Raw genomic sequence first — 144,179 nt, 5'->3', positions numbered from 1 at the left:
TTCTTGTTCTAGAATATGAAGTTTACATCTTCTTTCAGTCGCTCGAAATTGCAATAACGGCGACGTAATGTTTGACAACAAGTGTTATTACTTCAGCAGTTATAGCCTGACATGGATGGAGGCACAGGTATACTATTCTATGGTCTTATTTAAACATTGATATTATACACATTTTTTAAATTATCCTGTCAAAGTTAAATTGCTAAGTGAATAAGCAACCCGTATTTTGGTCCTATTCTTACTGCAAATTGAACTGAATATATTTTCATCATGCTTTATGAAAATATATTCAGATTTTTTTGGTATTTAATTGGTGTATGAAAGAAATTTTGTTTGTAAGCTGTTTGAATCTTCGTTTAAACATTTCCCAAATAAATACACAAAATCGATGCCGCTATTGTGAATTTTTCTTCATAGAGTTATAACGAAAAATAATAGGCAATTCAGAAATGGGGTTTAGTATGAAAACCAAGAAAGTTCATTATTCCTATTCCAAGATTACCTGCGGAGATTATCATATTAGTTTAATCATGCTTATTATTATTTTTGTTTCCCAGGTGATGTGTGGATATATATATGGCGTCCTTGTTACCATAGATACACTGGCCGTGAACGAGATGCTGGTAGCTGCAAACATAAATGACAGTAAGTATGTCATAATATTCCGTCTTTGCATATTAAAGATATATCTGCCCTTGCGGGTAGCTTTTGATTGTGACGTCATGTTTTTCAAAGAAAAATACCCATCTCTCCTTGAATATATTGCGGTTTCCTGAATATGGTGACCGCAATGAACCATGGGAAAGATTGGAAAAGGACGTCTTATCAACTCACAAAATGATTACGTCATATTATATGCCAACCCACAAGGAAGATAACCCTGTTTTATGCAAAGAATGAATAAGTCGATGCTAATATTGCTTTTATTGACTACAAACCTATATTGTAGGTTACAGCTGAATAAATTGGTTTCCAATAGAACGCCTTGTGAATTCACACCAAGAAAAACACTGTTTTGTGCAGATTAAAACCAATTTAAAACCAAACTTGTATCTACAACTGCAAGTTATTTTAGAAAATGTCAAAACAGAAAAATAATTGGAACCACTAAATTTATCATCTTGGAGCAAATGATTCTCGATTAAAACGTCTTATTAAATTCATACCAAGAAACTTTCCAGGTCCGTCGTGACATTAACAATGAAATGTATGTAGGATTAGTTTCAGCTTGATCCCAGAAACTCATTTGAAAACAAAACTATACTTTAAACCCCCTTAAAACAGTCATGGAATTGTGGAAAATAAAAAAAACGTTTAATAAAAGTATGAATGTTTTGCGTTCTAACATTAGGCCTATGTGTGTTACCATCGAGTACGTACCGTCGACTCTTTCAAACATAATGTCTCAATAACAGCGTTGTTTTTAATAATATTTTCAACATTAATCTCGTCACTATTGATATCATATTATCGTTCGTTTACACTACGTACGAAAGGTGTATGGATATTCAATAAATATTCATTTCTTTTACAACTAATTGATTGATTAACATTTCCAAATACATGAAATGCTCCACCGCCAAAAGAGAAAAAAATATACCTATCATTTAAACAATAATTGGTGTTTAAAGGGACAATTTACTCAGGCTAATTCTTTTACATAACCAAGAAGCAAAATATGGCATAAATGTATTTTTTTATGAAACATTTAACACTAAATATTGACAAATTCTACGTCATTGTTAAGTATTTTAATTGAGCAAAACAAATGAACTACATAACCACTGAGGAGGTAATAAAATGATTTTTAGGTAAGACAATTCGCCTAATAAGGAAAACCACTACTGTCAAAACGATTTGAGCAGTACTAGACAAAAGTTGCATTACTCTACGAGCAAGAGACAGGGTTCGGCATACAAGATATTCGACCACAATGTGTAATGGCGGACAGCGAGCATTTCACCACCATGGGCTTTTCTAGCATTTCACAGTAAAACCGACTGATCTAATTTCCATTAGAACTGTTTTTTCCCGATATATGTACAAATTTTAATGTTCTCTTAGATTGAATTGTCCCTTTAATCATGTATACATATGTGTAATCAACACAAAATAATATAAAATAGTCTATCTTGCTTTTGGTGCATGCGCAATTAGTAGTTTACATCATATAGGACAAGGTGCCACGGAAATTTTTCGAAAAAAAAAAAAATTAATCTTGAAGTAACATTAAAGGCTCAAATTGTCCAATGGTAGTAATGGTGTAAAGTAAATAACTCTTGTAACTGAATAAAAAAAACTATTTGGCTGCTCCTCTTTTTTATAGAGAAAAATACGATTTATCAGCAGTGGAGCATCCTGAATGATTGACAACGATGTAAATTTTTCGTCTTTTATTTCTTCATTTTCTTTTACTGTTTCGAGATTTTAAGTTATGTTTATTATGTTAATAAATGTTTATTGTTTGTCAGACTAAGCAGATGATACAAATAATATTTTTCGATAAAATTGAGTTATTTGCTGATGAAAGAGCTTGATCGATTGTTACATCACCCGTTTTTGATGAAAACGTCACTGATTTATGTGAAAACAACGTAAGTTTCTCATAGAAACAAATGACGTAAAATACAAGTTGCTATCCAGAGAAATTAAACCTGAATATGAATACTAAATTTACGGAATTATAAATTAATTTTCTTTCCAAGTTATGTAAAGCATATTTTTTCTTGCAGGATTCTATACAGGTGGGAATGACAGAGCAGTAAACACAGAATACGTATGGACAGAATATGGTCAGCCTTTCGGTTTCACGAATTGGTATCCGGGTGAGCCTGGAAATGCCACCACTCAGAACTGTGTAGTGATTGATACTAACACCGGGCTATGGAACGACGATAGTTGTCTTGGTCACAAAAGGTTTATATGTCAGTACAACTTGCAATCTTTATAAAACCATATGCTGATCTCCATGGGTTATTATCACTGTCGTTATATCCACCACTGGGCCCGGCTATGTCATAGTAAAACTAAGGTATTTCAGGAGAAGAAACTCAAATCATAAGCCTATATTTATATTCTTATATTATATGAATGAACCAAAGTACTTGTCTCAACTGCTGTAGCTCACGCAGCCTTCAAATGTGTTATAGTATAGTTAAAGGTGGATATAAGGACGGTTATAGTGACCATCTCTAGTGTCAAGGATAGGGCGGCATGGAGATGAAGGCATGGTGTTGACTAGAATGGTAAGTCTTGTTAGTTTGGAGACGCGAAATATACCGATAACTGAGTGATTAAGATGTACGATATTCTACAGCTTGTTACCGACTTCACTGGAACGAATCCGGATATAGATTCTAGTTGAAGTGAGTGAATGACAGAACAGACAAACCCCAAGGTTATTCCATCGCATCTTTTCTGTTCTTAACCTTGTTCAATAAGAATTAAGCTCTAAATGAACTTTACCTGGTAATTTTACAATTTTACAATTAGAATATATGGAAATATGCCGCATTGGAGATATAACCCAGGATCCTGTCGGATCTGACACTCTCTCGCTTCGAGTAGTACCTATATCCGTATTCGTTCCTATACAGTGATCGATTGGGTCGCAGGTTCGAGGAACAAGCGGTGCATTTGTCAGTCCCTAAATGACTGTTTAATCGATGTATAACTTAACAAAACCCAATAAAAACACATGAGGGACAGCATTTTAATTTATTTCAATTGTTTCTACATGTATTGAATTTTAATAAATAAAGGTTAAAGGTTAAATTTAAGTTTTCATATCTTTCGTAGAAATTGAATGAATGAATGAACGCGCGGTCAGACGAATGAGCGACGAACGTAATAGCAACATTGGACAATAATTTGATAATTCTCATTCACAGCTGTTTACGAACAGCGTATCCTGGTTCAATGGGTCTACTCGAACCATATTTGCCATCAAAATATAAAACACTTCTTCTAAATATTATATCCAAATGTATTCACTTTTTAATTCAGTTTATACATTAATTGCAAATGAATATGGTATTTAATGTTTTCATAATATTTATGACTTCAGGTTTAACAAAAAGTTCACGCAACAAGTTTCAAGTCCTTTCAACGCTGTTTCGTTATAGGAATAATTTATGTACCACGTGATACCCGATAACGTTTGTTCGGGACTATTGTTTCTATTTGTGATGGAATGACGCCAAAAGACGATATACCGCGCTAACGTCATTTCAGTGGTAATATTACAAAAATACTTACGTTCCATCACCACTAGATATACTAGTCCCGCACAAAAGTAATCGGGTATCACGTGGTGTGTGAATTATTCCCATTACTCAAGATTATGCATATTGTTTTAAGCAAGAAACGACTACATTCTACACCTTTTTTCAGAAATGTGTAGTTAAGTTAATGCTATCGCAAATTTCAACAAACCATTTTTTTTAACTTATTTGTTGTCATGGAAAGCTTTGCAAAAAACAAAAGAAAAAAAACCAAAAAAAAAAAACAAAAAAAAAAAAAAAAAAAAAAAGACTAACTAGAAGGTAACTAAATTAGGGATGCTTTCTCGTCATTTCTGTTTATTTGACGGCCTTTTAACAGCATGGGTCATTTCAATGTACATACAACTTATTTTCGTTGTAAGTTTACAAATGCTTTTGTGAATTAGTATTAAGAGTATATCACGAATGCTTCTATCCATGAAATTTAACAAACGCATAGTAGTTCGGGTTATATACATACAGGGCAACAAAGTGCAGAATCCACCCTCTAATGACAACAAATGTAAACATACATCTAATTATGCTAAAATATAATTATAGGACTACTGATTTTAAATGAAATTTCACGAAAAGAATTTTTGTTTGTAAATAAAAATTCAAACTTCGCGAGGAGTAACAGAAAATGTGATATGAAATAAACATAGATTAGATACATGTGTTATTATATAAATACAATATATAAATCTACTTTCCAATGTAAATGGAAATCAAAATGCAGCTATACGTTAATCCTGCTACTATCATCGATTTCTGAAGTAATGTCAATATTTCGAGTTGTCACATTTATGTTCACCGAAGGGGACTACTCTGTCTTTGCATATTACAGAGTAAACTCCCTTGCAGGTAGGTATCCATTGTGACCTTATTACTTTTGTCCACGAAACTCACGCCATTTTCTCTGAAAAGTAGGAAGTCACGCTCGCAATTGTCTCCGTTTCTCTGTCAGTTCGTCCATGTGTATATCTTAGTTGATGTTGATTGGTTTCGAGACAATAACCTGAGAACGGATATTTTGATTTCTTTGAAACTTCTTACAACGTAAGCTCGCTAACTGGCACATCATATAACTGAATTTGGGGGTCAAAAGGTCAACTAAAAAGTCACTGTAGGTTAGGAATACTGTAATAACTTAAGGGATTGGCAGTGGAATTTGTTTCTGCAACAGAAGGTTTTTTTTAAGTTTTCATCGTTATAACTATCATAATGACTACACAATTACATCAATGGTATCTTAAATCTTAAGACTGCCATAGTACAGTAAAACTTTCTTAAGACGAATCTGTTTGATACGATACGTTTGTTTTTGCTTATTACAAAGTAAATTCAAATTCCCGGTTTTGGCTCCTCTTTGAGAAACTTATATACCGGCTATACGGTAGTTCTTATAAAACCTAAATTTACCAGATATTTATGTATTGTATAGTATGTATTATGATAGTCTAGCTATGATTATGACACTTTGCATTACATGTATTTAAATATAACATTGTACCACTGAAACGTGTAATATTTGTATTAGTGGCGAGCGATGGATGATCCAGGGAATTCTGCTACACTGACCAACAATGCCTTGACATTAATATAAGACCCCATTAATATATGAATACATTAATACTGAGGACGGCTTATGTATAATGTCTAGAAGTATATGATAATGTATTTCTTGCTTAAAACGCTGACTTCCGGGGTAAGGGCTTCAGCAAGGTTGAGCGAGGAAGTAATCCCCCTTTTTCTACAGATGGTATACTTTGAAGGTCATACGGGGGTGAGGGACTTCCGCAGGTTGGATTATTTTGGAAATGATGGTGCAATCTAATATTCAAATCAACTTCCTGTCGGCGCGGAGGCTCTGGCGGTGGATGTGAGCTGCTGTAAAAATAAATAAATAAATAAAATAGATAATTAAATAATCAAATAAATACACCGTAAACATTACAATTCAATGACAGTTTCAATTTCTATTTATTTCACCGGCATTCAAAAGAAACAAAATCTTTTATTTTGCACGAATGATAAACTAGCCAAAGCTTTCCAAACACAGCAGAAATATATAAGTATCGAATAGTTAAAATAATTATATATTATGGTTATATATTATATATTATGATTATTAATTATATATCAATTATTTTCGCGGAATTAATCGCTATTTTGATGAACAAATGAGATGTGTGAGGTACAATGCAGCCAAATCTTCAGTTGTTACAGTTTTTTTTATATCTAGTGTTTTCAATCGAACTCGCCGAATTTTAGATCAGGAAAATACCCGGCAGTGGTTTATAGTGTGCACGTGACATTACATCTGACTTACCTGACTGTTTTTCTGTGTCGATAAATGAAAGTACCCCCAACTAGGACAGCGATGAGAATAACAAGTACTGACAGCAGACCGATCAATATTATGGCGGTCTCGGATAAGCCTACAACATATCATTTGTAAAAACATAAAAAAGTTGTGGAGATGAAATGTTCTCGTCTTTTTTTATTACAACGTTGCCTGCTCCTGCGAGCATGCATGGGCTGTTATATACATATACTTGTTGAAAGTATAAAATATATGAGAGAAAGATAACACTTTTCGAAAAAAACATCAATTTAATTATTGTGAATGTTTGAGAATGGAATCATCTTCTCTACAAATGAGACTTATTTTACCATCAGCGTCTTTCACGTGTATGTTGTTATTCCAATTCGTCTGTCCGAGAGTTGTTGTTGCTGTTGTAGTAGTGAGTGTTTTGGTTGTGCCGGACGATGACGCAATTGTTGCTGATGACGTAGATGTTCCCGATGACGTAGTTGTTGCTGATGACGTAGTTGTTGCCGATGACGTAGTTGTTGTCGTTGGTGAAAGCGTAGTGGGTTTACTTGATGATGTCGTAGTTGTTGATGAAGTAGGTGTTGTGACTGATGGAGAGGCGACAGTTGTTGTCGAAACAGAAACTACAGAAACAATGGAAAAATTAAAAAAAAATATATTTTCTTAGACAAAAACTAAAGCATGCGTGTCTATGAATGTATCCGTATTTAGAAATTCTGACAAAAGTTACTGAAACGTGATTGAAAGTGCCATTATAATAAGACATGTCAATTTCAGGTCAAGATTTCTTGAAGTAAATGCACATAAAATATCATGTCAAATTCACAGGTTATCAAATAACCCGGCTTTGAACACCGGGACCAAAGGTCAAAATCTCACAAAAATGACATCTCAGATCAATTATTAAGATGTGTTTTGGCTTTCCTTGCTTTAAAATAGTGTTTTAAATGACGCTAAAATATTGTTATGTACTTGACCCTCTAACCATTGTTTTCGGGACTGATCCCCCAATTTTTCCTCATCAGAGGTTGGCAGTACTACTCAAGTTGAATATATAAAGACACCCAGTCATTCATTTAACTAATTAATGACAAGCCAGTAAACCAATCATAGTCCCACCTTCTATGTGTTATATGTTAAGCAGGCACAGAGAGTACACGAATTAGATTGTGGAAGAATATGTCGATCAGAAGACATAATCAGAACCTTACATTTAGGTGCAAACATCCTTTAAATAGAAGTCTAATGAAAGACAAAGCACGCCTTAAAAACAAAACCCTACATTTAGGTGCAAACATCCTTTAAATAGAAGTCTAATGAAAGACAAAGCACGCCTTAAAATCAATACCCTACATTTAGGTGCAAACATCCTTTAAATAGAAGTCTAATGAAAGACAAAGCACGCCTTAAAAACAAAACCCTACATTTAGGTGCAAACATCCTTTAAATAGAAGTCTAATGAAAGACAAAGCACGCCTTAAAATCAATACCCTACATTTAGGTGCAAACATCCTTTAAATAGAAGTCTAATGAAAGACAAAGCACGCCTTAAAAACAAAACCCTACATTTAGGTGCAAACCTCCTTTAAATAGAAGTCTAATGAAAGGCAAAGCACGCCTTAAAATCAAAACCCTACATTTAGGTGCAAACATCCTTTAATTAGAAGTCTATTGAATGACAAAGCACGCCTTAAAATCAAAACCCTACATTTTGGTGCAAACATCCTTTAAGAAGAAGTCAAATGAAAGACAAAATACATGTACGTCTTAAAACAACAGCATTAAGGAAAAGACAAAATATCAGAGAAAAAAAACCATATGAATTAACAAATAATACAAATAACAAGAAAAATGAGAAATGTCATTTGTGATATTTTTGCATCAAAACTAAGAACAGATGAGAGATTAAACAATGCTTATTCATTTGATTGTAATTTAAATTTATAGGAGTTAAATACTTACTAGAACAGTTTCCCTCGTGCAGCATCCCCACGAACTCTGTGGTGTACCCGGTCGGGCACTGATGACATATCACTTGACCAGACTCACTCTGGTAGGTCCCTAGGTCACAGAACACACACCATGCCCCATCCTGTCTGGTACCGGGCGGGCATTCCACTGGTAAGGATAAAATAGAGATGTTCATTTACTAAAACATAGTTTGATATTGTATTATTTCATCATGAAACAAAACGATGAAAAGAACAAATTTTAAACATTAAAAATGAAAGAATAGCACTAAATGAAATAAATAACAACTGTACATGTACTTATTTATTACCCCAATATAATAGTGTTCCGCAATATTTAAAGAGAAGAGATAAAGATGCCCGATGGTTTTTTTATCACTATTTCTCTGAAAGTACTGAGGAAATCCTACCACATCCTCCGTCATCGTCTATGCTGCCATTGTCACAGGCTGTATGAGTCTCGACAACAACACTATCTGGGTCTATAGAGTATGTGTTGCCGTTGATGACGACACTGAAGAACGCCTCGGAAGTACTGTTGATTTGGTCTGCAGTATCATCAGATTCACTCAATACGTTAAGGTAGGTCTGTAGCTCTGAACTTACTGTTAAAGAAGCATTGATGTAACTATTTGTTAATTTCATCGGGACAATAAAAACAAATTGTCTTTTTGCCAGTCAAGGATTTTTTCTTCATAGAGGTATGAAAAAAATAATTGGCCAATCAGAAAGTGGGATTTAATATGAAAAATAATAAAATGTCTTTAACTTCAGTTATATTGTAGTGTAAGCATGGCCTTTCTTGGGATTAAGAGTGGAAAGAATTTGATAAAGCAATGCAATAATGCACAATTATTTAATGATTAATTATCATTTCTTTTTATAAAATTGATGTTTATTTTTAAAATATCCATAATATAACTCGTGTCAAATGCAAATTCAATAAACAAAACCTTTTGTATAAACCATTCGTTTTGTAATCTTGAACAGACAACACAATAGTTTCAATAAAAGTGTAAGCTTACTAATATTGGATTCAATAAAAGCTGTCAAGTTCAGGTCTCCAATATTTTCTAGATCGAAGACGAACGACATATCGACTGTCGTCCCGGTCGTGCGTCGACGTCGTTTTTTACCACAGGTGTCTGTCGTCACAATAGCGTCACATGTGTTATCGCGTCGACACTGAGCGTTCCCTGCTATTGTCTGTAGAGCAGCATCAGTGGGTGTACCACACGTCAACGCAGCCGTATATCTCGCAGATGTTCTTACTGTCAAACTGTTCCCTCCATAAATGCCTAAATAGATGAAGTTCATAATGCCACCATATCCAACTTTGCCACCATTTCTATATCATATTCCATTGATAAGAATGCGAATATTTTGAAAAAAAATAAGTGAAACAAAACGCGAAAAATATTCAAATTATTATTAATTTGTGCTCCATAATCTTAGTTAGGAAATCATACAGAGTTCATATCGAAATATGGACACTCGTGGCAAAATGACCTGAAATCGTGAGGTAATGTTGTTCCATTTAAACAAAAATATACATTGTGGCATTTATTATTTTTTCAACAACTTAATTTTGTGACAATCTAATTATAGTAAAGATCCTTATTATCATTACGTTGGATAAGAGGATCTGACAAAATCCCATTAGGGGTCATGTCCTGATGGCATTTGGAGATGGCCAATCAAATTGCTGCTGGCAAAATTTTGAATTTCAGGGGATGAAATAGTTTGAAAATCTGTCAGAATTATTTCCGTGTACGAAGTCATTTAATTCGCCCAAAGAGCACAACTAAGCTAATTGCATACGTATGTCGGAGCGAAATGGCGTTGTCAATTGATATAGCAACGTGCAGAAAATACATTTGATCTGAATTACACGTGCTATAAAGTTCATCCGAAATTGACCCTTAATGGGATATTGTTAGATCATCTATTGAACGGAGTGGTTATAAAGATCTGTATTTTAATCTGATTGAATTTTTATGACAACATGAGGACACTTTCATAAAGACTAATAATTATATTTCGTAGACATATAATAAAAATAACTGCTCTATGAAGGCGCCAATCTACGCAAAGGTCCATTATTCTGTAATAGCGTATTGCATTATCTGATCCGCCATCTGTTTGCGAGCCATCGTTGTAAGGGATGTAACTCTGTAACACGCAAAGACGATTTTTTTACATTATCAACTTACGTCCACAGCTTGGCGGTTTCCCATTCCACTCGTATGACGTGTTGCTCCCACATTCGTAATAATCCAATGGAGGATTAGAGGGGGAGAAATCATACCCTGCTGCGCATGTCAAATTACATCTTGTGTAATCCGCCTCAGACACACAGTGATCTGGGATGGCTTTCCACACCGACAACAGCAACCGTTCGATGGAAATACAAGCTGCGGAGCAAATGGAAAAACGCGATTAAGAAATGCATACTTAAATCGTAAAGTTAATTTTCACGTTACATATTTTAAAGCTATGTATAAGGACATGTTTTAAACATTTTTGCTAAAGTTATCTGGATTAGAATGAATGTCTAATGACAAAGCATAAACAGTTCACCGGATGCAAATGAATGACATATAATAAAATATCACTTACTAATACAAAACTTCTAAGAATATGGCGTGCACTGTTATGAAGACTGAGATTATTAGGATAAAGTTAAATTTATATACATGTAAAAAGTTTGATTGTAACAGACGGATTTATAGCTAAAACTAACCAGGGCATTGCTCAGAGTTACATTCCCTGATCTCTTGGTCGTCTCCGCTACAGTCGTTGCCATCTGGCCCCGGTGGAGGATTAGAGCACGTTCGGATTCTCGTCTGCAGACCGGTATTACAGGAAGCGTTACATGTAGCCCAGTCACTCCATACCGTCCACTGACCGTGCACTGATTAATGAAGTATTTAATTGACTATTATTATGTATTTCCATATTACAGAGTTATCTGCGGTTGCGGGTAGGTAATGATTGTTACGTCATGTGTTTGTGAGCGTTACGTCATTCTTTCAGAGAAAATTACATGAGTTACGCTCACAAAACAACGACAATGGATAACTTACAACAAGGGGGGTAACTCTGAGTAGATAAACGTTTAACAAACAGGGTCACTTTAAAGACGGCCTCTCGTGATAGCTGTGTGTTGCATGTGTCACATTCAAGCGTGTGAATGAAATATGTAGGTATTTTGGGAGACTGCAGTGTTTTAGTATTGTAACATTTTTATTGTGCTGTACATCTCACTTAGATATGCTGCCAGGGACACAGAGCAAACACATCCAGACCGATCTTATTATACTGACATCAGGCAATGCTATTTCATATTCACATTAATCAGATATAATCTTTTATGAATGCATTTAAGGAACTTTGAATGTTGCATCATACCACGTTTAATCAGACCAGCATGTTGTTGGGTATCCTAACATAAGTTAGCACAGAGATAGATTATAAAAATCATATATATTCTTGAATTTCTTAGAGTAAGGGCCTAAATTTCACCATCGAAAAAGGAGTCAGTGTTTGAATCACACCTGCATAGGAACTAAAAAACCTACATTACTAAGTATGCATTTAACGTTTTTGCATAGAACAGAGTTACCTCCCTTGTTAATTGATATCCATTATGACGTCATTGTTTCATGAGCAAATTCCACACCGTTTTCTCAGAAAAGTATGACGTTATGACGTTACGCTCACAAAACATCTCTACCCACAAAGGCAGATAACTAAGTAATATGCAAATACATGATTTATCTATTGTCATTTCAAAGTAGAAAGTAAACTAAAACAACAGAAAATTATAATAATAAATACATAAAACCAATAACTGAAGATGACAAGCTTCCGAAACATAGTCCATCATTTAACTTACCTATTATTTCTTCACAAAATTCCCCTTTGTAGTCGCCTACACACTGACACGTATAATTCCAGTCTTGATTTTGACAGACAGCTCCATTTTGACAAGCATTGTCGAGACAGAAGTCGGGTGTGACGTCACAGTGTCTGCCTGTATATCCACCAATACAGGTACAGTTGTACGTGTTCAAAAGGTTTTCACATTTATGGACCCCACAAGGGTTACTGGCGCATTCATCAACAGCTGTGAAAACAAATGTATTACATCGTTTTACTATCACAGCTATGATCACTTACTATAAACGCAAGAGTATCAGCATTACTGCAGTATTATTACTAGCATCATCGATAATTCTTAAATGCAGGTACCTTTAAATCGAAAAATGGCCATGTCAAGAACGCTTTAAAATCATCGAAATACATAGCAAATCTCATCTCAGCCATTCTAATTATATTATTTTACCGGGACCCCCGGACCCCCCAAGCACAAAACTTTCGCCCCTTCCGCGCTATGCGGTTTCACGGGAATGTATAGGTCCAAAAACTACTCGGTAAAATTTGATGGATTATATCTACCTTTATAGCTAAATCGCAAAAATTGAACACCGCTTAAATATAATTTTATTGTTTCTCATCCAAATCACGAAAATTTTGGCCCGTGAAAATAAACGGCTATACAATATTGTTGTTTTTTAAAGTCTGAGGTGGATGATGGCAGATCTGTCTATAAATATCTTATATGGAGTAACGTTAAGTCTGTCTTAAGGTTCACGAGTACCCGACATTACTGCCAGAAACTTACCGTCACATTTTGACGGAATATCCATGATTATTCCATCTTTGCCTTTAAAGTTGTCCATGTTGTAAATAGCGTTAATATACTGTGGCGAACATGTTTGTACATCCCCTTGTATTTCAGCATCTGATCTTTTCGTACCAGTCATCCAAAATCCTGACATTCTGCAATCTTGCGATAAAGTGGTTATAATGACAATAAACAACACTGATGATACATGTAATACATATTGGACATGTATTCGTACTGGGCGAAAAATTTAACATCCTATTTTTTCTTCAGTAATCTATTAAAAACCATAAGTTGCGGTTAATCTAGCTGTGCGAATTATTAAAAGGCATGAACAAACACCTATGCATCTTTTTAATCATTTGCAACAGCACATAATGTATGCAAAATGTTGGTACTTTTGGTGGTGAATACTATATTTAAATTTCTTCTGTATTCGTAATCATAGAAATTATGGCACATACAACCCATACATAAATTAGATATGTAATTATATATTACATGAGCCACCTATCATCACGTGACCTTGCCCATGTAATTTCATTTCATATGTCACTATCTTGACGTTAATAATCTATGGCGGGACGTCAGGATTTGAGAATACTGGAATGTTTGCAACAACAGATTTTGGTCTAAAAAATAAAATTTGAAATGATGTATCATGTTTTATAGGGGGTTTTATAGGGGCTAAATAAATGGTATTGCAATAAATCAATTACCTGTCTTTGTGTCGCATTGTATACTACCTTATAAAACACTTACCAGCTATGTCGCCAATTCCTGTCGATATTTGGACACTTGTGCCCGCCGTTACTACATTTCCCGTTACTGTAAAAGATGCAGTAGGTTGGCCATTCATGAGCAGCTCAGCTTGTCCACTCGCTTCCTCCCATCGGACCGTGACATGTGTCCAGTTACCTAGTTCCGCTTGGTTTGACGACCTTTAAAATAAATATAATGTCTATTATTGAAATAAAATGTTTAAGAAAGATAAGTTTATTGTATTTGTGCCCCGAAATTATTGAGTAGATATTTATGCCATACCAATGATCGCCTCCTTAACAATAATGGATAATAAAATCATAATTTAAATGATAATTCTTATAACGCGGATTATCATAATTACCGCGTAGTAGCTGACATCACTATTAAGCAAAGCAGTGAAATGAACCCACATTGTTTACTTAGTTTTTCAAACGAAATATCAATTTTTTTTAATATTTACAGTCAGTGGTGAATTGTTAGCATAAAGCCCGTTGATTGGAGCCGCATCAGTGTTGGTGTTTTCAGTAGACTATCGATCACACGTTCGAGGAACATGTATCAAAATAGATATCCCTACTCAACTTTATCCTTCTATAGAACCATCAGAAAGAGACTTTAATCCTTAAATATGTTATTTAACTTCATCTTTGTCTATGGTACAGCAAGGCTGTATTTATGTAAATCGTCATTAATACGCCTTTCTCGATACTCCAGGGGATCTGAGCACTAACAATCTCTACACCCATGGACTATCTCATAGTGAAATTGGAGGCAACTCAGCGGAAAAGATCTGAATTAATCACAGGCCTGCAAAGATTTCTCTCGAAGACTACAGAGAGAGAGAGCGACGCCCAACTTCAAAGCCACACAGTCAACCACAGAGTACCGTTATACGGCTCTTTTGATGTACATCGAACGACTAAATTACCTGTTCTGTTCTGTTGCCTCCAAATTTACTATGATATAGTCCAGGGGTGTAGAGATCGTAAATCAGAGATCGGAACCCCTGGAGTATCTAGGATGTTAATACTTCTGTTTTCGTTAAAGGTAAACATCTAAACCAAAACGGATTTTAATTTTTAAAATAGGAATTTGAATAGAGTAGATAATTTTGTTGAGTCGCAATCATTATTTGGCCATTGTTAATACTACACTTATCATAACCCTCGTACCATTTACATTTAAAGTTATGTGTACCATAACTGGGCGAACATTTTAACATATTTTTCTTCGGTAATTTATTGAAAATTATAGATGTTGGTGAATTAAGCTCTAAAAATCAATCAAGCATTTAACTGTAAAACGAAATCAATTTCATTTTTTGTGTCATAATACTCATTTTGCTATGTATGGAAACATTATAATTACCCAAACAATTCCAGTGTATGGGAGTCGACTACCTGAAGTAGTTCCTCTGAAGTCATACCATTTACGAGGTGAATACTAGGCTTTATCACATTTCCTGTGGGGCATCTTAGCCAGAACATCACTGAGAATGCATTCAGCGACGATGTTAAACTTGGGAATGTGATGCTTGTTCCAGATGATGCAAATATGACATCAAACTCTTCAAAATAATAATAATAAAACATAATTAAACGTAACAATTTGAAAAATTAGATCAAATAAAAAATTGTTATGGTTCTTGGAAGCTAAAAGGTATTGCATGTATATGAACATAATGAATTATCAATACTATTTATCACTTTATTGTTTTGTAAATGAATGAAAAAAGAATTAAGCATCATTTATAAGGTATTTTGTTTTCGCTTTAAACGTATTCTTGTATATGCATCCTCTTCACTCCTTTCTCAGAAAAAAAGCTTACGACAAAGATACTAAGTATTTCATTTTTTGTTAATGATCAGTACACATAACTATTATCCAACTCATGCTGCAGATGATTTTTCCTTGATTTGCAGTAACCATGCCTTCAATACAGGTCGAAGACAATGCCTTTCGGACACATGCAGTAGATGATACTGCCCTTCGACTGACGGTTTTCGTATCCACACTGACTTACCGACACATGCAGCAGATGATGTTGCCCCTCGACTGACGGTTGTCGTACCCACACTGCAGTTCGTACATTCTGTACTGTGTTTATCAGACTGGTAGGTACCAATGGTACAGCTGGTACAGGGAATCACGCCATTGCTGGAGTAGGTACCAGCATTACAAACCTCTGAAAGTTTAGAGAAAAATGACGGGTTTTCTCTGGTTACTCTGGCTTTCCTCCCGTCCTAAACCTGTTACACCCTTAATGACCCCTAGATCCCAAACCATTCAGATCAATAGGAATATAATTCTTCAATGAGTGTGTGTGGGGTAAATCTTCTTTCATTCATAGTTCTATTTATGGTCAGGATCAATTAAGAACGTGAGAGGTTTCAGGATGTGAAGGAAAGCCGTAATACCAGGAGAAAAATCAACACCCTATGGTCTTGGTCTAGCAGCTATCCTACATCATTTTCACAGTCGAGACAAGAAAGGCTTGCGGTAATATGTGTGAACACTGTACCACTACAATTAAAGTAACTGCTAACTTATGTTATCACTTAGGTAACAAGATCAAATCGAAACAGGTCCTAACGCAAATCACTGCATTGATGACACGATTCCTATATATGTAGATTAATATGAGTTTAAAAAAAAATCAGGACAGCTATAAAGCTAGGTCAAATTTGAGAAATAACGAAGCTTTGTTTTTCTATTTTGACTCAAGCAATCATCAACAAATATCTATCTAAAATTGATTAATTTGTCGGAGTACCAAAAATATGTACTATCATGACACAATTCAGTTAACGGATTAATGATCGTTAAATTAGGAATCAACGAATCAAGAATACTCACGGAAACACTCTGTGACATTCTTTCTCCTGGTTTCTTTAGTAGACATGTCAGATGGACATGGTTTACAAGTGATTTGGTGACTCTCATCCTGGTAGGTTCCTATTGGGCATTCCACACAGTCGTTTACTGTTGTATTTAGGTATTTCCCTGTGGCGCACCCCTCTGTGAAATAAAGCCGCACCAACACATGTATAACTGTCTTTAACGACCATTGAAGTGACAGAGGACAAGGGGTCTGTCTTAATAGACAGGTGGTCTTAATACAAATGTTGATTTGTGTTGAAATTGGTAAATTAGGACCCTAGAACATATTAGATCTAAGATGGTGATCTTTAAACAGAGGCAGTTGCGAAGGCAGATTTGACTATATATATGTTAAATGTATACATATTTTATACACTAATATAGTACACTTTAGAAACTATATCGATGTCTTGCTCCACAGCTAAAATAGTTGTTTTTTCATTTTCAAACAAAGAATTATTGTTTCAATAGAACTATTATTTATGGGTGCAGCAACCTGGGTGCAGAATTATTGTTTCAATAGAATTATTATTTATGGGTGCAGCAACCTACATTAATATTATTTTGCTCAATTATTAGGATAGAATTTTAAGTTTTTATAGTATGAAATGTACTGTGGTATACTGTATTGCGTTTGTAGATTTTTAAGTATTCGTTGATATAGTGTCCTACCTACCACAGTTTGCAACTCCATCAGCATACGAGGGGCTCTCGTAGGGTCGACACGAAATCATGGGCCAAGGATCATGCACTAAGGTCGGTGAAGGTGTGAGGCCGCCATAAACGAAACTACCATTTGGTTTGGCAGCCTCATCTTCTAAAAGAGGAAAAACTCCTAACAAAATGTCGTCATTGGCGTCCAAGTCAAGGCTGTCCTGCCATGGAGATTCGAGTGTGAACTCAATGGTAATAAAATAGTCAGCGGTGCTCTTTTTCTTCCGACCTGACAAGGAACCGCAAGTAACGGCGACATTGTTTACTGAACATCCTGAAAGAACATTATAAAATTATTAAGAAAGGATTTAAAAATACAATCAATCAGTGAAAGTAACTTTGCAACTGAAGAAAAAATACTAATTTGTCTGCTCCCGTTTTCAAAGGGGGAAAATACCATTCGTTAGCGGTGTAGCATCTTTAAATATTTATAATTCATTTCATTATCATTAAATCTTGAAATGTGTATCGTTGATAAATAAAGAGGCGATTTTAGTGCAACGATATATGGTTATGTAAGTCGTATACAGTAAAAAATAATAATAATAAAAAATTATATTGGGACTTCAATGTTTGATGTTTGTTGCGAAAACCTTCTCATCCAAAGTCATTCGCCTTCGCTGCTGAGATACAGGATTGTCGGATGTCGTTTTGCGACCGTTGATAAATTAAAAAAGTCATTATTTGATGAGATTTGAGATATGTTCCGCCGATTATTGTGTTCAAAATAACTCGAGAAGGTGCAAAACATTTTGCTTATCACTGAGTGGCCGTAAAACGGTCCTTGGTGATACTACTCCTTTATGAAATGGTTTTATAAAATGGGGAAAAACACACCAGTCTATGTAAAAGAAGTTTGATTACATACCAGATGGAGCGCAGACGTTATTCCATCCGGTGGCGATCATTTCTTCCAGAACTGTGACGAAATTCTCCTTGAGCTGCTCTTGGACAGTCGCATCGTTACAGTCACCAACAAAGTAGTGCATTTCTCCCGCTATGATATTTGATACAGGGACCTTTCGACCTATGGAAAATATACAAAATATTTTACACCATAAACAGAAGATGATTAATGCATTACATATTGAAAAGCCAGCTGATGCTTCGTTGATAACAATAATAATTGCATGTGATCTAGTTTATCCCTGTCACCATTTCATATGACTCTAGGACGTAATTATCATAACCAGGTCATGTCAACATGCAGTACTAAACATCGATGAGCTATGAAATCGTTGTAAAATGAAAGTTTCCAACAAAGTGATTAACTTTTTAATGTTAAAATAGAATAAACGCATTATTAGGTCATTGTTATCTACTTCAATTTTCCATCGATTTTCAAACATTTACAAACTCGTTATAAGCAGGCAAAGACTACAAAAAGTATCATTCCTACTCTAATAAAAGAATATTTAGGACTTAAAACATCAATTTTCATCTTTCGACGTTTGACCGGTAAAATTACCACGAGCCAAGAAAATTTTTTTGATTTGCATAAAATATGCAGCTGACCCTAAGTTTCTTCGTGCAAAATATTTTGTGTATCACTGAGTGGCCGTAGAACGGTCCAAAGTGATACCTCACCATAACTAAGTGTCAACCCTTCCTTATACTTTACCTGTACAGTCGTCTACTGCGACAGGGTCCCACACCTGGTTCGTTGTACAGATGTATAATTTTCCGGGCGTCACACCTCTTGGATATCCATAGTTAGCATTACAACTCTGCCGACAGTAGTAGTTGGCGGCAGTGTTGCATGCCAAGGCACCATTCAGGGGTGGAGTGAGTTCAGGACATTTATCTTAATCAATGACAACAGATTATTCTAATACATATATAAGCAATATTCTAGTTAGAAAGTTCTAGTTAGTGTGAAAACGTGCATGATTACATCATTGAAACTGATCAATTCAAAACTAATATAAAGCAATGGTTCATGTAATTAAATGTCCGTCTTCGTTCTGATATCATCTGCGCATGACAGATGCGATGACGTAACCCATTCTTGCAATTGGTTATAATGCAAACATCGCCATCTTGATGCTTACTTCGCAAGTGGCTGACGTGATTTTGACATCTTATTTTGACTGCAAAAGCATTACAAGTAATCCAAAGTGTTATTGAGAATAGTTATGTGAAGGATTACTTGATATTCCAACAAACAGCAGTTTATTAAACCTGTTTACATAAATCTTACCGTTACATTCCGGTTGTGTCCCGCCGCCCCAGTCCCAAATCCCCGTGTCCGTAGTTCCATCCCGTTCACATGTTAGACTTGTATTACCTATAATATCGTAGTTCCTCTTGCAGGTTATATTGCATTCGACACCGTAAATGTATTCTGTTCCAGGGCAGTCAACTTCTATCAAATCATCATTGAATAGACCGTTTGGTGGATCACATTCCAGTTCTGAAATCAAATGACGCAAATTTGAAGAAAAAAATACCGACATGAGATGTCAATTCTAAGTATAATTTCTAGAGATTAAGATCTAGATGATCGGACATCAGTATTTGCATATTACAGAATATCTGCAATTGTTATTAGGTATTGATTGTGACATCATTTATTTGCGAGCGTAACGCCATACTTTTCAGAGAAAACGACGCGAGTTTTGCTCATAAAATAATGACGTCACAATGTGTACCTACCCGCAATAGATGTTACTCTCTGATATGCAAAAACGGAATAGGGATCGAGAAATAGCCCCTATCCAGTACCATACCAATGCCAACCTAGATTGTTTGAACTTATACGGATTATTTTTATCTTGTTTAAGTTTTGCGATTTAGTTCTCCATTAGAACGTGATTTTTGAAGACTAAATATTGCTGCCTGATGCAAGCTTGCTGGTTCGTTATGTTTTTGCAGAATGTTCTTCAAGCTAGAACTAGAAAGTGACTTGTAAGAACCTCAGTTGCTGTATAATTTTATTTCACTGAATAATTTAAACGAGCTTGTGTTTTATTTTTAAAATTCTAATTGGTGATTTGACCGCTTCTGTAATGTTTATTTGAAGCACTTTCTTTGCGCTTTTTATCTATTTCCTCAGGCTCACAAAATTAACCAATCAATTTCTCTATGTACTTTCTTTTAACATTATCAGGATATAGCTATGGTAACTCTGAACTCTACACATTGCTTATTATCTTTAAATCTTTGAAGCCAGTACATACTGAAAGTATCTTAAAACATGTATTTTGTAGACGTCACTGTTTTCCATTTTAAGATCGCCTATACTCTAAAGCGCAAGTGATAACTGTGACCTAACCACTTTTCATGACCACCTCTTCGGTTCACTTTACGTTATTTTAAACATTTCAGTGTCGATTCATTATCATGAATTCGCAGTGTAGGTGAAATGCATGAATAGAATCGCACGCGAAAACATATTGATTTACCGTATATACAAAATATGACTTGAACTTAAAACAAAGCAGAATAATCTGAGTATCTATATACTTACGTTCTACCACTACTGTAAAGGAGCAGGGCGTCGGAGACTGGTTGCCTGTATAATCACGCGCTACATAGCTTACGGGGTGAGATCCCACGGTAAAGACGCTTCCTGACTCGGCACCCATGGTTCTCACAATGGTCACATTGCCAGAATTATCGATAGCTTTTAAAGATGACCAAGTGACCACAGCTGTAGTCTGGCCTCTGTCTGCGTTCACGTGCACTGGACTTGATGGACATTCGGTGAAATAAGGTGCTCGGAAATCTTGTAAAGTATAAAAAATAAAATATCTCCATTTTATTGTATATTAATAATAAGTCAAAACTATGCAAATAAAACAAATGTTATAAAACTATAAACTTGGAATACGAAAGATATACCTTCAATTTAACCTTAATGATTGAAATTGATCTTCCAGACAACGACTTAACCTCATTCTAATGGAGCATAAGATGAACAAATAGCCAATAGAAACATTAAACTGACAATCTCTGTAACAAATTTTAATTGCTACAAAAAATAATAATGATAAAAACAAAACAAACAAAAAGACAGAAAAATAACACATAAGGTAACATATTACTAATCTAAGCATGTGTATATTATGAATTTATTAATAATAATAATCCCTTATAGGTTTATTTTTAAAATATTAATTTTGATCGGGTTCAAATAATTTCGTGCAACATGTCTTTTCTAAAAAAATAAAGGTACTTTTTCGGAATTTTTAGTTAAAAAATTCCTTAAAGTAAAGGTATGTTCATGAAACTGGTTAACATACCATAGCATGGCTGTAGTGTGCCTGACCATGTCCCATCTTGACGACACTGTATCAACACTGCCACCGTACCATATCCCTGCTGCGTCGGGCATGACGTCATGCACGTGCTTCGGTAGGAGTTGCCGTCCGTACATATGGCCTGACCGTTATCGGGGACAGGGAGAGTCGGGCATGTGATTTCTGGAAATAAAACAAATAAAGAATTTTAATTGTTATTTACAGAATGCTATAAACAATGTGCCATGAACAATATGGATTCATTAGCTCGAGAGGACTGTCTCAGAACTAAGATGGAAAGACAGAGATGTCTGTCCCTAGAAATCACATGATAAGCATGTGATGTGTGACAGATAACAAAGATAATGTGCATGTAAAACCAATAAGGATTGCAATACTATGATGTATTTGACATCTGTGCCTGAGACAAAAGTTGGCTGCGAGGCGAAACAATCATACTAATGTACCCTTAGGTATGAAAAGTCCCTTCTTACTTAAGAATCAAGTAATAATCGTTAATTACATTAATATTTTTTTTCAGAATTAATATAACTTTGGTTTGTTAAATCGAAATGAAATCAGTTCACGTACTAGAAACAATTACCATATTTGTATAATACCATATTAACACAGGTCAATATTGATATAGAAATATTCAGGTAATAACGATTTAAACATATGACTCCTATATAATACAACCTACTAGAACAAACTGTTAGACTTCCATCGAATGCATTGCCACTTTGACAGGTTCTCACTGCACTTCCTGATAACGTGTACCCTTGGTCACAGGTAAATGTACATGTACTGCCGAGGACAATGTCGTTCCAGTACGGCTCACATGACACGTCGCCGTTAGCAGGCCTCGTGGGCATGAAGTTGCAACGCTGAACTGTAATAAAAACATGTAAAATGTAAAAAAAAGTCGATTTGTGCTAAAGCTGTTGAGGGTAATAATCTCTTATCATCCGCCATTTGCTTTTTCTGACAAATATAGCAAATATGTAAAAAAAAATAACAACAATGAAATGTCAAAAACATTAATACAAGTAGTGATCAAGTATTTTAATGAACTAATCAGCCTCATTTCATCAATGTCCACAGACGTCTATAGCCTTCACAACGGTATTAAAATTAAAAAAAGAAAAAAAATAATCTCAGAATACTACATGATTAACGAATAATTGATGTCTCAATATTTTACAATATGCACCTCGAACGTTGGAAATTATTACACATTATTACATCCAGTAATGCAGTTTCCACCAAAATTCTTTGAGGAGAAACGATAAAGGCGTTTTATGTTTCCTTGTCGCTAGATGAAAACAATTTGTAGTACAAGACTCATTGCTCACGACATCGACATCAGGGCCAAGTTGTTTCAAAGCTTGATTAGGGTACTCACAGTTTTACGACAACTTTCAAATCAAGATAAAATAATTGCTGATGATACAAATTTTACAAAATTGTATAAGAATATTTAGAACTACATTCTTTACTTACTTGCTGATTTTACTAAAGATATAATCACAAATTTTGCATTAAATGAGAAATGAAAATTTCACTAATCATGTGGTTTAGCTAGTCATGCTTTGAACAACCAGGCCCAATAATTTTGAACTTTTTCTTTTGACTACTGTTGTTAATACGCACCAACTATGATCTTTCTAAAATGATGTTGGAGTTGTCCCCCTTTACTAAATCAGTACCTTATGTCCAATCTTATTTATGTGTTTAAAAACACACAACAAGTGGTTGTTAAATATGAAATTTATTTCACACGAGTGAGCTATGTTTTTAAAGTTACAAAAGACAACAGCTTTAGCTTTTTCAGCAAATCGCTACCAATGCCTTTATTAAGTGTTAATGCATTCATATACAAATTATTGACCTAAAATTTGATTCCCGTTCGCGTTCTCTCGTGAAATAATAAGAAAATTTCTATCACACGAAAAAAAGTGTTCTTAAATATCAACAATATGTTTTATTTTGTAATACATAGTCTATACAAATATATAGAGATAAGGAGAAACATTTTCGAGAATTTGAAAAACAAGTAGTTTGAGAAAAATCTAACCAGCCTTTTTAATTCAATTTGTAATACTGTAAGCCAACTTTTTTGCGTGTGATTTATTTTCGCGAATTTCGCGATCAAGGTAAATTTTATGTCAGCGAAATAATACCTTAGACCGTTTTTGGACAATTTATTATTTTTTCATATTTCTATCTTGAAATAAAATAAGAAGCTCTAGCTTTTCAATGGTGGTAATTGTGTAAAGTAAGTAACTTTTGCAACTTAAGAGCATCTTTAATAATTATATTATTAACATTTACATACCTGTGACTGTGAATTGTTTGCTACAGAAAGCCGAGTTACCATGGCTATCTGTGGCCGTGTAGCTAAAGGAGTGAGTACCTTCAGTAAACGTAGACCCGCTTAGTACACCATGGGATTGAGTGATACTGTCAATAAAAATCAATTCATAAATCAATCAAGTTGGTAACACAAACTTCCGTTGGCTTAAAATAATGTTATCATTTCATGACATAAAGCGACATGGTCATTTGTAACGTCACACCTGATTGGCTGATGTACGATGTAGATTCCCATAGGAAATGTGTAATTCTAACGACTGAATTATGAGGTTTATTTTATTAACAAGATTATCTCATCATTATTTTCGAATTTTGGTTCATTATGGTATGAATGATTTTTGTAACAATATCACAAAAATATATAATGATTTTTATAGGCCCATAAATTACTCATCTTGTTATTGAGAGTAAACTATATGAAAACGATAATCAATTTCACAAATATTTTAATATTCAATTAATCAGAAATGGCATGGTAACCTCATAGTAGATATATATTCGATTTTCGCCGCGCACAAAACTTGTGAATAGCGATTTGGGCAAAAGTAGCACATTAAATAATAAGCTACGATAAAACTGATATGACAAGATAAAAAACCTACGTTATTGGGTTGTTTTCAGGGTCAGTGGCTGTAGCGCTGTTCCAGTTGACGACTGTAGATTTCATTCTAGGGTCTGTGATATATTCATTATTGACGGCAGGACAGGTGATAACAGGGGCTTTGTTAGGGGGAGGTGGAGGAGTTCGTCGTCGTCGTCGTCGCCGGCGTCGACCTGTTAAATAAATATCAAAAATATAAATAGTGGCATGTTTAAATGAACGTAAGCTTGAATTGGTTTTTTTTTTTCTTTAAGTTAAACTAATTTTGATGTAGTGAACCCTCAATAATCCGAATACTTGTGTTCCTAACCCAAACCATCCGGATTGCTATTTTTCCGCACTGCCGAATTCAGTTTACGAAGTTAAACCATAATCAAATATATTCCCCGACATCTCCGTCCTAATTGTTAGTTTTTCGGATTATCGGCGTCCGGATTATCGCGGAAACACTGCTTAGCCTTTTGGTATACAGTCTCATTTTATATTTACATTCTGATTTTTAATATTATTTCGTACAAAAAAAAAGAGTAGAAAATATTGATTTTTTTTTAATTGACCTATCTGTTCAACAAGAATTCCACGGATCTGGATGTGCCGCCTGTACATCAGTTTCAAACCTCACAAAATAGTTATTTACAGGTGAAAGTATTGTTAATAATTAGATGAAGTTATCAATTACGTATCTGAGCCCATCTTTTGAAATTTGACATTTTTTTTCTGATATAACTTTCAGTTTATGTTACATACCTTAGCAAGTGAAATTAGAATTATAACTCATTATGATCTAAATTCATGCAATCGTCAATTTTGACTTGTCCTGGTTTCAGCATATATATATTTAGTAATATCGGTCAAGGAAGTAATATCAACAGTTGTTTTCCATATAACACTGGATCCTTATAGACATATGTCTGCAGGATAAGAATACAATACGCATAGATATATATTGTCCCTTTAGTTATCTGTATGTTCTATATGTGTTCATTGTTTATGTTTTTGAGTGCGTCCGTGACCATCCTTAACATGTAATTCTATCCTTGTCCTTGTGTCTTGACAAAGGGGCAGGTCGCCTCGAAAATTCGACAATCTTTTGTCCACACTGTTAGAATTACTTGTCTGCCCTATTTATATAGTAATAAATATATTCATGGAATTATATGTTTTGACGATTTTCAAGTCCTGTAACTCTTACAAATAATAACGAATTTTGACCAGTATCGAACCCATCCGAGATCTTATTGATCTAAAACAATAAACCAAATTTGGTTGAAATCGGACATATTTTATGGAAACCTTTTCAGGGACGCCACTGACGCTGACACCGACGCCGACACCGACGACGACACCGGCAACGACACGGACACCGACGCCGAAACCGTCGCCGACATAGTGATACCTACATGCCGCCCATGCATTGCAGGCGACACAAAAATGATCCAACAAAATGCTTTTGTGATATAAAGGGTAAGATCATCAGTTCAATAAGACAAGTCTGACCGAGATTAGATACATCAAGCGATGATGTGGTATAAAGATCTTAAAGTTTTATGTGCCGTATTTTTCATACTCACGAATCAAGAAACGCTTTAAATATGATATTCATCAACATTTTGACAACATTTTAGTTCTAATTTCACAGACACAAATAAGAGCAGAAAATGATTTTTAGCAGTACTGACAAAAATCATTATATGTACATCTATAATAAAGGAAATAGTCAGACCATGAAGCCAAATTGTGGTCTACAATTTCATGTCACATTTTTACAGTGTTATTAGTAATTGTAAAGTGATTTCTGCAAGAAAGTTTCCATCTAAACATAAATAAGGCATAAACAACATTTTTACAGTATATAATTTCTGTGTTGTAACTAACGTTTATAAGGCATCGGAAGCCATTTGGATGATTTTCACGACTTAATTCATCAAACCTTATGCATTTTAGTAGATTAATGAAGAACAATTAGCATGCCAAAATTTCCGCCCAGTTACGGTACATATAACTTTAAAGAACATGGTTGAATGGTTTTCATACTTACGAAACAATCCCCTTTCCACTCTTATCTTCTCATCCCCTGAAAAACATGTCAAGAAATCCTATCAACGTTTTCTCAATTGTTCTCAATTCTAAAAAGCTTTAAATTTCTAAACATGGGAGTTATAACGGTTAAGAAATTATTACCTTTTTTTTCTTAATTTTGTAAAGTTTGGATATCGATTCTGCATTTGAATTTAAGTGTACATTTTATCAAATAACGGCTCCTTACGTAGGATTTAACATTAATTAAAGTTCTGGAAAATCTGTCATTATAAAGATACCAAGAAGAATTTCTATTTAAAATACAAAAAAAAACTTTATATTTGTTTACTTTCGCGGGTCAAACTTTTGCGATTTGGACTTAAAATTGAAACTCAAATCCGGGTATAGATTGGGATATAGGAGTATATTTATTCATCCATACATTTTCAGTTGTTCGCGGATGTAATTTTCGCGACCATACCAAAGGCCTGCAAAACCGCGAAATTATAAACCCGCCGGAAATCCTTAATTCTAGATGTACATTTTCTTTTGTATTCAAGATATGAAAAATTTCCTACCGTATTATTGAATGTATTTTAATAACGCAAATGAATAAAGAAGATTATAGTATCACGTAACAGATTTCAAAGATTGCTTTATACTACTGAAAAAAAATATGAAAATATCAACTTTATTTTACATCGATCGCGAAAAAAGTAATATCACTTATATAAATCACTTTCGATGGCCCGGATATAACCTGAAAAACACCCACGTGTATGGTCGGGTGAGTCCTAAACGTTTAAAGTCCTTGCCGGATAGAGAAAATTCGAATGACTTAACAACAACAACACCTAATCCCAATATAAATCATTCTTTTTTTTTAATGTTTTTATCTTTATTCTTCCAGATTTCCAGAGATGTCATTTTGTACATAATATTATGAAATTAATAATTAAACATGTCTCTAAATTGAATATAGCAACAAAACATGACATCAAATTCCCTGTATATGATATATGTCAGTAATTATTACTTGTTTGTGCAGTTATAAATGAGACTAAATTCTAGGCTGTCGTGAACATACCTTCTTTTAAGTCATACCAGATTCCTATTTTGCATTTGATGTTCCGATCACGGCCCTCCTGAAAAACAACACATGTTGTTCCAGGAGGGACTAAACTGGACACACTGACATCTTTGGATTCGCCATCTAGTTCACAGATAATTCTTTCGACATTGTTGAAAGTTGCTAAGGAACAAAAACTCTGAAACGAAATGGAGGACGTAACTGGGAAAAACAGATTGAGAAAAGCGAAGAATTATTTCGTATGAGAAATTAAATAAAAACATCATCAAGGCAAATAACTATTGATAATATCCCTAAAAGAAAAAGAGAAAAAAACTCAATGGTAAAAATCGTTATTTTGTCCCCCAAAACCAGATTTGAGACCTATTGAAGGTATTTATAAGACTCCAATCGATTTTGTAATTATTCCAAGCTATTCCGTTCGCCGTTTGTCTAACATCTGGAAAAATCTCTGTTTGTCAAATACAGCTATAACAACGTAATGCGAAATAACATTTCAAAGAGAAATCACTATGATGAGACATAAACAGAAATAAGCTACATCAATGAGCGTGCGGAATCAGGGAGTAATGATCCGTTAAACTTATCTCATTAATCTTTGAATAATTAACATACAAAAGAGACACATTATATAACTAGTCGTCACTCTCTTAAAGAGACATCCATGTATGCCTAAAATCATTCAACATTATAATATGAATATAACTTGTATATTATTAATAAGTGAATCAACTTTACTTACACTTAAGAATTACATTTACATTCCGAAAAAATGAAGAACAAACGGACGAAAGCACTTACATTTCCCATACGCTTTATGTCAGAAAAAGCCGCATACACTCCCGATAGCGTAACAACTATCACCAAACATTCAGCAAGACCGTAACTACGCATTTCCATTTTTTTGTGACGCTAACCCAAAATTTTAAAAAATCACGATTTTTCCCCAAATATTCCAATATTACAATATTATAAGTATACCGACAGAAAATAGAAGTCAATTTGACAATGTGAGCGCAAGTGACGAGAAAGCTAATATAAATTGAATTACACTTGCAGTGGTATTCATATTGAAAATTGGTGACTGTATTATTCATTGAACTCTGAACTGAAAGATTTCATTGGATAACACAGGCATTAATTCGTGGAAACATCGCTATTGATTGTGTGTGAAGTTATTTATAGGTGTTTGGAAATAGTTCAGGTTGCCGATCCATAACTGAATGAAGCCGGAAGTAAAATTCATTCACCGGAGAGACGTCCAGCTATGAGAGAGGTAAACGTGAGTATTTTAAGTAATTATTGTACTATTGAAATCAAATTGACAAATTCTTTATCATCTCTGTAATACAATAATATTTATAATTTATTAAATATCATAAATATTCGTTTTATTTCTTTCCGTTATATATACGTGTAAAAGTTTTACTATATGTATACTATATATAAGCATTGTACATGTACCTATCATAGATCCATGACGAGCTATACGTAAAAGGTACAGTCCATACATGCGTTTGATTAGTTTAACGTCCTATTAACAGCCAGGGTCATTTAAGGACGTGCCAGGTTTGTTGGTGGAGGAAAGCCGGAGTACCCGGAGAAAAACCACCATACATGCGAGATATATATGTATCAATACATCCTTCATTTACACAAAGTATTTATATATTGCTCATTTGTTTGTGTTATTCGGTATATAAGTATATAATTCTCTGTAACTGTCCGTACTGCCTGACTAGTTTAGTGATCGTTAGACTAAGTATGACAATATATATTAGAGTTGGCCACTAGGTATTCCGTATCCACTACCAAACTAGCTGTCTATAGGTTGTTCCATATGAAGTCATTTGAAATTATATTGATATATTTGACACTTTTTTTTATTTAAAAAGTATTAGTATAATTCACCATGTTTACTAAAGGCCCACTAGGTTACTGAAGCAAATAAATAAACAAATAAATAAATAAATGATAGAATACAAAATACAATAGATAAAATAAGTAAATAAAATAAATAAATAAATAGAATAAATAAATAAAAAATAAAATAAATAAAAAAATGTTTATTACAAACAGGTTTAAGGTCAGAACAACTGTATTGATGACTTAAAATGAAATTAGAACACCAAACAAACATTGGAATCCCAAAGTTAATCTATATTTACAGTAAAGGTTAATTTCGCGGTTATTCTTAGTAGCGTAGTTAGGGTAAAATACTGCAATGTAATTAGGACAACTAAGAGAAACATTAGACATAACATTTAGTTTATTTGTATTAGATTGTTCAAACGTTTGTGTAATATTAACGGTAAGCTAATAACTTTTGCGACTCTACACAATTACCGTGTTTACGTTCTTAAAACTGCATTTCAAAAATTAAAATACGATCCGCACATATATGTTACAGGTAAAGCAAAGGGATTGTTGAGTACTAAAATGTGAATGTGATACTAGTTTGATCATTTTGTAGAGTCGCAAAAGTTCACAGCTTACCCTAGCACACCCTCTATACTCCAGGGGTTCCGATCACTTACGATCTCTACATCCCTGGACTATCTTATAGTAAATCTGGAGGCAACAGAACAGAAAATGCGATTTTGTCCTTTGATGCACATCAAAAGGGTCGTATAACGGTACACTACGGTTGACTGTGTGGCTTTGAAGTTGGGCGTCGCTCTCTCTGTAGTCTTCAATGGAAATTTTGCTGGCCTGTGATTGGTTTAAATTGTTTTCCTCTGGGCTGCCTTTAGTTTTATTATGAGATAGTCTAGGGGGTGTAGAGATCGTAAGTGATCGGAACCCCTGGGTTATATATGATGACCGTAGCACTTTCTAACAATTCAGAAAATGAAAACATAAAATGTTAGTTCCCATAACGCGGGTGGTCTATTGTTTCCCGGCGTCGACCTAATTACTGCTCTACACGACGAAACAAATAAATGAACCTGGTACATATAATTACACATGGAATTAGTTTGGTGGTGTGATATCAATAATCTTTAAATTCTTCTTCCGGATCGTAGTGGATCGTGAGATTTTATTTTCTTTTGTTCCAGGTAGCATTATTCTTAAGTGCCACTGCGATCCTGCTGTCACAATGGTCACTATCCTTCCATGTAGTGTCCGCAGGTTACGCTTCCACGTGGGATTTCTGTCGCTGTTCTTGGGTCACGTGGGAGGCGTGGTCGGATTGTGACAGTACCTGTTTTGGACAGAGAGTACGCACGAGAAAGGTGCGGTTGTACACCGGAAGTAGCTATCCGGGTTGTGACGAATTTACCGACTGCGCGTCAGGTGATATGGGTTCTGATTACACTGGATGTAACGAAATATGTCACAATGGCGGAAGTAGCACCGGAACCGGATGTAACTGTGTGACTGGTTATTATGGAAGTTGCTGCCCATACCGTACGTATATACCCAAATCAATTTTATTATTATGTTGTTTTTTTTTTGAAGAATTTGTTTTATGGAGTACAATTCTGTAATCAGTAATTTCTGTGATTTGCAACATTTTCAGAAATAACCTGTGGTCAACCTGGGACTTTAGATAATGGTCATGTGACCGGAAGTGTGTATACCTACGCAGCATCAGTGGGATACTCGTGCAACACGCACTTTACTCTAGTGGAAGGATCCCAGACTAGGATGTGTCAGTTGAACGGGTTATGGAGCGGCACTAAGCCGAGATGTGCATGTAAGTAATTTTAAATCAATTTTGATTTAATTTGCATATAAGCTAATATGATTCCAATTTGTTGACTGACCAATCATATTTTGTTTTGGGGCAGTCTCCAACACGTGCTCAAGTAACCCGTGCGCTAATGGTGGCACGTGCACGAATGGAATTGAGATGTTTACCTGCAGTTGTCTGCCTGGCTGGAGTGGTGTCACATGTGCAGAAGGTATTTAAATAAAAGCATAATTTACAATTATCAATATTTGCCTCTGATTATGCATTTACAACATTAAAGGATTTACACGTACTGTTAGTAAGAATGTTTTAAGAATATACAAATTCTATAAAATAATAGGTGAAAATAGCATTTGGATTTTATGCGAAAGACGCTTTTAAAAGTATTTTAGCTCAAAATGTATAGTATCGTAGTTTAACGAGATCGTAAGGCTAGATGAATAGTTAATTTTTAACGTATCACATATATATTGTCTCTGAAACCAATTTACGGAATAAATTCTGATCATGTTACTTTATTTTCCGAGATTTGTCACATTTTCTAAATTCCAGATATCCAGCCCCCGGTTATCTCAGGGTGTGTCTCTAACATCGCTGTCAATGCCACTACCCCTCTCCAGTTCGTTAATTGGACAGCTCCATCCTTCTCGGATCCAATGGGAAACGAGATCCAAGTCTCCTCCAATTACCCGACTCCAGAATACGAGTTCCCATGGGGTGATTTTGTTATTCAATACACTGCAGTAAAACCATCAAATGCCATGACAGCGGAGTGTACTGTACATGTTGAAGTGAGGCGTAAGTATTTGTTAAAAATATAATAAAATAACTATTTTCTTGAAGATTGAGTTCGAATCGTACAATATTTTGTAAATATAACATAAGAAATTAATATCAAACTACATAATACGTGACCGAAGTGGAACTATAACTAGTGTAGTATATATAAATGAAAATACTGAGAGCCAAAACCGTATTGCACACATTACAACAGTTTTTTTCAAAACATGTTGCTTCAGAGGGGCAAACTTTGAACTTTCCCTTCATGACGATTGTACTGGAAGACACAATAGATCCAATAGCTATTTAATCTTATTATAGGTAAAATCTTTTATGAGTGTTCGTAATAAGTTGTTTTATGACATTTATATTTTGCACATGGGTATTACAAGTAACAGTTAAGATTAGAGATTCACTTTCATGTCTTCCACGTATGACTTTAGATTAGAAATTTCCTTAGCTTTGCTCCGTTTGTTAGATATTCTCTTCCATATCTTTGCTCCGTTTGTAATACATTTTGTACCAACATTCTAACTACTCCCCAATGATGTTGCTATAGCGACCCCTTGTGAAGACCTACCTGTACCAGAGAACGGGGCTGTCGTATGTAACGACTGGAGGACAGATTATGGCCGCTACTGTCAGGTCGTCTGCCACCCGGGCTACTCACTTCCGGTCTCTGTCAATCCTGATCAGTGGTACGTCTGTGGGGCGTCAGGAAACTGGGCACCGGTCACCCAGGGGTCACTCACTTGTAGATGTAAGTTCACTTATTAACTAATTGAACATGATTCAATGAATATTCAATGAATACAATTGTAGCATGAATTGTAATTCATACATTCATTCATGCAATGGCTATAGTTCATTCATCCATTCAATTCATAAAATTCATTTATCCATAAACTATGTCAATGGATATAATTTGTTCGTATATTATTTCGTTTACCCGCTCATTCATTCATTCATTCATTCATTCATTCATTCATTAATTCATTCATTCATTCATTATCATCGAACATGGGGGCCGCGGTGGCCGAGTGGTTAAGATGTCCCGACATATTACCACAAGCCCGCCACCTCTGGGATGCAGGTTCGAATCCCATGTGAGGCAATTGCCAGGTAATGACCGCTGATCGGTGGTTTGTCTCCGAGTACTCCGGCTTTCCTCCATCAACAAACCTGGCAGGTCCTTACATGACCCTGGCTGTTAATAGGACGTAAAACTAAACAAACTAAACCAATCATCGAACATTGAAACTATATAATAGTACAAATTAAGAAAGCTATATATGGTACACACGTGAATATAATAGAATGTTTCTTGCTATGTTTGTAACAAATTGATACTACAGCAACTAAATAGACTGCTTTTCTGAAATAGATGGTCACATGATATTCAATCAAAAATCCTGATTTTTTCAGATACCAAAAGGATAATTGAAATATCGGAAAGAACTTTCAGTTTCATTAAGTACGATATTTACATAATATCACCTCATCATGGACTATTACATTTTATAAACATGACTAATTCGGTATTTGTTTATTTTACAGCCTACTCTTTTACCAATTCGAACACACCAAGTATGAACAACTGTTCTGATACGGAATTTATTTCGTCTGCCAAAACAAACTTCATCTCCAACATAAAATCATCGGCCTTCAGTGAAGTGTGTAACGACTATTTAGACCTGTGTAACTCTAACAATGCTAACGTCATGTGTTAAAGTACGCAACTGTGGTAACTTTTGTTTGCATCGTATTCTTGTATTGTTAATTCTATATCATGTGACAGTGTTTGTTTTATTTGTGTCTTGAAAAAGGCGCTGGCTGCCTTGACATTTCGGCAATCTATTTTGTCTACACGGTTGGAATTACTGTATTCTTTTATCGTCTATTGTTTTTTATATGTTGCGTTTAAGTACGTAACTTTGACATCATTGTTGTTAATTTAAAAAATGTCAGACGAAAGGAAAGAAAGCAAGTTTTGATATCTAGAGCAGCTAATATTTCAAATCTTTTGTTACTAATAAAATGTGAATAAAAATTAAATTTAAAGATGGTTTATTCTTTTATTTCGTGTATACAATAATGTCGACGTGTATTACATCACACATGTTCATGAATAAAGGTTTTAAAATCATAAGAAGATGAAGAAGAGTCTGATTGTGATGCTAAATAAGAAGAGGAGGAGAGTTGTCAAAGAAATGGCTAGATAAGGGCGGGCGTCTATCGATACATATGTATTGTAAATAAAGGGGATATTTTCCTTTGAATTGGAGTTTACTTGGCGTTTGATCAGAAAGTGTTGACGATTTTATTCTTTACAGTTTTGATAACCACCAAATCAATGTCAAAGAAGAACTGAACATTATCAATCCAATACGGACCATTAAATTGTAATACATGCATCAGTCGACAATATGTCAGGAAGTTACTTATGTACCCAATGGACATAGCAAAATATTTACCACTTTAAAGGACCGAATCCATATACGGAAGTAGAATGAACTTTGCAGCGGAGTATCCCACATGTGTATTTATAATACCTCTACTAATGCACATGAATGCATACTAAAAGATTAAGTATTCATTGTTTATTTTACATACTGATATTCAGTAATGTCTTAAATAGGATGGTCTTATATGCGGACAATAATCATACAGATATTTAATTCTAGATTTAGAATCATAACCTGAACGTGTTGTAATAACATGTATAAAAACAACTTTTATATTTATATCGATTACGAAACAAGTTATATAATTGCAAACCACTCTCGATTACCATGATTAGAGGGGCCTTAAACTGCCCAGAGAAATCCACGTCTTGGACATGTGACATCTGACCTTTTCATGTCCTTGACAGTAATCGAACCCCTGCTAGCTAGTTGAAAGCCAATGGCTTAACCACTACATCACCCGACCAAATAAACAAATATGGCAGACATGCGGTATGTTTATCAAAACGAGGAGGTACGATATTCACGATGAAACAATGAAGTGGACGAGTTATAATCGTATTTGTTTGACAAGATTTCAACTTCAGGCAGATCGACAATAAATTACATCGCAGTTGTGGGGTCGAACGAAGATCTAATAGTCTCGCTTATTTGAATGAACTTGAAACAGTTTAAATGAAGCAGGCTTTCAGTTATATCTGTCAAGATGAGCATCGGTGGGATAAATTCATTAATTCCAGAGAGTTGCTATAGACATTAGATAACAATCAGAGAAGTTAAAAAAGAAAATTTTAATTTCTAGATATGACGTTTTGTTTAACTCTTCACATATAACTAATCTGAAATGCCGATTATTCACTCAAGTGGAGAACCTACCGAACATTAGAATATCTTGAAAGAACCAATTCTAAATTAGGAAGCAGGAAGGAAAATTTGGAATTCCCAGAGGATTATCCAAAATTAATAACCCATTCACATAATAAATACTTAAGGATTTTATATTAAATACGATAAAAAGACGTGCAAATTCATGTATAAATGCGCCTTCGTTATATCTTGGACGATATAACTCCTTTATAATGGGAATAGGAAGAAAAGGGATATGTCATATCAGGGATTTCTAAACGTTGACGTAATAAAAACAACGTTTACTTCATGCATTTAAAACTCTTGCATGTTCTACCGTTCGATTCATATATTTAAAACTCTGGCGTGTTCTTGACGCAATAAAAACATAATTCGATTCATTAATTTGATACACTTACATGTTAGTCGTATAATTTAAAAACAATGTTGGCAGTCATGTACCCAATATAATTTTCGGTTTAACATTATAACTGCAGTTTGTCTAAAAATAGAGCAATGGTGCTTTTTGTCGATTTCAATATTTATTCATATATCAATAATTTCCTTTTCGTAAACATTTTGTAGATGACTAAGGCGGAATGACTAAGTATCATTGTCAGAGTAGTGGTGCGGTCTGAAGTGTAGCGAGCCGCCATATTTGATTTTCAACTGAGGAAGATTAGTGTGGAATATTGATAGTGCGGCTATTGTTGATCGTGTTTGAAAGCAGCCATAAGTTGTAAAATGTCGATGTCATGGATGTCATACAAATGTCAGCGTCAACAGCTGCTTCTATGGTCTTATATGGAGGAAAAATAAGTGTTTTCAGTCTGTGTATTGCAGAGGAATAACTAATAAAATTTTAGATATTGTTTCTCTTGTAACTTGTACAAAATCCATTTTTATTTACAAAACGTTATATTTCAATCAGATGTCCCGTATTTACGAGTACATGTGTTGGCGTGAATCATGGGTTTCCCAAACATTTTAGAAGAATACCCGCAGTTGATAATGCGGGCGAGTGATTAAAATTTGATTGTGTATACCAATTTTAAACACCTTTTCTATGCCGATGTCATATAAATATTTAAGTTAAATTTTATAACAATTTTTTTTATTATTCATGATGAGTTCGTCAACTGTTGTTGGGGGCATTTTGTTTACATTTCATTGTTTACTTTACTTTCCTTCTCCTAATGAGGTTTTCTATAACGAATTAATTATTACCTGTGCCGCATACGAATTAGTCTATAAAACCCATATCAGTTAAATCAAATTAAACGTGTGCGAAGATGAAATATTCACAAAGTTTTAAGTTTAAACCCTAGGTTTATTTAAATCGTTATGACACAATTTCCTGGCGTAGCGTCAACTAGAAGTTGTCCGGTCTGGCTCTTCCAACATTTATTCCATTGTTTATACAGGAACAATTGTAAAGTTAGTATATATAAAATGAAGCAGGAAGTACATCAACATACTGTGGATAGACGTTGAGCTATGAGAGAGATAAATGTGAGTTTTATTTTATAGGTCATATATGTGCGACTATGTAAATGTAAATACAATATAAACATATTTTTGTTTGATACTAATGGTTGCATTCAGTACTGTCTGTATAAATGAACTCGGGTGTAATCTGGACCAACATTTAGAAGGAAAGGTCATACAGTTGTGTCGGAACAGACAGGATTCAGTATTAGACAAGGGTCGGGTTTAACATTATTGTGTACAGAATTCTCTGTAAATGTCCATACCGTCTAACCTGTTTTATCATTTTGTGATACTGTATATTTAAAAGAACATGTATTTTAAGTAGCATGGGTTGATCTACGATCCTCATCAACTAACCAACTAGATATTAAAAGTTAATGTCGAACCATATTAACTTCTTGGAACCCATTGCCAATAACTACGTAATCATCTTTTGTTTCAGGTAGCGTTGTTCCTCAGTGTCACCGTGATCCTGTTATCACAATGGCTACTGCCGTTCCATGTAGTATCCGCAGGTTTCGCACCCATATGGGATTTCTGTGCCTGTTATTGGGGCGGTTGGGAGGCTTGGTCAGATTGTGATAGTACATGTTTTGGCCGTAGAGTACGGAGTAGGAAAATGCTGTATCGCGGCGGTGGTGTATATCTCGCTTGCGACTGCGCATCATATGATATGGATTTCAGATACTCCGGATGTAACGAAGTCTGTCACAATGGCGGCAGCAGCACAGGAAGTAATTGCAGCTGTGTAGCGGGTTACTATGGAAGTTGCTGCTCTTACCGTAAGTAAACATCTAAATACCAAATCGCAATTAAATAGATTGTACAGCGTATAAAATATAACATGGTCGCTTAACTCTACATCAAATACAACATAAGAAAATTGCAAACCTTTTCGCCTCTGGACGCGTTATTTCTATAACATTTTTTCATGGAGACTATTGATCAGTAATTTAAGAAAAACACATCTTTGACAATTTGATTAAACAAATTTTCATTTTCAAAATGCTCAGAAATAAACTGTAGTCATCCTGGGACTCTAGACAATGGTCACGTGACCGGAAGTGTGTATACCTACGCAGCATCAGTGGGATACTCGTGCAACACGCACTATACTCTGGTGGATGGGTCCCAGACCAGGACGTGTCAGCTGAACGGGCTATGGAGTGGCACTAAGCCGAGATGTGCATGTAAGTCGTTTTAAATCGATTTTGTTTTATGTTGTATATAACTTGATATGACTCAAATTTCTTGACTGACCAATCAAATTTCATGTTCGACAGTCATCAACACGTGCTCAAGTAACCCGTGCGCTAATGGTGGCACGTGCACGAATGGAATTGAGATGTTTACCTGCAGCTGTTTGCCTGGCTGGAGTGGTGTCACATGTGCAGAAGGTATCTATATAAATGCATGCGCTAAAATTATCAATTTTCGCGAATATTTTCCCCGTTTGTGTTTTTTGTTGAAAATAATTTGAAAGTAAGAAAGTTATTTAGTAGAGTAATGTATATGACGAATTTTTTATGAAAGAGTAGTTGAAAACAACATGGAATATTATGCGGGAAAACGTTTTTAAAACTATTTTATCATTCAATATATAGTTTCGTACTTTTACAGGATCGTACATCAAGATAAATTGTGCATCTAATTCTAGAACGGCTAGAACTTATTTGCAACATTTTACATACATATTGTTTCTGAAACCATTTTGCAGAATAAATTCTGATCATGTTGCCTTATTTTCCGAGATTTTTTTTACATTTTCTAAATTCCAGATATCCAGCCCCCGGTTATCTCAGGGTGTGTCTCTAACATCACTGTCAATGCCACTACCCCTCTCCGGTTCGTTAATTGGACTGCTCCATCCTTCTCGGATCCAATGGGAAACGATATTCAAGTCTCCTCCAATTACCCGACTCCGGAATACGAGTTCCCATGGGGTGATTTTGTTATTCAATACACTGCAGTAAAACAATCGAACGCCATGACAGCGGAGTGTACTGTACATGTTCAAGTGAGGCGTAAGTATTTGTTAAAAATATATTTTATTTTTTTTTCTTGAAAATTGAGTTCAATTTTATCTCAAATTTTATTAATATTATATCACGAAATTATCCTTATATTATATAATAAAGAATCGTGCATGACCTAAGTGGAAATAGTCTTGCATGTATCATATATAAATGAAAATACTGAGAGCCGAAATCATCCTCAAACCGTATTGCAGTCATTACTATAGTTATTTTTTTCCCCAAAGCGTATTTCATTTTCGGAGTCAAACTTTGAATTTTCCCTTCATGACAATTGTACTTTGCACATAGTTATTACGCGTATGATTTTGGATTAGATATTCTATTCCATATCTTTGCTCCGTTTGTACTACATTTTCTACCAACATTCTAACTACTCCCCAATGACGTTGCTATAGCGACCCCTTGTGAGGACCTACCTGTACCAGAGAACGGGGCTGTCGTATGTAACGACTGGAGGACAGATTAAGGCCGCTACTGTCAGGTCGTCTGCCACCCGGGCTACTCACTTCCGGTCTCTGTCAATCCTGATCAGTGGTATGTCTGTGGGGCGTCAGGAAACTGGGCACCGGTCACTCAGGGGCCACTCACTTGTAGATGTAAGTTCAGTTATTAAATAATTGAATTTGATTCAATGAATATTCCATGAATACAATTGTAGCATGAATTGTAATTCATACATTTATTCATGTAATGGCTATAGTTCATTCATCCGTTCAATAAATACAATTCAATTATTTCTAAACAATGTCAATTAATATAAATTATTCGTTTATTATTTCATTCATTCATTCATTCATTTATTCTTTCATTCATTCATCATTCATTCATTCATTCAATCATTCATTCATTCATTATCATCGAATATTGAAACTAAGATAGCTATATTTGGTACACACGTGGATGTAATAGGATGTGTTTTTGCTACTTTTTTAACATATTGATACTAGGACAACTAAATGAAATGCTTTTCTGAAATAGAGGGTCACATGATATCCAATCAAAAAAAATCCTGATTTTTCAGATCATGTCAAACGGATAATTGAAATACCCATATGAACTTTCAGTTTCACTAAGTACGACATTTACGTAAAATCACCTCACAATGGACCATTACATTTTATAAATATGACTAATTCGGTCTTTGTTTATGTTACAGCCTACTCTTTTTCCAATTCAAATACAGCAAGTGTGAGCAACTGTTCTGATACGGAATTCCTGTCATCTGCCAAAACAAACTTCATCTCCAACATAAAAACATCGGCCTTCAGTGAAGTGTGTAACGACTATTTAGACCTGTGTAACTCCAACAATGCTAACGTCATGTGTTAATACTGTGTTAACTTTTGTTTCTATTGTCTTATTGTATCTTCTATTGTTGGTTTATGTGTGAAGGTTGTAACGTTGATACCATTGTTCTTTATATATAAGCGTTAGACGAAAGAAAAGAAAACAATATTTGGCAACAAGATCATATTATATTTCATATATCATTAATAAATGTGAATAAAATTAATGAATAACTCTGTTTTTTACTTTAATTTCTTATTTGCAACAAAGTCGTGTGTTACATTACAATTTCCATGAATGAAGATTTTGAAAAAAGTAAAGAGGAGAAGATAATGAAGAATTTGATGTAGATGAAAAGGAAGAAGAGGGGGAGAGTTGTCGAAGAAATAACGAAATAAAGACGGGCGTCTATTGATCTCTTGTATATTAAGAGTGTGTTGGTGTCAATGACTGGGAAATCTTCCTCTTGCTAGTGCTTCTGGTCACTTAAACAGATTGCTTATTTTATACTAGACAAAAAAATTGGGTCTCCTGTGGTGTAATGGTTAAGCCACTCGCCTTTCACAAAGGCAGCCGGGGGTCGATCCTCATAGACGTGAAAATGTCAGGGGTCATCCTCCTTATATCGTTGGTTTTTCTCTGGACACTCAGGCTTCCTCCTCCTCCTACTACATACGCTCGTGCGTTTGCATTTCGGCTATCGAAATTGATTTGATCGATAATGATACGCATGCATTGCATGGATTTATTTCCACCAATTCTTGTTGGAGATGATCACACATCAGTATCAATTGCAAATCAAGACGAATAACGAGTTAATTATGGGAAATTAAATAGGCCAACACTAATATTATTCGACTAGATAGAACTCAGTCTGTGCAATACTCGATAAAAACCCTTTTCAAAAACCGATTCCTTATAAGGAAGCAGGAACTAAGAGTTGGAAATTTCCAGAGGATTATCCGAATTGTGTACGACCGATATACAATGTAGATGCATACGCAATAATTTAAGTTTTCATTGTTCTTTTGAATACTTATATATACACCAATGTCTGAGATAGGGGGTTCTTAGAGGCAGATACTAATACACAGGCAAAAGTGCCACGCATGAAATACATGTGTAAAACGCATGATTCTCATGTGAAAATTTCATGTGATATTCATATGTATCATACGCATGTTTTTCACATGTAAATATAAAGTATGCGATTCTCATTTGTGAAATAAATGACATGTAAATCGCATGATAATCATATGAGAATGACATGAAATTTTCATGCGAAAATCATGCGTGTGAAAAAATCATATGATTTACGCATGAGATTCATGTGAAAATCATATGAAAATTGCCACGCATGATTTACATGCGTGACACTTTCGCCTGTGTACGGGTATATATATTGTATTCCAGATTTTAATGTGTAACCCGACATTAGCACAATTCAAATGTACTATTCTATTCAGGGAAAACCAAAAAAATCACTTCATTGAGTAATAAACATCACATCAAAAATCTGGTTAAACTTGAATGGTCCAATATTGTTATTGGAAGTTATTTTCAAATTGACGTCATTTGGAATAATGAATTTCGTGGAAGCTTCTCGTCTTATTAAACACTGCATACTATATTAATGACTAATGTTCATGTTACATAACAATCTACATTTAAATATGTATCGACCTATTTCATGTAGAATAAAATTACCATTTATTTTCTTGGCGTTCAGCCCATACTATGTATACACATATCCTCCGACTCTTGTTCAAGTTTTATTGGTTCTGAAAAAACAAAGTTGGATATCTTAACAAACAATAACCGTTGTTAATGTAGGTAGATATCCTAATTCCTTTAATTCCGAATAGTTGATTAAGATACTAAATAATGAGCGGTCTTAAAAGAGGAGCATTAACTAGAAATAGAACTTTTTGTTTATTTATTAGGTAAGGTTTAACGTGTTATTAACGGCTACTCTCGTCAGTATATAATAATGTGTTGCGTATGTGAATGTCAGTATTGTCAAATTAAACCATTTTCTATAGAAGTGGTAGTTTCTGAAAAGAACGACTGGTTTGTTCGTTATAAGTATAATGTAACTAGCTGAGGTGTGTTGTTTGGTGTCATTGTCGGTTTGGGTCAGTGAGACAACACTATAATGAGGACGATATTCCTACTATTACAAGCGACAAACGAATATACCACAACCCCCCAAAATCAACATGCTATACAGAAAGAACTAATCTAAAATACAATTTATTAGCTACTCGAGTGATACAACTTATCCAAAATTAAATCTCTAAAGTACCAATTCTATATTAGGAACTAGGAAGTAGAATTTAAATTTCCAGAGGATTATCCAATATTTGTGTGATCAATACACTCATTTATATAACAAATGCAAATTGATTTAAGATTAAAAACAACAAAGCGCTGACGAAGAATGAATATATACACCTCTATGATATGAGTTGTGTGATGGAGCCCCTTTAATTTTTATTTTACTACAGGGATTGCAAAAAGAGGTTTGGCGAACGTGTCATCACAATTATTAGTAGTCTCTACTATAGAATATATCTTAACACAAGAAAAGACATTTAATCTGATCTTGGATTTAATTATTATTATTTGTTTTCTGTCATACATACAGACATTTAAAACGTCATCGATTAGTAAACTGTTTGTCGGTAAAGCGACTGCACAATTATTTACCTGAGAATAACAATTACAGGAGGAAACATTGGTATATTACATTGCACAGCAAAACCTGCCTTAGCGACCACTTTTGTATAAAGACTACCTGCGTAAGAGGACCACTTTCTCAGGGGTTCAAATGTCCAATTTCAAGACAACGTGACCTCTCTATAAAGACCACATAAGCCAGTATAATAAGAATCTGCTTATGGAATAGGGCCAGCGATAATATGCTGGGACATCTTAACTTCTTGACTACCGCATCCAAGGTTATGTATAGAATAATATGTCTTGATAAAAGGTGTTCGTGATACCCTATGTTGTGTTGGCACTTTCCATAAGACTTTGTTAACATATTTGATTAATTAAAGGGCATTTATTATTGTCTGCACATATAGGAACTAATCCTGTTCGCATTACCAGGGAAAAATCGCTGTCATGACAACTGTTTAACCTGGCCAGTTATGAGCAAGGTCGCTGTGCTCCTGTCTCACTCAGTAGTTAAAAACTAACATGTCACAGGAGATACCATTTCAAATATATATATAAATAAGGCTTCATTGAAGTGTTCATAATTTACTGACACAGTACATACTATAGCTTCAATATAGTGTTTACAAAGTAACGTGCATTGGCTGGTTAAGTTATTGTGTCAAACAGGAAGTATTCTTTGTTTAATGAACCATAACAAAGTCTCACAACAAGCTAATCTACTCACGGGGGAGCTTTATAAGATTATTCCATACAATGGCTTGATCAAAACAGAGATTTCTGTTAAAGGCCCACTACCTTTCCGGAGCAAAATTTAAAGGTTTCTTAAAAAACATTAATAACAAAAGAAAACATATATCGATGGCTTAAGATGAGGTTACAACACCGAACATATGCAAGATTTCCTGTCTAATATACGATAACAGTGGAGATTCATTTCGCTGTTTTGCCGTCTGGCGCAGTGATAGTCAACTACCGCGCGGCATTTAGGACGACGGCGGGAAACATAAAACGACCCGAGTTATGAAAATTAACATTTTATTTATTCCAATTAAACAGTTCTAAAGGTGATGAAAAGTGTGCTAGTAAACGTATAGTTAATAACTTTTTCGACTCTTCAAAATTATTGATCTCGTTTTACATTCCTATTTTAAAAATTAAAAGCCGTTTCGGAAAGGTAGTGGTCCTATTATTTGGTCAATACATGTGCTGTGACAAAGTACCACGTTGATGCATATTTATTTTAATTGATCTGTGCATCATAGAAATTGGTATTCCCGAAGCCTTGATTGGTATTCATAATCCAAACTCCATATGTGAAACTGAATACTTCCAAGCTTTTCTAACATCGAACACAGAACTGTTTGCGAATATTTCAATATAAAAGATTTACGATAATGAGGGTATTATTTCATTTAATAAGAAAATTTTTAATTAGAAGGATACTTAATAATAACAGTAATATATTGGTTATAGTTCTCATCATTTCGGGCAAATAAAATGTTCCCGCAGGCAGTCTACGCCTTCGTACCATGTTTTGTGTTTCATTTTTTTATTATCATTATGAATTCACGACACAGAAACAAGATAAATATCTGTCTGCATGAAAAAAAATGTATTTCGTTCTCAAAACAATTAAGCAGTGTCACCCATGAATTTAAACTTATTTTTCTTATCTTCTTTTCTTATTTTTAACTCCATAAATATGCTACCTTGTGTTTGATGACACATTTGTCCATATTTTTTGGATGTTGTCCAAACATTTGTTGTTTAAAAAAGAACTATTTCATAGTTTAATAAAATAAATCCAACACAAACATGTGTATAATGGAAATTTTCATTTCGTAGATTCCAGGTAAAGAGAAACAAATCATGCCATAAAAGTGTTGTGTGTGTGTATGTCGTTATTCAAAGTCTCAAGATTGTACGGCTGATAAAATATGTTTCATCATAAATCAACAAGCGCCAGACAATATGTTGATAATGGCATTCAGTGAATTTTACATTATTTATTATTAAATGAAACACTTAATCTTAAAGAATACAAACATATGTAAATATAATACGGCCTCAAATCCCTTCTATATTTTTCAGAGAAAACGACGCACGCGAATTTCGCTCACAAACTATTCTGTCTTTGTATATTACAGAATTAGCTCCCCTGCGGTAGGTATAAATTGTTATCATTATTTTGTGCTCGCAAACACATGACGTCACAATCAATACCTACCAGCAAGGGAGGTAACTCTGTAACAGGCGAAATGAAACTAAGAAAACAAAAACAAATTGGTTGGATGTTTCAGTGATACCAAGCGTGCCTTCTCGATCACATATAAATCTGTCACAGGAGAGGAGAAAATGTAGCAGCCAGACCGAGATTCGAACCCGGGACCCTCCGAACACTAGCCGAGTGCTCCACCGACTGAGCTACTTGGTCACCGATGATCTACCCAGTTAAATCCCGCTACACTCCTCCCTCCTTTCTCGAAGTCTTTGCCCTCGAAGACATACGAGACTGTTCCAAACACCACCACCGTGTTACACCGTGGGTAATTTAGTTGGGCGCCAATGCTATAATAGGAGAGGAGAAAATGTAGCGGCCACACCGGGATTCGAGCCCAGGACCCTTCGAACACTAGCCGAGTGATCTACCGACTGAGCTACCTGGTCACCAATGATCGACCCAGTCAAATCCCGCTACAAATCGGTATGGAATCTCCTGCTCATACATGTGTGTTTTCCATTCCCCCTCCCCTTATTTGGCTCCTAGGTTTTAAAATGAATAAATTTTATAACGATATAAATTTATAGGGCAAATTATAGAGTAATTTAACCGAAATCAAAACTTTCAGTTGATTAAGTTGATAAAATTACATATAAACAATTTACATGTTAATGTAGAGTGATAAATAAAAAGGCATCAGGAGATTGGAACCGGCAGTTCCGGAATAATAAAAGCTCTCTGTCTTCATCGACGTTACCAACGATACAGATATGGTCTAAAACAGAATACGAAAGCATAGTCAGATGCAGAGTCATCATAGTACAATGCATGTATACTATCATTGCATTGGTTTTGCGGAAACTGATATCCGCGATTTCCATATGCACTCGAAATTTAACTTGGTTTATAATAGTATATGAAAATATTGCAATAAGAAACAGAGCATATCTAAAGCTTTTATCATGTCACTTGTAAACTAGTCATAAAATAAACAAAAAAGTCCTTTTCACATGCGGAGGCTTTTTGTTATTTGCTTTCAAATATCATATTTCAGTATCTACAATACAAATGTATATATTTTCTGAAAAAAATATGACTGCTGAAACATTTCGTGATTTCAACTGGTCGGTCTGAAATTTATTCATCACCTGCATTGTTGTCTGTATCTGTAATGGACTACAGAGAGAACTTCATATATTAATTTCGAAAAATAATTTGTCTCCAGTAGACAGCTTTTGATCTGAAATCAGGCTTGTTTATCTTATATAATATTACGTCGTATGAACGAATCTATTATAAAAAAGTATTTTATAAATAAATTTATGTTTTGTGATGATGTCATTATAATATTGCAAGCAAAAAATATTCTTCTCCGAAAAGAACCTGACATATTTTCTATGTATTCAAGAAGGAAGTAAAATTTCCCAGTAGAGCCTGTATTAATTGAACTGTTCAGACCTTTACAAAAGACATTCAGTCAACTACAGTATTGGCCTGTTTTGGTACCCAACCAATGCAAGCGCTGACGGCGTTGAATCGTCTGTGTAGGCCTCAGTAATTATATTCAAGTGCGAAGGGTTTAACTTCATAAAATGAATAAAGCCACGTTTACAGGCATGTGCGTCTTTTATACTCGACCGCGGAACTTTAATTGTTATTGAAAAGTATGTACATGTAACTAGACATTCCGGTACATAGCAAGTGATAAAGGAAAATAATAATATACTCTACATATACTTTACAACATCAAACATGAGATATCACACACGAGGATTATTTTTTTCAATATATGCGTGATATTTAGTTTCATTTTATGAAATAATATTTTCATTACAATAAGTAGGAATATAAAAGACAGTCCTACAGGATAACAATACAATAAAATACAAAACAGTTTTTATGTAGGAAGTGTAGATTAAAATTTAATTGTCTTATCACAATTAATATATAGACGTCAGCCATATTAGATTGTATACGGATGCATCATTTTGAAATTTTTTTTCATTTCAAAATATTTTATTAACAAATACAAGATATACATGAATCACAGAGAAAGATAATATATTAATGTAATGCTAAATGGATTGGACAACAGTCAAATGCTAAATGGATTTTGAACATTTTCTTTTGATAAAAACACTAAATCTTATGATTTAAAAACGAAAAGCAAATATTGCCACTAACAAAAATAGGGTTTTTTCGCATACATGTCCGTCAATTTGGATATTTACCATTCAAAAGATACAAAAACACTCACTGCAGCTCTTGTCTTTTGCAACAGTTTTTATTTAGAAAAAAAATCATGTGAAATAAATTCCATATTTCTTTATATAGATAAATCACGAAATAAAATCTAATAAAGAAATATGACTGTGTCTTGTTGTTAATGAGGACTCACAAAGTGGAAACGGATGTACGTCTAAAGTAAAATAAAAAAATTAAATATCAAAACCCCATACTTTTATGTTGGCCTTTATTTCATATTTATTAATAACATATTCTATCAACTGATTCCGAATAGATATATACTCATGCTTGATATTTTTTTCATGTCCTAATGTTACATGTATCAATATCATGGGATAAGGAAGTAATTTCAACCGTGTGGACAAAACAAAATTGTCAAATTTTCGAGGCGATCTGCCCCTTTATCAAGACAAAACAAAACGAACACGATTACATATTAGCATATGAACAGTAATGCGGGACAAAGTAGACAAATATTAAACTATACAGCACAATGGAGCGCAATTTACCCTTCGGCAAGTGACAGCCGAAGGCCGGATCTACAAAAATGTATCCATGCTGTTCGGCAAAACGCTAAAATATGAGCGATGACTGGAAAGCGTGCCACCGGTGACGTCAAATGTGTGGCGAAATTTATCTATATTGGTCATTGGTATAGGATGCAAATTTATTCGCCTATCTTCTCGGTGTGTTGGCAATGAAGCAAAGTCCCAAATTTAGTCACCTTTTGCTGGGCAGCATATGTAAAGGATCAAAAACGCGTAGAACAGAACGGGAAAATGCTGGAAATAGGGATAATTAATTGAAAAGCAAGTGATCAATTGATGTCAATTATTATATTTAACGTTCGTTAATGCCTTTGGGATAACGGGTCTGTAGATAGGTAATCCAGAATCTCTCTCTCGATCGACGCTTGGTTTGTGTCCTGTAGGAACAGTGCTCAATAGCAATCACCTGCATATCTTTCCAACTATGGATTGGTAAATTGAAATGTCTGGCAACTGGATAGTCAGGTTTGTTCTATTTGATAGACCAGCGGTGATTGTTGAGTATATGTAATCGTACTCGTTTTGGTTGTCGTAATAAAGGGGCAGAATCAATTTTGTTTTGTCCACACGGTTGGAATTACTTTTTTCCCATGTTTACCATTTGAAGTAATTCGTATCCAACAGACTTACGTTTGATTGGATCCTGTGTCTTTTGGAAAATCCTGTTGATATTACTTTTTTGACCATTGATATCAATAATAAGAACTTTGTCAAACAAAATGTCATACCGATGAACCAAATCATTGATATTTTTCAAGATGATTTACATTCTGTAAACATTTTCATATTCGCGAGATACAAATTTCGCGTATTTTCACGAGAGATCGAACATGAATTTATATGTTTCGCAAATATTTGCATGAACCATAAAAGGAAGGTACGATTGTCAATGAGAGTTCTTGATCGCGAAGTTATGGGTCCGAATATTTTGAAAATAACGATGATATAAAATATTGTTTACGCTAAATATATACATATATGGTTAGTTCACTAAAATAATAAATAATAGATAATATGGACACAACATGTTTCCAGGATTTCATGACTCATATAATATGGAAAAATAAAGGAGCTCGTAGGTAGGGCTTCAACGAAGTATTTGTTTTAAGTTAAAACTTTAACACAATTCATACATAATTTAAAATTAAGTCTTTAAAGTTTAGAATATATATGTCAAACTTTCGCTATTATATCATTTTGTAGTTTTGATTAAGGATAGAATGAAATAACACTTTCATTTTACTTTTTTTTTATATTTTCATCAGTCATCAAAATAAAAAGCATTATTATACTACAACCCAATCAGAAAATATGTTGTTTATTTATTTTAATTGGGAAAAGAGTAAAGCATGGTAAATAAAAGCATTCTTCGAACTTCGCCAAGACATAATTCCCTCGTATTTTCTGAAGAAGGAAGTGAAATTTCCAACTAGAGACCAAAGTTCTACATTACATTTTTTTATTGTTGTATTATGTTATTAATGAAATGAGTGGTTGCCTTTAGTTGGAAAAATTGTATGTCCTCCTGAATTATGTTAGTGTACCAAATGGTTGACAGCTTTTAATCAATAACATTGCATAATTGTTTACAAAATATGTAAAGAACTCACAACACTGTTGTTAAGGAAGTTTTGGGTAAACCGAAACTTGGGATTTCCCGTTAACTCCGCAAGAGCGTAGAGTATTGATCAGATGTTAGAATTTATACATTCTGCATTGAAAAGCTTTCTAAAAATAGCTCGCCACATCAGCACATATTAATTGATCTCCTTTTTGACAGTCCCTTCTGTTAAGCGCTAGAACGTGTATACAAATGTGAATATGTAAATTTTAAGACGTTGAAAAAAATCACATGGATTAAACAAATCAATTATCATTGATTGATGTCTATAGTCACTGCTATTTTGTTTGATCGATTTTGAGTTTAAGTATCACTTATAATTATTAAAAGAAGATTAAGAGCTTAACAAATGTATATAATGAATTAAAAATAAATGAAAGGCAAAACAAATATATGTTATTGAAGTTTGTATCTAACATACTCCAGGGACGTACAAATTTTAAATGAAATTTTTACATTACAGTTCAAACCTGTTTAAACTAAGAGACCAAAAATGTTTTTCATAGCCTAGTCTTTATACACAGGTCAAATGCTTAAAACCTAGTCTTATTAAACAGGTGGTCTTTATACAAAGGTGTTCGCTAAGGCAAGTTTTGATGTATCTTAACAAAAAATTCGATAAATTATCAAAAGTTAATTAAATATTAAAATAACAGTTTGTGACTTAAAAAATATCTTTATTTTCGTTTCTTTTGTAATTTATTTTGGAACCGAAGTTCCTAAACTGACAAGTGAATTGATTAACGCCAATCGCATCTTAGGTTGACTTTCGTGCATTACTAATTTGAAGCCATTACATTTTGGAGACCTGTATGTTTATATATAAGTCCATGGATATTGTCATATTTCAAGAGTGGATCTTGAAGTGTGCAAAGATGTTACATGTAGCAAGGTATACACTAGCTATTGAAGATCTGTTAAATATCAAAGATTAACAACACATTGTCAAAAGAACAATAAACAATGGCGAAGTGACATCCAGTCACAATGGAAGGTGGAAAATTTAGGTGAGAGGAATTCAAATGTTTGCAGATATCTTAAAGATGTCATGATTTGAGAATTTATAGTGACTGGAGAAGGTTGATATGGAAGAATAAATCTAGATAATAAACAACATCAGAGAGTCATTTGGACGTTTATATTTACATTCCATGTTGCATTCGCCTATATAACACTAGTAAACCAAATTGTAGTATATGCGAGTATGTCTGCAATTTACAGTTATGAGGTCTCTGCGCAATTTACAGTTATGAGGTCTCTGTGTGTAGCAAATCGGATCATATAAATGCATGTAAGGAATACAAACAATGTAAACAAACATGGCCGCCAGTAAACAATAAACAAAGCTAGTAGCCTATCATCACATAGGATTTGTATTCGAAATAATAATTAAACTTTAAATTAAAAATGTTAGCATTAATAATGAAATTAAAATGGAAATCAAGACGAAAACATTTAAAATTGCAGTAATTACTATTTGGACGCTTTCCAAATACCAAATTAATTAAAACGTCATAAAAACATCGTCCAGCGTCTTAGAACGTCGTCTGCTACTGTGTCCGGAACACTGGAGGAAATTAAAAAACTAGTCTACTTTGATTGGAAAACACAAGGAAAAATACAGCATGGGGCTTGAGTTGAGAGTTTTTCAAGGTACAATGTACCTGGCATGGTAAGCTTTTGACTGTTTGAAGTAGAATTACACCGTGTAATTTCGAGATAAACTCAGCTTAAACTGATGGAATGTTCAACTTGATTTAAGAACAATCACATCGTTTGAGCTTTACACAGCATAAAAATGTACTCAGCAATAGTGACGTGCCTTCCGAAAACAGAAATTAAATTGTAGTGTTTGTGAATTTTGATGATTAAAGGGGGATAACCCTTACTGAGTACACTAGACTCTACATCACTGCCGAACGTCTTGGGGGAGGCGCTCGGAATGGTATTATGCCGAAGCTAGGCTAGACCGAAGAAAAACGACGACAGTACTAATGAGAACCAACTTTATCCAAAGAACTCATTGATTAATATCGACAGATATCTGACAGACTGATAGAAACATAAAGATTCATAAAAGCGAAACCAGGCACACTCAATATCCTACAAAACTATCATAGAAAAGTCAGATTTAAATAAGATTGCATCTTACCTTTCTAGTGGCTCAAAATCCCATTATCCTACGTCAAAATATGTGGTTTAAATAAATCACTTTGTCTCTCGCGGAATAGAATTCCATCATCAGATAAAAATCACCTCAGCAGCGTCCTTCTCCAAGCGCTGATTCGGAACCACATCGCTACTAGAGAAGGATATCTACATTGCGCGATATTAACTGTCACATCAAGAGTTAAAATGTTTGAATATTATAAAAGTGTATTTTATTTTGTAGATTTTTTAGGTATTATTGCTAAAATAAAGTTTGATGTGGTATAAAATGCATTTTTGATTACTTTATTTATGATACCATGGGGAACTATATTATATCTGGAAAATATCCGCTGTTCCGGTATTTGTACCTGCTGACGTCAGCGATGTGACGAGCGGCAAATTTAAATGCATTATTAACGACGTTTCTTCAAAAAATAGTTGAATGTAAATATAAGCAATAAACAGTTATCAAATTGTAGTATATAGTCAATATGAATACAATTTGGGTGACAGATAAATAATCATGTCGCCCTAACGGGCGACATTCAATTTATCTGTCACCCAAATTGTATTCATATTGACTATATACTACAATTTGGTAACTGTTTATTGCTTAAATATATCTTAACACTCATGTACCAATGCAACACTACGGAGTGACACCACTAGCCCTATTGTAATGTGATTAAACAATATAGCTGGTTACTTGTTTTCGTGGGTCAAAATTTAGCGAGTTGACTTAGAAATATGAAATGAAATTCAATTTTCACGTACACTGTTCTGTGTAGTGTTAGTAATCCAGTCTTGCTTGAAACGAGGATTTTTATTATATTAAAACATCAAATAAAGTTCTTATACGTTACGCCGTTTCTGGTTTGCTTATAAAAATAAGGTATTATATTCCTTAGAAAAGAGTCCCTGAAGGTGAAGGCATTTCTAGTTTTCTGTCATTGTGTAAGGAATATGAAAATATCAATATAAATATGCATGTACACTGTATACATTATGGTAAAGGTTAATTTGAAGTTTTATTGATGTTTCATAACACAATGCTATATAAAAAGAGAATATTCATTATCATAATCTCATAATAGAAATCAAATATAACGAGATATCGTAAGGCCAAACATACACTTTGGAAACATATTTTAAAGATAATTTTACAATCATTGCATTTAAAAAGGCCACCCTGTAGCTGCTATTCCAGTTGTGATATTATCATATTATGAAAAATAAACGAGGGATTGATTATTGAACTCCTCATTTGTAATCAGATTTTACAAGTTGTAACGTTGTTTAAACCTGTTTCTATGTTCAACGCCATACAAAATACATTATGTATTTATTTACAAGGAAGATTTAAATCTAGCTTCTGATTGAGCGATTAGAATGGAAATAAGAGAATAAATAACTTTTGTCTATGAAATCAATTAAAATAAGTTTAAAGTATAGAAGTTAAACAGAATTAGTTATTTGTTCAATTTAATGTACAAATGTGTACTGCCGCGGTTTTATTTGCAATTCATTTGGTCCAGGAAGTAGACCCAAGTTTTTGCCGAAGTCTCCGAAACTAGTGTAGCACAGCATGGCAAAACATTCTTCAAACATAATGACAAAGAATCGAGTTTCATGTTATCTCACAAGGTCACATTAAACACGGGGTTAATAGTATTTTTTATATTTGCAATAAGTTTATAGGTGTTAGGGAACTGTTTATTACCTCAATAGTCTAGGTAAACAATTAAAATAAGAGAATTAATCTTACACAGGCACATGCCTAAATGGTTTTGCAGAAGTTACGAAGAGTTTATATTTAGAACACCATGGAATTTCCGTAGTTATACCAAACTTCTCTTTCGTTTTGATTTGGTTCATAAATGATAGAAGGTGCACTATGGAACTGTACATTACTAATATTTATTTTCTATCAAAATGTTATTCTGTTATAAGATTTGAAAAAGGAAAATAATAATACAAAAACATAATCCTGTTTTGGGCCACACAAATATGAAAGAGTTACTATTTTTTTTACAAAAACATATTAATACAAAAAAAAATATCATTTATACTACTCAAGGTGACTAAACATATATTCAATTTACCGTAAAACTAGCCTCGCTTACCGTCTATGTAAATGTTGATAAATGTGAGGACAGCCTTTCAAATGTCAAACTTAAATAAACAGTACTTTTATATATGTTGACATGAATTTTACTATTTATTCAAATAGCGCTAAGTACACAGAACAAAACCAATACTAGAATCAAGAATATAACATGAATAATTTGATATTGGATAAGTTTTATTTATTTGAAGTAAATCAGTTAAATAAATAATAGGTATGAGTCATTCAGGTGATATGTTTGAAATGATATTAATGCCCATAGCATGCTTAAGTACTGACAAATATTTATATTTACTATAACGTCTTAGATCTGTGATGACAGTGTTGTAATACATCTCTCCCTCCCTATACACTGTGTAGGACGTAACACTTACATCAGAGATAATTTGTTGTGTCACTGCCAGATTAACGATGACAAACCGCTTAATATGTTCGTACCGACATATTATCGTTAACATTTCACCTATGAGTTACAAGTTCGACACCAATTTGAGAAATTTGCTAAATATCGACAATAGGTCGACGACTTTCAGGTACTTCCGCTTTCGTTGATATACCGAACCTGTCATTAAATTACACTTAGTTAGTTTCCAATTTTACTGGGAATTAATATACGTAAGTACCCTCACGACTCATCCTCCCCTATTAAAAAAACAAATGTGGACTAATTAACGATTCATGAAGAAATATAACATAAAATATTCTTCTTGAAAGGTTTTATTTTGTTATTTTGGTATATCGGTTAAATAACATGATTCAAAGACATTCTTTAATATTGTGGGAACGTTAAACTAAAATTGAAAGAATCTATAGATCATAAGAATGCGGAACGACAGTCCTACATCGACAGTGAGCTTTTTATGCTGCTCTTAAGTTTTCACGATGTAATTAAAACAATTTAATACATATATATTAAGGACATTGTCAGATTTAATCAAATCGCTTAGGCTGTCATTCAAAGTTACGTTGTACACAAATAGAGCTATATATACATGTAAGTAAAATACCCGGAAGAACATTGATAAAATGTACATCAACATATATAGAACCGCATATCGACTGCCAGTTTACTTCAGTATATAGGCGAGCTAGGGTCGTTATGATGACGAGGGTTTACCTGTATCTCACTGCGGTTTCCTTGGTAACAGGAATCGGCCATATTGTTGCTGCTCAGGTAAGTAACGTAACTAGCCTTAATATAGTTACTCTTCGTCTTCTTTATTGTAAATTAAAATAAAATGAAATCTAGATTTCAGTGTTAATTACAGAGGTTTTCTTTAAACCATAATCCTTTATACATATCTTATCTACAAGATAAAATGTTGTTTTAATGCAATTGGTTCACTTGAATATTAGGAATTTAAGCAAATGTTTTTAGTGGCTGATTAATAACGATATTTATTTTGATGAATTTACTATTTACTCAATACTTAATGAAAATTAGTGTCATGTCTTTCCTATTATCATTTTATTCCAAACATGTCAGCTTCGGCGGTTTTAAGGTGTCGGCTTGCTGTTTAAAATCCACTACTGTTAAATAGAACTTAGCTATGATGGTTTATATATCATTTACATATAAACCAGATTTTTTGTTATGATTGTACATTGATAGTGATGTCCAAAGATTATAGTTGCTATTTTTTCTGTTTGATGCAAGGTTATATGTGTGTTGTATGTGTGTTTTATGTGTGTTGTATGTGTGTTGTGTGTGTTGCGAGTGCGTTGTACGTGTGTTGTATGTGTGTTGTATGTGTGTGGTACGTGTGTTGTATGCGTGTTGCGTGTGTGTTTTGTATGCTGTGTGTGTGTTGTATGTGTGTTGTATGTGTGTTCTATGTGCGTTGTGTGTGTGTTGTGTGTATGTTGTATGTGTGTTGTATGTACATTGTGTGTGTTGTGTGTGTTGTGTGTGTGTTGTATGTGTGTTGTGTGTGTGTTATATGTGTGTTGTTTGTATATTGTGTGTGTGTTGTATGTGTGTTGTATGTGTGTTGTATGTGCGTTGTGTGTGTGTTGTGTGTATGTTCTTTTGTTTGTTAAATATTAATGATTCCTGTTAACCAACTTTTTTTGGTGGTCTCTAAATTTCGCGATATCCATTTCAAAATATGCTTGGGAAGATGAACATTTGCGGATTTAAAAATTGAAAGAGAATTTGTTGCAATAAGCAAAATTTGGACATTAATTTTCGGAGTTAAACTTTCGAGAAATTTCCGGATCGCGAAAACTGCGAAAATAAAGAGCATGCGATAAAAAGTTGGTTTACAACATTTAAAACGTGTCCAACACCTTACCGACTGTTCTCAATTCTCCAGGGGCTTACGAACACTGTCCTTAATTGATATAATGGATATGACGACAGTGCTAGTATCCCCTGGAATATCAAGGATTCTTTTCCACCCGTGATTATAATATCATCATATGACTATGAGATCATGTTTAAATAATTCGTGAATTCCGGGTTTGTCTACAAGGTATACATAAAATACATATCCAGCAAAAAGGTCTTAAAAACCTCTCGGTGAATTAATATAATTCTACCTTATCTAAAATATAATTTTAACGAAACGTATCCAAACCGTTATGTTCTATGATATAAGTAAACTTAGAGCGGGTGTCCATATTTCGCCGATTTCTACTTTATTATAGTAAATTGACGTCCGTGCACAGTCATTTGATTCAATAAATCACTCATTCAACATTATGTGGAATTAGACACAATAAACAACTTTTTCCATTAAGTAAATCTCTTTGATACCCCCACAGGAATTCGACTTTGTTGCCCTTTATAAGAACCGTACTGAAAAAGGGTCTGACTACCGATGCGGAATGAATATTGCTATGAAGATAATCTCCATTTCTTACTGATACTGTGCTGCTCATCGTACGTCATGGTTACCAAAATATCACTTGTTATAATAAAAATGACGAAATTTGGACCCCGGCGAAATATGAACTACCGCTATACGTTACATTGTATTATAGTGACTACATATTTTTTTATTAGAATTGTCACCAGCCATAAGTCATATGGAATATATAATTATAAGATTTTCTCAGAATAACTTTAATAGTTGATTTTCTCCCATTATTTAAAACAAGTATAATTCTTTGGATATCATTTGATCTCATATGTCAAACAACAATGTAAAATTTAACTATACCGGAACACTCTTTACTATATGTGTTAATGCGCACAATTTTGTCATAAGATTTGGGTATTAACGGAACGATTTCAGATACTGTATTTTATTTAATTTCGTGGTTAGGTGATTTCGCGATCTCCTCCTTGATAATCATTCGAGGGGATTTATAACAGTCATAAGCTACACATTTTATTCTCGGGTAATTAAGTTTGTAGAAATAAATCGACTGAGAATAAGGCGAAATTAAATTCCCCGCGAATAATATCAACTATACAGTATACATTTATTGATATTGGTCAAGAGGAGTATACGAATGATGAGTAACGGAAGAATCATTTAACCATTGGAATTTATTTCTATATATCAGTTAACGTACTATTAATTTTTGTTAAATAGTATGTCTAAGATATCTTTGGTAAATCAATTTCATAGTATTTATAATTTTGGTCTGTATGTTATTAAAACATTATCAACATTATTTTATCCAAAGTGAAAGTGATCTGATGCTTTATCGTTAAACATTAGCTACCTATCCCAGCCTATAACACTGTGGCACACATTTTAAGTATTATCTGGTATATCTAGCGGTAATAAAATAATGCCAAATGAAATGCATTAATCTATTATAGGATATATCAGAGAGAAGCTGCAGAGTCGACGATCTTCCTCACGAGACACTCAAGTGCCAGGACAGGGAAAATAACATCGTTTTACCAGAGAATAACGTTGTACGGAGCGGACATCTTTGCACATTTACTTGTTTGCAAAACAAGAGGCGAACGTGGGCATTTTGTCAGAGCGGAGAGTGGAACGGGGAACTAGAAATATGTAAGTCGGATAATCGCCTCCTCGATATTCGATGGGCTATCACTGTCGTAATACCCATCTAAATGGAGACATGTCAGGAGAAACAACTGACTTATCTGACTGCCTGCACAGATTTCATTTGATAACAGAGAGCGACCGCCCTGCTTCAAAGCTATACAGTTTACCGTTATTCGATTATTTTGATGTACATTAAATGAACAAACTACATGTTTTAAATGTTATCACACAAAAAGTCTTCGATTTTTCTATGATATATTCCAAGGATGGATATAGCGACAGTGATAGTAACCACTGGAATGTCGAGGATGAATACAATCAGTCCTCAGTATAACTAACAGTACTATCTGAAGGGCGGGGCAGCTTTATCGAGTGGTGTTTTATTTTGAGTCAACGTCTTTCAAGATGCTCCACCGCTGACAAATGGTATTTTTTTCATTATCAAAAACAGGAGCAGACGATTAAGTATTTTCAGTTACAAAAGTTACTTACTTTGCACCTTTATCAACATTGAAAAGTTTGAGCTTATTATTTTACTTCAAGTTAAAAATATGAAAAATAATTAATTGCATCCCGAAAAAATTCCATGTCACTATATTCTATATGAAATGAAGTACTGATCATGGTTGCGCATGCATGAAAGGCGAAACAAATCATTTTGTGTGTGTGTGTGTGTGTGTGTGTGTGTGTTAATTAGGCATATATATAAATGATTAAAAACCAATTATTGTTCAAATGATGAATATCATTTATGCTCTGTCGGCGGTGGAGCATCTTTAAATAATTAAGGAGCATTTGCACCTGCCCTTATAGATTTGAAATATCATGACATTTTTGTCTAGTCCCTTAATGTATCCGTATATATTTTTTCTTTAAAATTCTTTTATTGCCTGTGTTCAGTCCTACTGACTCTTTATATTATCTACAAAATTTCACCGTTATTTTCAATTGTAGCTTTAACTTTTCATTCTGAATTGACTACTATATACGTGTGCTTTAAAATCACTATACAGGATGTAATAAACAGGTAAATTGTGACTGTATTTAAAGGGACATAACTCGAATATTATCACATAAAATTATGTTTACCATACACGCATACATTCGTGTAGGTATGACACAGTTACTATTTAAATTGTTTGATTAGTCAACCGTTACTTACGGAACAGAATTTAAAGAGATTGCATGAGATCATTTATAGATTCATAATAGTATACTCAATGGACACTTCTGAGAAATGTCTTTCTACAGTTAAGATTGCCTGCAAAGCTCTGACATCTATATTGACCATATATCCCACAGGAAGATAGTTTAATACTTAAATAGTACAAAATTCTAGGATTGAAAGCCACACAAAGTGGGCATATATAACTGTTTTGTGGGCTTTAAAAAGATTATGCGATGAATTACATTAACAGGCCGAGACGATCCCGTACCAGTGGTATATCACCCTAGACAGCGACGGTGGGGTCGTTTCTTCAGACGAGTATTCAGGGCGATCAAATGTGTGTTCTCAAGATGCCACAAGCCACGACCAAGTAGGTAGAACGTTGTATTGTTTATTACAAAAGGAAGGTATTAATGTATTTATTTACTGTATTCATTTAATGACTTTATTTACAAACAAAACTGATAGTGCAGCGTATTCGTACCGACATTTAGCCAAATTGTGTTTGAGGAAAGCAGTATATTTGCTTTGAATTCAGTTATTTAGAGCATCTAAATTTAACAGTTAACATACACTATTACTACAGTAATTCTGATAGCCTAGGGGATTAGTGATACTTGGCATACAGCAAGAATACAACCAAAAGAAACTTTTAGGTCCAGATTCTCATTTTGTTTATGCTTTAATCAACATGGGTTCATCAATCCACTGGACTAGAAAAATAATAAAATTCTTGCAATAGCCTATGTTTCCTGTTAGATTTAGAGGATTAAAACCATAACACAAACCTCATTTCTTTATTAAAGGAAAAAAATATCACATTGTAGAATATAAAATGTCCATCACATTAAGTTATAAATATTAAATCGTCAAATTTTACACTCGCGAAATTTAATAACTATTCAGTATGTACAACATAAATTTAATGGTGATCGTCATCACCCGAATTCCTATTTGTTGGTGATACTATATCGTTATCTAAACCTCTGTGTCGACGAAAATAAGCTCATTCAATAATGCATTTTACCTTAATTTAATTTGCTGTAGATAATTGCCACATTATTCAAGTAGTTATAACAGATATGATACCATAGTAACTTTTCTTGGATGTAGGTATCCAGTGCCAGGTCCTTATTTGTGACTGAAATTCACGTCGATTTATTGAAAAATATGACGTTTCGCTCGCAAACGCATGGCATTACATTCAGTACCTACCAACCAGGGCAGACAACTCACACTATAACACATGCACAGAATAGCAGATTATAAATACACAGTTTCAAACAATCGTCCTCCGGAGGAAAAAAATCAAATACCATATTTGTTTTTTCATTATCGGATTTCATCTCTTTGTATCGTTACCTACTCAGGAGACTCCACTCCTCCACAGCTGACTTGTCCACCAGACATGACTGTTGATGGTGAGCCTTTCCAGAATCATGCTAAGGCTTTTTGGGTCCCCCCGACCGCATGGGACAGCAGGGACGGCGCTGTTACGTAAGCAAACTATCTATAAATCTTGTCTGTAATTAGATAGCAAAAATGTCAGATGAGAAGGGTTGTCTAGTCTTAACGAAGAAGGAACTACCAGAAAAAAAAATGTTTCAGTTATTTTTGCTGCTGTAATCGTTAGACAATAACAATATTTAATGGTGATGAAGATATAACTAATATCTGAGTGTACTCTAAATATTGTTTTGATAATTCAATCTACTATCGCTAATCTTCTCAAAACAAACTATTCTATGAAATAATTACGCCGTTATTTATGTAAGCCAATCAAATGTAACATTGTAGTCACCTAAATCAAATAGGCTCCAAACCCCTACCGATAACCTACACCTGTATTAAATTGATTTGCCTTATTTATAATGTTACGTCACAGAGTCCACAGATCGTCGGCATATGAACCAGGATACCCAATATCGGAGCCTGGAGGAACAGTCAGTTACTACGCAAGGGACAAGAGCGGAAATATGGCGAGATGTTCTTTTAGAGTAACCATCAATGGTAGGTCAGCATTGCAAACTCACTCACATTGTATGGTATGTCAGTATTAATAATCACATATATTGTACGGTAATTTGTATTATTAATTAAGCATTGATGTCACTATTTTGTAATTTCTTAGGGGTAATCTAATAACAACTGGCTTTTATTTATTATTATTCTTTTATTCTTTTTCATAATCCGACGAAATTAGAATATAGTGACATCAATGCTTATAAATAACGTTTTCAGACAATATTGATAAAATAAGTACGGATCGATCAATGTACAATTGCATTGAATTTTCAGGAATATAAATATATATTCCAAATCAGTATGAATGTCGATGTGGCTAATGTGACGTCATGATAATGTCGGGCCATGACAAAAAAGATTTAGCAAATCAGACAGTCAAATTTAGCATGAAATCAAAGAAAAAAAGTTAGACTGGGACCTAAAGAATGGTTACAATTTACCAAATATTTGTTGTGTGTTTCTCATACAAAAATAAGTTAATGGTTGACATTTCACCTCAAAAATAATGATGATGGGACTGCGTTACAATCGATAGCATCGTTTGCGTGTGTTTTAATAAGTCGATTTCGAGATACCAAAACGACGTCGATAAAGTACAATTTCCAGTCGAGCAGTCTTATCTTTTCATGATTGTGACGTCAAGTAAAAATAAGCCGTCACTGCCATCGGAATGTAGGACTTATCGAAGGTAAATTGTACTTTTAAAAAACCACGAAACCCCGTATTGCTATCGAATTTGGAGACTTCGCAGAAACCCTTTTTATTATTAAATGTTCGAATCTTAAATTAAACTTGTCTGTCATAACTTCATAAACAAAAACTGTCGACATGCGAAGTAGCTTATACATGGTTCTTGTTTTGATAGTGATACGGTGTCGTCCAGTCCCTCAGAAAGTGAGTGACGGCTATGTTATATGCCATAGAAGTGATGATATGGTACTCGGAACTTACTGCAGATTCGGTTGTTACGAGGGACACGAGCTGATTGGACCTAGCTATGCTAAGTGTATGTCAACTCGTTTATGGTCAACTTGGACAGTCGTCCAGCCAAGATGTCAAAGTAAGAAGTTCTTTTTAAATCAAATTTTATCACATGTTTTTTTTTATTGCGGAAACCTTTCAGCTGATTTAAAAACGGAATCATCAGAAGTAGATGATTTGTTGTATTCTCCAATATGTTTGTGATCGACTTACATTTTAAAAAATCTATTAAAGTATACATAAACTAAAATCAACCAGTCTGTATTTTCAAAATATTTATCTTTACATTATTATTGTTTCCCTGTTTGGTTTTGTGTACCATATTGGAATTAAAAGTTTACGGTTCAAATTTTCATGATCATATCAATAGTCTACGAAATCGCGAAAATATCATATCCGCGAAAAAATAAGCGGTTCTCGTTACTGCAGAGCATTCCTGTCCGGACCTCTTACCTACACCGATGTTAAGCATCTCCTACACCAATGGGAACTTGTTCCGGTCTATAGCCACGTTTTCCTGCCCCAGGGGATACGATATACCAGTGGATAAGAAAAGGGTAGCGGTTTGTGGAGTCGACAAAATATGGAGTTCGATTGTACCAAGCTGTGTCGGTACGTAATTTTTAGAGATGTTTAGCTTAGTTAAATTTCAATATCGCATGGATTTTTTTTTTTTATTTTGATTTAATCTTGATTGAAATGTATTGGTTTTAATGTTCATGTATTATCAGTCCTTAACCTGAACATGACGTTGCCGTTTTAACGTCTGCCTCTGAATGGCGAAAACAACGGGGTTTCTTCCCTCTACAAATTCGGAACTTCACATCAATGCCATTAAAAAGTATTTTTTGATGTTAATTCCATCATGACCTATTTGACAAGAATGTAAGATGAGATTTTAAACACCAACCGTTATAAAAGCAACAAAAGGGCCATTTTCGTAATAGTTTACATGATATTTTACAATAATTATGCTGGAGTTTACAATTTATACATATAGGATCTTAAATGAGTGTCCATTTCATAGATTTCATGAAACGAGTCTAAGAAGTTTGTATTTTTGCGAGCCTTGGCGAGTTTCACGAAATATCATATAAAATGAACACAAATTTACGATACTTTTTATCACATAGCTACAACAACCTACATTTTGAAGAATCTCACATTAAAATGAATTGCAAAAATCCAATGGAGACCGCCATTTTGTCCGCTGATGTAATTTTTTTCTGTTAAGATGTCACATAATAAGAAGGTTTACACAAAACCACATTAAATGACCAATTACAAAGAATATTGATATGAAATTGCAGACTGCCACATTTGAAATAGCCAAAGGTAAACCGTTGATATTTCGTTCCAACGCAATAATTATTTCGTTCGAACGCAATAATATTTCGTTCGAACGCAATAATATTTCGTTCGAACGCAATAATATTTCGTTCGAACGCAATAATATTTCGTTCGCACGCAATAATATTTCGTTCGCACGCAATAATATTTCGTTCCCACGCAATAGTATTTCGTTCGAACGCAATAATATTTCGTTCCCACGCAATAATATTTCGTTCCCACGCAATAATATTTCGTTCGAACGCAATAATATTTCGTTCCCACGCAATAATATTTCGTTCCCACGCAATAATATTTCGTTCCCACGCAATAATATTTCGTTCCCACGCAATAATATTTCGTTCCCACGCAATAATTTTATTTATTTCATGTCCGCTCCCAGCCACCGTACACAATAGATTCCCAGCCAATGAAAATCGCTTCAGGTCATATAACACTAGTGGCATATGCAAAAATATTACATTGGCGAAATCACTGAATTTCAGGCGGATTATGTGATAAATATGAAACCCTCCTTGTGTTGTAGCTTAACTTCATCAGATTAGAAATGAGAAAAAACATACTGTTAACCACAAAATTTACTATCTTTTTTCAATTCAAAATACATACTACGTGACTTTTTATCTTACAGATGTTGATCCACCGGTCTTCAAACAATTCCCATCTTCAAAAACCTTCTACATTCCCCGACATGGCGAGTTTGTAGCAGTATATTGGCAGGTTCCGGAACTGGAAGATAACACTGGGGACTTTATTGTAGCACAGCACTATTCAGGGCCAGTCCAAGGGGATGTCCTTCCGGTGGGCACATACACGGTGATCTATAAGGCTACAGATAATGCCGGAAATGAAGCCAGGCCGCTCAGCTTCAAAATAACTGTGAAAGGTACAGATAAAATCACATTCTTGTTAGCATAATTACACGTTTGATTGGTATGGATGTCCGCTAATTAATGACGTAAGCAAAGCTATGGCACTCGCGTGCTTCCGTACATAATCAAGGTATGTTGAGGCAATATTCACAATACTTTCAAACAATTTCATATTTACTGAAGTGTTGAGATATCAGCAATAAAATGATAATTTCAATATATTTTACTAGCGTGTCTGTGTATTTCTGAAGACATAAAATAGTTCCCGGTATGAGAATAAGATCCAACTTTCCAATATTTATTTTCATAAGTTATTGCTAACAAAGGTACGATTTTTCCACGTTTCCAACTCCTTGTATTTTGGTTTTCTATTTCTGGACAGAAATCCGATGTTTCCACGTGTATCCCCTACCTTACACATCTGTTTCCTGTACTGGAAATCGTCTCGGATCCACGTGTAAGTTTGAGTGCTCAGAAGGAGCAACACTCAACGGGACTTCGTCTGTGACGAGCTGTGAGCAAGAAGGATCGCCTCCGTATGGGGCGTGGGATTGGGGAGTCCAGCAACCGTTCTGTCAACGTGAGTGATTCGTTTAAATTTGTTCAGCATTTAAAAGCAGAGTTGGATGCAACGAACCTACAGAAAACTTGTCATTGACTGAAGAGAAACCTAATCTTGTAAAATAGGTTCCTCTATTGTGAATGTACTCATAATACATTTTAAAGATAAAACTGCGCCGCTCTTAATATATATTTTTTTAAACCTTCCACAAATCGTCTTCGCCTTATATACATTTACGTTGCCAATATAATAATAAAATAGTGTGCAATTTAACATTTACCGTAGTTTCAACATTTGAAGGACTATATTTGAGGGTTTTTTTTATTCGGTACATGTACATGATCAAATGCTTTGGTTATATGCCATTTTCATTTCAAATTATTTCAAGTATTTAATCATTTTGTGAATTTAGTTTACCACTATGGAACTATAAAATGTATGTACGTTGATTTCTATGATTGAATAGTATTGGAGACTTGTCAACGTCCTAGAGCACCTGCTAATGGCGCCTTAGCCTGTGACTACTGGCTAGGAGGGCGTTTTTGTCAGCCGCAATGTCAGACTGGGTACGACATTGCTAGGGGCGAAACGTACGTGGATCTACTTGTCTGTAACGACGATGGAAGCTTATCATGGGGTCCGCCAATCCCAGACTGTATGCGTAAGTATTGTTTTATTTTTATTTCCTAAATTGTAATCGTCAAAAACAATTAAAGCGATCGATTTCCATAATGATTAAAAGCATTAAAAAATAAAGATCAACATCAACCACCGCCACCAAAATGTTGATTCGTGTGAAGTCGTGTATGTGGAAATAGAAATCAGAACTAAGACTCTAATAAATGTCTTACAACCATATTTATTATTTCTATTTTTTACCAATCCCCTCGCACCCACAATCTACTCCCAACGGATCTTTGTTTCGGTTCATATGGTGTTATAACCCCATTGAAGAATTTAAAATAATGACCTCGGGCTACGCCGTCGGTCGTTATTTATTCTACTCTGGCGATATAACACCATATGGACCTCAACAAATGTCCATAATTGATAAAAAATATATATAAGACAAATGTAATAATAAAAAATAAAGTTTAAGTAGATGGTCTTTATACAGAGGTGGTCGCTAAGAAGAAGTTAATATTATATGTGATGTTATTTCTAAAGCGTCAGCGCCCTCTAGAGGAACTAGGAGGAGTGTGGTAGTATTTTACACAGGGAGTTGTACTGATGAGACAACGAAGACTGAAATAAAGCAAAACTTCATCGAAAAACTAAGCTCTACCGCTTTCAGCCACGGATGTGATAAAGCTTCGAGTTCGGGATGTAACTGGCAAAACGTGGAGGTAAGAAGCAGTAAATGCAGTATTTATATAGTGAAGAACATGTTCGTAAATGTCGCTTAACTTATGCATAAACGTGCAGCACGTTTTAATTTTCATAGCAAAGGGTTTATATATTGTATATGATAAATCATTATAAATCACGAAAAAATAGCTGAGATTAAAAACAACAGCATTACAGTATTTGTTATATAATTCGATTTTGCTTGTTACGATCATTTGCATTGGCTTAAAAATTTACTTTATCAGCCCATAAAGGAAAAAATGGCGTCGCCGTTTGTAACGTTGCTTCTGATTGGCTGGGATTACGGCGTAATGATTTCATAAACAAAAGAGTCCCAAAATGAATTTTGAATATTGAAGAGATTATCTTTAGTAAATTGAATTATAAGGATTAATTTGAATAGAATTTTTATGTTATGGAGATATAACACAAAAATCTGAGTGTACCCTCATCATAAATTTATTTTAAGTACACTCAGATTTTTATGTTATATCTCCATAACATAAAAAAAAATCTATTCAAGTTAATCCTTAAATAGATGATTGATATATATTATATATTCTTATATAATTTATGTTGAGTAGAGGATACATCCTTCACTCTTTTCATAGGCTCAGCACATTGAGTAACCTTTTTAGTAAGTCATGACATTGGAAACTGGAAAATGGAAGTTGAATTCAAATTATTGTCATTTTTTCTAATCGGTGAATTATTTGTCACTCACTGACAATGCCACCTCCAAAGAAAAGAGTAAAATAGATGTGAATCAGAATCAGAATTTTTTTAATTTGAAGAAAAAAAATATCTGATTAATTACAGGTGATTTGTGGTGACACGAATGGAAAGAGGTCAACAGGCATCAGCATCTACATTGAGATAACACTAAATTCGTCAACACCTTTGAACGAGGAGGAATACTATAATCAATATATGGAATATGAATCGCTTATAGAGACCCTGAAGTTGGACGTAGATTCGGGTTTGCTCACTATTCAGCTTAGCGATAATACAACACTAGACGCCGCAGAATTAGCAGTGAGGGATATTGGACTCCAATGTGAAGAAAACACTGTCGCTTCTACAAAAACATTTACATGTGGTGAGTAAAAATGGACATAATAGTAATATATCAATCATTTAAAATGACGAGTAAACCAGATTTGCACAAAATTTGTAAAGCACGAAGTAGAAAAATTTAACCGAAATACTGTATTACAGGAAACCATCAAGGTTCAAAATATACGCATTTCTCTTAAACATCTCTTAAACGAGGACATTAAATTTTATAGATTTTAAATTTTCCTAATCCACCTTAAGGGTATATATGCATATATGATCAAACTAAACCGGCAATATTGTACGGGATTTTACTTTGGTTATCATGCATTGTTTCAGTCAGGGGTCTTTTTTTGCATCTCCATTGAGTATTTTGAGGAATTTCTTTTATGTTTAAGTGGAATGCCAGAGTGGAAGTTACTATGACGCCATGACCAGCAGAGTGTGTATTGTGTCCGGTTGGTCAGTATCAGACAGATTCCAGACAAAGCGAGTGTGTCCAGTGTCCATACGGGACATCTACAGCAACAACAGGCTCCACCAGTTTGACCGACTGTATAGGTACAACAACACTATCAGATATTATACATTGACACCTGTCTTAGTGACCACTTCTGTAAGAGACTACCTGACTAATAAGGATAATTATCTTCTTCCCTCTTTAAATAGAGGTTTGATGCTATTGAATTTAAAAAAGGCTTTATATATTTTTCACCCAAAACCATTAAAATGATTGAAAAACGAATCAAATATTAATATTGCAACTTGATTACTGAAACTTTCTTTTTTTCATTTGCTCCAAAATCTGTGATTATATTTTTTCCAGCATCTGTAATCTTAAGATGTTAATTTTTAGTATGGGCAAAATTATTACAAGATCGACATCACTTGATATCAGGAAGAATACATGATACATATTTGACATACTTGCAGCTGCATGTCCCCCTGGCTCCTGGTCTCCCTCTTCACTACCCCCGTGCACACCATGTGACGTAGGATATTACTATAGCGGATACGGAGCAACAGACTGCGCCGCCTGTCCTGGGAATAAAATAACCAAGACCGATAACTCTTCTTCTGAAAATGATTGCGTCGGCAAGTACTCTGTTTATATTTCAATGTTCCTGCTTTATTAGAATTAAGTAAACCAAGCAGTTTCTATGATCTTTTGATTACTATACGTAAACGAATGTAATATTATATTCTAATACAATCTGAATCATTTCATCTAACTCTTTGAATGTGTAACGTCAATTAAATATTTTGCACAAGTTACCGAAGAGGTGCTTTAATGGGTTTTCTTTTCATTATATTATTTCATAATTGAATAATTTTCAAGCCAGTACTTCAATTTATATTTTATATTTTTTATTGCCAATCTTGGTATATCGTTTAGATATTTGTTAACTGAATACTGCGTCACCGTCGCGTATAAAATATTTTGTTTCTTTGTAATTTAAAAACATATTCGCGAATACATAATCGCTCTTATTGACAATCATGCATTCAGAAAGGTTTTAAACAGTTTTTCGTGAAACTTTTAAATTCGCGTTTAAGATTTATCGCAAAAGTACGCAAAATTAGAAAAGTGGTTTACACTATTTTGGAGACTGTAGCAGATCTGTATATCTCTCTTCCAATGTTAGTATACGAAACATGACAAACTAATTTTAATATTGATCATCCCCTTTTTGTTTCTGTAGAGTTCGATGTGTATTTCCCCGACAATCAAACCACTGGCGTTCTATTCAGTGAGGTAGCCCCCGTCCCTGTGATGGAATTCACCGTAGTATGGTGGCAGCAGTGTAATAGCTTGTGTACAGGCGATGTCTTTGTCCTGAAAAACGTGACAGGGGGGACATCGATAGCGGTGACATTTACATCGTCAATAACAGCAAGTGCCGATGGGTGAGTAAAATTTATTAATTTAGGATTCAATTAAAATGTATAGCGTACAAACATAAACGAAATCGGCATACAAAGTTAGAGCGTTTTGCTTCATATTTTTTCTTCATGTTATAAGCGATAAGTTGAACAACAATATATGGAATCAAAGTTCGCATCAAAATAAACTGTTGAGCTTGTATAATCATTGTTATTGAATTTCGTTATAGCCATACAGCCAATGGCGAGTTATCTCCCCCTGACGACAAAGAGTGGCACTTCTTCAAGTTGAAGAGGAAGCATGCTTTTCTAGAGGTCTACATGGACGGTTCACTCATGTTGAACCTGACAGGAATTCAGGAACAAGAAACATTTGGCGGTGTTATTCAGCTTGGAGGTAAGAATTTATGAATTATACTTAAACGGTTCTAAGCGGAGTCTAACAAGATTTTTCATAGTTTTTATGGAAATATTTTTTTTAATATTTATTGAACGTGACAGTTCCCATCGGGGTAGTCGCAAAAATATAATTTTAATTCAAACAGTGGTGATCGATTGGCTTTATTCTTTAAATCACCTGTTTACATATTTAAATAAATTATTATCGATATAAATGCTGACACATATATATGATCATAATTACTGGGTTCGCTCAGCGTGCAGTATAAACGTCACAAATGTAAGATAAATTGCTCCATATCATATTCGTAACTGTGGACATCAAAGCAAACCGGATACTGCGACAGAATACCGACATACGCACAAAAGTACCGCTTATATTTGAATAATGAAAATTATGAAATTATCAAAATAGTTGTCGTATCCAATGCCTGCTATAAATATACCCAAATTCGCGACATCTGTAATTCTTCAAAATAAATATATAATATCAATATGACCATTATTTTTAAAGGAAATTCGTTTGAAGGAACTATATCTCAGCTGAACATTTTCACCGAATATGTCCCATTAGTACCAGAACAGTGTTCCAATGACGTCACTGGTGATATATTGAGCTGGAGAAGCATCTTAAACGCAACAATGAATGACGCCTTCATACAAAACCCAAGTGTATGTGATGGTATGTAAGCGCAGGATTTTGTCTTGTTTTAAAATGTCTATATCCAGTGCTAACGTGAATGTCGATTGATCACAAAAAATTTCCCTATGCGTAATAGTTTGTGGACTCTGTAGCTGAATGTAAGAATGTGTATTTATCGTTAAAATAGACCACAGCGAAATGCTTTTGCTTGCGAAAATGAGAAACGAGAAAATGACCAAATTTTGTAAATATTATTTAAAAAAAAAAGTTTCTAAATCGAGATGCTTTGTCCAACCGCAGAAAAAATATAAGATTAGACAGCAGTCGAAGGATGTCATGGTAATGTATCGATGCATTGGGACACTTTTTCATTTATTTTTTCAAGTCATTTCGAGTAAGGAATGGCATTGATATTTTGTATATTGTTAATAGAAATGTTGATACAAATGTATATAATGAAACTTTATTTTGATCATATACAGACGTAAAGGAATGTGCGTCAAGTCCTTGTAACCATGGTAACTGTACCGACGGGTACAGGAGCTACGAATGCCAATGTGACGTTGGTTATACCGGAAGTGACTGTGACGTTGACATTGATGATTGCGAGGTGAATTCCTGTCAAAACAACGCCACCTGTCTGGATAGTGTCAATAACTACACATGTCAATGTTTACCAACTTTCACAGGAGCACTCTGCGAAATCGCCCTAGGTACGTCGAGTACAAATATTACAATTTAGAACAAGAAAGCACACCGTATTGTATGGTATTGAATTATTCGCGTAATTTGGTATTTCCTTCTTTGATTGTTTCTTATTTATTTATTTTTTTATTTCAGATTTTTTCGAATTTTTACAATATCTGGTTTATTTTTTATATGGCTACATTGAATCGACATTGAAAAGATGTCCGAAAATAGCAAATATAAAAAAATCTTCACGAAAACCTATTTTAAACCACTAAACACGATACATAAGCAAATATTCTGATATATATTGTACTTACGGCGTAAAACGCATGATATTTATAAAAAAGAATGATATTTTGATAAATCCTATTTTCAGTGGTAATTTGTTTCATTTTGTAGTTGATGGCGGCTGGAACGAGTGGAGTAACTGGACAACATGCAGTGTAACATGTGGTGTCGGGACATCAACACGGGTTCGGGTGTGTAACAACCCTGCCCCCGACAATGGCGGCGCTGAATGTGCTGGTGATGGTACCGAGACAGAGGAATGTGAAGATGAGAGCTGTCCTGGTAAGTGCATCATCAATACTCCTAGGGTTACTATCACTGTCGTCATATCCACCCCTGGACTATACATGATACTCATGGGGTTTCTATCACTGTCGTTATATACACCCCATAAAGACTCTGTGTGCAATCACAGATGATAAAATAATTGGTTCTTTGATGTACATAAAACGAATTGAATAACAGTAAACTGTGGTTGACTGTGTAGCTTTGAATTTGGACGTCACCGTCTTTTGAAGTCAAATGAAGTCTCTTCATGGTTGTTGTTGGTCAGTTTGTTTCTTCAGAACTGCCTTCTGGTTTGCAATGATATATTCATTCTAGTGGTGAATATTACGACAGCGATAGTAACCCCTAGAATATCGATGATGGAAATTTTCTTACGATGTACCGATGCATACACACTTAGCTAAGCTTTGTTCATACACATATACCATTACCATCCTATTGTTATCATGATATGGAGTTATTTCTCATAACACTAGATATACTATTGATTAGGTAAAACAAAATAAATCCAAACCAATTAATGATACGGATACAAATTTTGTTTTCTTCCTCGCTAGAATGTGGAGAGCTGACTCCGCCTGCGAATGGCTCCGTGACCTGTACTAATGATGGCGTCGATAATGTGTGTGAACTCGTGTGTGATGACGGGTTTGTAACCGACATTCCAATACCTGACAATTACACGTGCGGCAACTCAACCTTCAATCTTTGGGATTTTAAAATAGATACTAACGTCTACTCAAGGCTTCCGTCTTGTATAGGTAAAGCTTGAATGAATTATGTTTCATTGATTCTATCAGAAGGGAAAATATGCTGACTTTTATTTAGGAGTACATCTTTTTTTTTATATAAGGCCAAAAAATGTCTTTTTAGTGTTACATTGGCAAAAAAATAGGGTTGGTAGGTCGGGAGGATTTTTTTAGTGTCTTTCACTCTAAAATAATGGGCGGAACCAGAGTCTGAGATCGAAATCTCGACTTTTAATCTTTTGTTCGTAGAAAAGTGGAAAAAATTAGGGTCGGGGTGAAAAATTAGGGTCGGTCGGGAAACCCTAAACAGACATATTATTTGTTTGGCCTAGTGAACAATTATTACTTGGTACGGTTTGCAAAAGGCATGATTGTAGTGTCTTATACCCTAATATTCACGACCTGATGTCATATGTATATAATTAATTTTTCTTTGTTTTCATACCAAATCTGGCTTTCTGATTGGCCAATATTTTTTTTGCATACCACTATGGAAAAAAAATCCGAGAATGGCGCGAAACCCCGACGTTATCGTGACGTCACAATAGAGACATTGACGTTGCGTATTGATTCGGAAAAAAGAATCCCTTGAAAAACCACTATAATGTTACATTTAAACATACTCCATTTTATCAAATAGAGTATAAAATAAATTATAAGTATTGATGTCACTTTTTTTTAATTTTATCGGGGTATGAAAACAAATTATTTGCAAATTTTTGCGGATTCACACAGTTTGCAAACAATTTTTTTTCATACCCCGATAAAATTTAAAAAAAATAGTGACATCAATGCTTAAATGAAACAAAATTAGGCTATGCCTGCTGACGGAATCAAAGAAACTTCATGGAGCAAAAAATTGATATATTGACACTTCATATTATTGATTTTACTCATGTTACATAAAAGTAAGGATGTTTTTCGAAATTTTATTTCATATTTATGTAAAACAAAAGACAAAAAATAAAAAATTAAAAAAACATAATGAAATATTGCTAATTTAGAAACACAGTTTAATTCTTTTAAAATATCACTATGACTTTTGCACTATGAAATATTTCATTCTAAGAGTAGGCTATATTTTTATCCCTGGGTTTACATTCCTAATAAAGAGCATATCATTTGTAAACGCTCCTCTACCAGAAACACATGGTTCTAATCTAGATATTTCCAGACTGTCTTGGAAAATTCATATTTTGATTTAACTTTGCCCTTGGTTTGTTAATTCATATTTGGGTGATTATTCATACATTCTTTATTTATTATAATCATAACATGGCAGTCTATATATCTCCTTAGCAACGACTGATCCCGACGATATGTGGGCTACTCGAACGTCCGTGTATCACGGACTGGACTGTGACACGCTCCACGAGGACACCAGCGCGTGGGCATCTGTGATGGGTAAACTCGCGGTTGTGGTGGATTCCCTGACGTGTACACAAAACAATGATTGTAGTGAGGATCAAAAGTTCATCGATACCTGTGAATCAAGAAGGAAGCGAGACACCTCAGACACCGCCAGTTACACAGTCGTCCTCCATTGTCACTCAAAATCAAGTATATATGATATTTAAGAATTGATATCATATTTTTTTTCCCATTTCAATCGGTTTATAACATACAATAGACTATCTATATAATAAATGGTGACCGCTAACTTTAAATTATATATAACATTGTATATTATTGTAAACCCTACTTCAACCACAGTCATAAATTAATTACAGTTATAAGAACAGTATTATTATTTTTTACAAATAGTAATTATTGATTAGGATAAAATACAATCAATATATTTTAGGATAATGTTGTCGCTTAAATTTATGATAATAAATATGTACCAGCTCATGGAAAGAATTACAAATACATATTTATTTTGCAATTTATATGCTATTAGTGGTAGATGAAAAAGACGAGTGCAGATTTCTTTAATAAAAGTTTTTTTTTAACTTTCCTATTTTCATTAAACATTAGTATTACAATGCAAAATTAATTTCATTTTATAGAATGAGCAATTTTAGTAAACTTTTGTTTCAGAGGGAGCTACTAGCTGCTATGAAATTTTGACACAAGCTATGATCGACTTTGAGAGATTGGAGGAACAGGGCGAAATGAATGTTTTGATAGATAGTATAGAATATATGATAAACGTCAGCCAATCAGTGGCTGATACTCAGCTCAACTGTCCAATAGGAATGGTGGAAGTGTTCTCATTCTGTGGTAGGTGGCGCTCCAACATCATCACGCAAATACTTAAACATTTACATTTAACAGATATTGCTATTTAACTATTTAGCATACTCAATTCTCCATATATCGCGCTTTAGTTCAATATAAATTTCCCTTCGACAACAAGTTAATAGTTCCTTACTGAATTTTTAATAGTCAACAATTAAACTACGTTATCATTATGTGTTCATATTGACAAGCAGCCAATTCATTATAACAATTTGAATTACCTAAAATTCTTTATTGTTGATAATTTGTTCACGCGTTTTTGCATCATTGGGCACAAATAGTCGGTTTCTCTCTTTTTAAATACATTTAAATATAATGATGTTTCAAGTGCCTTGTGGACCTGGCCGGTATTACTCGGACGGCGAGTGTGCCCTTTGTGACATCGGATATTATCAAGACACGACCCAACAGACAGCTTGTAAGGCATGTCCTAAAGGTACAACCTCAGAGGGCACAGGTTCCATTAGCGTCACAGAATGTAACAGTGAGTATGAAAAATGTAAAAATGATGTGTATGACTAATATCTACTAGAGCACAGGTTTTGTCAGCAACTAAGGCAAATGTCATCAACATTACAGAATGTGCAAGTAAACATAAAATATCGGAAGACATAGACTTCGTTAGACTCATAGTAATTATAGAATATATTCAAGAGCAAAACTATTATCAGTGTCACAGAGTGTATAATGAGTATAAAATGGCAATCATTTAAAACAAATCACAATTGTCGTTTCCTATACACAGTCTTTGTTAAAACAAACTTATCAAATTGCATTTGATCTTACCTATATATGTTCGTTTTTCAGTTGTGCTGCCTGTTGAAGATTCGCCAATAAGCGAGACAATAACACTCTCAAGTATGTTGATTAATTATGTTATATGAATATGTAATTAACATCAAAGGATTTAACTAAAATAATATATAAACTAAATATTTGCTATAGAAGTTTTTAAAAGAATTGTTTAAACCACTTACTGTTGAAGGTTATCATCACGTGTTGTAACATATTATCAGTATTACTCAATTGTGAATTATTTACAACAAAATGAAAAGAAATAAAAATACGTCAATAATTAGATATGAAATTAAAAAGGGGTTTCAAAACTCGAACAGTTACACCTGTCTATAAAGAACAATGAAGGGAAAAAGTAGGCTTTATCGCCACGCCAAGTGGTCGTTATACACTGATCAAATTGTGTTTCACTGTATCTAAATTGAGATTTACTCTAATTGTTTTCGTATGACAGCTGGTATAGTTGCTGGAATCGTCGTCGGAGTCCTCGGCGTCGTCATCTTCATCGCTGTTATCATTATAGTGAGACTGAAGTAAGTAACATTTATATACAAAATATGGTAACTAACCTTGATCAAATGACCACCTAAGGGTCAAAGAAAAACGTTTCATATAGATCTTATTATGTTGAAATTAAATTAGCCATGTGGGAGGCAAAGAATGCGGTCTTGCTATGGAGGTGGTCATTATACAGAGGTTGAAGCTCAGCCAAGCTTAATAAATTAACATATGAGTACATTATTGCAAACCATGTTATTTTCGCGAGAAAAATGTTTCAAGAGAGCTCGGGCACAAATTCAAATATTTCAAGAGAGCTCGGGCACGAATTCAAACATGTCAAGAGAGCTCGGGCGCGAATTCAAACATTTCAAAAGAGCTCGGGCACGAATTCAAATATTTCGCGAATATCTAAATGCAAGATTTTCAGTAAGAGCTCTTGATCGCAATTGTATGGATTCACGATTATTTAAATTTAAATTTTACCGACGATTTGATAAGAGCTCATGTTACATTTGTAAGTTATCTAATGTTGACAAAATAAAGATGAAACAGATAGATTAGTTACAGAATTATATGCTCCACAGTTTATATGTATCTTAATTAAATGTCTAGTCAGGATTTACAATTAATGAGTAATATATTTCTAATAGGAAACAGAAAAAGAAGATATCGGATTCAATGTTATTCTTTCAATCAAATGGGCGCCCAAATGGCATTGAGAGAGAACCAACTGTCAGCAGGTATAGTTTTAAAGATTTTACACAGATTTTAAGCTATTTTAAAACCGTTTTGAGCTTTATTGTAAATATAACGACTCGGTGCTTTGTCAATATAACGTTACGCACAAGGAACATCCTAAATATTACTTTTATAGACAAATAATACTATTTTATGAAATGTAAGATACATGTATCTAGAAGATCCTACTGTTTAATACTCCCGACGTCTTTTTTTTTTAATTCTACCACTAAATTAATTAACTACAACGATGACATATCAATTGAGAAATTTTATGTGGTTTGTCATGCCTTAATGTGTTTTCAAATGAAGCCAAAATGTCTTCTTTCTAAATAAAAGGCATATCTTCATGTTCTATTGTCCTTTTCTGTGGCCGTATTGATATTTCAATTATTGTCGTCTGACATTACATCAGGAAGACAGTTGTTAATATATAGTTACTTTTAATTCACGGGGATAAAATATCGTATTCAAATTTATTTCCGCGAACAAAATGATAAGAAAGACAGGTAAGGTAACCAGTGTAGCTTATTACTGTTCGAATGCGAATGAAGATCAAAGAGGAATCTCGCTCAAATCACTCCAGGTGGATTTTAACAATTATAAAAAAAAAAAAAAAAAAAAAATGAGACACAGAGATCATAATTTTTCAAAACAAATGGTTAACATTATTTCTTCCCATATCTTTTCCAGTGAAGTGGAGTTATCAGGTTTCGATTTCGACAACTATTCAGGGTTTCCTTCACATGCAGATCGTGTTGGAAACAGCAAATGGTCTTTAACTAGGTATGTGTAACGCATGAAATAGAATCCCATGTTTGTTTTGCATATAAGCTATTCCGAGAAAGAATGTCTGAGAATTGATCTTAATGCTTTTCTCAAATACCTTGCAAGCTAAGCAAACAAGGTTCTCTGTATCTTTCAATCTTTCAGGGGTTACTATCACTGACGTGATATCCACCCCTGGACTATCCCATAGCAAAACTGAAGGCAAAAGAGTCGACACAGATAATTTGTACAATTTATATAATGTACATCAGTGGATTTGTATAACAGTACACTGTGGGTGACTGTTGCTTTGAATTTAGGCGTCGCTCTCCCTGTAATCTTCAAAGGAAATCTGGTCTGTAATTGGTCAGTTTTTTGTCTCCTGAACTGCCTTCAGTGTTTTACTATGAGATAGTCCAGAGGTGGATATAACGACAGTGATAGTAATCCAAGAATATCGAGGATATTGTTTACAAATTTAAAAAACTGGGTTTATAGATTAACAGTATTAAATAGATTAAATCAATAGTTTGTCTTACAAGCTCTGATACACTAGATGTAAACGTTTCACCGATTTTAATCATAAACAATTTGTATTTCAAATAGCTCACATGCTGAAAAGGGGGAGGGGGTCGGATAAAAGATGTATTATTTTTACTTAAATTTTTCACTAAACCCGAAAGTTTACGCGTAGATATGCAAAAACATAGCTTTCAATAAAATATTTGTTTTGGTAACCCCTCCTGCGATAACATTTGCGCCATGTTATCCATTATTTATATTAGGAATTATATCTAAGTCTAACATGTATTCGTCTTGGTAATATTGAAATGCAATTTAGACAGGATGTGACATATGTTTGTAAACCTCTGTTTCGTTATTCATTACATCTTTGACAGGTGTCAAGATATGATTCACACCGTACCAGTTACCAGAAATCCCAGTCTTGCAACTAATATAGAAAAGATAAAAGTTTTACCCTGTGAAGATGCCTGTGAAGATCAATCATTAGATACGGATATGCATTAATGAAATAAAGAAATTTTTATTATTATTTAATCAAAACATGCAAACTTATTTTCGACACTATCACCCGAATTCCGGATTATGCAGGTTTTGATAACTACATGTATATTAAGGAAAATGCCATATACGCTGAAATAAACAAGTATATGGATTAGACAAGAGCCTGTTTTGACAAGTTATATTGTTTGCAATATTTAAGTGTATTATTTTGAGCAAAACATAACCTAACATAACATAACATAAGAGGCGTTTTATTATTTCTAAAAATGACTATCATATTATTTATAGCTTGGTTTATTGTTGTGCAGCAAGTGGTTTCATGATCTTTTTTGTTCTTTTTTTATTCAATTTTTTGTAAAATTTATAGAAGACATAATTATGTTTTTTATTTGTATTGACAATCAACACCGTGATTGAACATGTATAAATCTATAGCACTGCTTTAATGCTGTAAACTTGTTCGCGAATTTTTGCGTAATTTTTCTACTTTGTTTATTTATGTTATGTGACATGCAGGAATATGTCAGGAAAATTATCTGCACTGTATTAACTTTCCGTGGTTTGAGTCAAAACGGTAAAAATAAAAAGTTGGATATACGAAAATTCTCTGCCTTGCAGAATGTTCGCCTGCAATATGAACTCACAGTTGTTAGGAGAAATGACCAGCAATGTAACGATGGTACGTTCGTCGTTTTCAATATATATGCGTACTTTCCATACTCGTATGAGATAGTATAATTCGTATATTTTGTACTCGGTTATATAAAAGTCTGAAGTTAGTCAGCATCGGGTCTTGAAATTAACAGGCTTGTAGATGATATTTATGGTCAATGTACATGTATGCCTCACTCTAATCAAAGTTAGACTTGTAATTCCGCTCCACTACGATGCTTTTGGAGCGTATCATAGAGCATCGTAGTGGATCGGAATTACATGTCTAATTTTAATTAGATTGATGTATGCCTTGAATATATTCCATTAACTATGTGAAAACAAATTTCATCTAAGACAAAGCAAAAGTCATTTTGTTGAGTTTCTTTTCATATTATATGTAGCCAACACCACATAGAATGTACGTGGCATCTCTCAAAAAAGATTTATGGCTGCATATCAGCTGAAAAAATCAATTGCAATTAGATGTTGAAATAACTTTTAGTTATATAATAAAATTATACAGCATATTCATACCCAATCCAATCTATCATGTTGTTTTTCTCATTGATAAAAATCACCAACAAACTGTAGGACCAAATAATAGTATTCAATGCTTGGTATTCCTGAGAGAAAACAATTTGTTTTTCAAGAATGGTCTAAAATATCATATCAAACTATTAACATTAGAAAGTGCTTTTGGATCTGAAAACAAGGTAGAACATCTATAGTACTGGTGGATGTTAAGAAGTAAAAACAGTAGTTTATTGAAGATAATCTTATATATCTAATCCCACGTCCACATATTTTGTCAATTCAAATGTAACTCATTGTCCATTTTTCAATGATAAAAACCATGTAATTATTTATTTACAATATTGTAGAGTGTTTGAGTGTGAATGTATAAACTAATGGGTTTGAGCTTTTGTATTACGGGTCTGTATTCATTAACCATTTAAAAAAAATATTCTGATGTTCTTATATATTTAAACAGATATTATTAACCATTATTGTGTGTTTGTTATACCTTGTTATCAAGATTTTTTGAAATGAATAAAAAAAAAACATCGGAATCAATCAATGTACGTATTCATAGTTTTCTGTTTATGACTTAAATTATCACGACATCTTCTACGGTTGCACAAGTGCGCAACCTCGGCCCTGAAGATACAATTTATATAGGCCTTTCTAAATCAAAGACAAGGCTAGTCCATTTTTAATTTCAGGGGTGAATGAGTTAGATAAAAGTAATAAAACACATCGAATAAGTGAGATACAAGGGAGATAACTCCCTGATCACAGACAGTTGTAATACCTCAAACATTCAATCAGCCTTTTGACATCCAGGCATCCGTTTCAAACGTTGTTAATAACCTTACAAGTAATTTTCATACTACAAACAATACTTACAACAGCATATCCCGACCGCTCGATGTGCATTTAGATGATAAAATTAGAGCAAAAATTATGACTCATGAGTTTGTGGACTTTGGCAGCTTGCTGTCTCATTCTCCAAACCCTAATCAGTTTAAAATTCAGGTCCAAGGAGAAAATTTGTCCTGGATCCCTAACACAAATCTTTCCAGATTAAAACAATTGATCAGTTGGTGCAGGCATTTCACATTTATGTGTCTGTCTACATTTTGGCCCATCCAACCAAAACCGTCAGCCTCATGAAGTATGCTGACACCATACAAACTCTCTCGAGACGGTCGGGATTTGCTGCCGCAATGTTTTATGACACTAGCTTTCGTAAATGGCAGCAGCTTAATCCTGCTATGGCTTGGGATGAGCTGAATAATGAGCTCTATATCCAAGCATTGAGTATTGGTTTGATATCCAAGGCTAATACCCAGCAGCCCTTTCAGGGCAACAAACCCAACAAGGACCCAAGGGCTAAATGTTGGAATTTTCTCAAATCAGGGTCCTGCAAAAGAGGAAACCAATGCAAATTTGCTAATACCCATGTCTGCTCAAAATGTAGAGGGCAGCATAGCCATCAACCATGCAAGAAAAACTCCGACTCCCAAAGGGGTGGAGCTAAACCTAACCCAAAACAGACCAAAATTCACAATGATGAGGGTGCTTTTAATCCTCCTACTTTGCCTACTCCTGTCAACTATGCCGTATTATGCAAATATCTACATTATAGAATTTTTGGAAAACGGATTTAAATTTGGATTTAAATTACAATATAAGGGAACAGGGGCATTCAGAGAGTCAAAAAATTTGAAATCAGCTTTAGACAATGCTAACATTCTAAATGAAAAAATGACTAAAGAAATTTCAGCTTGTAGAATCGCAGGTCCATTTGCGAATCCACCTTTTTCAGATTTATAAATTTCTCCCTTACGACTTGTTTCCTATCTAGAGGGTAGCTCAGAAGCTTCAGAAGACACTTATGTGAAGTATCAGACTGTGTCTGATGCTATTGGTCTTATCAAATGTTTCGGTAAAGGTGCCGTTATGGCTAAAACCGATATTGAAAATGCTTTCAGGATTTAACAAAACCACCCTCAAGATTATAGTCTTTTAGGGATGAAAATTAGGCAAAATTTTTATCATGATAATATGATAAGGTCCTGCCAATGTGTTGCTCTATCTCATGTCGCTTGTTTGAGGAATTCAGCACATTTTTACAATGGATTGTACAACACAAACTTCAAGGTGTGGGGGTAGCACACATTTTAGATGATTTCCTTTTTGTCGCCCCAACAACTCTGACAAATGTCAAACAGATTTGAATATTTTTTAACATCTATGTTAAATCACGGGGGTCCCAATTAAGCACAGTAAAACTGTACAACCCTGCACTACCTTAAAAAAATTGGCATAGAATTCGATAGTGTAAAAATGGAAGCTAGATTACCTAGGGAGAAACTAGATAAAATAGGCAATCTTTTAGCATCGTTCATTCGGAAGAAAAAAATAACATTACGAGAATTGCAATCACTGATTGGGTTACTAAATTTTGCATGTAGTGTGGTTGCCCCTGGCCGTCCTTTCTTGCGCAGATTGATTGATCTGACAAAAGATTTGACCAAACATTATCATTATATTCGTTTGACAAGTGAGGCAAAGGCTGATATTAAAGCCTGGCAACATTTCATTCAGTCATACAATGGGGTGACTTTATTTCTTCCTGATATATGGGAGTCATCTAGCCATTTGCATTTTTACAATGATGCAAGCGGTTTAGGTTTTGGTGCTGTGTTGGGAACACAATGGTTTTTGGGGAAATGACCCCATGTTTTCAACAAATACCATATTACCATATTGGCTGTACAACTCTGGGGTAATGCCCTTAAAAATAAATGCATTCTCTTTCACTGTGAAAATTCAGCTGTAGTGGCAGTGCTTAACACACACACAAGCAAAGAACCTACGGTCATGAAGTTAGTTAGGAAGCTAGTATTAACATCTCTTCGATTAAATTTTATGTTTTGTGCTGAACCTATACAAGGTAAACGTAATGTTTTGGCAGATCATCAGTCTCGTTTACAGGTAGACAGTTTTCGGCTATTGGCTCCAAGCATGGACAGGGATCCGACTTCTATCCCGGACAACCTGTGAACCATCTAACAAGCCATGTACAGACCACTCTTGATGCAGGCCATCGCTCATCAGACCCAAACGTTGTCGTAGTGTATCTTGAGATTTTATTTTATTTTGTTCCATGTAGCATTGTTCCTCAGTGCCACTTCAATTCTGCTGTCACAATGGTTGCTATCATTCCATGTAGTGCCCGCAGGTGACGCTACCACGTGGGATTCCTGTCGCTGTTCTTGGGTCACTTGGGAGTCGTGGTCGGATTTTGACAGTACTTGTTTTGGACAGAGAGTACGGGAGAGAAAGGTGCGGCTGTACACCGGAAGTAGCTATCCGGGTTGTGACAAATTTACCGACTGCGCGTCAGGTGACATGGCTTACGATTACTCTGGTTGTAACGAAATATGTCACAATGGCGGTAGTAGCACCGGAAACGGATGTAATTGTGCGACTGGTTATTATGGAAGTTGCTGCCCATATCGTAAGTATATACCCAAATCGATTTTTATTTATTTTTTTATATATATTTTTTTAAAGAATTTGTTGTAGGGAATACAATTCTGTAGACAGTAATTTATATGATTTGCAACATTTTCAGAAATAACTTGTGGTAATCCTGGGACTTTAAATAATGGTTATGTGACCGGAAGTATGTATACCTACGCAGCATCAGTGAGATACTCGTGCAACACGCACTATACGTCCTGGGTTCCACACCAGGACGTGTCAGCTGAACGGGTTATGGAGCGGCAGTATCCCGAGATGTGCATGTAAGTAATTTTAAATTGATTTTGTTTTAGGTTGCATATAAGTTAATATGATTCCAATTTTTTGACTGAACAATCAAATTTTGTTTTGGGGCAGTCTCCAGCACGTGCTCAAGTAACCCGTGCGCTAATGGGGGAACGTGCACGAATGGAATTGAGATGTTTACCTGCAGTTTTCCGCCTGGCTGGAGTGGCGTCACATGTGCAGAAGGTATTTATATAAATATATACTTTATAATTATCATTATTTATCTCTGTTTATGCATTTACATGATCAAAGAATTTACACGTACTCTAAGTAAGAACGTTCTAAGTATAAAAAGAAAATGTAGTTGAAAATAGCATTTTATGCGGAAAGACGCTTTTAAAAGTATTTTAGATCAAAATGTAAAGTTTTCTAAGTTTACGGGATCGTAAGACAAGATGAATAGTTTATATGTAACTTATCACGTATATATTGTCTCTGAAACCATTTTACAAAATAAATTCTGATAATGTTACCTTATTTTCCGAGATTTTCACCTTTTCTAAATCTCAGGGTGTGTCTCTAACATCACTGTCAATGCCACTACCCCTCTCCGGTTCGTTAATTGGACCGCTCCATCCTTCTCGGATCCAATGGGAAACGAGATTCAAGTCTCCTCCAATTACCCGACTCCAGAATACGAGTTCCCATGGGGTGATTTTGTTATTCAATACACTGCAGTAAAACCATCCAATGCCATTACAGCGAAATGTACGGTACATGTTGAAGTGAGGCGTAAGTATTTGTCAAAATATTAAAAAAAGCCTATTCGCTTGAAGATTGAGTTCAATTTCATACAACATTTTGTGAATACAATATAAGAAATTAATGTCAAACTATATGATACGTGACCGAAGTGGAAATATAACTAATGTTGCATCATATAAAAATAAAAATACTGAGAGCTAAAAACCGTATTGCATCCATTACAACAGTTGTTTTCAAAACGTATTGCTTCTGAGGGGGCAAACTTTGAATTTTTCCTTCATGACGATTGTACTGGAAGGCACAATAGATTCAATAGCTATTTAGTCTTGATATTGGTAAAATGTTTTATAAGTGTTCGTAACAAGTTGTTTTGAGACATTTATATTTTGCACATGGGTATTACAAGTAAAAGTTAAGATTAGAGATGACTATAGAGATTTCCTTAGCTTTGCTCTGTTTGTACTACATTTTGTACCAACTTCTATATTACCCCCAATGAGGTTGCTATAGCGACCCCTTGTGAGGACCTACCTGTACCAGAGAACGGGGCTGTGGTATGTAACGACTGGAGGACAGATTATGGCCGCTACTGTCAGGTCGTCTGCCACCCGGGATACTCACTTCCGGTCTCTGTCAATCCTGATCAGTGGTACGTCTGTGGGGCGTCAGGAAACTGGGCACCGGTCACTCAGGGGCCACTCACTTGTAGATGTAAGTTCATGAATTAATTAGTTGAATATGATTCATTCATTGAATATACAACATTGTAATTCGTACATTCATTTTTGCAATTTATACAATTCATTCATCCATTCATTAATTGAATATAATTAATTCATTCAATGTATTAATTGATTAATAAATTTATTCATTCATTCATTCTTTCATTGCCAACGAACATTGAAACTATATATGAGTACAGAAAATATAGAAAGAGTGCGAGACATATATGTTTTATTTTGCTTTGTTTTTAAAGTGAACAGTCGGGCAAGGATGGCTAAAGTCGGTAAAAATGGTGTGAATGTATCCAGTATAATTTCTTATGAAATAGAAAAATAAAATCTCTCGCCAAAATCTGTCTGCGCACGAAGAAATCAATTTAAAGTATATGAATCCTAAAACGTCCTCCCGGCTGACTATGTCCGTGGTTACATTTCCACGCAGCCTCGCTTTCAATGCTTTCAACATTCCTTTACTTTAATGGTCAGAACTGGGAAACGTAAGCAGAACTTGGCCGTCGTATTAATATGGGAGAACTTTTGGAAGGCCAATGAACGCATTTAGACTGGTTTTCTTTGCCCGACTATTCACTTTAATGTAATGATGTTATGACCTGATTTCTTCAAAAAAGGGTCACTTGATATCCAAACAAAACTTCGGATTTTTCAGATCATGTCAAACGGATAATTGAAATACCCCTAAAATCTTTCAGTTTCATTGAGTACGTCATTTTCATAATATCACCTCACAATGAACCATTACATTTTATACATATGAATAATTCAGTCTTTGTTTATGTTACAGCCTATTCTTTTTCCAATTCAAATACACCAAGTATTAACAACTGTTCTGATACGGAATTCCAGTCATCTGCCAAAACAAACTTCATCTCCAACATAAAAGCATCCGCCTTCAGTGAAGTGTGTAACGACTATTTGGACCTGTGTAACTCCAACAATAGTAACGTCATGTGTTAATACTGTGTTAACTTTTGTTTCTATTGTCTCATGTCTTGTATCTTCTTTTGTTTTATGTGTTAAAGTACGTAAACTTGTTACCATTGTTTTTAGGGTAAAAGCGTCAGATAAAAACGAAAAAAAAAACAATATTTGGCATTAAGATCATCTAGTATTTCATATGTTATTAATAAATGTAAATATTTTTTTTATTTTTACTTTTATTTATGTTCAATAAAGTCGTGTATTACATCACAATTTTCATGAATGAAGATTTTTGAAAATGAAAAGACGAGAAGATAATGAAGAATTCGATGTAGATGAAATGGAAGAAGAGAAGGAGAGTTGTCGAAGAAATTACGAATTAGAGATTGGCGTCTATTGATATCTTGTATATTTAGAGTGTGTTGGTGTCAATGAATGGGGAATCTTCCTCTTGCTAATGCTTCTGTCACTTAAACAGATTGTTATTTTATATCTAGACAAAATATTTGGGTCTTCGGTGGTGTAGTGGTTAAGCCACTCGCCTTTCACAAAGCCAGCCGGGGGTCGATCCTCATAGACGTGAAAATGTCAGGGGTCATCTCTCCTTATATCGTTGGTTTTTCTCTCTGGACAGTTTTTCTTGACTTCCTCTTCCTCCTACTAAAAACGCTCGAGCACTTGCATTTCGGCTATCGAAATTGATTGGATCGATAATGATACGCATGCATTGCACGGATTTATTTCCACCAAATTGCCGGAGATAATCACAACTCTGTATCAATTGCAAATTAAGACGAATAACGAGTTAATTACAGAAAGTTAAATTGGCCAATACTAATATTATTCGACAATATTTTAGATAGAACTCATTCAAAGTTCAGTCTGTACAATACTCGATAAAAACCCTTTTCAAAAAACCGATTCCTTATAAGGAAGCAGGAACTAAGAGTTGGAAATTTCCAGAGGATTATCCGAATTGTGTATGACCGATATACAATGTAGATTCATACGTATAATTTAAGTTTTCATTGTTTTTTGTTTTTGTATATACACCAATGTCTGACATGTGGTGGTCTTAGAGGCAGGTACTAATACAGGTATATTATATTCTAGATTTAAATCTACAACCCGACACTGGCACAATTGAAATGTACTATTCAGAGAAAAAAACATAAATCGATTCATTGAGTACTAAACTTGAATGGTCCAATTGTTATTAAAATATTTTTAAATTGACGTCATTTGAATTTCATGGAAGCTTTTCGGCTTATTAAACATCCCATACTATAATTATGACTAATGTTCATGCTAAATAACAATCAACTTTAAAATATGTATCGACCTATTTCATGTAGAGTAAAATTACCATTTTTTTCTTGGCGTTCAGCCCGTACTATTTGTTCTTTGCCCTCGAACATATCCTCCGACAATTGTTCAAGTTTTATTAGTTCTGGAAGTACAAAGTTGGACATCTTTACAAAAATACACCGTTTTTTAAGTGTGTATATATATATCCTAATTCCGTTAATTCAAAAGATTTTATTAAGATATTAAACACTGCCGTAGGCTATAATTTATCCAGACAGCTCATAAGTGTGATTGGTCTATAGTTTTTAGCGTCGTACATATCCCCCTTGTTTTTAAAAACGGGTATAAGATTACCCATCAACCATGTTTCCGGAATATAATATATGTCAGCCTATAATATCGCTACTACCACAGGGACCTGGCACGACTTTTTGAAACTAACAGTATACATATATATATTGGTTAAAAAATTTCGTGTCAGGTCCCTGTGGCTACTACGACAGTCATATAACCCAATCAGGACAAAGTGGTAACAGTATTTTTTACTTGTTACAAATATATTTGAATGACCATATAAAATAACAAAGCTAAAGACTACCAAAGTCTAGCAAAGAGATTAATTTTGCAATTTATAGATAAAGGTTTGAAGGAAATTGCTTACATATTGTTTTTCACCATATTCGAAGTCAAATATAATCAATAAATAAAGCTGAATGAGAAATACAAATGTAAGATATTTCATGCCCAATGTATATTACAAAGCAGGACACACACTTCTCTTTCTGTCAAAAGAATAAGGGTCAAAGAAGTAATATCAACAGGATTTTCCAGATGACACGGGATCCAATCAAACATAAGTCTGTTGGATACGAATTACTTCAAATGGTAAATATGGGACAAGGAAGTAATTCCAACAGTGTGGAGAAAACAAAAGAATTTATATATATGATATCCCCGATTATGTGGGAAGACTCGTTCTTTATTTTTACATTTGAATTCAATTTTTGGTAGTTTCATATTTTTGTTACAAAACAACATCAGAAGCTATGTTTTGCATCACAATTTGTAACAAAAAACATTTGGAATTAACATTTGTGGAATAAATTAATCCCATTTGTGTATATACATTATCAAATTCTTTGACTCTAAAATTGAATTTCAGTCTAATGCCTCCATAATCTCATTTTTTTCGAAGTAAAGTTTTTAAGAAACCCAGACTTAATTTTTGTTTGACATATTTCATACTAAATCTTAAAGATGCTCCACCGCTGACAAAAAGTATTTTTTCACTATCAAAAACAACAGCAGACCATTTAGTATTTTTCTTCACTTAAAAATGTTACTTACTTTACACCCTTTCCACCATTGAAAAGTTTGAGCTTCTTATTTTACTTTAGTTAAAACTATGAAAAATAATCAATTGCATCCCGAAAAATTTCTATGCCACTATATCCTATATAGAATGAATTACTGATTGCTCACGCACAAAAGGCAAAATAAATTATTTCATATTATTTTTTGTGTTAATTAGACATATGCATACACGATTAAACGCCAATTATTGTTCAAATGATGAATATCATTTATGTCCTGTCGGCGGTGGAGCATCTTTAACATCTGTTTATAAATTATAATATCAAAGAAGACTAGTTATGGACACATTTTGAAGCTATATACATGTATAAAGAACTTCATTTGCATCGAGTTGAAAAGAGTTACATGTAGTACTCGTGTATAGCACTTTAACAGAAATAATCAGGGTACGTAGATGACGCTGCGCGCTTTGATGGTATGACTTCGTCCTATTTGTTTTAAAGCAAAAAATGTCTTTATTTGGTATTGTTACACCATAATCGGCTATGGGCCATTATGCACGTTCGCGTGTTTCAATGAAAAACTATGTTCGTATATTATTCTGGCTAAAAGCAGAAATATACAGTTTACATTTTATGTTAGAATATAGTATGCATTACGTTACATGTTCTGCTAAAAGTACTCCCAACTCAACGTAATGCCTAATTTCTTGTCTTTTTACTTTTGAAATGCGAATAAATTAAATTGTACTGTAAGGCTTTTCAAATAAAAATACCTCCGTAAGTAATGATAGATAATTCCTGAATATAACTTTTTTAGGCATTTTGATTTATTCTTCCTCTCTTCTTATTGACATTAAACCGAAAATAATTTCCTGTCATTAAAGGATTTGTACAGTCAAAAATGATAATTTCAGTTTATGCTGGAAATGGCTTTATTAGCACGTGTAGAAACCTCTCCATGTCGCGCGCGACCGGAATAACCTGTAAGCCGTCGATATTTCTGACCACCCGATTATGCATATTTTCTATCTCTAAACCGTGTGACGTCATTTAATAGTCCGTCATTTAATAGTCCGTGGCTTATAGCTGTACTATACTGTAACTGATGTGCTAGATATCGGCGGTCACAAGAAAAGCCGATCAACGATTTTCTATGATTACTTTTGAGTGAAGTTAATCGTACAATAACTTTGGCTTGGATGTAAATAACTAAAAGAGTGAAATTCGATATTTCAAATACTTTAGTTTATGCTCTAATAGATCTAGCAGGTATCTTCGTGTAATTATGAAAGAAAATTCACACAGAAATAAAAGTTCCAGATTTTTTTGTCGAGGAGTTCAGCAACGAATAAGCTTTAATTAGATATCTAATATTTTCCTGCAGTCTGTATCTGTGATACATTCTGAATTGCAAAGTTTGTGACTGTAAAATGAAATTTTAAGTAACAATTAAAGAAATCCTAGCTTGATTAAAGTATCAAGGATACGATGCTTGACCTATGTACACGCCGATGATTGATCATTAGATCTACAAACATTGTGTTGTGTGTTGCTAACCAAATAAATTTAGATTCACTTATTACAATACCGTAATATATTTCAACATGTGGTAGAAAGAATTTATTTTTTAAATTATAAAAGGTCTAAATATTGAGATATTAATTAAGCAAAACAAACTATTTTTTTAGACAGTACAGTCACTTTCAATTTTTAATCGATATGCAAATAGATACACCGATATAGATATATAATTAGCCATGCCTTTGGTTTGATGGTTATGTAATAGGCTACTTTGTGCTCGATCGTGTGAAAATTAATAAATATGGTTTCGCCGTTCGGGGCTCCTCGTAATTTACTCACTAAGTTCAACTTAGTTAGCTATGTTTAAAAAGCTTCCGAATTAAGTCACGCCTAGTTTGCAGATCGCAGCCTACTCCGGTACAAGTCTCTGAAGAATTTATTATCTTCTTATTGAATGACTGAATTGATAGATTGTATTTCTTATGCAATTCTCAATAAATATTTGAAAACATTAGTAAGCATACTATGAAAAATATGCCAGGAAATGTGTGTGGTTTTTTAGTGGTTTATACTGATTGTTGAACAGAGCGTGCCGGGTTTGGGCACGATCTACACTAAAAAATACGCAAATCATTTTTCGTTGGAGTTATCGAACTTTAGTCAGCCATGCTATTGATTTCGTAAGGCAGGGATCTCCGAATGTAAAAGATGTTTTCTGTCAGTTCAACAGTACCTCAGGTAATTTAAAATGTTTACGATACAACTATATATTACTTATATTCTTTCCGGATAAGGAATATAAGGTGAATGGTCATCGGTTAGAATTAGTCAATGACATCTGATGAAATAACAAAACAGACACAGAGACAGATGTCAAGATCTTGAATTCGAGGATGACGTTAGAAGCATTCTTACATTAGTTTATACTTCTTCATTATGATTCTTACGATTATCATATTCTAGCAATCTTAATAAGATTGAGCACAATGGTGTTCTAATGTCCTTTAGATAACATCACAATGATAGCTTATTTGTTAATTTGTATATTTTTGATCATGTATTTTGGTTATGTAACGTTAGAGTTCTGTATCTAGCAAAAAATAAAATGAATTCAATTGATATCCAGGAAGTCATAGAATCAAATCATTTTACTATGCCAGTTTTGCATTTTGATTCGGGAGAAATGTTTACGTTGTTTCCACATGTTATATTTTATTATGGACTTCAGAATAATTAATTATATCTTAATTATATAATAGTCTAATCATTATGAAACAATGTGAAGATGTTCACATAGAGGTCATTGTAATGTATTTAGTACTGAATAAAAAATAGTTTTAACCTCATTTTTGATTTTGATCATCTTGATCTACATACAGTAAATAAGAAAAGTTTGTTTTTAACTTGTCGGTTCAAATTACTGAATTTTAAAACTGATTTCATTTGAACATTATATAACAGTCCAGTAGTAAAACACTTTTATCCCATAACTATGCATGTTTCACAATGGAAAAACCATGTGATAAATTCCATAGCAGTTGGTTATCATTTATGTTTACACACTCCAGTGTGTAAACACCTATAGCTACGGCGCCTATGATAGGTCAATTCCAAGATCTCTTGATTCTGGTTGGCTCTCAACTTCGGGCTACTTTTCATAGCGCATTTTCTTTTAAATAACATTGTATTTACTGTTTAACAGGTAGTTGCTTATTCAAAGTATCAAACAATAGAAAATTGGCTCTCTATATATCTAGGCACTATAATTTATCGCGGAAAGATATCATTACACAATGTATGGTGGTAAGTTTCTCTGAATGAAGATGAGAAAATGGTAACCACGGTATAAATATAGAGCTAACGTTATGGGATAAATAAGTTCCCCAAGGCGTGACTGTTGTTTATCATGTTTATCTAAACTCTCGTTAGTAATTTTCAAATTTTTAAAAGACATTTATATATATATTCCATAATAAAATGAACCTTCACATTATACAAACATACAATGCTATTGATTCTTTTTAATCATGTTACAGAGTAACAAAAATGCTCAAATGTGAGGTTCTATTTAAAGCTACACTACAGACCATTGCGACCTTAATGAGAGTGTCAAAAATTAACATATCAATTTTGGACCTAACAAAGGCACAGGTTTACATACATTTTTCCTGGCAAAATAAGTTTATGATATCGTGATTGAACTTCAAAAGACCGATCGACTTGCAGTGATATTTTGACGCATGTGTAGGAATTCGAAAAGGGCGACAGGTGATGAAGCCATGCATTGACCGGGTCTTTAATGTATTTGGAGAATTCTTGCGGTATTGTTGATGAATGCAGCGAATCAGCATGATAATATTTAAGAAACTAGCCAAAATGCCATATTGTTTATAATCAACGTCATGCAAATGTTTGAATCACTTGAACATTATAGACCTTAGTTACAAACATTTGACTGACATCAGAATCGAATGATAATGAAAGCAATACATGGCTTCATATTATTGGAAAGGGAAAAAAACATGACTTGCTGGTTTGTTGATTTTATGACATGTTATACTTATTAAATCAAATCAATAACATTATGATACTATGAAAAAATATTGTAAAAAACCAGTACAGATGAACTCTATCTCGGTACATTGCATTGCAATTTACCAATCTACCAGTTTACCATGGCAACCCCATCACATAGCAGAACTTTATTTCAAGAGAAAAAACACATAAGGTCTGAAAAGACTTCCTTTCAGAGACACTGCATGATGCCCAAATTAACTTAAAAACCACATACCCAACCACAGTATAATACTTGCCATTAACTTTCCCGATTCTGAGTATATCATTATTCAATTCTTTTGATGTACATCAATGCAAAAGAACAAACTAAATGTACCTGTGTCATCTGTTGGTGCCCAAAGAGCCTTATTCAGAGATTTTTGATATGGATGATTAGTTTCTCAAATTTTATATGTATGCATGTATGCCCATGCATATAGTTGTATGTTTTGGAATTGAAGCAACCATACATGAAAGAAACATGGCTGACAGGCAGCAGCTATATTGGATTTTGAATTTTTGATAATTAAATAGAACTGTTATTTAACTTATTGCTCATCTGAGTTATTGAAGACTGAAGAGATCTAGCTTTCTCAAATTTCATATATAAATTTCCCAATGACAACGTAACAGTGGTGGCGAAATGTTGTCGGACCTACAGACAAGTACAGACCATATCTCCAATATCTGACTCAATTTCCTTCTTGTTACTTTCGTTACAGGTTGCTACGGCACTGACCCAGATTCCAGCATTACTGAATCACGTGAGAAATAGTAATTTCTCCAAAACTCTCAGTACATCCTCACATGTACCTAACAGGAAAGACAGACCTTCTCGCTACCAGAGGAATGCAGCAAAGCATAATGCCCAGACCATTGAGGAACTCCTGACCATTTGCAGTGTAAGATCCTGACCATTTGCAGTGTATTGACCATTATAACTTTTACACATCATACAAGCGTATTCAATTTAGTTTGGTACAGTCAAAAACTGTCTGCTGCCCGGTAAAATTTCTCCAGGCACTCTGACTTTTTCCCAACATCTAAACCTGACACTTACATATCCATAGCTGACCTGTAGAACATTCAAGTAGCTAACTTTTCATTTAATTTGACAAAGAATTTCATTTATTCAATAGTTATACCAATTGATAATTATATTTGGGAACCAGCTGATTAATGATCACTTAGGATATGATTTTGATTTGGGTTAATTAAGCAATTTTATCATACAAGATATTTTTGATGATCACTTCCATTCAAGGATTTAAAAAAATGCATCTTTAAAATAGTTGTTACCAGGTATCTTCATTGTGACTCTATTTGTTCAGTATCATTTCAATAATCTTTGTTTCTGGTTGATAATTTCAGGAATGTTTGGAAGCCAACAATATCAGGATAATTCCACAGAATGTAAACAAAACAGAACTTCTTCGAGTCAGTCGGACCAATCCTCTGAGACAAGGCTCTCTGGGCCAACATACCTCCAGTGTTTCTGCACATACGTTTTTTGAGAACAAAAATGGTAAGTTTGATTTTGATGTGAAACCTGTACAACATAATCTAGTTACTAAAATTTTACTATTTTAAAGAGTTCAATTATTCCTTCAAAACTAAGTCAAAAGAAGATTTTACACTAAAACAATTTCACACTAATTACATTATGGTAATTTCCATTCCGCACCAAGGTTCCTGTGTGTTTGTAATATGTGTACTCATGTATAACAAATTATGCTTATCATAAAAAAAAAGAAATTTTATGGTCCCCAGATGTTATATTAGTGTAGCAATGTTTTACTATAAATAATTATTATACCTGTAGAGTTGTCATTACGCCATTAGTATTCTAAATCAGTAATATGTCAAGAAATTTTTATTGACTCTTGAAATATAAATTATGAACCTTTTAAGATTTAGAATTACCTTTCATCAATAATTTAATGTTATTCAGTGTTAATACATGGACACTTCATCTCTTGTTCAGCTTGAATTTTAAATTTGCTCATGCATATGTCGACTTTCTATATTGATGTTTGTAATGAGTTGACCAATTTGTTCAACATTTCTAAAGTCATATTTCTAGCATGAGAAAGAATATAAATCAAATGATGTTTATTTTGTATCTCCAGGATTTCCAGAATCAGCTCTGAGATCACCTATACCAGTACAGATTAATCTTCACCATTTAATCAGTTCTGCCAGAAACAGCATCAGTAAGTTTCCTAACCTTACATTAAACAGCATCACTGAAGTTTGTTACTTTTCAAAAATATGTTTTGTAACTCAACCATATAAACAAAGAGTTAAACCAGAAGCCAAATAATAAAAGCCTGAATTGGCTTCAGCCTTGTTTGTATACTTTTAATTTGTAGCCGATTATTTTCACAGGGAGGATGATTTTGAAAATTTCACAGGACAGTTCTCTGGTCATGAACATTTTGATCCGAGAAATATTGAGAAATGGTTATTAAAGAATACATGGATATATCATGAAAGCCAAATCACAAAAATCAAAAACTGCTAAAAAATTTCTTCTCTTTACTTTTAAATTCTTTAAATTTTGAAAAAATTTATCAGCAAAAATAACCGTCCATATGGTATTACATTGTATTAATATTTTACAACCTTTATATACTCATTCATTTAATTAATATTTACATTATCATAAGTAGTACAGTTTAAGCCACTTATAATTAATGTACTCCAGTTTTATCTTAACAAAAAAAAATATTTATAAATTATGAATTCTTATCGAATATTTAGAAAGTATTAATTAAAGAATAAAGTGCCAAAAGAGATAAAAGTATTGTCTATTAGAATAGAAGTATTTCCATTAGGGAGCTTCAACAGTAAATAAAATGTATATTTATAAATATAATTTTTTTTTGTTTACGACAGTGTTTGAACAGAGGAGAGGATTTGAGTCAAAAGCCAGGAGACAGATAGATGCTGAAGAAGCTACAAATAAGGTACAAGTAACTTCTGTAAACCTCTTTATTTTGCTGTGTACTTAATGTGCACCTTTGTGAATTTCAACAAATTTGTGAATGCATTGGTTCGTAGATTTGCAATCAAGGGTTGTTTAACAGAAATTCATATCTTTCACAGGGTCAGGATACCCGCGACCAGACAAAGAAAAAGCCAATGTTTGACAAAGTTGGACGTTTTCTCCTAGCCCTGGCTCTGATAGAACTTGTGATTATAATGGGTATGCTATTCATATACTTAATGTTTTTTAAGTCTTAAATGTAAAAAAAAAAAAAAAAAAAAAAAAAAATTACTGTATTCAACCCAATAACCAATAAATCGATGCCTCAAAAAGGGGAAGGGGCTTTTATTGGGTCGAATACGGTAATAATAACTGACCACAAATGATTAAGAACCCTCTTGAAAATTTTCCCCCCAACACCACCATTTTTAACATTCATTTATTTTCTGTGTGGAGAGTCTAATACCAGAATCAGCCATTTCTTTATTTAAAGAATTAAAAGGTATATCCCAAGGTGATATTCTAGATCAAGTTTATTATTGTATGGTCTATTTTATACAAAAGCAGTGTTATAATGAAATGTGATAATAGTCGACTCTCGAATTTTGTCCTTTCCCCACAGGTTTGTATCTAGGACGAGGAATAACTCTAATGAATTTTGATGTTAAGCCAGTCAAGACAACCACAAGTTTTGATGACGTCCAAGGGGTATGTATAGGTTTAGGATGTGTCATTCTCCCATACTTCACAGGAATATCCCGTGGTTGCTAGGGAAAAGATATCTCTATCTTACACAGGAGGGTGTAAGACAGCTCACACGCGCTAGACAATAACGTGACGTCATCAATACATGCGGTGTAACTGCGGCGCGCATTGTAGACGACGTCATCAATTTTTTGACGCATAACGACGTTCCTGCAATAATGGCGCGAGGAAAAACCTGGAAACCAAGTGGAATTTCATCTTTTTTTTACGAAGTTTGGGAGAAAAAGAATCTTACATGGGTCTGTGAAGTGGATAGGGATATCTTAACCCCCGTGAAAGATTTCGGCCGTCAACCCTCGGCAAGCCTCGGATTGACCGGCCAAAATCTTTCACTCGGGTTGAGATATCCCTGTCCACTTCACAGACCCATGTAAGATTCTATTATTCTTATTCATGTGAAAATCACAGGATTTGATAATTAACTTAATATAGCTGAATTAGCCAAAAGAGAATTATTGCAAGTTACTTTATTAACATTTCTTTTGTCAAGGATTAAAGTTTTAGGTCACCAAAATATAATGTAATGAAAAAGTATCCAACTTCTACACATACATCATGTACACCAATTTGACTGTCCTTGAGACCTTGTGATAAAAGATACATTATAAACCAGATTTTATGTATGTTTTAAGTAATCAATAGCATCATAATTATGACACCATTCATATTGCATAACTTTTAACTGTACCCCCTGTGAGATATCAGATAGTGTTAGTAGTGGTACTGCTCTTTATGACATCAAGTTTGTGTTCTGTTTGTAGGGGTTCTTCTCCTTCATGTTATTTAACAATTAAAGGATAGTTACATTGCATTTATTGGAGATATAAATGCAATCTTGGTGGCAGATAAATTGAATAGCGCCGGTAAGGGCGCTCTGAATATTTATCTCCCACCCAAATTGCATTTATATCTCCAATAAATGCAATCTAACTATCCTTTAATTGTTATATTTACATTTTACTTTCTATTTCAAAGTAAAACATAATTTAGATGCGAGTAAACACTTGAATTTCCTGCTTCAGCCGTTTAACCTCAACAGCCAAGTTCAATGTGATAAAAAATAGTCATTATAAAAAAATGAAAAGACAACAAAGTTTCAATGTCTTTCAGTTGCTTTTCAGTTTACTTTTAATTATCCTGACATTTAAAAGATTTTTTCATAAGTTTCATAACCAAAATGGTTCATTCAATTATAATGTCAATTTTCCCGTGCGGACTAACATGGTGTCAGTAAACAATACTCGCATCATTTATGTAGATATTACTACACCAAGTCAAGACTGCATTTATTGGCTCATATTGGATCATTGCAGATCATGAATATCATTAGAGTAATGGGAGTCGCAGTGGCAAAATGTAAATATTAGGTTTTGAAAGTTGGGTCTAATTCATTTAATAAAATTTTATTGGAAGAAAAGCCAAAAGCGGATAGAATCGATTTGTAATGTATTGGAGTCCTGTGATCAGGGAAATTTCTAAACATTATCTAAAGAGAAAAATAATTTCGATGATTTTGAAAACTGATTCAATGATAACTGTTCATATCTTACTGTAACAATACCTTATCTATTACAGTGTTACGAAGCTAAACAAGAATTGATTGACATTGTTTCATTTCTGAAGAACCCACTTCGTTTCACATCAGTTGGTGCAAAGCTGCCTAAAGGTAATTAGAGAGTTTATCACAAAGTCTATTCTCTTTTTATTCACTTGTGACTTTTTACCCTAGACAAGGTCACAGTTGATCAATTCCTATCACCTTTTGTTTCTTGTTGTCCACTGTCTTTAAATGTTCATGTCTAATCCAAAATCACTGAACTAAAAATTAGGAAATAATGTGTACTTGGTTAACATTATCAGAAATCATATAGGATGGCAGTTTGATAAAATATTGGATATATGACTGACCCCTAGAGATCCTAGGGCAGGGCCAAATTCTTATTTTTATAAAGTCATGTAGATGGTTGTGTCCTGACAAGATCGAAGTTTACTGTACATCAAGACTCTTTTGTTTGATTTTTTATCTACAGTTATGTTTGTACATTACAGGTGTGCTGCTATCAGGTCCACCTGGTGTAGGAAAGACTCTTTTAGCTAGAGCTGTCGCTGGTAGGTTTCTTGTCCATACAAAATTTATTTCATTAGAAAATAATGTTCAAGTAATAAACAGATTTGTATATTTGGGTTTATATTACAATGATAAATCATTTGGAATAAAAAATTTTGAAGTTTCACACAGGAGTACAAGATTTCATTTCAAAGTTTTTCACAATTTAAGGGATTTTGAAATTAAAAATAATTGATATGCATTGTATATCAAGTTTATATGATAATGCATTTAATTGGCATATCAAACATTAAAGATGCTACACTGCCGACAGAGCATAAATGATATTCATCATTTGAACAATAATTAGTGTTTAATCCTGTATATATATATATGTCTAATTATCACAAAAAAATATATAAAATAATTTATTTTGCCTTTTGTGCATGGGCAATCAGTACTTCATTCCATATAGCATGTAGTGCCACAAAATTTTTTCGGAATGCGTTTAATTATTTTTTATATGTTTAACTTTAAATAAAATTAGAGGCTCAAACATTTTAATGGTGGTAATGGTGTAAAGTAAGTAACTTTTGTAACTGAAGAAAAATACTAAATCGTCTGCTCTTGTTTTTGATGTATAACAGTCTGATATTGAATTAATGTAAAGATTTGTTTGATTTGGAAATGTAACACCATCTCTTTCTATTGTACAGGAGAGGCCAATGTACCATTTTTCCAAGTGTCGGGTTCAGAATTCGATGAAATGTTTGTAGGCACAGGAGCCAAGAAAGTTCGCACTCTGTTCAGTAAGTAAACAATACTCTTCACCATTTACTTCTAACTTGTAAAACCCATCAAACAGATAGCTGACCAATTAATAAACTCTAATATATTATACATTATTTGTTCCAGTGACTTCCTTTTATGTGATAGATTTATTTACTTGCTGTTTTGAATCATGCTGACAGCCATATGTGTTATACAATTATAGAAACTGCCAAGACGGTTGCCCCTTGTGTGATATTCATTGATGAGCTTGACAGTGTTGGGAGTAAAAGAGCCAACTCAGGAATACATCCCTATGCCAACCAGACTGTCAATCAGCTGTTAGCAGAGATGGATGGGTAAGTCTATTTTGAAGTTGATCTGCTAACACTTCATCCATGCATATACAGTCCAAATATAAATTATATAAGGCCAAAAAAATTAATTGTTAGTTTCTCAGGCCACTTTTTTAAAAAGTCAGTGCGGGCGGCGGGAATATTTTTTTATTTTTTATTTCTTTGAAAACAAATGCGGCAGATAACATTTTATTTTTTTCTCACTTGAAGGACATGAAAATCAATGAAAACACGTGTAGAAAATGTTAATTCTTACTCAGTCTTTAAGAACAGCTTTTAAATATCTCAATCATCACTATATCTAAAGAAAACCAGTTGAAAATACATAATCCTGGGAGGAAACATTCCGTTTTGACCAAATGCTGACATTGGCAGCCATTTTTTACCGGAAATGAAAGGTGCATACTAAAATTGGAGCCAATTTTCGGGTACGTTTTCGAATGGAAATTTGGGGCGAGTTTGAATGGAAATTTGGGGTGCGTTCGATGTGGCGGTCTCAATTTTAATTTTTAAGTTATGGCGCATAAAAAAACGTTGGTGCGGCGGGTAAATGTCGATGCGGCGGGGCCTGAGAAACTAAGAATTAATTTGTTTTGGCCTAAATGATAAATTATATCAGATTTCTGTGGTAGAGTTTCATTTTTCATAACAATTGTGATTTATGTTGAAACTGCATTGAATTGTTAAACAATAAAATTAATAAACATATTCTCTAGTGTATCCTTAGTACTGGTATTTATAAATGCAAAATTTCACTTTACCACTGTTCTTGGTTTAATAATTAATTTCAGTTTAATTTGTTCTGTAACTATAAAAGTTTTTTAAACCTTGAAGTAATTTTGATGTGATTACCTGTGTGAGAATAAAAAAAAAATGACTTTGTTTAACAGATTTCAGAACAATACTGGAATAATAGTAATTGGAGCTACCAATAGAAGTCAGCATCTGGACAGGTATAGAGTTATCTCCCTTTAACTGTTGATTCCATGAGCTTAAAAGTGTTTGATACATAAGATATACCTGGTAATTTACATACCAAAACCTTATATTTTCAGCATATTTTTTTTTTCGGATTTGAAGATAAGTAAAGTCAAGCTTCATATCCGGAAAAGTAAAAAAATCCATTTGTTGAATATCAATTGATGATGAATGATTTGTGTAGCTTGGCTGTTTCAGTGCTAATGTACATAACCCAGGGGTTTCAATATCAGGCGGTACCCGGTACTTTTTGCCGGTTGAACCTAGCTGTGGTACCACCTGATTTGGTCTAAATTACACAAGATAGCATACAGACGGTATAGAAAAGTACCCCCTTAAATTGCAATTGTACCGCCTCTCCTGAAAGATAATGAAACCCCTGCATAACCTACAGTACCTGAACCGTTTAACGTTCCCAGCCTAACGCAAACGCAACGCAAAAAAATCGTCCGTTAGCTAACGCTAACGATTGCTAACGCTAACGATTAACGATTAACGATAAACGATTAACGCAATACCGGCTAACGATTAACGATTAACGCAAAACGCAAAACGAGCGGCTATGATAAACCGGAAATGCCATTGTTATAATCACGGACACGGATTGACGGTAAATGAATTACGGATCTTGATGTTTTGAAATACAAACGAAAGTACAAGAAAAACTGGAGTATGTTCGGGATTAGAGTTTCTGTATATCATATAAACATTTGCCTATGAAAACTATATGGACACGATGAAGTCAAAGACGACAGTACTCGATGCAAAGTTTCCATGTACAAAATGTACGTTTACAAAATGAATTACATGTGCAACTGTATGTATGGTGAAAGAATGGTATTATTCTAAAGTGTCATATTTACCCGATATTTTAAGAAATAATAAATTGTTACAACATCTCTTAACTGATAATCACACAATGAAGTCAAACACGACTGTACTCGATACGAAGTTTCCACTTCACACGTACGTTTACAAATTACTTGTACAACCGTATGTATTAAGAGAGAATTGTATTATTCTAAGTGTCATATTTGTCCGACATTTTAAGAAATAACAAACAAATTGTTACAACAACACTTTATTGATGATATTACCGTCACAATGTCATAACTTTAGTGAAGTGATCAGGCATATACTGGTACATGTACTTTAAATCGAAACATTTTCACACAAACACATTTAAAATGCTGTAAATCAAATTTCCATCTATGTGTTTGATTTCTATTATCGATGTTTCATAACTCTACAATGGTAATAAGTAACATCTTATACATGTAGTGTTTCTCGCATCAATCGCAAGTTTCAGGGTTTTTCAGATTGTTGAATGGCTCTTTCGCTTATCATGGAAAATTATATTCTCGGAATATTTGTTTCATAACGGATTACACGCTGTATATTACTAGGGTGTCATTCATAAAAGCTCATTACTTACAATTGACTAGGCATTGATTTTAGGGTCGTACATATGCATGTACATGTACATTTACAAATGCGCGTACATACGCCACAGCTTCTGTAATAAAGATTGAACATTTGAATTCGTGTTTCGCCATGTGCAGTTGTAACTGGTGTAAGAAATATAGTTATTTGATCACATTTCACACCAAGCATCTCTTCAATTTACAGTTTAAACAAATTAATTATTCATACAATGTATAAGTGTAAACTAATTCATTCCAACGTAATATATAGGAAAGTATATTGCACACATCAAAACTTTGAAATACGACAGTACATATATGTCCGTGAAATGTACTGTCACAGTGTACATTTTTGTAAGGGGCACAGGTAAGTTGGGCATAAAGTTAATCTCCCTCCCAAGAAGGTGTTAATTACAGGTGAACTCCGCCCGTGGCCAGCTACAGGGGGTCAACACGAGGTAACACCAGTCGTGACCTATATACCTGTACAGGTAAAACACCCGTGCGCGTCACGCTGGGAATTGAAGATATTCCAGGTACAAATAACAACGAACACATATGAGAAGGTACCCGTGACAGTCCAGTTTTTAGCCCACCATCATCAGATGGTGGGCTATTCAAATCGCCTTTCGTCTGTGGTCCGTCGTCCGTCCGTCCTTCCGTCCGTCCGTCCGTCCGTCCGTCCGTCCGTCCGTCCGTTAACAATTCTTGTTACCGCTATTTCTCAGAAAGTACTGAAGGGATCTTTCTTAAATTTCATATGCAGGTTCCCCTTGGACCCTAGTTGTGCATATTGCATTTTGGGACCGATCGGTCAACAAGATGGCCGACAGGCGGCCATCTTGGATTTTGATAGTTAAAGTTTGTTACCGCTATTTCTCAAAAAGTACTGAAGGGATCTTTCTTAAATTTCATATGTAGGTTCCCCTAGGACCCTAGTTGTGCATATTGCATTTTGGGACCGATTGGTCAACAAGATGGCCGACAGGCGGCCATCTTGGATTTTGATAGTTAAAGTTTGTTACCGCTATTTCTCAGAAAGTACTAAAGGGATCTTTCTCAAATTTCATATGTAGGTTCCCCTAGGACCCTAGTTGTGCATATTGCAATTTGGGACCGATTGGTTAACAAGATGGCCGACAGGCGGCCATCTTGGATTTTGATAGTTAAAGTTTGTTACCGCTATTTCTCAGAAAGTACTGAAGGGATCTTTCTCAAATTTCATATGCAGGTTCCCCTAGGACCCTAGTTGTGCATATTGCAATTTGGGACAGATCAGTTAACAAGATGGCCGACAGGCGGCCATCTTGGATTTTGATAGTTAAAGTTTGTTACCGCTATTTCTCAGAAAGCACTAAAGGGATCTTTCTCAAATTTCATATGCAGGTTCCCCTAGGACCCTAGTTGTGCATATTGCATTTTGGGACCAATCGGTCAACAAGATGGCTGCCAGGCGACCATCTTGGATTTTGATAGTTAAAGTTTGTTACTGCTATTTCTCAGAAAGTACTAAAGGGATCTTTCTCAAATTTCATATATAGGTTCCCCTAGGGCCCTAGTTGTGCATATTGCATTTTGGGACCGATCGATCTACAAGATGGCTACCTGGCGGCCATCTTGGATTTTGGTAGTGGAAGTTTGTTACCACTATTTCTCAGAAAGTGTTGAAAGGATCTCAAGCAAATTCTATACACAGGTTCCCCTAGGGCCCTAGTTATGCATATTGCGTTTTGGGACCAATCGGTCAACAAGATGGCCGCCTGGCAGCCATTTTGGATTTTGATAGTTAAAGTTTGTTATTGCTATTTTTTAAAAAGTACTAAAGGGATCTCTCTCAAATTTTTAGCCCACCATCATCAGATGGTGGGCTATTCAAATCGCCTTTCGTCCGTGGTCCGTCCGTCCTTCCGTCCGTCCTTCCGTCCGTCCGTCCGTTAACAATTCTTGTTACCGCTATTTCTCAGAAAGTACAAAAGGGATCTTTTTCAAATTTCATATGTAGGTTCCCCTAGGGCCCTAGTTGTGCATATTGCAATTTGAGACTGATCGGTCAACAAGATGGCCGACCGGCGGCCATCTTGGATTTTGATTGTTAAAGTTTGTTACCGCTATTTCTCAGAAAGTACTGAAGGGATCTTTCTCAAATTTTATATGTAGGTTCCCCTAGGGCCCTAGTTGTGCATATTGCAATTTGAGACTGATCGGTCAACAAGATGGCCGACCGGCGGCCATCTTGGATTTTGATTGTTAAAGTTTGTTACCGCTATTTCTCAGAAAGTACAAAAGGGATCTTTTTCAAATTTCATATGTAGGTTCCCCTAGGGCCCTAGTTGTGCATATTGCAATTTGAGACTGAGCGGTCAACAAGATGGCCGACCGGTGGCCATCTTGGATTTTGATAGTTAAAGTTTGTTACCGCTATTTCTCAGAAAGTACTGAAGGGATCTTTCTCAAATTTCATATGTAGGTTCTCCTAGGGCCTTAGTTGTGCATATAGCAATTTGAGACTGATAGGTCAACAAGATGGCCGACCGGCGGCCATCTTGGATTTTGATAGTTAAAGTTTGTTATACCGCTAATTCTCAGAAAGTATTGAAGAGATCTCTCTCAAATTCAATAAGTAGGTTTCCCTTAGCCCCTAGTTGGGCATAAAGATTTTGGGACTGATAGGTCAACAAGATGGCCGACAGCCCGCTTCTTGGATTTAGATAACTAAAGTTTGTTACCGCTATTTCTCAGAAAGTACCTTAAGGGATCATTCTCAAATTTCACAAGTAGGTTCCCCTAGGGCCCTAGTTGTGCATATTGCATTTATCGGTCAACAAGATGGCCACCTGGCCGCAATCTTGGATTTTGATAGTTACCGCTATTTGTCAGAAATCACTGAAGGGATATCTCTCAAATTCCATGCATAGGTTCCCCTTGGGCCCTAGTTGTGCATAGTACCTTTGGGACTAGTCTGTCAACAAGATGGCCAAGCGGCCACCATCTTGGATTTCACCACTGTTTCTCAGAAAGTAATGAAGCGATCTGTCTTAAATTTCATATGTAGTATGTTTGAAAAAGTTTAAAAAGCAGGGAAAAGATCCCTCTTTCCATTATCAAACATAGATCATTCTTTGGTGGGCGCCAAGATCCCTCTGGGATCTCTTGTATATGTAGGTTCCCCTAGGACCCTAGTGGTGCATATTGCATTTTGTAACTGATAGGTCAACAATAAGTTGGCTGCACGGCCTCCAGCTTGGATTTCATTGTTGAAGTTTGTTACCACTATTTCTTAGAAAGTACTATAGCAATATGTCTCAAATTTTATATGTAGTCGTGTTTGAAAAAGTTTGAAAAGCAGGGAAAAGATCCCTCTTTCCATTGTCAGACATAGATCATTCTTTGGTGGGCGCCAAGATCCCTCTGGTTATTGATATGAGCTTAAACGTATATCCGTGTCTGATTTGACATGCGTACAGTACGTGTGAAGGCTTACAATTTAACGTATCCCTTCTCTACACGTGTTCTACATATATGTAGTTGTAGGTATACTCGTACATTGCAAACATTTACATGATTTTATTCCATTTTTAAATCTCACCTATTCCCCGTGTTCAAACTCGTCATATTAATGATTTTTAAATTTCACGAATTTATTTACAAATCTCCCGAGTCTTTTTTTGCGTTCTTCGTACATTGATAATATTATGCAGCGTGTCTGTAATAGCATTTTTATATTTTAATTATCTGTTTTAGCTATTTTCTTATGTAATCTTTCAGTTGTCGTGGATTCTTTCTAAAATAATGCTTTTGACATAATATTCTGTAAGACAGTTTCGTTAATATTTGAATTGCTTTCGCAGAAATCATAGTAACTACAAACATATATATGATATATGTTTCTGATAATAATAATAAAAAAGTGATAATCACAATAAGTTTTGAAATGTCATTTAAATACAAGTATTTCAGAACGTTTTCACGGATATGAGCGTACGTCATGTATGCGATCTTGTTACTGTACATATTTTTATTTCAACCACATCTAACAAACATACATACATTCAAAAGAGATATAAAATGCAATACAATACACTTTATTCATATTTTTTTTATTTCATAGATGTTATGATAATCGCTTCTTCACGAAGCGGTAAACGTAATATCATATCCGGATCGTCAAAGCATCTCATCGTCAAAGCATCTCACCGGCATTTGGTTCTATTTTTAGTGGCTAACGTTAGCGGAAGTGGGTCCTGCTAACGATTAACGCAAACGATTTCTAAGGCAAACGATTGTAAACGCAACTAACGATTAACGATTGCTAACGCAAACGATAACGATTAACGATAAACGATTGCTAACGCTAACGATTGCTAACGGAAATAACGCAAACGCAAACGAAACGCAAATTTGGGAACGTTAAACGGTTCAGGTACTGTACCCATAGATTTACATATGCAGATTTAAAGCTGTTTCAATGTTGTTGTACACATTGTAGTCTTCTAGAATTAAATTGAAATTGAGTAATTGACTGTTTTCAGTGCTATTGTACTAACAGGCTGTTGTGAAATAATTATATATAAAGATTTATTGTATATTTTGTCGTTTCAGTGCTGTTGTACGGGCTGGCCGTTTTGATATGGAGATAAAAGTTCGAGTACCTCCTTTAAGAGAGAGGATGGAGCTGTTTGATTACTTCCTTGGTAAACCAAACATTACACTACACTCAGGTAAGGGCTGTCCTAGTCACTCTTTTTGATGCTGTGAAACAGCAATCATAGCTACGCTAAGCAAGCCTTAGCACAACAAAACAATAATAAGAATCTGCGTTGAAAATTAAATACTGTTTTGTTACTTTCACACCCTAATTGAAGGTATAAAATAAGAAAACACACATGTACAATAATTATCACAACGATAATCAATGTGTACAATTACGCAATCAGTGATGTTTTCTGATATTTACTTTGAACAATTTTGTTTTGATCTTGGTTCAGATCTTGTGTTTCCCAAAAATCATACACAACGCCTTCTTAATTTATTCCTCCGGCCGTAACACTGCTTTATTATCGTAGTAAACTGAACTATATCTGATCAAATTACTCTGCTCTCTTCCATCTAGATATGTGAAAGCTCGAATTGCCTCCCTTTAAAGATCATTACTATATTATCGTAGTGAAAGTGCACTGCATAGCATTTGCTGTTTGCCTTGTTCAAGCTGTGTTTAAACAAACATACACAACATATTTACAACAATATTTCATAACATCAAAGGATTGTTGTAAAAGGTAACCAAATTATGACTTTTATTCGACAAACGTATCTGGCCATGATTTATAAGTCAAAAGTCGGCAAAGCAAAGTGATACACATGCAAGCAGCCATGTTAGTCTATATATAGCTATCTAACAAGGAAATCACAACATTATCAGGAAATTGCAATATTTCTGTTGTCATTAAATGGATATTAAGAAATTAACCTATTTTCTTTTCTTTTTAAAGAGACATTGATGAAATTGATAATTTCAGTAATTAATATGTGTATATAGATCACTTACATTTATTAAACGAAAATGGCACTCAGCTTTTTACCAGATTTATTGGTTTAATAAATCTACTTATTTCAGAAATAAGAAATTTTGATATATAAAATATATTTCAGTCATTTCAGGGAAAAAACCTAATTAACATATGGTGGTTGAATCAACTGAAATTATAATAAAATAATAAATATCTGTTGTTTTACTCCAAAATGCAACATTGTATATAATAAGATACAATGTTCTACAACATGTTAACTAAATTTGATATACATGTAAATGATAAACCAATTCTTTTATTCCTTTGTTTGAGTCCTTCATTGACAGCATCTATGAGTGGACTTGGCACTTTGATTACTTTATAAGATCTGGTGTCTTACAAACAAAAATAATATCTTACCTAAACATCATAGTTTCCATTTGAACATGTATATTACTAGCGTTTATAATGAATTTTCTTTTTCTATTTCAACAAGATTTTATTGATTTACATCAAAAGGATTGGACATCATATATAAGTCTTTTCCAATTGCAAATTACAATTAATACAAGGGGCCGCGGTGGCTGAGTGGTTAAAATGCCTTGACATATTACCACAAGCCTCCACCTCTGGGTCATGAATTCGAATCCCACGCAGGGGCAGTTGCCAGGTACTGACCACTGATCGTTGGTTTTTCTCCTGGGACTCCGGCTTTCCTCCACAAACAAATCTGGGATGTCCTTACATAACCCTGGCTGTTAAGAGGACGTTAAACTAATAAACTCACACACACAATTAACATACCGTATACATTCTGCACTGAGTTCAACTTTACAAATAAAATGATTCTATGGCACTTAACTAATGGGAAACACTTTCTTTTTGGTATTTTGTATTTTTAGCATTACAGAAGTTAAGAAAAATCATAAGTTAAGGAGCCTTTCTTAACTTCCATAATGCTTTCCTATGGAGAACTTAAAGTTAAAGATGCTCCACCGCTGACAAATAGTATTTTTTCACTATCAAAAACAACAACAGACAATTTAGTGTTTTTCTTCAGTTACAAAAGTTACTTACTTTACACCATTACCATCCTTGGGGGACTTGTCCCCCACGGGGCAGGAGAAGGGGCGGGGCCCAATTGGGGGGAAATAGAGGTAAATCCTTACTTTACACCATTACCACCATTGAAAAGTTTGAGCTTCTAATCTTACTTTAAGTTAAAACTATGGAAAATAATTAATTGCATCCCGAAAAAAATCCGTGGCGCTATATCCTATATAGAATGAAGTAATGATTGCACATGCACCAAAGTCGAAATAAATTATTTTATATTATTTTTGTGTTAATTAGACGTAAACAGACACGATTAAACGCAAATTATTGTTCAAATGATGAATATCATTTATGTCCTGTCGGCGGTGGAGCATCTTTAAGGGATTCCTTTAGTTTAAGAACTGCTCCCAGGTTTTTACTTATTATGTCTATCGCCTAGTTTAATTTTTAATTCTATCAGTATTTTTGACCCATCAAGTTAAGTCTGTGTTTCGTCTATCTAGAGTGATTTATGTTTTACAGATGTGAATGTAGAAGACTTGGCCAGAACATGTGTTGGGTTTACAGGTGAGACTTGTCTTTGTATTCATATCTCCTTCTGTATTTCTATCCCCTATCGTATATTTCGGTGGCAAGCAGATCTAGAGGTCATGAAAATTTAGCGCAGCAAAAAAGTGCCTAGAAAAGTGCCTAGAATGTTTAAGTATGCATAAAAACGTAAAATTAATTCACGATAATAATTTGCTTTACAGTATTAGTTAGCCATTGACTTACAGAACTAGTTATAAACTGTTTTGTTTGTAACGCAGTACTTTTAGAAATCAAGCTTGTGTTGATTTTTGAAAATTTTTAAATCTTGTTCTGATTGTAGGAGCTGACATAGAAAACATGGTGAATCAAGCCGCCCTCCACACAGCTCTCCGCAACAGTAATGTCATCTGTCAACAGGATCTGGAATTCGCTAAGGAGAAATTGAAATTGGGCAAGTTGATATGTCTTCTTCCTAATGCAATAGTTTCATAAATACTGCGTTCGACCAAATAAGCGCCCATGGCGTTTTAAAAAAAATGAAAAATTTTAATTGAGGCCGCAAAAGAGGGAGGAGCACTTATTGGGTCAAATACAATAACCATTTAGGTCACCTCGTTGCGATAGTCTTTTGTCCGTCGCAGTGTGTTGTCTGTTCGTAAACTTCCTTGTGAACAAGAAAACAATTCTTTTGTAAATAAGAAATATGTCGAGTAACCGTTAAGGTCCAAAAGCTTATTGTTTAAAATCAAATTAGAATCGATTATCCAAATTTCAAGTTGAGAAAATCTGGGTTATTTTTCATTATTGACAGGTGAAGATTAGGTGTGCATTGTAGATTATAAGGTGGCTTCCTGGATGATAGTTGTCGTATATTTTTTTATTTGATTTCTCTATATTTTGTTATTGAAATTGAACTTTGTGCTCTTTTACATTAATAGGACCAGCAATGAAACACAAAATTCTAGACGAGGAAACAAATCGTATGACTGCCTACCACGAAGCAGGACACACTATCGTATGTTTGTTCACTCAGAACGCAGTACCTCTGTACAAAGTTACTATCCAGGCCCGGGGACAGACCCTTGGACATGTAAGTAGAATATGGGAGACACCAAAACTATGTGGGTAAAGTACAATTTATTAGCTCACCTGGTCCGAAGGACCAAGGTGAGCTTATGCCATACCGTGGCATCTGGCGTCCCTCTGTCAACAATCGACTTCTTCTCCATAACTGCTGGTCGGAATTCAACAAAATTTGACTGGTAGCCTCCTTATGGGTTACTTACTGAAAATTGTACAAATGATGGGGCTAGGGGCCTGAGGGGCGGGCCAAAAAGGGTTAATTTGGCTATTTCCATATAAACAAATTCTCTGCAACTAAGCATGGGATAGCACCCATAATGCAATGGTAGCATCCGTATAGGGTGGGGATTCAAAATTGTACAAATGATATGGCTAACCCCCGTGGGCCTGAGGGGTGGGGTCGAAAGGGGTCAATTTGGCTATTTCTATATAAACAACTTTTTCTCTGAAACTAAGCATGGGATAGCACTCATAATGCAATGGTAGCATCCTTATAGGATGGGGATGCAAAATTGTACAAATGATGGGGCTGACCCCCTGGGGGCCTGAGGGATGGGGTAAAAAGGGGTCACTTTGGCTATTCCTATATAAATGACTTCTTCTCTAAAACTGAGCATGGGATAGCACTCATAATGTAATGGTAGCATCCATATGGGTTACTAACTGAAAATTGTACAAATGATGGGGCTAGGGCCTGAGGGACTGGGCTAAAAGGGTCAATTTTGTATATCAATATAAACAACTTCTCTGCAATTAAGCATGGGATAACACCCATAATGCATTGGCAGCATCCTTAAAGGATTGGGATTCAAAATTGTACAAATGATTGGGCTGACACCCGGTGGGCCTGAGGGGCGGGGTCAAAAAGGGTCAATTTGGCTATTTCCATATAAACGACTTCTTTTCTGAACTTAAGTATGGAAGAGCACTTATAATGCAATAGTAGCATCCTTATAGGGTGGCCAGGGGATTCAACATTGTACAAATAATGGGTCTAACCCCCCAGGGGCCTGAGGGGTGGGGTCAAAAGGAATCAATTTGGCTATTTCTATGTATAAAAACAATTTCTTCTGTGCAACTGAGCATGGATGATCACTCTTAATGCAATGGTAGCATCCTTATAGGATGGGGGTTCACAATTGTACAAATGATAGGGCTGACCCCCTGTGGGCCTTAGGGGCGGGGTCAAAAGGGGTGGCTATTTCTATATAAACAACTTCCTCTTTGAAATTAAGAATGGGATAGCACTCATAATGCAATGGTAGCATCCTTATAGAGTGGGGATTCAAATTTGTACAAATGATGGGGCTGACCCCCTTGCGCCAAAAAGGTTAATTAGGCTACTATTTTCATATAAATTACTTTGTCTCTGAATTATGTATTGGATAGCATATTTGTATGTTATCTATAGAATTATTACATGGTTATGATTCAAAATGAAACAAATCGTGGGGTCAATTTGTATTTGTGATTTATGAATCACTAATTACTAAATTACAGAATTACTCAAAAAAAATAGAAACAGGTGAGCGATGCAGGCCCTCTGGGCCTCTTGTTGTGATTAGTTTCACCTTCTGCTGATTGAGACATCACAAAAATCATGCCTAGGTGGACTACAGATAATCCATTATAAATATTACTTCAACATCATCACGGAATGAAAGTGTGATTAAAGTTATTTATTTTTTTCTAGTTTTATTCGCCTCTTTTGAATCATAAGCATCTGCAAAGTAGTTTAAATCATTATACTAGATTGCCACTATATTTTGAGAGTTTTCATCATCTTTTATCTATCTGATATTATCACGAGTTTTCATAGGGATTTAATGTTTTAGATTGAAGGATACTAAATACAGCATTGGACCACTATAATTATTGACCAAACATTTACAGATGAGGGACAATAGACAAATTTTATTACATTTGATTAACATTTTGAAATTTGTATGCATTTGGATTGTGTTCAGACAGCCTTTAGCTTGGAGAAGGACGAGTACAGTGTTAGTAAGGCTGAGCTGATGGCGAGGATGGACGTGGCGATGGGAGGACGTGTAGCTGAGGAGTTGGTGTTCGGATCGGACAAAGTCAGCACAGGTTAGTGACACTGGTCAATGTTTCTGTTTCTTCTTATTATGATATGTATTCTATCTTTGTATATTACAGAGTTACCTCCCTTGCAGTAGGTATCCATTGTGACATCATTACCTGTATTTTGTGAGCAATATTCATGTGTTTTCTCTGATAAAGTATGCCGTAATGCTCACAAGCACGATATGTCACAATCAATACCTATCCTCAAGAGCAGATAATTCTAATATGCAAATACAGAATAAAAACCTTAATGAATTATCTTCTTATTTGAATTGTAAAGGTCAATTTCTGGTATTAAAAAGTTCCGGTTGAAAATTTTTTCCTGTGTAGTTCATAAATTTGATATGTCTGGGGGGTGGGGGAAGAAAATGATAAGAAAAATGAAAAAGGAAAAAAATTATTGAATAATAGAGCATTTTCTTTTTAAACTTAAAACTATTTACTTTTTGACAGGAGCCTCGTCAGACTTTGCAGCAGCCACTAATATTGCCCAAAATATGGTCATGCAGTATGGAATGTCAGAAAAGGTGGGTTAGAAAAAAGGATAATGTTTGGTAATGTCCAGCATAACAATCTGTTGTAGATGGTCTATATAGAGAGCAGTCCTCCTATTATGAGTATGAAAAACAAAATTATTTAATAAAGATGAAAAATGTCATCATATTCTTTCATAGAAATTGGATGAAATGCATGGTATAATGATTCATGAATTATGTGTTTAATCTGAAAGGGTTGTGATAGCCAATTGGTTAGGATGTCCTGACTTCAGTTTTTTCATCTCTTGGATTTTGAGTTTGAATCCCATGTGGGGAAGTTACCAAGTATTAATTTTTCATTATCTATTGTATGATGGGTTAGAAAAAAAATGTTGCTTCCAGACAGCTCTTGTTTGTCAACACCTGAAAATGGTTATCTCATTCCCCCATGGTGACACATTTGAACTGTTCCAATTCAAAGGCTGGAACAGTCCATTATAGATGTTCAGGGGTGAATGAGTTAATTTAACTGGTGATGCTATGCTAAGCAATACAATGTTTGATTTTTATCTATATTCTCATGATTAAAACATTCATAGAAACAAGTAAGAAATTCGTAATACTCACATCGATATTTACTGGTTGGTAGGTCGGCATCCATGTGTTTAATCAAGGGGAAAAACCTTCAGGAGCCATGCAGGACCTTATAGATAAAGAGGTTCAACGCCTTCTCAATGTAAGTACAGTAAAACTTCCTTCTCATAACTTATCACCTCTTGATACAGATCAAAACAGCACCATCTGTACAGAATTGATTCATCCTTTTGAATCAATATACCGTAGACCACTTTATTTACATGTTATATAAATGTTTGCATAATTTTAGGAGAGAGCTTTTAGGTGAATTTAAATGCTGCACAAATAATTGTATTTTAAAACACAGCATAATGATAAAACTGTCATTTGATCAATATTATAACAGAATCTCAAAATTGAAATCTTAATAAGCAAATTATACACTGTTTATGATCAGTTTTATAGAGAAGTTTATGGATTTTACTTTACTTTGTAATAGTAATTTCATTGTCCATGTTTCAAAAAATCAAATGCTAGGTTGATAAACAACATATGTTAATTTTTCAAGTCCTGGTGACTGTATGGCTTATATATAATTGTTGTTTTTTCTTTCATAGGAATCATACGCAAGAGCAATGGACTTAATAAAAAAGCATAGAGAGGAACTCAACAGACTTGCCACCGCGCTACTGAAGTATGAAATACTTAGTAAAGAGGATGTAATGGCAGTTATAGCTGGACGTAAGCCAAAGGCAGCTTTGCCGCCTAAACCCAGAGCTCCTAGTATTGTAGAGACAATCATCTTCAATGATAAGCCCGGCCCAAACAATCTATGAATATTGACATTATTTAACTCAAGTTCCGAGAGGATCAAGTCCAGGGTTCAGATGATTCCATTACTCATTCACCCCTAAAAAAACATTTGAGCCCTTTTAATGCAAAGGCTGGAACAATCTATTAAATTTTTTCAGGGAGGACTGAGATAAATCAAGGAAATTTGAAGAGAAATGTCTGATACAGCTTCGTCATTGAATGCAATTGGGTATTTCTCTGATGTTTTCCTAAAAAAAGTTACATTACTGTATTCGACCCAGTAAGCGCCAATGTCCCTATAAGCGCCCTTCCCCATTTTTGAGGCCTTGATTTTGATTGCCCAGGCATAAATAAAAACAAAAAAACTGTATAGATTTGGATTAATTTCGTTTTATTAGCACTTTCTAAAAATATTTAAACAACCTGGGCGCTTATTGTGTCAAGTATGTTATTAAGGAAATTCAAAATTCAGGAGGATTGCTGGTGAAGCTTGTAGGAAATATAAAGTATAATCATATATTGCTGTACGCTTGCCTCGTGGAATGGTGGTCATCGTGATGATTTTAGTGTAATTCAGCTCTGTGTTTTAGTGGAATATCTATAAAATCAAGTTGTTTTACTGAGATTCTCAATGATGTTTATACACTTTTAAAAATTGTATTAATCTTTCCTTCTAATATAATGGTGTGCATAAATTCTGGTGATTTGTTTTAGTGTCGCCTGCAACGTAAGAGCGACACTTCGGTATTCATTTGTCGGCCTCTGGGAAAAGATTATTGTGTGATAACTTCAGTTTTTATTGTCTGATTTCAATTAAATTTCGTATATTGCTTTATATCAATGAGATTTAAGATGGGTTCGATACTGGTCAAAATTCGTTATTATTTTCAAGAGAACTTAGAATAACGTTTTTTGTGGTGTTTTAAACTGCTGTTCAGGCGACACATCCACTTCCAACGAAATCTTATATTCAATTTAATAGAAAGAAAAAAATCGTAAATATTGGTAACATTGTATTGCTCATTAACACATTAAAAATGGTATTCCGAATTTGCATATTACAGAGTTATCTGCACTTGTGGGTAGGTATTGATTGTGACGTCATATGTTTGCGAGCGTAACGTCATACGTTTCGGTGAAAACGACGTGAATTGCGGTCACAAAATAATGACGTAACAATCGATACCTACCCACAAGGGAGCTAACTCTGTAATATGCAAAGACGGAATAAATGATCATGTGAACAAAGATATAAATACTGTAGCATTAAAAAAACATATTATGTTAAAACATTGATGTGTAAATATATATTGTACTTGTATCTAATATTGTAATGCCCTACTATGAGGTGGGGCAGGGTTGGGGGTGAGGGGCCGGGGCTGGGAGAGGGCCGGGAGGATTTAGGTGTATAATATTCACCTTCTATCCTGTACCGTTGTATCATGAAGAGATTCTGTATGTTGAAATACAAGTTTTGTCAGACTGTTGTGATATTAAGATTACAAAAGGCAAGGGCATTTCACTTAAATAATTATCTATATGTGTGTTATGTATTGATTCAGAGAGCCTTAAAATGTTATAATGTCATCAACAAATACTTGTGCAAAATAATTACACTGCTGGAAAATAAGTCTTGTGCACAATTAGTGTCATATGCAGTACATGTATATATTTCATGTTAAAGTAATTGTAATTGATAAAGCATACATGTTCATCTTATCTGACAATAGAGTCCAGTATAGCAGCTTTCAGAATAGCTGTCAATACTTTGATGTTGCATATGGCCTTTTATGTTGTTGTTCAAATGTGATAAACAGGTTTTAACCTTTCTATAGAAATGAAAACGTGAAATAAGAAGTAAAAAATTAAATTTGGAATGTTTTATTAAGGGTCTTTTTTGAAATGACAGCATTTGTGAAGTACTCGCTTTAAAAAAATCTAAGTGGCACAATTTTTCACCTTTATTTCTTCTTTTTAATCCCATTATATATATTATATTATTTCTCTTTGAAGATAATATGCATTGACTAGAAAAAAAGGAGTTATCAAGATAGATCCAGAGTTATCGGCTACTGAAAGTGGGTGTTGATTGAAATCATTATTTTATAAGAAAATCATTATGTCGTACATGTAATTGTCAGAAACAAAACACTAGCCATGAATTGATGTAAACCGGGCAGATAACTTGGTATAGCGAAAAGACAAAGTTGTCACCCTTAACATGAAGGGACTAAATGCCAGTGTCAGAAGAACATTGGTAAAATAAACTGTGGAGATTGTGATACAAGTTTGCAGTGTGTTCTGAAGTAACATTATAAGAATGAATGATAGGTAATATAGCCAAGTTGTACATGTTATATAAAATTATTTATACCAGGGGTAAAGCTGTTGGGTTTTGGGGTGATGTACAGGTTTACTCTCATAACAATGGATAGTGATATTAATTAGTGTATACTGAAACATGCTTGAGTTACAGAATTCTGATGTACGTAGCACAAGTGATATAGGTACAGAATTACCTCCCTTGTTGTTAACTATTTTAATGATAATACTGAAACAAACTTAGATATCAGGATGGGTTACCAACCTGAATGTCGAGCAATTTTTACTGCAAGAGTCCTATAGTATCTGAGATAGCCATGATATAGAAATCAGGTGCAGGAGATTTATAATACTAGCAGAGGTGTGAGAAGTTGGTACTAAATTATAAATTAAGTACTGATGAAGAGATATTGACAGAAATTGTAATAACTTGATGAGTGTTTTTTAAGATAAAGCAAGAGCTGAAACACTTTATGGTTGATTTTTACAAAGTGATTTTATTATTTTGTCATTAAATCATTTTAAAACATGACAGTTGTTCTTGTTATATACAATATATTCAGTTACATGTTCTTGCGAACGATTTTATCACATGATACGATAGAGATATTTGAAGTGATTTATGTGTAGTAGAATTTTTAAAAAATGTTCATTTCAAAGGAAACTTTATATAGAACCTCAGTTTTTGCAAGGCTTGAGACGCAAAATTTCGAGTTTCATAAACTAAAAAAAAAAAATTTACTACACTCAACTTGATGTTTCGTCTTTGTCTTCTGACGCCCTGTCATTGACTGATTTTATATAATGATGAACTTCTTAATCAGCATAACCAATGACAAGTTCACAAGTATCAAGTAAAAAAAAAAAAAAAAAAAAAAGTGAATAATGGTTTTGATCTGTATGATATGGTGTTGATTTGCAGGGATCATTTTTGATGCATTTATTTAGATCAAGCAAGTAAATTGTATGTGAGTGGTTTACAGTACATGTTTATGTTCAAACTCGTGCAAAATTATGTATCTTTTGGAAATACAGTGGTTTAGCTGACACATTTTAGATGGTCTAGCCATAGGAAACAATGTCAAATAAATAAACTATTTTCTCATAGAATCCTTGGTGGTGATGCTACATCTTATACTTAATCCTTATTCACCATCGTCTTTGGAGCGCTGCTGAATACTTTTTTGTTTCCACTTCGGATCATCACCTTATAATCATCAGGAACCATTGTTGGATCCATCCATCTCTCTCTATTTCCAAATATTAATTACATGGACGCCATTATTTCATACTACAGTGTATCTGCCCTTGCGAGTAGGTATTGATTATGTCATCTGATTGTGAGCGTAATATCATGTTCTAAAGGGAAAATGATGAGTTTCATTCAAATTCACAAAATAATGATGTGACTAGATAACTACACTGCAAGGGAGTTAACTCTTTAAGACACAAATAACAGTCATGATGAGAGTAACTACATGTACACGTTCTTCCACCCGTATCCAGTTTCATACTCTGACCCTGTCCTACAAGCTATTATTTAGATGTGAAACTTGCTGTAGTTCTATAGTCAAGTTTGAATATCTCTAAAAACAAACAAAAATCACTATTTGTAGTACCATGTAAACATTTTTTATTTTCAAAATAATGTTGAAGTGAAATTGATACATATCATGTTCTTCAACACTCATCTTTCCGTTAATAGCAAAATGGGTGAAACATAAATGAATATGAATGCGTTATATATATATAAGCATCACTTATACTTATATAACATGATAATGAAATTGTGTTTTGAAAAGGCTTGTGAAAATTTAAAACATATTTGGACTTGGCAGACAATATAAATGAAAATATAGCATACAAAACCCTGATTTACAAATCATGCACAAATAAATGTACTAGTTTGTCTAAAATACTGACTTAATGACTTAGGCTAGTAAGGGACTACATGTACATATTGGGGACCAGAAAAACTGTATATGGCAAAAATCTTCAATAATATACACACAAAAGTTTTTCAAATACGGAATTTATACAGCAACTTACAAACAGCTAGGGTCAAATGTATGTACATATGAAGTGTGAAATAAATTAGGGTATAGACAAATGACATGTAAATTATATGACAGTTTTATGCAAACATCTACATGTATCTACAATTATTTTATTATAGTAACATTTTAATTTCTAAATATGAACAATATTTTTCACAAACACAGAATTCTCAGAAATGAAGAGAAAAGGTGTTCAGACACAGATTACAGGTCAACTTTCTATTTTCTCTTCCAAACGATGAAGACACCACTTGCTACAATGTATCATAAAGACAATCAAATGAAATTCACACGGAATCAATGAAAACATCCACACTTGACAAAGTTAGAAACATATGTAGTAAATATTTCAAAGTATAAAAGAGATCACATCAAAATCAAATCTAATATACACCTAATAAAATTTGCTAACATGATGCCTAGTTCTTAGTACAAAAACACATGTAATAGAAATGTCAAGCAGATGTTTAACATAAACAGCTTCATATCACTCTTAAACAAAATTTGATTTAGAGATCATGAATGGATTTTTTCTATGAACTATGACCTTTGAGTTTCAGTAGTACACTATGTTCACCTTGCTTTATCATTTTAGGCAAAGTTTACGTCAAAACCTTTGGGTACATATATTATGTATATCGTGGTTTATTCTATATGGCGCTAGCCAAAAAGATCTCTGTGTAAAAATCAAAGTTTTTACATAAACAATGAAACAAAAACTCTCCAAAAATTAATTAAGCTAGATTTCATTTATATCTTTATACAGTTAATACATTAATGAATAAGTAAGCTCAAGACATTGCGTAGATACTTTGACTGGCTGTCAATTTAAAATCATACATTACATGGGGCGTACAATTATATATACACATGTACTACACTACTTCTTATACAATGTTTGCCTAATGTCAAAAAAATGTGTTTTTATCCTTTATAAAAAATAGAAACACAAGTAACACATAATTTTCCTTAGATTAATTATATCATCAGCCAGCTTTTTCTTTCTAACGAAATAATTTGTAATGTAACTATTGTCTTTGTTATGTTAGATATTTTTTTAGTCTTGCCTGATACACTCTGTATATAGCTCACATTCGTGTATCATCCAACTTCGCTAACCAAGGGTATTTAGCCGATTCTCTGCTACTACCCTTGGCATATCTCATTTCAGAACAGATGTTTTTGCTTTCAAATTCTGATTGGATGCAGCTAGGTTCAGGCGACCAATGAAAACACAGCTTTGATATGTCAACATAACTGAACTGAAGCGATAGTACTGTGACCTACATTTGTATAATGAGGCATCAGGCATGTCATACCTGTCAACCTCAACTCCTAGCAAAGTTATATCACAGTCTATTTAATCAATTAGATGTTTTATACCAGCTAAATGAACGTCTTGGAGACGTTGCTCTCCAAACAGATGGGAAAGTACGTATACATGCGTGGTTGGAAGTAAACAATTCAAAGATATACTGCGATCTGTTACAAAATTGGACACTGCAGAACTTGAGCATTTAACACAAAAACTGGTGTCCGAACTTACTAATAAAAAAATGACTCACACACTGCAGGTTCATCTTTGGTATTTTGAATCTGTCGCAAACAACATGCATGTTTCATAGGGCTCTGCCATTTTTTTCAATCATACAACAATGATACAAGCTTTTTAATTGGTTGCTCATTACATAAATGGAAGGGGCGCGGCTGTAGTGATCCAGCAGGTGGCCCAGTGTAGGAACACCCGTTCTGAAGTGAGATATGCCAAGGGTAGTAGCAGAAATCGGGTAAATATCCTTGACTAGCGAAGTTGTTTACCATCACAAAAGGCCATAACTCTACCTCCTGTGGGAACACATTCCTTTACCATCACAAAAGGCCATAACTCTGTACCTCCTGTGGGAACATTCCTTTACCATCACAAAGGGCCATAAATCTGTACCTCCTGTGGGAACATTCCTTTACCATCAAAAAGGGCCATAACTCTGTACCTCCTGTGAGAACATTCCTTTACCATCACAAAGGGCCATAACTCTGTACCTCCTGTGAGAACATTCCTTTACCATCACAAAGGGCCATAACTCTGTACCTCCTGTGAGAACATTCCTTTACCATCACAAAGGGCCATAACTCTGTACCTCCTGTGAGAACATTCCTTTACCATCACAAAGGGCCATAACTCTGTACCTCCTATAGGAACAGAGCAGGTCTAATGAAGACATGCACTACAGCGTTATCTTGTCTACTTACATGTTGTAAGGCTTTTCTCATCTCTCCAATATGACATTTATTTTCAATTTAATATAAACAACTGAGATGACTGCATGTTAACAAAACTTGTTTAATGTGCAATAAAATGATTTTTAGAAGGTGTGCAGTCAGCTGAATATTAAGCAACACACATTTATCACACACAAAAATACAAAATGTTATAACATATAACTTTTGGACTCAATCCTTCACATCTCTATGATGTTATCCATGATATATTTGATTGGTTTTCTCATTGGGATGAAAAAGTTAAGTGTTTCATTTAGTTACCATACAGGATATCTAACAGGCATATATATAAGACTGAAATGAGAATGGTTTTTAACATCAAGCTATAGGAGAGCCAAAGTACCCTGGGAAAAATCCCAGACCAACAGTCCCATATAGGTTCCAACATGTGTCCATGGGTTAGAGAACTACTGGTAAAATATCTTAACCATTTCTCTTCTATAGCCTGACACAAGGTTTTCAAATGACAGGAATTGGAAAATGAATATTATACAACATAATCTACATTTCTCAGAAATAAAGTACTATCTTAACAAGGTAAGACTTGATAAACACTTAAACTTTATAGTAACTTAGCTGAAATCTGAAAAATACTCCAGAACTGCAATGTATATTATATATTCACCACAAAAATCTAGATCCCTGATTACCTTCACATCGACATACATGTAGGTATAGTCATGATCTTTTTTTTTTAATGTTGTGAAGACTAATGAGCTTTTATTAACTCATTAACCCCTGAAATTCCATAATAAACTGTTCCATCCTTTAAATTGCACGAGTTCATATGTGTTTTCAAGGGTGAATAAGTTTACAACCTTGTTCATGGAAAGTGATAAAATGAAGAGTCTGGAAGTGTTGATCTAAACCTGTCCTCGGAATGGCACAAATACAGTCCGACTAGTGCAGCTTCCTGGCATGTGTGGAGAATCCACGCGGATGGGAGTTGTTCCAGGGTTTGTTAGAACTCCAGTCAGAAACAGATATATCAGACTGGTACATCCGAGATGCTGTTGTGTTATATACAGGTAAACACTCGTTAGCATTGTCTGTCATCACCTGTCAAAAATACAGTTTATTTTATTTCAGTTTTAGACTCAGTAAATGGTATCAATAGCCAGTAGTACAGCTCTTCAAATGTTTTTACATCTTATCATTAAAGATTACATTTAGTAAGGATTATCTTACCTTGAGATAGATGTATGCGTCTGTACCGTGACCCTCTATTGAGCTCAGCTGTAAGTCTCCCCCAAAGTACCGTGCGTACAGTCTAGATAAGGGCAATCCATATCCATACCCTGCCTAAAAACACAAAACATTATCTATTAGGGCTGGATCAATATATCGATATACCGATACATATCGGTTTTCAGAAGTGTATCGATATTTGACACGCAAACATGCTGTATATCGCTGTATCGTTTTAACAAATCAACCTACTGTTTTCAATATAGAAAGGGGAAACTCCAAACAAAATTTATTCTAAAACATCATTCAAGTAAGAGCATTTCAATCAAAAGGGAGTGTTTAAAGCGAATTGACAGAAATTAATCAACACAGATGGTGAACCAAATCAAATGTTTGGTAGGTTTTTGCCAGGTTATAGAATGTTTTATCAAAATTGTCTCTTATCTTATTGTCATAATATTCAAAACACCATGGTCAACTGAATTTGAAAAAAGAGGTCCAGCATATTGTCAATACGTATCGTGTATTGTTTCAGTGTATATTCAATACGTATGGTATCGTTTAGGACCTTACAATACCCAGCCCTATTATCTATACATGTATATGGTATAGAGCATTCAATATAAAGTACAAAGTGTATCAGTTGGTCTGGCTATGTAAACTGAAATGGCAAATGATAATTATAACTTTACTGTATATTTTGGTTTTATATATCGGGGATTAAATTTTACTATGTTAAAGCCCAGGTTGATTTTTCTGCAAACTTTTAATGACCGTAAATAGAGTGAGAAAGGTAACCCGTAAAGTTTATAATGGTTAGAAATTCACAGGGCAGGTTACTAAAGGTATAAGGAGTAACTTACCATTGGAGCATTACCCTCCCCGACATAGTCCGGCCGTGGGGCAGTCGAGTACATGTATTCAAATACTAACTTCCGTATGTCTTGGGAGAAACCACCACCGCAATCAGAAATCTGGAAAAAAAAGTATTTATTACAAACCCAAGTTACAAGTCAGAAGAATCATCTATTCATATTAAACTGAAAACATTTTCAGATATTTGCTCAAAGAGTACAGACACAAGAATAGATTACTTAAAACATCCTTTTGTTCTTGCTCTAAAGAGAACAGACTCTGTGATCACAAATATTGACAAAAACTTTGTTTCAACAACTTAGGACTAAAAGCTTGAAATGTGATACTTATCAGGGGAGATAATCCCACCTACCTTGATGGTAAGATCTTCTCTTCCTTTAGTAATCATTACATTTATACTTGGTATGGTGTCTTTGTTGGCGTGAGTTTCTACTGTAGCTCGCATAGAATTCTGAAATAAAAGTCAAAAAGAGAAATGCGCATACTGGAAATAGAAAGTGTGATTAGAATTAACTTATTCACCCCTAAAAACGTATTTGAACTCTTCCAATCAAAACACTGGAACAATCCATTATGGAGTTACAGGGATGAATGTTTTCTTGCTATTTAAACCGAGACTTTTCTGCTGGTCAGTGTGCTACACAGGCAATATTTCTTCACATGAATTTCACGTTAATTTTTTCACGTGAGATTCACGTTAAGAAATATTGCCTGTATATTAAGTGTGTGTTTCATTGTTGCCTAATATCTAGGAAGTGCAATTGTCCTAAATCAGATTAGAATGTTTCCATTATAACAGACAGAATACTGAAAGGAAGGTCTCCAAGAGCAAAAGGTATGACCAGGGCACTAGTCTGATATATACAGAAAGTTTTGTACAGCTAAATTTAACGGTTTTCGAGCAACATATAGCCCAGAAACCAATTTTAAACTGTAATTTGGTGGGATTTTCCCCTATTAGTTTCCATGATAACAAAAACAATATCGAAAATAGAAGGTCACTACAGCAGCATAACTAGGGCACTAGCCCGACATACACAGAAAGTTTTGTGGAGTTTTAAACAGTTTCGGGGGTTATAGCCTGAAAACACCATTGGGATGAACGGACGGAGGCATTTAATTTGCAGAGGGATGAAAAAAACTCAACTTACCTTTAATATTTCAAACAATATGTGAAGTAAATGAGATGGTACACACGAAATCTTAATCTTTTCACCCTCTTCATATGCTGCAAGGAATAAATTAACTCTTCACATTTCAGGCTAGATATGACATTTATAGAGCTAGCTAGCTCACTTTTTATTTGTGTGGTGTACATGTACGTACTACAATCACACGAGCAGAACAAATAAGTTGTAATATCAAATTAGTACCAAATCTGTACTTCAATATTTCTTCATTTAAAGAGACAATTCACTCAGGCAAATTCTTTTACATAACCAATAAGCAAACTATAGCATAAATGTATTGTTCTACATTTCTTATGAAACATGTAACGTAAAACATTGACAAATTCCATGACATTGATTGGTATTTTAAATAATATCGTTGAAATATCAAATCGTTGATCAATACGATTAAGCAGGTACAATATTAACTCTGTACCCATACCCGAGCCAAAGTCACGCACGTTAAACAAATGAACTACATAACCACTGAGAAGGTGATAAAATGATTTTTAGGCAAGACAATTCACCTAATAAGGTAAACACACTACTGTCAGAGCGATTTGAGCAGTTCTAGCCAAAAGTTGCATTACTTTACGAGCAAGGGACAGGGTTCTGCATACAAGAAGTTCGACCACAGTGTGTAATGGCGGACAGCGAGCAAGTTTGAATATGTCACACACGTGTCACCACCATAGGCGTTTCAGGCATATCACAGTAACACTGACTGATGTAATTTCCATTAGAAGTTGTTTTATCTGATATATATACAAATATTAATGTTCTCTTAGACTGAATTGTCCCTTTAATATTTAATGTCCTTCGACTTCACAATAAACTACTGTGTACATACAAAAGACCTACATACCAGGTAATTGAAGTTAATATTACATGTCTGCCATCTATATATCCAGGTACTGGTAGGTGTCCATATCTACCGTACAATAAATAGTGATGATACTAATAAATCCTGCAATTGTTTTTTTTGTGTAATGATTTATTTACATCTTTTGAGAAGTCACTAAGTGGATGAGGAATTAAAAAAACTTACGATTAAAGCAAGTCACTTCCATATCTGGTGCTGTAAGATAGTAGCCCTCACAAAGGAATCGGGCGTCGCTATATGCAGCTGTAAATCAGAATTTATATATACAGAACATATTACATCATTCATAGCAAATCATTGATGTCAGAAACAAATAAAATATGCAATATATGTCAAAACAGATATGATATGCACTATATTATTTTTCTAATTTGTGGGGCCAATATTTTGCTGTTTCCTTTATAAAGTACATATTTGTGGAGGTTAACTTTTGCGATTCACCGATCCACAAAATTCACGAATCTACTGCTACACGACACTATTGTTTTTAAGTACAATAATGAATTTCTAAATATTTCGCCGATGTTAAGAATTAATATTCATGGGTTTCAATGAAAACGCAAATACATATGCATAGCCAAAATAAACCACTCACAAAATTTAACAAGTCTTTATTTTCAGGTAGAAAAATAACATGTTTGCTTTTTTTATCATTAAATTTAGTTACCTTGAAGGACCTCTAGAACATCACAGGCTGGGTCTATAGAGCCAATGTAACGAGGGTTATCAGCTACCAGGGAACCATACAACAGCACTGAAACACAGAAATCATTTACATCTCAGTTATCACAATGGTGGGAACGGCAATAATGTATCCCTGGTAATAAATATTCTATTATTTAACCTAGTAGACAACCTAGACATTCTGTTTATCATTGTATTGAAACTTTCGTTTTTTTGTGGCTATTGTAAATCCACAAATATAAAAACAAAAAAATTTGTTAACATGTTATTGTCACTATTCCTCCATTGGCTAACAGTTTCTATCCATAAAATTATATTAAAGCCCCAATCTAAACCACGAAAGAAAGTACACACAAATAGACCATTCATATTGATCAGCTGAGATATAGCACCAAACATAATATTTTCAGCTTTAAGTTTTTAAGCATATTTCAAACCAAAAATGTTTTTCAAGGCATACTGTAGATTTCTTCTTTAGTAACTAATGTCTTTGTTTGTATCACCCGCTTATGTTTGATAATATTTATGACCTACATATATATTTCTAATGCAATATCTGAGCAATGTAAGCAGATGTGTATGAGATATATATTATCCTCAATATTTCCTCACCTTATATCATGATATGTAATAAACATTGAATGCCATACTTATAACTATAGTAGAACATGACCTGTTACTGCATGATAAGTATTGCTCAGCAAATTTCATGGTCACATGAGCATGACTTTGGTAAAATTGGTATAATATTTTAATGACATAATAATGAAACAGATTTCCTCGCCTAGCTCTGCAAAATCTATGTAGTTCCCAAGGAGACAACTTTCAAGGCTTTTTACCCATCAATAATTAAAGTCTTGCTTGACAATGAAGAATCCTAAATCTAAAGCTGTGTTCTCATCCTACTTTCAGATCTCTAGGAGCCATAGTGTATGTTTCCATTTATTTTATTTCCTTATATTTATCTCAGAAATACATAAATTAGTAATTATTTTAAGGATACAGTATGTCTAAGATTGAATTAATTAATGTCTTATTTACAGTCAGCCTAGATGAATCAGGGACATTACATACACATTATATATATATGTGCAGAATTTTATGCAAATAACCAAAATATTCAAATAACCGTTATTCGATTTTGTGGAGTCCTCTGTATAAGTATGTGCCAGGTTAAAAGGGGGAGGGACCCTAGAGTACCAAGAGAAAAACCACCTACCAATACCTGATAACTTGCATGCCCCACATGGGATTTGAACCAGTGACCAAGAGTTGGAGGGCTTGTGGTGATATAACGGCCACCCCTTGGATATCATAACCACACGGCTACCGTACGCGTGGCCCCGGTAAGTCTAGTTCAGTATACCACCCTACCTCATTCAACACTTATAAACTGCAGCATAATCGTAATCAAAGACTGATTAATGTATGTTAAAGGTTTGGAAATGTAACCACGGACATAGTACAGCCGGGAGGCGACGTTTTATGATTCCTATACTTTAAATTAATCTTATGCGTACGACAGACAGATTTTGACGAGGGATTTTATTTTTCTATTTCATAAGAAATAATACTGGATACATTCACACCATTTTTTACCTACTTACTTGCAGCCATCCTTGCCCGACTGTTCACTTTAATCAAAAGACTGATTAATGTATGTTAAAGGTTATTTTGGTGGAACACCATAGATTTATCGATTCTGAAGTACCCAGTAAAAACTTAAAGCAGGTAAAAATAACTAGCTGTTATCAATCTCTCCACAGGAGTATTGATTTTGCTATCCTTCCCTATATAGATGATCAGAGAACGCTAAGGTCAGGAGGCCAGCATCAATATTCCTGAATTATTCCATTTTAAGACAAATTATCCTTGTTGTAATATCCACCTCAGCTGTTTCCATTGTAAAACCCTTGTCTGGTGTTAACTGTTGTATGTATACATGTACAAATGTTAAATAAAAATTACTTGACCCCTGACCTATGTCATAGCAAAGCTGAAGGTTCTGTGGTTGACAACAAATGAGATAGATAGTCTGGTCCTATAATGTACATCAAAAAAATTTAAATAATGGTGCTAGAGACACTGAACAAGTACACCCCATCCAGTCACATTATACTGACAATCATCAAACCAGTCTTCCCATTCCCTTTCTGCTAAACATAAAATTAAAAGACATTAGCTACATAAAGCAAATTAAATGCCTTTAGATTTTGCCAATATAATAGATTAATGAAGTACAGTGAACCTGCGATAATCCGGACGCTGATAGTCCGGAAAACTCACAATCCGGACGGTTTAGGCTGGGAACGAAAGTGTCCGGATTATCAAGGGTCCAATGTGTGGAAAATTACCATGTTGACTGATGAGCATCCGAATACTGATACGAGACAACAGGAAACGATCTAGGAAGTATCGTATGGCCTCGGTGTTCGTGTTGACCGTTGTAAAGTTGTAATAGGTCGGGTAGGTCTCTTGTAGCTCCAGCACACCCTAAAATAAGGAAGAAAATAAAAATCAGCATCTTATGTATATTAAAGTATAAAATGTATGAATCTTTTTAGGTAAATATCCATCAAAAGTTTTCAGTTGTAAATATTTCAGTCTCTCACAAACCTTACTCTCCAAAAGCATCAGACTACGGACAGTTTATATTTTTTATACTTGGAATTCATTTATTATTGGATTCTTTTCTGAGATAAAATTCCTAAATGTAACATTATATAGCACAAATGACTGTTGAAATTATTAGAATGCCAGACTGACTTCTTGGTTAAAATACAGATCCTTATTATCACTATGCTTCATACAGGATCTGACAACACCACATTACAGGTAATTATCCTTGTTGTAATATCCACCTCAGCTGTTTCCATTGTAAAACCCTTGTCTGGTGTTAACTGTTGTATGTATACATGTACAAATGTTAAATAAAAATTACTTGACCCCTGACCTATGTCATAGCAAAGCTGAAGGTTCTGTGGTTGACAACAAATGAGATAGATAGTCTGGTCCTATAATGTACATCAAAAAAATTTAAATAATGGTGCTAGAGACACTGAACAAGTACACCCCATCCAGTCACATTATACTGACAATCATCAAACCAGTCTTCCCATTCCCTTTCTGCTAAACATAAAATTAAAAGACATTAGCTACATAAAGCAAATTAAATGCCTTTAGATTTTGCCAATATAATAGATTAATGAAGTACAGTGAACCTGCGATAATCCGGACGCTGATAGTCCGGAAAACTCACAATCCGGACGGTTTAGGCTGGGAACGAAAGTGTCCGGATTATCAAGGGTCCAATGTGTGGAAAATTACCATGTTGACTGATGAGCATCCGAATACTGATACGAGACAACAGGAAACGATCTAGGAAGTATCGTATGGCCTCGGTGTTCGTGTTGACCGTTGTAAAGTTGTAATAGGTCGGGTAGGTCTCTTGTAGCTCCAGCACACCCTAAAATAAGGAAGAAAATAAAAATCAGCATCTTATGTATATTAAAGTATAAAATGTATGAATCTTTTTAGGTAAATATCCATCAAAAGTTTTCAGTTGTAAATATTTCAGTCTCTCACAAACCTTACTCTCCAAAAGCATCAGACTACGGACAGTTTATATTTTTTATACTTGGAATTCATTTATTATTGGATTCTTTTCTGAGATAAAATTCCTAAATGTAACATTATATAGCACAAATGACTGTTGAAATTATTAGAATGCCAGACTGACTTCTTGGTTAAAATACAGATCCTTATTATCACTCTGCTTCATACAGGATCTGACAACACCACATTACAGGTCAAGTTCTGGTGACCTTTCAGACTGACCAATCAAACTACTACCTTCAAATTTCTTGAGGAGCACAAAATAGTTTGAATGAACTGTCAGATCGTGTATGTAGTCATCTTAACAGGGAGTATAAAGGTCATCAGCATATGACCCCTAATGAGATATTGTCAGATCCTCTATGAGACAGAGTGCATGATGGAATAACGATTTGTATTGCAATCAGATTAGGTTATAAGATGTCTAGAATAATCCTTTATACAAAAAAATGTCCATATATTAGACCAAGAAAAAAAGAGCAAATTGTTAGTGTTTTAATTTTGATATGACACTGCCAGGTATATTTGTTAATAAATGAGAAATCTTAATAGCTCTTCACATAACTCACCCAAACCATACATTTAAGTTATAATTCTAAGCTCCTATACCAATATTAGTCCAGGCTGTACAAATACAAACCTGGGCCATTGTTTCCACCACCTTAGAATGGCGATTCTTGATTTTCTGCAGGCCTTCAGAGAAACTGTAAAATTTGAAAGTCAACTAATGGTGGTTTAAGCATGTCCCTATCCCTGATCTACAGAACTAAGATGAAAACTTCAGCTCTGCTGATATTAAAAGGACAATTTAGTGAGGCTAATTCTGATACATAACCATGAAGCAAAATATGACATAAATGTATTGTTCTACATTCCTAATGAAACATATAACAAGAAATATTGCCAAATTTCACAACTTGTTAAGTCTTTTGACTGATACCGTTGAAATTCCAAATCGTTGATCAACATGATTGAGCAGGTACAACACGTACGCTGTACCCATACCAAACCAAAGGCACGCACGTTAAACAAAAGCAATACATAACAGTTGAGGTGTTCATGAAATTACTTTTAGACTTCTAGACAAAAATTTCTTTACTACATTGGCAAGGGCCAGGGTTCAGCATACAAGACATCCGACCACTATATGTAATGGCAGACATTAAGCGAGTTTGAACATTTCACATACATTTCAATACAGTGTACTTTAATTTTCTGGCATATCACAGTAAAACCAACTTAATTATCTAATTTCTATTAGAACTAGTTTGTTTCAGAAATATTTATGCAAATTTTAATACACTATTAGACTGAATTGTCCCTTTAAGCACATTTTTACAAGAATATTTCATCATTACTCATCCTTCAAACTCTCATTATCGCTAAGGTTCTCTTCAATCTAACTAGAAATGGCTGTATTACAAATGACCCTATATGTCTCATCTGTAACTTACTTCAGTCTCATCTATGTAACTTAAAGACAGAATAACGCTAATCAGTCGAGGATGAATTTCGTGGAATGGGACTAGATACTATGTACCTATGTGAATTTTCAAATGACTTCCATAAGATGTTGTAAATGCACATGCCAAAAAATACCATGTATATTTAAAACTGGTCGCATTCAAACAAAATGTCGCCACTACATAATTTAACTGACACTACACAGCGATTTTTGTTTTGTACACCACTGTTGGTATTCTCTACAGTAACAATATATAACTCTTTTGTTTCTTGAAGTCATGTCTAAATATATTGTTGGTGGCATTCTGCATTAATTCATTTAAATTTTCATGAACATATGCTTGAGAAAGCAGCACAATTAAGCTTGCAAAATAGGGAATTTGAGATACCAAAACGATTAAGCATTGATGTCACTATTTTTTAATTTTATCGGGGTATGAAAAAAAAATTGTTTGCAAACTGTGTGAATCCGCGTAGCGGATTCTCACAAAAGTTTGCAAACAATTTTTTTTTCATAACCCGATAAAATTAAAAAATAGTGACATCAATACTTATAATTAATTTTATACTCTATTTGATAAAATGAAGTATGTTTAAATGTAACATTATAGTGGTTTTTCAAGGGATTCTTTTTTCCGAATCAATACGCAACGTCAATGTCTCTATTGTGACGTCACGTTAACGTCGGGGTTTCGCGCCATTCTCGGATTTTTTTTTTCATAGTGGTATGCAAAAAAAATATTGGCCAATCAGAAAGCCAGATTTGGTATGAAAACAAAGAAAAATTAATTATTGTGGTGTAAAGTACAATATACCATCGATTACAATCTGATTAAAATTGTAATTCCGCTCCAGTACAATGCTCTAAGATACGCTCTAATACAAGATCTAACAACTCGGACCGTTTGAGGTCACCTAAGCATGACCCCTGGCCTAGAATTGGTACATCACAAGTCATACTGTTAGCTGTTTATACATACGAGAGATTCAACCATACCAAAGATTTCATAGGCGATATGTTGATAAGCTAACCATATATAGGGGAAGTGGGTGGGGTGGGGGGGGGGGGATTGTGGGTTCATGCTGAGGTGACCCAAACGGGGAGTTGTTCGATCTTGTATCGGAGCATAGCATAGAGCATCATAGTGGAGTGGAATTACAAGTCTAATTTCAATTAGAATGCATCGATTAGTTCCACCCCTTCCAGTAATAGGGACTTAACAAAAATCCTGTCAAAATATGACACTATAATCACCTGAAGGTGGGACTAATTGACGATAATTTTTACTTTACAGACTGCATCGTTTACCTTAGATATGTACAGTATTGTTTCTGATATTTTCGCAACTGTATATACAATGAAATGGGATATATAAGGTAAATGCTTTGCAGTGCATGCTTGCAATTGAATGGCAAGGAAATTTACAAGGCCAAATATATGTATGATACATGTGTATAAAGCCATCAATATTAGAAAATGTATAACCATATACTTCTAAACAAACTACATACACAAATAAGTCTTGTTTACTTCTGGTCAATGCTTATTTTTTTGCAATAAAATCATGTACAAATAACATGTATATGGTTTCCTATAAATTTTCATTATTTTTATGATACTAATGGTTTGAGCAGCGAGAACAATACTTCGGTATTCCTTAAAGATGCTCCACCGCCGACACAGCATAAATGATATTCATCATTTGAACAATAATTAGTATTTAATCATGTATACTAGTCTAATTAACACAAAAAAATAATATAAAATAATTTTTTTTGCCTTTGGGTCATGCGCAATCAGTACTTCATTCCATATAGGATATAGTGCCACAGAATTTTTTCGGGATGCAATTAATTATTTTTTTATTTTTTTAACTTGAAGTAACATTAGAAGCGCAAACTTTTCAATGGCGGTCATGGTGTAAAGTAAGTAACTTTTGTAATCGAAGAAAAATACTAAATCGTCTGCTGCTGTTGTTGATTGTGAAAAAATGCCATTTGTCAGCGGTGGAGCATCTTTAAATAAAGCAGTACAATGAATTATAAGGTAAAAATCAAGAAGATTTTGCAGGAGATGCTCTTAAATCTTCTGCAGAACCATTTACAATTTTTCAGAGAAAATGACGCAATTTGTGCTCACAAATTAATAAAGACTCAATAAATATCTATACTCACAAGGGAGCTAACTCTGTAATATGCAAAGAATGAATATTTTCTGCTTAATTTTTTTATTGTTTTCCAGTGATTTTATCATCATTTTGTAAGCTGTGAAACGTAATGAAGGTGGCACACTCAAAGCTGATTATATACATATATATATACTGGTACTCTTATGTTCAAATCTTCAATTTAGGCTGACACCAACAGCCATTGTCTCAGGAATAAATAGATAAATAAGTCAAAACAGATACTTACTCTTTTAAAATTGCTTTATCTACAACTTTTTTGTCTTCAAATTCTAATATTTCTTCAAAGCTTTGATCATACCTGCAATAAACAATCAAAGTACTCAAAGTACTGCAAATACAACGCATCAGAAAAAGAAAAATAGAATGAAATCAAATGAATTTCCAAAATCAAAATATATAAACCATATTATAAAGACTTTAATATCAATTATTTCAAGAACATTACAAAGAAAACAAAAGCCTTCATTGAAATGAGTTTTTATCCTTAATATACTCTTGTTTCTTATGATGCACATACACTTATTTTGGTAAAACCATGCACATATGAGGGCAGCCTTATAAGTTATTTTGCCTTTAACATATGATTAGTTTACTTTAAAACTCTTATGTCTATAAGCCTTAGATAGTAAGTCCAATTTGAATTATCATTAACAGAGATTATGTAAGTCGGACAGAGGAGTCACCAGCAGGCAACAGTTGACCTTGATGGGTTGTGTATTACATAACACTCTGTGTATTCAACCAATCAGAAGGCAGTCTTCCCATGACTACTGATTGGTCCCAAGGAATATTATTCAATGAATAGGGAATTTATGAATTGAAGTTTATGAATGAAATGGTTCAAGAGGTCACCACTAGATGTCATTGTAGGGCAAGTCCTACTCAGTCCTACACATCAATAGTAAACCGGATAGCATTAATACAAACGCTAGTCACATTGTATTAAAAAGCCCGTTTCAAAACATGCGTTGCAACTTTTTCATACTTAGGGTCCTTTGAAATGTCTCTCCTACTGAAAATATGTAACAAGTATTGACCTTTTCCTTGTTTACAAATGTCGATTACCTTTGACCTTTTCCCATGATTACAAGGGTATATAAAAGGGGTGATAACCTTTGACCTTTACATTGGTTACACGGGTATATTACAGGGTTGCATGAAAACATTTGAACTTTAACTGTGTTTTCAACAGTAAACTACAAGGTAATGATTTGTGTATGTAGGTTTCAGGTTTCCAAAGATTAATATATATATTTACATTAAGTATACTACTTACCAGCTCTTAACAAGGTTGACGGAGGGCATGCTACGTAGATTTTTTGGAAGATGTCTGATCTCCTTCATGATATTTGCCAACCTAACTGGTAATTCATGTCGAAGAAACACAAATGAAGTTTCCTCATTTCCTGTCTTTGAACCTGAAGTTACAAAAAAATAGTTTCACTATGATGATATATAATGATAACATATTCCTGATAATGAATGCCAAGTGTTCCTTCCACTTTAATCAACCTTAATCACTGAACCAATCTCAGGTGTACATGTATGTACATCAATTTTATATATACATGTACCATACAAATATTCAAATTAAAGTTTTTGAGTGTTGATATATTATCCAGTATACATATGTATTTGCTAATAATTTATTGGACATTGCAACCATAATGATCAATCTGATTAAAATACAGATCCTTATACCCACTCTGTTCAATAGAGGATCTGACAACATCCCATAGGGGGTCATGTCCGGATGACCCCACCAAGATTCTGGCAGCAGCAATTTGTTTGGTCATTTCTAAAGCTCACCTGCATGTGACCCCTAATGGGATGTTGTCAGATCCTCTTATCCAACATAGTGATAATAATGGATCTTAATTTTATCATATTGTATATTGATGAAACATATACAAATGACCATCATGCAGTAAAGTTGGATTCATCTGTTTCTGCATCAATGCATCATTCGGCCCAGGCCTGGTGATGCATTAATGCATCATCAGGGCTTAATAAGCTAAAATAAAGAAGTTTCTTGTTTATAATATCTATCTTGCAGAGTGATTTATCACTTATATTCATTTGTGACTTGGTTGGTAAAAAGCACACTAGCTAATAGTACAACCTAGCTAATGATTATATATATAAAGTACAAACGCAGTATATTTCATACAATTCATTGACCATCAAACTTATACAAACAATAACATTTCTATTCTGATAACATTGTCAACAACATTTCTATTCTGATAACATGGTCAACAACATTTCTATTCTGATAACATGGTCAACAACATTTCTATTCTGATAACATGGTCAACAACATTTCTATTCTGATACCAGGTAAGATAACACCCAGACCATAACAAATACCAGTTATCAGTAACAACAACCTAGCTACAGATAAAAAAGCACGCCAGTTAAAACGTGAGTCAAAACGTGAGTCAAAACGTGTGTATTTACAAACAATCTGACCTAGCTAGGTCATATCGGCACACACACCCACTCTTTACTTAGAATTAGGACAGTACTGCTTGACCGACCTTTAAAATAAGTACATAAATACTCGCATCTTCAATATTGATTGACCAACCTATACAATATAGCTTATACATCTGAAAAAACTGCTTGACCAACGTATATATACATGTATCAAAATTTAAATATGTCTTAATCAACAGTGCTTTCAACCTATAATTTATAAATTTAAATGCACTATATCTTATAAACACTGCTTGAATTTGACCGACCAATACACACCAAAAAGCCTGGAATTTTACAACATTTTGTGACCCTTGGGTAGAGACTGAGTAACCCTAGCTATATATACCAAATGCTTACCAATATATAGCCATGTCTTGAAACTATTTTATATTTATCTTAAACACACCAAAAAGCCTGGAATTTTATAACATTTTGTGACCCTTGGGTAGAGACTGAGTAACGCTATATAGTTGAAACTGAAATACTGCTTGACCAAACTATATATAGCCATGGAAACTATTTTATATTGAAACCTTTTTATAAGACGCTTGACACATAAGGTAGAGGACTTCATGTATGACTTTCATTTCATTGTCACTGATCATGATGGTATAAAATAGATTCAAACAATTCAAATAGAGGGTTAATAGCAGTCGTTCATGTCATATTATCACTTCATAGTCACCACAACCTGATAGTGTGATTTACCTTAATAATAAAATTGCCACTTTAATTATAGACATCAGCTGATATCTCATATATACATTCAGGAACACATAGGCCTGAGCGCTGAGCCACGTGCATTCAAACACATACTGCAGCAGGCACTCGTTCAGGGATATATTCATTCACTTGCATATTGGCTACCTTGACATTTAGAGGGCAAATACATGTACCTGGTAGAATTGCGCATTTTGCATATACACTGCACATATAATACATTATATACTGGGACACATTGGCCATATTTTTATTATGACATTATACAATAAATTCATACAATTTTGATTCCCTACACCTCTACCTCAGAGGGATGCTAACAGTCAAATACAACTTGTAAATGATTATTACATATCCAGCACATATGAACATACATTGCAGTTTCAGAAAAGTTATTATTTAAATGAATAAAGAAAACATGAACTCTTTTTGGCCTGTCCCTTAGGCCTTTATAGGGATCAGCTCAACCATTTGTACCAAATTTAGTCCCCATATTTCATTAGCAATGCTACCATTTCAAGCCAAATGGATATTTTCCGACCAGTGGTTTTGAGGAAGACATTTATTTTTTATCTTGATGGAAGGACGTCAGACGCCACATTTGATACAGCATGATAATTAAGCTCAAATGGTAAGTTATTTGGTCCTTTAATTCAGAGCAACTGGAGCTATTATTGAAGGAGAACACTAACAATGTTTTTGACTCATTGATTCGGAACCTTGTGTAATTGATTATACCAACTACAGATCAATAGCAGATCTAGACTGCACTGTATCTACAGACATGGGGATCAATACCAGCTATTCATGTCGGGGTCAACAACCAAAGGTACATAGAAGTTTCCTTTAAGATATAAACACAGTAGCAAGATACATTTTTAGAAAAGGAGACTGTGAAACCTGGCTCAAAGGTCAAGGAAACAGTGACCAAGGAAAGTTTCCATTTGGGACATTAAGAAAGTGGTCTTGTTCTGCAGGTGGTTGCTGTACAGAGGTGGTCACGAAGGCAGTTTTAAACGTAGTTTAATTATATCCTTGGATTTTCATAACTGGTTTTTGATATTTATATGCCGGAAGATATTCAACATATCTTTGATTTAAGTTATTGTGCATTCAAGGGGTTCAAACCTGTGACCTGGAGTTGATGTCCTTTAAATTCTGTAAACTTATAGACGATAACGTTCATTTGAACAATAATTGTAGCTACATATATATATATATATAAATGTATATATATAAATGTCTAATTAACACAAAATATAATATTAAATAGGTAACTAATTTTATTTTGTTTTTAGTGCATGCACAATCAGTACTTCATTTCATGTAGGATACATAATGCCACCGAATTTTTTGGGATGCAATTAATTATTTTCTATATTTTTAACTTGAAGTAAATTTAAAGCTAAAACTTTTCAATGGTGGTAATGGTACTGATGAAAAGTAAGTACCTTTTGTAACTGAATCAAAATACTAAATTGTCTGCTGCTGTTCTTGATAGAGAAAAAAAATATTTGTGAGCGGTGGAGCATCTTTTAGTCCTAACGTATTATGTTGGCTTTTATAGGTATTGTCATGATCACTGTTTTCTAACTTCTAAATAAGATAAAGAGATGACATCACATTGTCTGACCTAGATTTTTCTATAAACAGGGTATAGTGATCTATCAGCTGTTTATATAGGTCACCAGACTTACTGATTACAGTTATCAGCCACTATAAAATATTGGGAACTTCTCAAGTAGAGTCTTAAGCATCTACTAATACCAGTAATTATCTAAGTTCTTGGAATTTGAATGGATCTTTAACGTTACCATCCCCTAAATCTGACTCTTAATATCTTCTACAGCTAAATTTCTCATAATTTATATAATCCTATGTCTATATCTTTGTAAATATGATCACAACATTCAGAGATTAAGTTTAATCTTAAATCACAAACTATAAAAAGATATATATACAATTAATAATAAGAAATAGGACTATAGAAAATTAAATATGTGGCGGCATTACTAAGACAGGGGATGGTAGTTAAGATCCATCCCAAGAGCTATAATTACTGGCATTTGTAGCAGCTGCACATGCTTGCATGAGGCTCTACTTGATTGGTTTTGGTTTGTTTAGTTTTACGTCCTATTAACAGCCAGGGTCATGTAAGGACGTGCCAGGTTTGTTGGTGGAGGAAAGCCGGAGTACCCGGAGAAAAACCACCGGCATGCGGTCAGTACCTGGCAACGGCCCCACATGGGATTCGAACCCGCATCCCAGAGGTGGAGGGCTTGTGGTAATATGTCGGGACATCTTAACCACTCGGCCACCGCGGCCCCGCCCCAAACTTGAGAAGTTTCAAATTATTTATAGTGATAATACTGTATAAGCTATATCTATAGACATATGCAAGGGCTTTGTATTGAAGAATATTAAATGAACTTAATTTAGGCATATAGGCTTGAAAAGTACATTGAAATATCATAATCTCTAAATGTCTAAACTATTATCAATCTCTATTGCTCTATAACAGAGTTCTTTATCCTATATATTTGGAGATTTTTTTTATTTCTGGTGGTTGAGGACTGACTAATATACGCATTTGTGAGAAATTCTAATAATCTAGTTGAAAAAGTTCATCTAAGCATTGAACTGCTTTAATTTCACATGACAATTATGGAAGGTTGAATACCAACTGGACAATAGCAAATGTGTTTGTTCTACCATGGTCCAGTTTGCATTAGCGATAATCTTCATATAATTATATAGTAAATTACCAAATGCATGCAACAGCTAGGACAGAATGCAACAGCTAGGACAAACACATATATATATGTCACAGTGTATGAACAGAAGTGTATAGTATTTTTTAAATTTCGTAGTTGCGAGTCTGTATAGCAGTACTTGGTCACATGCTAATACAAATGAAACGACGGATAGTGGATATTTTTTGCCAATTTTATTTATTCTATACGATTTTGCTGTAATCTAAAGTTATAAACGGCGTCATGGATAGCAATTTGAACTACCAGTGACTAATGAAGTTTTGAGTGTTAACCAGCATTAACATTTCAGACACTTTTCGTGAGTTGATCTGCTGTTCATCACCGAAGAATTGAGACACCCGCCTAATATTTTGCACTATTTTAAGCTATTCTGTCTGGCTTTCATCATTTCAAGCACCATCACATGTTTATAAATAAACCCAACAATATAAAACACATAAATACATATTAATGGACACAATATATTTGACTTAATCGTATTTTGAAGTTGTAGGATGATCAGTTAAAATTGTATAGTCACTTGCATTGTTTTGAAACTGCGATGTATAGCTGCTTGCGAGGGCACTTGTTATAAAGAGGAAATATATTCTGTGGACATCTATAATGTTAAACATATTTGTAGTTACGAATAATACAGATATTTGGTGTTTTACTGACCCGTATACCATGCCTGTTTTCATTTATCCCCCTTCGATACTCACAAGTGACGATACAAAAAGCAACTTATGATTATACTATACACTTCCGTTCATACACTGTATATATACTTTTCCAGAAGTTGCTTTCAATTACATTGGTTTATCTTGTCATATTGAACTAAATCAACTATGCCAAATGTCAAGTGAAGTCACTAAGTGTATATATATTCCTATACCATCTGCAATAAATTTGTAAAATAAGATTTAAACTACAAGGTACAAGTGACTTTCATTCCCATCCACCAGGTCAAGGTATACCTAATTTGGTGATGACATCTGCTGGGACTGGGTGATGGCCACATATTCCACAATAACATGATCATGATTTTACATGTTTTATTGCTGTGTTTGTACCAATAATAAGGTTAATGTGTACATCATTGCCTCAGGACCACTGGCTTGAACTTGCACATACTGAAGATAACAATTATTAGTAACTTCTCCAGAACTCTATTGTTTTAGATCAAGTGAAAAATTTACATGTGCATGCTGCACGTCTGCGATGCATAGAATCAGAAAGGGACTGTAAATAAACTGTATATCTGTAGACTAGCCACCAGACCCTAAGATGTTAATGAGACTTTCTCAGCATTTCTTTACTAGATTATCTCCCCCTATTTCAAAACACTTAAACTACTAGAATTAGGCTTGTAGTAGAGACAGAAATAATCAAGCCAAAATTTATTGATTATTTTAATACTCTAGGGACTGATATCCTGTCTGATATATCTGACACACGCAAACTACCGACATGACGTCAAAAGTTTAAAAAACATAAGTTGTATGCATAATTAATTCATGATTACTCATCGAATACCATCAACATGTACTTACCAATGACACCTGTCACAGATGGACAACTACATACATCAATATATGTAAATCATTAACAGTAAAAAATTTTGAAGTAGTTTTAACTTTGGAGTTTTAAGATTCAATTTAATCTCCATACCTTTTTTATATATTGTAAGATCAATTTAGCTTTCATATTTTCTATTTAATTGCTCTCCTTTTATTGGCTATATGAATGTGTATCCTTTGGATATAATACAAGAAAATATTTTTGACCACTGAAAATGGGATCAAGGCCAAAATGATCTAAGATTCGTACAGGTACAAGGAAGTTTTACAGCTGCTTCAGCTAACATAATACACTAACATCATCTAACTGTAATTCAGGAATATAAATATTAATACAGCTATCAGTATATTGCGTCAAAACATCACTCATGATATGCAGCACAATTATTATTTAATTAGTGCACCATCTGTTAAACACTATTGATCAATTCATACAGTTACTTGCTTTCATTTGAATATGTAGCTTATATTTTTTTTTGGAAATACTGACTACATGTACTTAACAAATGTCACAGGTGGAATAATGAACTATTGTACAACATAAAATAACTCCTCCATGTAGTCTAGATCTGAACCCATTCTAATTTCCATATAATATATGGATTAGGTAGGTCTATCACCAGCAACCTGGCAGCTGGCACTCGCTCAGGTAGAGCAGTGAACAACATACTCTGCATGCCTTATATTAAGTGTGCATTTTCGAAGGGTCCTTTCATGGGTTCGAATCCCAGTCTGATCGTCCATTTCCACAACATTGCTGCCATGACCAAACCGTTTTAATCATCAGTGGTACCTTTTACAGGTAGCCTAGACTGTGTTACCTTTTACAGGTAGCCTAGACTGTGTTAGAGTCTTTGGGATGGAGACCTTAAAATGGGAGGGAAGAGTATAATGGCTATATATAGCTAGACTAGAGACCACCGGCTACCAGGAATGAAGCTTCATTGGTAGAGCACTGGCTAGGGTTCGGATGGTACTGGGTTTGAATCCCCGTCTGGTCATGGATTTTATCCACTTCTACTACAATATATGATAGCCTACATCATGTACATGTTGCTGTGACTAATATGGCTTTTGTACTTTCTTTTTCAGTGGCCTTTCTCTGTCAGAGGCAATATGTCAGCCCACTTACATCACATACTATAAGTGTAAGTACAATGTACATAGAGCAAAAGATACAATGATTTGTCTATATGGCAGACAATAGCCACTAGGTCATTGTACTCATGTGGGGGTTGATGTGGAATGATGATAATCCAATGTACATGTACAACCAAGGGTCACAGTTCTTAGATATGTGAAACCTACATATATATTTTGCTCCACAATGGCAGAATGCCATCTTTCGTTTATAAGTTTTACAAAGCAGTGTTTAATTAACGCAGAAATGAGGATCCACTTAGGATTCTCAATCGAAATATTTTCAATTAAAAAATTATTGCAAGCTGAGATTATAAGAGAGATCGCTAATACTGTTTCCCCATGCAGAAGCTGGCCTTGTGTTTTGACAATTCCCCTCAGTGTATACATATGCACATGTATCAGCCGGTAGTCATCTGGTACAGCATTTAAAAAACCTATTCTGTATTATATCAGTGCTTTTTATAAATGATGTACCTACTCACATGTTTACTTTTATGTATACCAGGTACATCTATGTACGTGACAAACTACTCATAGCAAAACAGTAATCACACATGTAATTTTCAGAGATTCATTAATTATTACCTATTTCAGTTGATAAAATATGTCAAGGCCCATGCAATAAGACAAAAACACACCTTCAAATAGCACATAGCACAATATATGGGACTTTAACAAGTCTATTTATCAAGCAAGTACCGACACACAAGCAATTCATGATCGTTCATCACACAGGCAAATTACATTTACTAACAATTCTGTTTGCGAGTACCAGGTTATTATTTACATCATAATTTGTTACATATATATTTAGGAGTAACCATGGAAAACTGAAAACAATGAAATTGATTTGCTATGGAGGAAATAATGGGCTCCCAACATATCAGCTGAGATTGGTATCTCTATCCAAATAACCATTACCAGCATGCAGTAACATGACGTCAATGGTTCTAAAAATAACTGAGATCTGGAGCTTAGCTCGGATATATTCCTCTTGATGGAACAAGCTTTTAATTTTTTTTAAATGTTTCCAGGGTAGCATTTAAATAATTTTAATATTCAAAATCAGCTATTGTTGCTGACTGCAACTACAAGGAGACAATTTTGTGATATCTATATATACACAGCATGCTCAGTATCCCGAACACTTGCCTCAATCTGCCAAGTACATATATTAGGCCCTTCGATGAGAGGTAAAGTGTCTATGAAACTGTTGACTGTGATAGAGTCTCAAGGATAGGAATCAACCCTAAAAGGGGCTATAATTGTCATGAGAGTGAATATATAAAATGGGTATCCTACTAATTGTTACAATATTATAGTAGCTAGTAGGCATAGTATTTGTCAGTCATACAATGAACTTGGCCGGCCTGCAATATTCATTAAATATGATGTAGCCTAAAAGTATTGATTAAAGAGTGAATGTGGTATTAATAAATTTACCAAAGTCCACCAATCAGCTCATAATTAATTAACTTACCAAAGTCCAACAAGTCCCTAATTGACACTGGCGATGGACTGAATGATGCGTATTTGTCAAACGCCCGTTTGTTTGCCATAAAACATCTTGCAGACAGACGCATTTTGGAAAGAACTTTAACAAATGTTATATTTACAAAATACGTAGCTGCTCAACATCTATTTCCGTATTTATGGTTTCCATGATTCAGCAGCTGTAAGCAGTGTCTGATAATTACATCCAAATATGAAAGTTTTCTATCCAGATTCTCATCATCACACATTCCATTCTAAAGTTAAACTGTTCACTGCACGTAGACCTTCTCAGGAAATTCGCGTAAACATCAAAACATCCGTGTAATGCTCATCGAGATGTTCACCTCTGTACTGGAATATTGTGTATTTTGTGTCTATGCAATAAAATACCTGGCAAATATTGCCCGTCTTACAAATGTATTTTTTATACAAGAATGAAACTATCAGAAAACATACAGTAGTTGGAATAAAGTTTGTGTAGAAACTTTCGCTCTACTTTTAATGCTGACCAAGTATTTAAAACGGTAAGGGATTATAGCAGCTGATACTGGCTAGGCCTACACTGGAAATGTTTTTGTTGTTGAAGTTAGATAACGGCGAATCCCCGTAAACCAATGAAAATATCGTAAACAGACACACCCCCTCTATGGAAAAATAATGCGCTTTCAAATCAAACTGCAAATAAAAACACCTTTTCATATACACAATAACATATCACAAATATCAATATAAATTCATAATGTATTCAAAATACGATCATCCATCAGGCCTATCTTATCAGCTGAGTATGCTATGAAGCCGCAAGGTTTCCATTGCGAACCAAAGCCAAGTCACGCAAGCACGATTACGATCGTAAACATTGGGGTTTACTTACCGAAATCGACAAATAATTTCATAGACACTGGCTGTGGAGTGTATTGTGAATACAAATCCAAGTACTTTTTACTCCTTGTGATATTTTTTACAGTCTTCATTTTCGTTGCCATGTTTTTCTTCAGGAATAATAATACACACGTCAAGCCATTCCCGATTCAGATGGTGTTCTGAAAGGTGACGTCACGACGAAAAACTAACCACGTGATCACTTATGGAATTTTTCGTGGTTTGGTTGAGTCTGGTTAGATTTGGTTTTATTCCGCTTTTGCGAGTTGACCCAGTGGTTTGAATAACATAGCAGGATTATAATAGGTTTCTAAAAAGTACCAGAGAAACATGGAATGCTTGGATCAACCAGGAAATTTTTACAAACATCAGTCGTTATTAATTTGTGA

The 144,179-nt window shown here is 34.3% G+C and overlaps 6 protein-coding genes, 1 long non-coding RNA gene and 1 pseudogene across 8 annotated transcripts; 6 read left to right on the top strand and 2 right to left on the bottom strand.

The window, feature by feature from the left end:
• Positions 1-43: 43 nt before the first annotated feature.
• LOC138321720 (uncharacterized) lies at positions 44-2,802 on the top strand. The gene is made up of 3 exons (XR_011208353.1): positions 44-127; positions 558-645; positions 2,733-2,802. It is a non-coding gene; the product is annotated as an uncharacterized lncRNA (long non-coding RNA).
• Positions 2,803-3,698: 896 nt separating this feature from the next.
• Positions 3,699-28,985, bottom strand: LOC138321717 (sushi, von Willebrand factor type A, EGF and pentraxin domain-containing protein 1-like). The gene is made up of 26 exons (XM_069265623.1): positions 28,748-28,985; positions 27,944-28,124; positions 26,876-26,911; positions 24,839-25,010; positions 24,199-24,323; positions 22,564-22,752; positions 21,864-22,043; positions 21,089-21,346; positions 19,820-20,032; positions 19,241-19,423; positions 18,488-18,646; positions 17,582-17,893; positions 16,882-17,043; positions 16,049-16,210; positions 15,394-15,592; positions 14,023-14,201; positions 13,258-13,422; positions 12,469-12,699; positions 11,314-11,484; positions 10,784-10,984; positions 9,596-9,868; positions 8,981-9,175; positions 8,563-8,718; positions 6,939-7,223; positions 6,595-6,703; positions 3,699-6,152 (listed from the first exon to the last, which is right to left on the bottom strand). The coding sequence occupies exons 1-26, from the start codon at positions 28,844-28,846 to the stop codon at positions 5,951-5,953; spliced, it is 4,797 nt and encodes a 1,598-aa protein (XP_069121724.1). The 5' UTR covers positions 28,847-28,985; the 3' UTR covers positions 3,699-5,950.
• Positions 28,986-29,072: 87 nt separating this feature from the next.
• Positions 29,073-34,484, top strand: LOC138321718 (fibropellin-3-like). Of its 2 annotated transcripts, none has more exons than XM_069265624.1 (7): positions 29,073-29,228; positions 31,006-31,357; positions 31,470-31,646; positions 31,741-31,854; positions 32,196-32,441; positions 32,983-33,183; positions 33,981-34,484. In XM_069265624.1, exons 1-7 carry the CDS (start codon positions 29,214-29,216, stop codon positions 34,151-34,153), a joined length of 1,278 nt encoding a protein of 425 aa, XP_069121725.1. In that variant the 5' UTR covers positions 29,073-29,213; the 3' UTR covers positions 34,154-34,484. The 2 variants fall into 2 exon arrangements, with proteins under 2 accessions (XP_069121725.1, XP_069121727.1); XM_069265626.1 differs by having other exon boundaries at positions 29,134-29,222.
• Positions 34,485-37,089: 2,605 nt separating this feature from the next.
• LOC138321719 (fibropellin-3-like) lies at positions 37,090-40,782 on the top strand. Its single transcript, XM_069265627.1, has 7 exons — positions 37,090-37,246; positions 37,668-38,007; positions 38,239-38,415; positions 38,509-38,622; positions 39,004-39,249; positions 39,657-39,857; positions 40,418-40,782. Exons 1-6 carry the CDS (start codon positions 37,232-37,234, stop codon positions 39,725-39,727), a joined length of 963 nt encoding a protein of 320 aa, XP_069121728.1. The 5' UTR covers positions 37,090-37,231; the 3' UTR covers positions 39,728-39,857; positions 40,418-40,782.
• Positions 40,783-55,248: 14,466 nt separating this feature from the next.
• LOC138322304 (sushi, von Willebrand factor type A, EGF and pentraxin domain-containing protein 1-like) lies at positions 55,249-80,220 on the top strand. Its single transcript, XM_069266340.1, is given in 30 exon segments — positions 55,249-55,320; positions 57,922-58,167; positions 59,536-59,589; positions 59,592-59,655; positions 60,656-60,782; positions 61,171-61,295; positions 62,176-62,370; positions 62,721-62,903; positions 64,273-64,527; positions 64,896-65,093; positions 65,542-65,736; positions 66,243-66,421; positions 67,242-67,521; positions 67,877-67,917; positions 67,919-68,039; positions 68,412-68,573; positions 69,182-69,386; positions 69,593-69,759; positions 70,276-70,443; positions 70,887-71,117; positions 71,494-71,664; positions 72,228-72,431; positions 73,719-73,979; positions 74,460-74,642; positions 74,989-75,144; positions 75,468-75,518; positions 75,910-75,988; positions 76,607-76,696; positions 77,388-77,480; positions 78,362-80,220. Coding segments are annotated over 30 exon segments (4,686 nt in total). The 3' UTR covers positions 78,492-80,220.
• A 592-nt stretch (positions 80,221-80,812) lies between these two features.
• LOC138322303 (P-selectin-like) lies at positions 80,813-86,023 on the top strand (annotated as a pseudogene).
• A 4,560-nt stretch (positions 86,024-90,583) lies between these two features.
• LOC138321716 (ATP-dependent zinc metalloprotease YME1 homolog) lies at positions 90,584-116,862 on the top strand. The gene is made up of 20 exons (XM_069265622.1): positions 90,584-90,732; positions 93,273-93,452; positions 93,922-94,075; positions 94,680-94,763; positions 95,449-95,519; positions 95,659-95,758; positions 96,162-96,247; positions 97,880-97,970; positions 98,354-98,413; positions 99,068-99,160; positions 99,346-99,478; positions 100,366-100,428; positions 106,477-106,595; positions 108,963-109,007; positions 109,312-109,422; positions 109,910-110,061; positions 112,022-112,148; positions 112,599-112,672; positions 113,271-113,357; positions 113,815-116,862. Exons 1-20 carry the CDS (start codon positions 90,703-90,705, stop codon positions 114,031-114,033), a joined length of 2,079 nt encoding a protein of 692 aa, XP_069121723.1. The 5' UTR covers positions 90,584-90,702; the 3' UTR covers positions 114,034-116,862.
• Positions 116,863-117,941: 1,079 nt separating this feature from the next.
• LOC138321715 (pyruvate dehydrogenase (acetyl-transferring) kinase, mitochondrial-like) lies at positions 117,942-143,275 on the bottom strand. The gene is made up of 12 exons (XM_069265621.1): positions 142,895-143,275; positions 134,014-134,155; positions 132,964-133,035; positions 129,725-129,788; positions 128,797-128,935; positions 125,453-125,539; positions 124,951-125,028; positions 123,885-123,961; positions 123,086-123,184; positions 122,721-122,831; positions 121,858-121,971; positions 117,942-121,728 (listed from the first exon to the last, which is right to left on the bottom strand). Exons 1-12 carry the CDS (start codon positions 142,995-142,997, stop codon positions 121,570-121,572), a joined length of 1,245 nt encoding a protein of 414 aa, XP_069121722.1. The 5' UTR covers positions 142,998-143,275; the 3' UTR covers positions 117,942-121,569.
• Positions 143,276-144,179: the final 904 nt, after the last annotated feature.

This window comes from Argopecten irradians, chromosome 4 (assembly GCF_041381155.1).
Source record: "Argopecten irradians isolate NY chromosome 4, Ai_NY, whole genome shotgun sequence".
Classification (NCBI taxonomy): Eukaryota; Metazoa; Mollusca; class Bivalvia; order Pectinida; family Pectinidae; genus Argopecten; species Argopecten irradians.
This window is presented reverse-complemented; position numbering and strand designations above follow the sequence as displayed.

Coding starts and splice junctions, on each gene's coding strand:
- LOC138321717 (XM_069265623.1), bottom strand. CDS start 28,846: ATGGAAATGCGTAGTTACGGTCTTGCTGAATGTTTGGTGATAGTTGTT. Junction 21,347..21,863: donor CACACTACAGCCATGCTATG/GTATGTTAACCA, acceptor ATACTTTACAAG/ATTTCCGAGCACCTTATTTC. Junction 20,033..21,088: donor CTTTACAGTAGTGGTAGAAC/GTAAGTATATAG, acceptor ATTTGATTTCAG/AACTGGAATGTGATCCACCA.
- LOC138321718 (XM_069265624.1), top strand. Junction 31,358..31,469: donor TGGAAGTTGCTGCCCATACC/GTACGTATATAC, acceptor CAACATTTTCAG/AAATAACCTGTGGTCAACCT. Junction 31,855..32,195: donor TGGTGTCACATGTGCAGAAG/GTATTTAAATAA, acceptor TCTAAATTCCAG/ATATCCAGCCCCCGGTTATC.
- LOC138321719 (XM_069265627.1), top strand. Junction 38,416..38,508: donor CACTAAGCCGAGATGTGCAT/GTAAGTCGTTTT, acceptor CATGTTCGACAG/TCATCAACACGTGCTCAAGT. Junction 38,623..39,003: donor TGGTGTCACATGTGCAGAAG/GTATCTATATAA, acceptor TCTAAATTCCAG/ATATCCAGCCCCCGGTTATC.
- LOC138321716 (XM_069265622.1), top strand. CDS start 90,703: ATGTTTTCTGTCAGTTCAACAGTACCTCAG. Junction 95,520..95,658: donor CTGAAGAAGCTACAAATAAG/GTACAAGTAACT, acceptor TATCTTTCACAG/GGTCAGGATACCCGCGACCA. Junction 113,358..113,814: donor AGGTTCAACGCCTTCTCAAT/GTAAGTACAGTA, acceptor TTTCTTTCATAG/GAATCATACGCAAGAGCAAT.
- LOC138321715 (XM_069265621.1), bottom strand. CDS start 142,997: ATGCGTCTGTCTGCAAGATGTTTTATGGCAAACAAACGGGCGTTTGAC. Junction 133,036..134,013: donor GTCAACCTTGTTAAGAGCTG/GTAAGTAGTATA, acceptor TGTTTATTGCAG/GTATGATCAAAGCTTTGAAG. Junction 128,936..129,724: donor TGGTGGAAACAATGGCCCAG/GTTTGTATTTGT, acceptor TCCTTATTTTAG/GGTGTGCTGGAGCTACAAGA.